Source organism: Bubalus kerabau, chromosome 13, assembly GCF_029407905.1.
Source record: "Bubalus kerabau isolate K-KA32 ecotype Philippines breed swamp buffalo chromosome 13, PCC_UOA_SB_1v2, whole genome shotgun sequence".
In the NCBI taxonomy this organism is placed as follows: Eukaryota; Metazoa; Chordata; class Mammalia; order Artiodactyla; family Bovidae; genus Bubalus; species Bubalus kerabau.
In genome coordinates this window covers 885,008-1,029,186 of record NC_073636.1, presented here as the reverse complement: position 1 = coordinate 1,029,186, position 144,179 = coordinate 885,008, and the positions used below count along the sequence as shown (strand labels likewise).

Sequence of the window (144,179 nt, the reverse complement as noted above, 5' to 3'; positions counted from 1 at the left end):
ATCTATTCCCACCAATTCATATTGAATTCTAAATTATGAGATAGAATAAAGGTAATATTTTTTTATTTGACTGTGCCTTTTATTTTATTTTATTTTATCTTATTATTTATTTTATTTTTATTTATTTTATTTTATCTGCCTTTGACTGTGTGGATCACAATAAACTGTGGAAAATTCTGAAAGAGATGGGAATACCAGACCACCTGATCTGCCTCTTGAGAAATTTGTATGCAGGTCAGGAAGCAACAGTTAGAACTGGACATGGAACAACAGACTGGTTCCAAATACGAAAAGGAGTATGTCAAGGCTGTATATTGTCACCCTGTTTATTTAACTTATATGCAGAGTACATCAGGAGAAATGCTGGACTGGAAGAAACACAAGCTGGAATCAAGATTGCCAGGAGAAATATCAATAACCTCAGATATGCAGATGACACCACCCTTATGGCAGAAAGTGAAGAGGAACTAAAAAGCCTCTTGATGAGAGTGAAAGTGGAGAGTGAAAAAGTTGGCTTAAGGCTCAACATTCAGAAAACGAAGATCATGGCATCCGGTCCCATCACTTCATGGGAAATAGATGGGGAAACAGTGGAAACAGTGTCAGACTTTATTTTTCTGGGCTCCAAAATCACTGCAGATGGTGACTGCAGCCATGAAATTAAAAGATGCTTACTCCTTGGAAGGAAAGTTATGACCAACCTAGATAGCATATTCAAAAGCAGAGGCATTACTTTGCCAACAAAGGTTCGTCTAGTCAAGGCTATGGTTTTTCCTGTGGTCATGTATGGATGTGAGAGTTGGACTGTGAAGAAGGCTGAGCGCCGAAGAATTGATGCTTTTGAACTGTGGTGTTGGAGAAGACTCTTGAGAGTCCCTTGGACTGCAAGGAGATCCAACCAGTCCATTCTGAAGGAGATCAGCCCTGGGATTTCTTTGGAAGGAATGATGCTAAAGCTGAAACTCCAGTACTTTGGCCACCTCATGCAAAGAGTTGACTCATTGGAAAAGACTCTGATGCTGGGAGGGATTGGGGGCAGGAGGAGAAGGGGACGACAGAGGATGAGATGGCTGGATGGCATCACTGACTCGATGGACGTGAATCTGAGTGAACTCCGGGAGTTGGTGATGGACAGGGAGGCCTGGAGTGCTGATTCATGGGTTCACAAAGAGTCGGACACGACTTAGCGACTGATCTAATCTGATAGAAAATTTACTTTTCACAATCTTACAAGAGACTCATAATGACCCCATGAAGTTGTCATTACAAATTACATGTGAGGTGCCTTGTTAAGAAACCACAAGTGAAATGTCCATGATGAAGAATATTTATCTCACTTAAAATGTTTTTTAAAATCACATATCATACCATGAATTAATTCTTTTCTATATTTTGCAGATAAAGCATTAACACTCACCCCTTCTCTGCATTGATAAGATCATGCAGCTGAATAATAATGTGACTGAGTTTACTCTGCTTGGGTTGACACAAGATCCTATTAGGAAGAAAATAGTGTTTACCACTTTCTTGATTTTCTATTTGGGGACCTTGTTGGGGTACTTTCTGATTATTACCACCATCAAGACCAGCAAGGCACTTGGGAGTCCAATGTATTTCTTCCTTTTCCATTTACCTTTATCTGACACCTGCTTCTCTACATGCATAGCCCCTAGGATGATTGCTGATGCCCTTTTGAAGAATGCCACTATCTCTTTCAATGAGTGCATAGTCCAAGTTTTTTCATTCCATTTCTTTGGCTGCCTGGAGATCTTCATCTTTGTCCTCATGGCTGTTGACCACTGTGTGGCCATCTGTAAGCCCCTGCACTACACGACCATCATAAGCCATCAAGTCTGTGGTGTACTGGTGGCTGTGGCCTGGGTGGGGTCCATTGTGCATTCTTTAGATCAGATTTTTCTGGCTCTGAGTTTACCTTTCTGTGGTCCCAATGTGATTGATCGTTATCTATGTGATTTGCAGTCTTTGTTACAATTGGCCTGTACAGACACCTATGAGACAAACTTACTCTTGGTGTCCAACAGCGGAGCCATCTGTACAGTCAGTTTTGTAATACAGTTCTCCTATGCTATCATCTTGCATTCTCTGAGAAACCACAGTGCTGAGGGGAGGAAAAAAGCCCTCTCCACCTGCATCTTCCACATCATTGAGGTTATTTTGTTCTTTGGTCCTTGCATATTTATATACACTTGCCCTGCAACCATCTTCTCCATGGATAAGATGATAACTGTGTTTTACACACTTGGAGCACCTTTGATCAACCGTCTGATCTATACACTGAGGAATGCAGAAGTGAAAAATGCCATGAGGATGTTACGGAGCAAAAAGTTGGTCTCAGATGACAAAAGATGAATGGAAGTTTCAAAGTTTTCTTCATAGTTTGGACTGATCTAAAAGAAGTTCATAGACAATAATATCCTCTTATTGTGGAGTTAACATAATCCTAACTCAGAGCATGAAGATTACTTCCTTTAGTAAAACGGGCAATGTGACCACACATGAGAGTTAGTATTGAGTTAAATATTTGTAGAACTGACAGCATCAGGTACACACAGTCATGTAAGATCATGGTCTTAGTTATTCACTGCTGTCTCTGCCTCTCTTGTCTGTCTAATATCACTGCGGTTTTGATCTACTGTTTTCCTCCTTTGGGTTGACTTCTGGATTTCTCTGTTTAACATTACATTATATGTTTTTATCTGCAGCCTGACATATTTTTGTCTCAAAGAGTTTATTTCTTAGGTACTGTGATCAAATGTCTGACCATGAACCTTCAACTTGGTTGTTCTTATTGACTTCAGCATAAATCACCAGGTTCAAATAATAATAGTGTATACACATTATAAAGACAAAATATTTAATCTAGGAAACCTCTCTTCTTTTTCTTGGGCTATATTTCAAATTCCTTTTGTATATTTGCCTAATTGTTTTAGAAAAGTGACAGAACATTATGAGAAAATTCACCCTTTTGTAGTATTTTTTCCTTAGGGAGGTACTGACTGTTGGGGTTGACCTCATATTAACATTCTTTCTGTAAAAAAAACACAACTTATTGCTATTAAAATTATTCCTTCTATTTTGAGGGATCTATTAAGTTTTCTCTTGAATCATACCAATTACAATAGTATGTTTAAATATTACTTTATTATAATTATAGCATAAAAGCTGTAAATTAAGGAAGATATATCTATGTGAGCTTTAAATAAATGGGTACATGTAGTCAATGGTAGGGAATTTATAAATAAGAGTTAATTGAATAAAAAACATTATAACCCAGAGGAGGGTATTTAGGCTTTGAAACATAGTTATACCACATATGTGAATTGTTTTAGTGAGTTTTAAGACAATATAGCAAGTAGAGGAAAGACTGAGATACTTCGATGAAAATTAAATGTATCCAGTGGAGATGGATACTATCTTTCACCATTCATTATCACCGAAGTCTCTAATTACATGGTCATTAAGAAATTTTCTGATTTGTCTGATTTATTGTTTGTATTTTTATCCATATAGAACATTCAATAAGAGTATTTTTGTTTATTTGGAACTTCTTTTTCTATTTACAAGCTAATAATTTTATTATGAGTACTAAAATTTGTTTTACTTTCATTGTACCCACAAGTTTATATTCTTTCTTTATCTTGAGAAAAAGATCAGTGTGGAAATGGAAACTTGTGACTTCTGCAATGAACTCTAGCGCCTTTATATATATATCTTTCTTTTTTTTTTAGATTCTGAGAATTTCAAGGCTAATCCTTCACAGTTTTTATTAATCACATCTGCTACAGTAAATAAGTCATCTGTGCTATGCCATTCTATTCCCTTTGGATTTATTGATATGTTATTATATGAAACAAAACTAATAAATATATATTTAAAAAACAGAAATTTCTGTTAAACGTGCTCAGCTACCCTTAAAAATATATTCCCCCCCCTTTTTTTTATAAATTCCCATTAAAATAAGGAAAAAAAAAAAATTATGTGTCAAAGCACATGACAGAAAGAACCAGACAGGAAATATGAGTTGGTAAAAGATTTTCACATGTTTTTTGAAACATAGATATGTGTGGTAGGTAACTAAGTAACTTAGCAGAGTAGAAGTTACAACCATCTGAGTAAAGAGATAAGTAAGACCATCAAGTTCCACAAAAAGTAGGCATGAAGCATACATTGAATTACATAAAGATTATTTCCCCAGATTACTTTCTGCTAGTCAGGTGACATTTCCTCTATTCCATCTCACCAAAGATTGGAGGTTTATTATTTTTTTAAAATGAACAAAAGTGTTCCTGATATCACTGTGGAGGGCAGTGATAAAATGCACAACAGCATGTACACAAAGATTAAGTGAAAATCTACATAGTGAAATGTGAGACCCTTTCTTCTCAGGGCTCCCAGGATGTCAGCTGTAAGTATACATCACAAGCTCACCATTTCCGGGACTAGGCACAAAGCCCAAGTAAAAGAGTGGAACTGTGTTTTGTTTGGGGTTTTTTGGTGAGGGAAGAAAATATAAGATCTGTATTATATAGTCTAATTACCTTAAAATAATTATACTTCCAAATATGTACTCATTGCCTATAACATGTGTAGATTCCAAATGATTTTTTTTTGTTGTTGTTGTTGTTAACTTCTTCTGCCTTAAACATAAATAGTTTCTGCTTTCAGGTAAGATGGCAAGACTGGTGAATGGGAAGATAGAGCAATAGAGACCTGCCTTCAGATGAAAGGAAGAGGGTGTGGCCACACATTGGTCCTAGCAATTTTTTTATTTTCCTCAATAATGTAGCTCTGATCCTACATGAGAGCATCCTGCTCATGGTCTGTAGCTGACTAGATCATATTTTTTTTTACAACTTTCTAAGATTCAGTTCAGTTCAGTTGCTCAGTCATATCTGACTCTTTGCAGCCAGGCCTTCCTGTCCATCACCATCTCCTGGAGTTTACTCAAACTCACGTCCATCGAGTCAGTGATGCCATCCAGCCATTTCATCCTCTGTTGTTCCCTTCTCCTCCTGCCCCCAATCCCTCCCAGCATCAGAGTCTTTTCCAATGAGTCAACTCTTCGCATGAGGTGGCCAAAGTACTGGAGTTTCAGCTTTAGCATCATTCCTTCCAAAGAACACCCAGGACTGATCTCCTCTAGAATGGACTGGTTGGATCTCCTTGCAGCCCAAGGGACTCTCAAGAGTCTTCTCCAACACCACAGTTCAAAAGCATCAATTCTGCGGCGCTCAGCCATCTTCACAGTCCAACTCTCGCATCCATACATGACTACTGGGAAAATCCATAGCCTTGACTAGATGGACCTTTGTTGGCAAAGTAATGTCTCTGCTTTTCAATATGCTATCTAGATTGGTCATAACTTTTCTTCCAAGGAGTAAGCGTCTTTTAATTTCATTCTAAGGGTAGTGGTCATCTATTAATATTAATTATTGATATTAGATATTAATATCAATACTAAAACTATATAAAGGCCCTCATCTTATTTTTCCTGCCAAGGAAACAAACACTGTATTTTTGCCTATCATTTATGCTATTCAAAACAGATTTTCTAGTGAATGTTCATTTCCCATGTGCTGTTTAACATGAAAGAATGCTAAGTAGAGTTTAGTTGTTTTATTTCTTGCATATTAAAATTGCAATTATCACTTTAGAGAAAACGAAGCAGGCACTGGGGTTCAATCAGGCTCACTTATTTATAGAAAATAAAGAATGTATCTTTTTGCTGTTTTTATAAAATCAAGTTAATAATAAGGATCTTTGTGCCTTTGGATAGACTAGAAAGTTACTAACAGTTCAGGGTTCTGGGAGTTCAGACTCCTGCCATAACTGCCATTCTCTGAGCTTGTCTGTGATTCTTTTTCTTTTAATCTATTAATTTACAATAAAAAAAATTCTCTATTGCCTTCATGTTGTCTGTTTACTCAAAATATCTGCTTTCACATGGCTCATTAAGGTAGCAATTCTTTCTTCGTGTATCTTACAATATTCTCCCCCTTTTCTCAGGTGTATGGGGCTTCCCTGGTGGCTCAGACAGTAAAGCGTCTGTCTGCAATGCAGGACACCCGGGTTCAATACCTGGGTTGGGAAGATCCCTTGGAGAAGGAAATGGCAGTCCAGTCCAGTGTTCTTGCCTGGAAAATTCCATGGACAGAGGAGCCTGGTAGGCTACCGTCCATGGGGTTGCAAAGTGTCAGATACGACTGAGCGGCTTCACTTCACTCGGGTCTATCCAATTCCCTACTCAGAATTCCAGAAAGGAAATCTGAGGAAACTTGCATTTGAATAGACTAAACTCAAGTCATTGGTCAAACCATGTAGTAACTCCCCAAGAAGGTGTTATCTCTGGTACAATCTGCTATGATATAGAAGAGTTGGTGGGGAGGATAATGGGGTAAAAATGTATATATCTAAGGCAATTCATCAAGTTTATTTAGTATGGACCATTACCCATCATGCTGGGAAAAATGAGGAAAACATTATAGTAGCTAATCAAAATTTTACCTGTACATTTTAAGTAAATGTGACTTGTTTTTTATTTTTTCTAGCTTTTTTGAGAGACTATTGACATATGACATATGTAAGTTTTGTGATGATTTGGTACAAGTATATATTGGAAAATGAGTATCACAATAACTTAATGCATTCACTCCAAATACTATTATGGGTGTGTATATGTGTGTGCTTGTATTTGGTGATAATATATAAGATCTATTCTCTTGATAACATTCCAACATATAATCAGTTCAGTTTAATCACTTAGTCATGTCCAAGTCTTTGTGACCACATATACTGCAGCACACCAGGCTTCTCTGTCCATCACCAACCCCCAGAGATTGCTCAAATTTATGTCCATCGAGTCAGTGATGCCATCCAACATATAATACATTATTGTTAATTACAGTCACCATTCTACACATTAAATCACCCAAACACTTATTTTTAGGTGAGAATTTCTTTTCTTTGATTAACATTGCCCTATTTCTCCTACTTCCTACCCCCTGGAAACCACCATTATAGTATTTCTATAAGTTTAGCTGTCACAGATTCTGCATGTGAGAACACATGGTTTGTCTTTTTCTGTCTGACTTATTTTACTTAGCATAATGCCCTCAGGTTCCAGCCACATTGTTGCAGAAGGTAGGGTTTCCTTCTTTTATATTACTTAAGAGTATTCCATTGGATATGCATGCCACATTTTATTTTTCCATGAATCTTTTGATATACACGTAGGTTGTATCCATATTTGGCTATTGTGGATAACACCACATTAAACATGGGGGTAAAATATATTTTTAAGACTTTTTTTCCCCTTGGATATATATCCAGATGTAGAATTGCTAAATCATATGGTAGTTCTCTTTTTAATTCTTTGAGGAAACCTCATACTTCTTCCATAGTGGCTACATTGATTTACATTCCCACCAAGAGTGCACAAGTGTTCCCTTTTCTCCACACCCTCAAACAAAACCTTGTTTCTTATAACCCTTCCTCTAGGAAGACTTGAACAATTTTAGGAGTTTTAAATTTGAGTAAGTGTGATGGATAAATGGAGACTGACTAGTCTGCACAAAGAGGGATCCCCAGCACTACAGGTTTCTTCTGCACCATTCTTTAATCCTAGGGTCACAGAATCTCCTTACAAGCTCACACATCAAGTGATCTTCTCTATCCCACTGTTGCAATCATATTCCTTGTTCCTCTTCCATAATGCCCTCTGTCTCCCTTTCCTATAGACCCAGTCTCATTTAGGCTGGAGGAAGGGAAATATGACATCCAGTAATCACTAGTGTCAGGGAATAAGGGAATCATACTCTGCTGTGTAGGTTAGTTTCTTTATTAATTTTTTATTTTGCATGAGCTGGAAGAAGGTGTGAAAACATTCAAGTCAACAGTGATAAAAAAGATAGGAAAGGAAACACACATGAAAAAACAAATTTTGCTGTATAATCTTCCCACCTCAGTTTATAAACAGAACCATTCAAGAGTTCTAGTAGTCTCTGATTCACTCTTTCTATACCATCAAATTTATCATTAACTTGTCATTCTGACAATATCTTATCAAATAATGTTTTAACTTATTGACAAATATGACTGATTTTTTCATATTGTTAAATCATTTACTCACTGTTTTGTATTAATATTTTATTACCATCTAACTGTGTCTTTTACAAATATATGTTGCTTATTTAATGTCCATGCTGACCTTATCATATTTTTGTTGTTGTTCAGTCACTAAGTCGTGTCCAGCTCTTTGTGACCCCATGGACCACAGCACGCCAGGCTTCCCTGCCCTTCACTATCTCCTGGAGTTTGCCCATGCTCATGTTCAGTGAGTCAGTGATGCCATGCAACCATCTCATCCTCTGTCACCCCCTTTCTGTCCTGCCCTCAATCTTTCCCAGCATCAGGGTGTTTTCCAATGAGTTGGCTTTTTGCATTAGTTGGACATAGTATTTAAGCCTCAGCATCAGTCCTTCCAATGAATATTCAGGGTTGATTTCCTTTAGGATGGACTGGTTTGGTCTCCTTGCTGTCCAATCAGCACATTACACTGATACACTTGGGGTGTGTGTGTCTGTGTGTGTTTGTAGATTATATAGGAATTTCTTTTAATTTTTTTTTTCTAAAAGACTTCAACTGTTTTAAAGAAAACTACACTAAGAATTCTATCACCTTTAACTTAGTATTCTTTGCTACAGTTCAGGTATATTGATAACAAATCTAGATGCTAAATTTAAACTAATCTAAATTTAGCTAATAAATTAAAGTCAACTTCTTATGAATTAAGGTCAACTTCTAATGAATTAACATCAACTTCTAATGAATCTACTAACAGAGTAATTATTTTGATTATTTTATGTGTCTGTTGCTGTGTAACAGATTACCACAAAGTAATATCCTAAAATAGCACCCATTTACTGTCTCACAGTGTTTCTTGTCAGGAGTTTGAGTAAGTTTCTGTCATCAGTGAGGTCAAAATCAAAGATCTACTGGGCTGGGATTTAATCTGCAGCTTTTTTTTTCAACAGTCTGAATGAACCTAATTGCTTTTAGGTTCATTCAGATGTTGTCAAAATTCAGTTCCTGTAATTATAGGACTGAGGCCCTGATTTCCTTGCTGGCTTTCAGCTAGGGGTCATTCTCACCAGGTTAAAGTCCCTGAATTTAACCCTCTGTCTTCAAACACAGCAATCGTGCATGTAATTCTTCCTGATTGCACTCTGAATTTCTGTAATTCCTCCTGTTATCAGCCAGGGAAAATTCTATGTTTTTAAAGAATTTATGGGATTAAATAGAGCTCAAATGTGACTCAAAGTTAACTCATTAGTAACCATATTACATTTTTGGAATCCCTTATGACATGTAATTTAACATAGATGTGATATATTGCCATACTTAAAGTCCCAAGGGTTGGGGCAGGGAATCTTGAGCAGCATTTTGGCATTATGCTTACCTCAGAGATAAAGGAGTCTTTTAAAAAATCATAGCTTTAGCAAGAGAATCAGAGAATGTATCATTCCATATTTCAAAAGGATAGCTCTATTATTTCTATTAAGTATGTCATCTTTCTATTCTCTATCAAAATTTTATCCATGAGAAAAGATAACATTCCCTTCGACATGGGAAAGAGCCTTGGAAGATACATGTGACATTTTAATATCAATTTATTTATTTATTTTTTTCCTGCTCCACATTTATTAGGGTCAGAGAGGCCAGGTGTTTTCCTTTCAAATACTTGGAAAAATATAAGACAACAGCAATTTCTTAAATACAGAACAAAACTTTCTGGATCATGAATCAACAGAGATGTAATAGCCTATAGATATCCACTGTAACAGTTTTATAAAATGTCATTCATCTAAGGCATTCTGAAACACTTTCAAACCACACATATACACATATTCTATATACATGAAGGTATCCATTCATGAACAGACAGTTTTTTAGAAGCACTGTGTAGGGAAGGCTAAAGTAATACACATTTAGATTCTATATACTTTTTAAGAGACAATTTTGGGTTCTAAGAAACAGTGATTAACATTCAAACCAACATATATTTTCAAACCTGAATAGGTAAGATTTTTGTGATGCCAGCTACAAGAAAATTTATACTGTGAATTGTTTGTTTTTTTCAAAGGCCTCTTTCAAACTAGAGATTTCAAGTCAGGAGCAAACATTCACGGCATGAACACAGGATGCCTAAGGTTCTAAAATTTGCTTCCATATGGTTTTCTTCTTCACCTCCCTACCTCACCTGGATGCTGAGTTATTCCTTCCAGATGACAATGCAGTGAAGGATTTTTTGAATTTCTGTTTCAAATGGACTGCAATACTCAAAACACAGATTTTTGCCACGACATCCAAATATCATTAAATAGACCCATATTTCTTCCTAGAACAGACAGAGATCACTAGCAAAGGACAGAGCTGACAAACAGGGAGACAAGGTTCAACACTTTCTCTGGCCAGTTATACAAAATGAAAGCATCATTTTAATGCCATTTTAATATCAATTTAAGTGAACATTTAGGTGGCACTTCCCTTGGCGGCTTAAATGGTAAAGAATTTTCCTTCAATGCAGGAGACCTGGGTTAAATCCCTGGGTCAGGAAGGTCCCCTGGAGAAGGCAATGGTTACCCACTCTAGGATTCTTGCCTGGAGGATTCTGTGGACAGAGGAGCCTGGTGGGCTACAGCCCATGGGGTTGCAAAGAGTTGGACATGACTGAGAGGCTGATACTTTCACTTCACTTTCACTCTTACACTTCAGTGGTAAAGAAACTGTCTGCCAAATAAGGAGATTTAAAAGATGCAGGTTTGATCCTGGATTAGGAGCATCTCCTCGGGGAGGACATGGCAACCCACCCCAGTATTCTTGCCTGGAGAATCCCATGCACAGAGGAGCCTGGCGGGCTACAGTCCAAAGAGTAGACACAATAGCAATACTACTACTAATAATAATAGAGAATGAATATTATGTATAATGAAATATATATTCTCACTGTATTTGTAATGAAGAATCTGAATCCAAATTGATTAAAAATCTTTCCCAAAGTCACATAGCTGGTTAAAAGTACATTTGGTAGTCATACAAACTTTCTAGCTTCAGCATCTTAGGTGGTATACACCTAAGATAAGTTATCCTGGACATTTGTTTTTTTACATAAAATTGCTACTTCTTCTCTTGCGTACTTAAGATGCATATCTAATTAGTTTTGACACTTGCTCTGTCCCCTCATTTGGCCATCTTCCTGTTATTATCACATTCACAAACATCATGCACATACACAAGTGAAAATAATCATTCCTCCTTGCCATGTTTTTGACATCAAAAGCATGAAAGTGAAAAGTGAAAGTGAAGTCGCTCAGTCGTGTCCGACTCGTAACAACCCCATGGACTGCAGCCTGCCAGGCTCCTCCGTCCATGAGATTTTCCAGGCAAGACTATTGGAGTGGGGTGCCACTGCCTTCTCCGAATATGTTAGTTACTAGTTGCCTATTGTCAAATTACCTCTTTTGTGCCTTTGTGGAAATAGCACTAGGACTCTTACCACAGTTAGCTCTTTGTTATGATGGTTTTCAAATACTGTTATCATGCTTGCCATCATTAAAATTTGAATTATTAAATACAAAAATGAGAAAAAGTTGACCCTAATGTCACTGAGTTCATAATCTATTGCAAAGATAAGAGACTACCAATACTTAACACACTCACACAAAGCCCATATCAAAACAAACAAGCAAAAACCTCAGACTGTCTATTAAAGGTAAATCAAATGATCTGGTAAAATTACATACTGAGATTGGAATGTGTTGGTTTGGGGTATGGATTTATTGCTGAAAAAATAATATAATCAGGATAAACTTTGTGGAAATGTAGATGTTTAAGTTTAGTCTAATTACATTTTAAAAATTTGAATATAGTTCTTTAACATCCTATTGAAAAACCCAAAGTTTTTGACAACATAAAATTATAATGAATGCCTTAGGTTTTATCCCTGTGTAGAAAGTAAAAACTAATTATAAAAATTTTTGGTCACTGATCATAAAACCTACATTTGATATTTAACATCATGTATTTGAATCAATCTAAAAGCTGGAATCAAGATTGCCAGGAGAAATATCAATAACCTCAGATATGCAGATGACACCACCCTTATGGCAGAAAATGAAGAGGAACTAAAAAGCCTCTTGATGAAAGTGAAAGTGGAGAGTGAAAAAGTTGGCTTAAAGCTCAACATTCAGAAAACGATCATGGCATCCAGTCCCATCACCTCATGGGAAATAGATGGGGAAACAGTGGAAACAGTGTCAGACTTTATTTTTCTGGGCTCCAAAATCACTGCAGATGGTGACTGCAGCCATGAAATTAAAAGATGCTTACTCCTTGGAAGGAAAGTTATGTCCAACCTAGATAACATATTCAAAAGCAGAGACATTACTTTGCCAACAAAGGTTCGTCTAGTCAAGGCTATGGTTTTTCCTGTGGTCATGTATGGATGTGAGAGTTGGACTGTGAAGAAGGCTGAGCACGGAAGAATTGATGGTTTTGAACTGTGGTGTTGGAGAAGACTTTTGAGAGTCCCTTGGACTGCAAGGAGATCTATCCAGTCCATTCTGAAGGAGATCAGCCCTGGGATTTCCTTGGAAGGAATGATGCTAAAGCTGAATCTCCAGTATTTTGGCCACCTCATGCGAAGAGTTGACTCATTGGAAAAGACTCTGATACTGGGAGGGATTGGGGGCAGGAGGAGAAGGGGATGACAGAGGATGAAATGGCTGGATGGCATCACTGACTCAATGGACATGAGTCTGGGTGAACTCCGGGAGTTGGTGATGGACAGGGAGGCCTGGCGTGCTGCGATTCTTGGGGTCACAAAGAGTCGGACATGACTAAGTGACTGAACTGAACTGAACTGAAAAGAACATATTTTATAAAGCATACTTGAAAAGCCAGAGCAGAAGCAGATTAAAATCACCAGGGTTTATTTTTATTTACCTTGTTGAAGAATTACTATAGGGACTGCCACTGGGACTGCACCTGGGTTCCTGTAGCTCATTGAAGATTTACCAGGAGCTCCCAAAGCCCGTGCATGTAGGGAGCTGGACTTGCTGATGGAAGGGAAAAAGACAAGACAGAAAGGTCTATATGTGTTTGACATTTTTTCTGCAGTTTTGTGACATAATTCTCATTCCTATTCTAAGTATACATAAAATAGATGTTAAAATATTTATTTTAAATATAATTTGTACAAAACATGAGATTTTTCATTGCTTTTATCCCTTAAGAGATTTATTATTATTCAGATTAAGGAGATATGTGTGTGTGTGTGTGTGTGTGTCTGTGTGTGTGTATTTACAGATTGTCATGAGTTCAAGAAGTCAAAGGTATTACCTCATATTGATTGGAATTGGTGATACGAAATATGTGAGTTCTCTTTTGTTTCCTTTTTATATATTTTCTTTCTTCCTTGTTTCTTTATACTTGCATGCATAACTTTATGTAGTCATCTCTTTAAATTGCTATAGCATCACCTATCCTTATCAACTTTTTAGACCAAGGAAATTATTTTCCCAGAAATGTGTATTTTTAAAAATATATCTGCTTGGTAACTATGTCTTTTATAGCTTTAACAGCCTTTTAAGCTTATAAGTTGTGACATGTGACAATCTGTGATTTTAATAGGTCACATAAGAACTTGAATTCTGTTTTAACAGAAATGGACAAGAGAAATACTTTCTTGAAATTCTGATGTCAAACTTGGGATGGTTAGATGCTAGGACAGGAGGCTAAGAGAATTCTGGAATGTTTTACAATATACTTTTGATAGAAAAGCAATGAGAAAAAAAGTTGAAAGAATGTTAAATCATTAAGACAAGAAATAAGCAAAATAAAGATGATAAAAATGATGAAAATTAATTTATAAATGATTTAGTAATTCACTTGATTTTTGAAAGGAATCATTTTTGAAGCTGGAAAAAACAGCTTGAAAACTACAGTTATTCATTTTCTTAAGAGGAAAGAGATACTCATCAAATGTGAGGATTTTTTTTTTCTTTCTAAATCATGTAATCAGGGAGTGGCAGATCAGGAGTAGAACCTACATTTTCTGTCTTCCTGTGTCATAAGTCTGTAATACTTTGCAATAATGCCTGGTATTTAGAATGAATAGTGATAGTATAAGAAGAAATTTCAGTGACCACAGCCAGATAAATTCATATTATGTTACCAATAGCTATTTCTTTAAAAAAAATGTAGATTAGGCATATATATATATATATATTAATTTTTGTGTATATTTTCAAATTTAAAAAACAACTGCTGAAAACCAGAAAACAAGTAAAATATGTGGATGAAATAGTTATTCTCTTGAAGGGTTCATTTCAATTATTTCTAATTGTAAAAGAGATTATTTTTATAGGGTACTGGAGGTCTCCATAAATAAAGTTTTACCCTTTGTTTCTGTTCTTCCACTTGTAAAGTAGGTAATCTTATTACCTACTTTATATCCTGGTAGTTAATTTAGAATTTTCAATAGTGATTAGTTGTCAAAATACTTTATGACTTTTATAGAAATCTGTACTCAGTAACATGTTAAACTCATTGAAAAAAAATATTCCTGGAGCTCCCCTTGTCTTATAAATGGTGAAGCATTTATAGAATATTAGTCCTTTTTGAATTAATAATGAAAGAGTTACTATTTAGCTAATTATTGCAATTTGTTAGATGCCCATATCTATACCTAAATGCTTTATATTGATCTTTTAACTGGATTCTCACAAGAATCCTATGTAATAGGTACTATTATCATCACTGTTTTCAGATGAAAAAAATGCAAGTCTCAGAGAATACATAATTCGCCTAAGATTATTTAAATTGAGTAGTGGGCCACATACTGGAACCCATTTAGTTTAACTCAAGCACTATCCTTAACCATTGATAAGCTGTCTTTGGGGGGATATTATTGCCAATTTTATTTTAGGAATTGAAGATTACTCAGTTCTCTTTTCTAAGAAACACTTTCTTTGAGAATGAAGAAATCAAAATGATCCTGAATATCAGGGGTTTAGTTTTTTTCCTTTTTACTCCCTTTTTGAAGATTGTGTAAGGCAGAATAAGCCTTGGTTCTTAGCCATCTCTGTCAGGATGTTCTCCATGTAGATTTTTTAAATGAATATGCAACAGAGCTGGTGCTTTCAGTTAATTAGAAACAGTTTATATGATGATCTCTCTAGTGAGTCCCTTGCATATCAAATACCTTTTATGTAGCACACCCTAATTATTTAGCATCCTCTGTTGCAAATTCACTATTTCCTGCTATTAAAGCTGTAATAAGAGTCAGTGTTTGTTCAGCAAAACAAGGAGGAATGAAAAAAGAGCAAATTTAAAATTTGATCCTTCAATAATAACAGCTATTAGATTTAACAAATGATCTTAGAACCTAATTAAATCTTATCAGAACTACAAATGTATAACTAGACTTTTTAATGTTGCTACAAAACCCATGCCATGTAATAGGAGAAGCAGATATTAGTATAAATGTAGATGTATATACAGATGTGTTTCCCCTTTCCATATCTCAGATACCTCTTTGTGGAGAAGAGTTGAGGGGGTGGTGGTGAAATGCATCAGTTTGTTATGATTACATATTTAATTACAGCTGATGGCATCAATGTCTACATTCGTTGCATTCATTAAGAAAATGGTGTAAAAAAAAAAAAGAAAATGATGTAACCGATGAGAAATAGGTTATATGTGTTTATTGAATTCTAGTAAAGGATTGGGTTTATATTTTATTTTAATCTCATTCATTATTCCCCAAAGATGTGTTCTTTGCTCTTTCTTGCCCTCCATTTTGAAAATGTTCATGAGAAAGTTTCTTAAGACACTTTCTGAAATTGTCACCCAGATGTTCCATATTTAAAATTATGACCTCATTGAAATCTAATGATGTTATTAAACTGTCAGAATTTAGCATACATTAGTTACTGAGGAGGACTAAGAATTATAATGATCCTCCTGCCCTTGAAGAACAAATAGCCTCCATGCTATTTCATATGTACCAGAGACTGAAAAATCATTCTTAAGGTAGAATACTGAAATTCCATTTAAAATTTGACCCTCCTCCCAATGTTTCATCTTTTTATTTGTTCTGCCCTTCATAGTAGATGTGAAACTGAGGAATTTACCATAATTGCATAAGTTAATTTTTCTTGAAATATAATTGCTTTACAATGTTGTGTTAGTTTCTGCTGTACAATGAAGTGAAAAAGCTCTATGTATACATATATTTCCTCTCTCTTGAGTCTCCCTTCCACTGACCCATCCCACTTATTTAGGTCATCACAGAGCACCAAGCTGAGTTTCCTGTCTTTTATAGGGCATTCCCACTAGTTAGCTAGCTATTTTACACATCAGATGAGATTAGATCAGTCGCTCAGTCATGTCCGACTCTTTGCGGCCCCATGAATCGCAGCATGCCAGGCCTCCCTGTCCATCACCAACTCCCAGAGTTCACCCAGACTCACATCCATCGAGTCAGTGATGCCATCCAGCCATCTCATCCTCTGTTGTCCCCTTCTCCTCTTGCCCCCAATCCCTCACAGCATCAGAGTCTTTTCCAGTGAGTCAACTCTTCGCATGAGGTGGCCAAAGTACTGGAGTTTCAGCTTTAGCATCATTCCTTCCAAAGAAATCCCAGGGCCAATCTCCTTCAGAATGGACTGGTTGGATCTCCTTGCAGTCCAAGGGACTCTCAAGAGTCTTCTCCAACACCACAGTTCAAAAGCATCAATTCTTCAGTGCTCAGCTTTCTTCACAGTCCAACTCTCACATCCATACATGACCGCAGGAAAAACCATAGCCTGACTAGACGAACCTTTGCTGGCAAAGTAATGTCTCTGCTTTTGAATATGCTATCTAAGTTGGTCATAACTTTCCTTCCAAGGAGTAAGCGTCTTTTAATTTCATGGCTGCAATCACCATCTGCAGTGATTTTGGAGCCCAAAACAATAAAGTCTGACACTGTTTCCACTGTTTCCCCATATATTTCCCATGAAGTGATGGGACCGGATGCCATGATCTTCGTTTTCTGAATGTTGAGCCTTAAGCCAACTTTTTTACTCTCCACTTTCACTTTCATCAAGAGGCTTTTTAATTCCTCTTCACTTTCTGCCATAAGGGTGGTGTCATCTGCATATCTGAGGTTATTGATATTTCTCCTGGCAATCTTGATTCCAGCTTGTGTTTCTTCCAGACCAGCGTTTCTCATGATGTACTCTGCATATAAGTTAAATAAACAGGGTGACAATATATACCCTTGACATACTCCTTTTCCTATTTGGAACCAGTCTATTGTTCTATGTCCAGTTCTAGCTGTTGCTTCCTGACATGCATACAAATTTCTCAAGAGGCAGATCAGGCGGTCTGGTATTCCCATCTCTTTCAGAATTTTCCACAGTTGATTGTGATCCACACAGTCAAAGGCTTTGGCATATTCAATAAAGCAGAAATAGATTTTAAATGTGGTGGTGCATATATGTCAATCCTAATCCCCCAATGTGTTTCACCTTCACCTTCCTCCACTGTGTCCACATGTCCATTCTCTATGTCTATGTCTCAATGTCTGCCTTGGAAATACATCCATCTGTACCATTTTTCTAGATTTCTCATATATAATTATTAATATGCAATATTTCCTTTTCTCTTTTCTGACATTTCATTCTGTTTGACAGACCCTAGGTCTATCCACATCTCTACAAATGACCCTATTCTGTCATTTTTATGGCTGAGTAATATTCCATTGTGTATATGTACCACATCTTCTTTATCCACTCACCCATCATTGGGCATTTAGGCTGTTTCCATGCCCTGGCTATTGTAAATAAAGCTGCAATAAATACTGGGGTACATGTGTCTTTTTGAATTCTGGTTCTCTGAGGGTATATGCCCAGGAGTGGGCTTGTTGGTTCAAATTGTAGTTCTATGGTTAGTTTCTTTAAGGAATATTCATACTGTTCTCTATAGTGGCTGTACCAACTTACATTCCCTCTAACCATGTAAGAAGGTATCCTTTTCTCCATACTCCCTCCAGCATTTTTTGTTTGTAAATTTTTTTGATAATGGCCATTCTGACTGTTGTGAGGTGAAACTGCATTCATTGTAGTTTTGATTTTCATTTCTCTAATAATTAGTGATATTGAACATCTTTTCATGTGTCTCTTGACCATCTGTATGTTTCCTTTAGAGAGATGTCTCTTTAGGTTTTCTCTCCATTTTCTGATGGTTGCTTGCATTTTGACATTGAGCTCCATAAGCTGTTTGTATATTTTGGAGATTAATCCTTTGTCTGTTGCTCCATTTGCAAATGCTTTCTCCCATTCTGAATGTTATCTTCCCATCTTGCTTATGGCTTCCTTTGCTGTACAAATGCTTTTGAGTTTAATTAGGACCTATTTGCTTTTTTTTTTCTTTAAGCTAAGAAGTGGGTCAAAAATCTTGCTTATGTGAAGAAGTATTTCTCCTATCTGTTCTTCTAACAATTGTATAGTGTTCAGTCTTACATATAGGTGTTTAGTCCATTTTGATTTTATTTTTGTGTATGATATAGTTGGCCAGCTTTCCCAACACCATTACTGAAGAGACTGTCTTTTCTCATTGTATATTCATGCCTCATTTGTCATACATTATGTGCTCATAGGTATGTGGGCTTTTATTCTGAGCTTCTATCACATATCATTTGTCTATATTTTTATTTTTGTGCCAGTAAAATTCTGTCTTGATTACTCTAGTTTTGCAGTATAGTTTGAAATCACGGAATCTGATATCTCAGCTCTGTATTTCTTTCACAAGATATTCAGAGTCTTTTTTGTTTCCATCAGTCAGCTCAGTTCAGTTCAGTTCAGTTGCTCAGTCACGTCTGACTCTTTGAAACCCCATAGACTGTATTTCCATACAAATTGTAAAAAGTTTTGTTCTAATTCTATGAAGAATGCTATTGGTAATTTGATAGGGATTGCATTGAATCTATAGATTGATTTGAATAATATATTCATTTTCACAATATTTATTCTTCCAATCCAAGAACATAGTATATTTCTCCATCTGTTTGTATCATATTTGGTTTCTTTCATTTCAGTGTTTTATAGTTTTCTGAGTATAGGTCTTTTGCTTCATTAGGTAGGTTTATTCCTAGGCATTTTATTCTTTATGTTTCAGTGGTAAATGGGGTTGTCTCCTTAATTTTTCTTTCTGCTCTTTAATTGTTAGTGTATAGGAATGCAGGGGATTTCTGTGCATTAGTTTTATATCTTTAAACTTTACCAAATTTGTTGATTAGCTCCAGTAGTTTTCTGGTGACATCTTTAGGATTTTCTATGTGTAATATTATGTCATCTGCAAACAGATAGTTTTACTTCTTCTTCTCCAATTTATATTCTTTTCTTTATCTTCCCAGATTGCCATGGCCAGGACTTCACAAACTATGTTGAATAATAGTGGTGAGAGTGGACATTCTTGTCTTGTTCATGATTTTAGGGGAATGCTTTCACCACTGAGAATGGTATTTGCTCTATATTTGTCATAGATGGTCTTTATTATCTTGAGATAGGTTCCTTCTATGCCCACTTTCTGAAGAGTTTTTATCATAAGTATGTGTTGAATGTTGTCAAAAATTCTTTCTATTTCTATTGAGATGATTCAGTCAGTTCAGTCACTCAGTTGTGTCTGACTCTTTGTGACCCCATGAATTGCAGCACACCAGGTTTCCCTGTCCATCACCAACTCCTGGAGCTTACTCAAATTCATGTCCACTGAGTTGGTGATGCCATCCAACCATCTGATCCTTTGTCATCCCCTTCTCTTCCTGCCTTCAATCTTTCCCAGCATGAGGGTCTTTTCAAATGAGTCAGCTCTTAGCATCAGGTCGCCAAAGTATTGGGGCTTCAACTTCAGCATCAGTCTTTAAAATGAATATTCAGGACTGATTTCCTTTAGGATTGACTGGTTGGATCTCCTTGTAGTCCAAGGGAGTCTCAACAGTCTTCTCCAACACCACAGTTCAAAAGCATCTGTTCTTCAGCGCTCAGCTTTCTTTATGGTCCAACTCTCACATCCATACATGACTACTGGAAAAACCATAACTTTGATTAGATGGACTTTGTAAGCAGGATAATGTCTCTCCTTTCAAATATGCTAAGTTTTTATTCTTTAATTTGTTAATATGGGGTGTCATCTGGCTAGAGAAGTTCCTTTAGCTTTTGTTGTAAAGCTAGTTTGGTGTTGCAGAATTTTCTTAGCTTTTGCTTGTCAGTAAAGCTTTTGATTTCTCTGTCAAATCTAAGATCCTTGCTGGGCAAAGTAATGTTGGTTGTAGAATTTTCTCTTTCATCACTTTAAATAGATCCTATCATTCCCTTCTGGCCTGCAGAGTTTCTGCTGAAAAATCAGCTGATAGCCTTATGGGGTTTTCTTGTACACTGTTTTTTGCTTTTCCCTTTCAGTTTTAATATTTTCTCTTTGCATTTGCTTTTTATTACTTTGATTAATATTGTTTTGGTGTGTTTCTCCTACAGTTTATCCTGTGTGGGAGGAACTGTCAGAGCTTCCTAGACTTGAGTGGCCATTTCCTTTCCCACATTAAAGAAGTTTTCAAGTATAATCTTTTCAAATATCTTCTCAGGCTCTTTCTTTTTTCCTTCTTCTTCTTGAGGCTCCTAAAATTTGAATGTTTGTGTATTTAGTGTTGTCTCAGAGTTCTCTGAGATTTCTTTCAATTTTTTTCATTTTGTGTTTGTCTGCTCCTCAGTAGTCATTTCCACCATTCTATCTTCCAGTTACTCATTTTTTAAGCTTCAGTGATTCTGCTATTGATTCCTTCTAATTTACTTTCCATCTCAGTTTTTGTGCCATTCATCTCCACATGTTTTCCTTAGTCTTTCTATGTTTTTATTGAACATTTCTTGTATTTTCTCAATCTTTGTTTGCATTCTATTTTTTGTGATTTTGGATCATCTTTACTGTCATTACTCTAAATTATTTTCTCATGTAGTTTAAAAAATATAAGAATATATTTTCTCTGGAGGAGCTAAGATGGTGGAGGAATGGGACAGGGAGACCAGTTTCTCCCCCACAAATTCATCAAAAGAACATTTAAAGGCTGAGTGAATTCCACAAAACAACTTCTGAATGCCGGCAGAGGACATCAGGCACCCAGAAAAGCAGCCCATTGTCTTTGAAAGGAGGTAGGAAAAAATATAAAAGACAAACAAGAGACAAAAGAGGGAGGGATGGAGCTCTGTCCCAGGAAGGGAGTCTTAAAAAGAGAGAAGTTTCCAAACACCAGGAAACACTCTCACTGCCGAGTCTGTGGAGAGCCTTGGAAGCACAGAGGGCAACATAACAGGGAGGAAAAATAAATAAATAATTAAAACCCACAGATTACGAGCCCAACAGTAACTCCCCCAGTGGAGAAGCAGCGCCGACACCTGCACCTGCCACTAGCAAGCAGGGGCTGGGCAGGGAGGTGCGGGCTGCATTGCTTAGAGTAAGGATCTGGCCTGAATCCCCCAAGCGCTGTCTAAGCGAACTAACTTGGGCTAGCAAACCAGACAGTGGGATAACTACCACGCGAAAAGCCAGCCCTAACCTAAGACACCACCAGGCCCACACACAGAACAAAGGACTGAACAGAGATAGCCAGCTGCAGACCATCCCCCTCCAGTGACAGGCAGCCAGAACTGGAAGGGGGCAATCGCAGCCCCAGAGAGACATTATCTACAAAACTGTAAGCAGGCTTCTTTGCTAACTAAGACTTCTTGGGGTTCTGGACAGTCAACGTTTGCCTGAGAAGGTATGCCGGTTGTACACCCAGAAAACCGAGTGGCAGGGACGGGGGAGGCGATAAGTCACAGCGACCGTGCTCGCCAAACACCTCATCACCTGAGCTGCTTGGACCTGGGAAGGGCACAAAATGCAGGCCCAACCGAGTCTGCACCTCTGAGGACTACCCAAGTGCCTGAACCTGAGCGGCTTAGACCTGGGAGGTGCATGCAGCTCAGGGCCAGCCTTGGACGGTTCCCAGCAGAGCAACCTAGAGCCTGAGCTGTGTGGGCAGGGAGGACACATGTGCCGTGAGTGAGGGCAGGCCCAGTGTGGCTGAGACACTGTGAGCACATGCAAGTGTTATTTGTTTGCAGCATCCCTCCCTCCCTCCCCACAGCGCGACTGAACAAGTGAGCCTAAGCAGACACTGAAGAGACCAGCAAACAGAAGAAGCTAAAACAGAGGGAACAGCCTTGGAAGCGACAGGTGCAATAGAGTAAAACCCTGTGGTTAGTACTGACTACATAGGAAGGGGCCAATAGATCTTGAGAAATATAAGCCGGACCAAGGAACTAGCCAAAAATGAACTGACCCCATGATACCCACAACACCAGAGAGAGTCCTAGATATATTTTTATTATTTTTACGATCATTCTTTTTTTAAAAATTTTAAGTCCTCTATTACTCCTTTAATTTTCACTTTTATAACCTACTATTACTTTGCAAAAAAAAAAGGCCCTATTTTTTAAAAGCAAACTTCATATATATTTTTTTTTATAATTTTTGTGACTTTGTTTATTTTTTCTCTCTTTCTTTCTTTTTTTTTCTTCTTTTCTTCAACATTGTATTTTTCAAATTCCAAACTCTACTCTAGATTTTTAATTTTTGCTTTTTGGTATTTGTTATCAATTTTGCACCTTTAAGAACCCAATCTTCAGTACCCATTTTTACTTGGGCGTGAGATTACTGGCTCGACTGATCTCTCCCGCTTTGGACTCTCCTTTTTCTCCACCAGGTCGCCTGTGTCTCCTCCCTAACCCCTCTCTGCTGTACCCAATTCTGTGAATTTCTGTGTGTTCCAGATGGTGGAGAACACTTAGGGAACTGATTACTGGCTGGATCTGTCTCTCTCCTTTTCATTCCCCCCTTTTATCCTCTTGGCCACCTCTGTCTCCTTCCTACCTCTTCTCTTCTCTGTATAACTCCATGAACATCTCTGAGCGGTCCAGACTGTGGAACACACATAAGGAAGTGATTACTGGCTAGCATGCTCTCTCCTCTATTGATTCCACCTCATCTCATTCGGGTCACCTCTAACACCCTCCTGCCTCTTCTCCATGTAACTCTGTGAACCTCTCTGGGTGTCCCTCACTGTGGAGAAACATTTCATCTTTAACCTAGATGTTTTATCAATGGTGCTGTATAAAGGAGAAGCTTTGAGACTACTGTAAAAATAAGACTGAAAACCGGAAGCAGGAGGCTTAAGTCCAAACCCTGACTCCAATGAACTCCTGACTCCAGGGAACATTAATTGACAGGAGCTCATCAAACGCATCCATACTTACACTGAAACCAAGCACCACACAAAGGCCAACAAGTTCCAGAGCAAGACATACCGTGCAAATTCTCCAGCAACACAGGAACACAGCCCTGATATACAGGCTGCCCAAAGTTACTACAAAACCATAGACATCTCATAATTCATTACTGGACACTTCATTGCACTCCAGAGAGAAGAAATCCAGCTCTACCCACCAGAACACCGACAGAAGCTTCCCTAACCAAGAAACCTTGACAAGCCACCTGTACAAACCCATCCACAACGAGGAAACTCCACTGCCAGAATACAGAAAGGCCACCCCAAACTCAGCAATATAAACAAGATGAAGAGACAGAGGAATACCCAGCAGGTAAAGGAACAGGATAAATGCCCACCAAACCAAACAAAAAAGAAAGAGATAGGGAATCTACCTGATAAAGAATTCCAAATAATGATAGTGAAAATGATCCAAAATCTTGAAATCAAAATGGAATCACAGATAAATAGCCTGGAGACAAGGATTGAGAAGATGCAAGAAAGGTTTAACAAGGACCTAGAAGAAATAAAAAAGAGTCAATATATAATGAATAATGCAATAAATGAGATCAAAAACACTTTGGAGGCAACAAATAGTAGAATAACAGAGGCAGAAGATAGGATTAGTGAATTAGAAGATAGAATGGTAGAAATAAATGAATCAGAGAGGAAAAAAGAAAAACAAATTAAAAGAAATGAGGACAATGTCAGAGACCTCCAGGACAATATTAAACGCCCCAACATTCGAATCATAGGAGTCCCAGAAGAAGAAGACAAAAAGAAAGACCATGAGAAAATACTCGAGGTGATAATTGAAAATTCCCTAAAATGGGGAAGGAAATAATCACCCAAGTCCAAGAAACCCAGAGAGTCCCAAACAGGATAAACCCAAGGTGAAACACCCCAAGACACATATTAATCAAATTACCAAAGATCAAACACAAAGAACAAATATTAAAAACAGCAAGGGAAAAATAACAAATGTCACACAAGGGAATTCCCATAAGGATAACAGCTGATCTTTCAATAGAAACTCTCCAAGCCAGGAGGGAATGGCAAGATGTACTTAAAGTGATTAAAGAAAATAACCTACAGCCCAGATTACTGTACCCAGCAAGGATCTCTTTCAAATGTGAAGGAGAAACCAAATGTGCCGGGAGCCGGCGAGAGATATTCCACTTGTGACAAAGGTCATGAGGAAGGAGGCTGGGCATACACAAAGGCGGGATCGAGCCTCAGGAGTCCCCCTGGATATTCTCGAGCATCTACTCCCCAAAAAACCAGAGTCTGCCTACTTTATTGCTTTGTGCTCTCACCTCTGACTTTACTGGGGGCTGTCCCCCACCACCATCTTGCTCTCTCTGTCAAAGAGTTAACTTACAGCTCCAATTAATAAAGTTCTTGGGCAACTAGGAGTGTTTAAATCCAAACCCCTCAGATGGCTCTCTAACTCGCCTGACAAGTTTACCCGGACTCCTACAGCTATGCATACGATTGTTTACAGTCTCCCAGCCTCAAGAGGCATGGGAAGCTTAAGATATTCAAATAGCTTAGAGCCTCTCAGAGAGTTAGAAACTGTCAGAATAAAACTAGTAAAGGATTTCATTGATGAGCCAATGCTTGTTGCCAAGTTTTCACATCCCCTGAATTGTATCCTTGAATGTGCACTAATTAATATAGTTGGTATGTAGAAAAAATAAGTAGTGGCCTTGGTGTTAGTAACTTTAGACCCTTAAGGTAATAAATTTTTTCCTTTTTGTAAACCCATTACACATCCGCCCTATAGGAATGCAATTTTATCTTAGGAAGATGGCGCCAAACCTTAAAATAATAACTCTTAGAGAAAATAAGTCTTTGTTGATAAGTCTTTGTCAAGAGTCCTAAAATGTTAATAGGCCTTCTGGCCAGAAGATGATGTAAATCACCTAAACCATTTGTATACAATAAATTTGCAGGATAGAAACCCTGGTTTTTGATAAGGATCAAAGACCGCTGACTTTGCATCCCCTATTATTCTCTATGTGTAACTTAGGGTATAAAAGCCCCTGTTGAAAATAAAGCTATGGGCCTTGCTCACCAAAGCTTGGTCTCTCCATGTCATTCTTCCCTTCAATTTCCAGCTGAGTCTCCATCTGGAGCATGGATATCCTCTGCGACCATTTATTTACCTGGGCTTCTAAGACCCACTCGAGAAGGTGTCTAAGGTGGGGCACCTTCCACTATTAGAGAGGGCGCCTGTGGCCTCTGTGGCCAGAGCTAACCTGGTGCAACGGGTTATATTGATTTTCCACGTAAACCGAGCTACTCAGCTTCTTTTCTCCACTGAATTTTCCTACTGAGCTATCCTCATTCTATTACTCTTTATATCTTTGATAAATAAATAAATAAATAGGTCGCCGAAGCTGTGTCTCCTTCGAATACCCTGGATCTGCTGGGGCTGGACGCCAGCAGTAATGCTTTACAGACAAGCAAAAGCTGAGAGAATTCAGCACCACCAAACCAGCTCTCCAACAAATACTAAAGTATATTCTCTAGACAGGAAACACAAAAAGGGTGTATAAACTCGAACCCAAAACAATAAAGTAAATGGCAATGGGATCATGCTTATCAATAATTACCTTAAAAGTAAATGGGTTGAATGCCCCAACCAAAAGACAAAGACTGGCTGAATGGATACAAAAGCAAGACCCCTATATATGTTGTCTACAAGAGACCCACCTCAAAACAGGGGACATATACAGACTGAAAGTGAAATGCTGGAAAAAGATTTTCCATGCAAATAGAGACCAAAAAAAAGCAGGAGTAGCAATACTCATATCAGATAAAATAGACTTTAAAACAAAGGCTGGCAAAAGAAGTGACAAAGAAGGTACTACATAATGATCAAAGGATCAATCCAAGAAGAAGATATAACAATTATAAATATATATGCACCCAACATAGGAGCACTGCAATATATAAGACAAATGCTAACAAGTATGAAAGGAGAAATTAACAATAACACAATAATAGTGGGGGACTTTAATACCCCACTCACACCTATGGATAGATCAACTAAACAGAAAATTAACAAGGAAACACAAACTTTAAATGATACAATAGACCAGTCAGACCTAATTGATATCTTAGAACATTTCACCCCAAAACAATGAATTTCACATTTTTCTCAAGCGCACATGGAACCTTCTCCAGGATAGATCGCATCCAGGGCCATAAATCTAGCCCTGGTAAATTCAAAAAAAAATTGAAATCATTCCAAGCATCTTTTCTGACCACAATGCAGTAAGATTAGATCTTAATTACAAGAGAAAAGCTATTAAAAATTCCAACATATGGAGGCTGAACAACACGCTGCTTAATAACCAACAAATCACAGAAGAAATAAAAAAAGAAATCAAAATTTGCATAGAAACTAATGAAAATGAAAACACAACAACCCAAAACCTGTGGGACACTGTAAAAGCAGTCCTAAGGGGAAAGGTCATAGCAATACAGGCACACCTCAAGAAACAAGAAAAAAGTCAAATAAATAACCTAACTCTATAGCTAAAGCAACTAGAAAAGGAAGAAATGAAGAACCTCAGGGTTAGTAGAAGGAAAGAAATCTTTAAAATTAGGGCAGAAATAAATGCAAAAGAAACAAAAGAGACCAAAGCAAAAATCAACAAAGCCAAAAGCTGGTTCTTTGAAAGGATAAATAAAATTGACAAACCGTTAGCCAGACTCATCAAGAATCAAAGGGAGAAAAATCAAATCAATAAAATTAGAAATGAAAATGGAGAGATCACAACAGACAACACAGAAATACAAAGGATCATAAGAGACTACTATCAACAATTATATGCCAATAAAATGGACAACATGGAAGAAATGGACAAATTCTTAGAAAAGAACAACTTTCCAAAACTGGACCAGGAAGGAATAGAAAATCTTAACAGACCCATCACAAGCATGGAAATTGAAACTGTAATAAGAAATCTTCCAGCAAACAAAAGCCCAGGTCCAGATGGCTTCACAGCTGAATTCTACCAAAAATTTAGAGAAGAGCTAACACCTATCCTACTCAAACTCTTCCAGAAAATTGTGGAGGAAGGTAAACTTCCAAACTCATTCTATCTAGAGTGAGGCCACCATCACTCTAATACCAAAACCTGACAAAGATGCCACAAAAAAAAAAAAAAAAGAAAGAAAAAAAAGAAAACTACAGGCCAATATCACTGATGGACATAGATGCAAAAATCCTTAACAAAATTCTAGCAATCAGAATCCAACAACACATTAAAAAGATCATACACCATGACCAAGTGGGCTTTATCCCAGGGACGCAAGGATTCCTCAATATCTGTAAATCAACCAATGTAATACACCACATTAACAAATTGGAAAATAAAAACCATATGATTATCTCAATAGATGCAGAGAAAGCCTTTGACAAAATTCAACATCCATTTATGATAAAAACTCTCCAGAAAGCAGGAATAGAAGGAAGATACCTCAACATAATAAAAACTGTATATGACAAACCCACAGCAAACATTATCCTCAATGGTGAAAAATTGAAAGCATTTCCCCTAAAGTCCGGAACAAGACAAGGGTGCCCACTTTTACCATTACTATTCAACATAGTTTTGGAAGTTTTGGCCACAGCAATCAGAACAGAAAAAGAAAGATAAGGAATACAAATTGGAAAAGAAGAAGTAAAACTCTCACTGTTTGCAGATGACATGATCCTCTACATAGAAAACCCTAAACACTCCACCAGAAAATTACTAGAACTAATCAATGATTATAGTAAAGTTGCAGGATATAAAATCAACACACAGAAATCCCTTGAATTCCTATACACTAATAATGAGAAATAGAAAGATAAATTAAGGAAACAATTCCATTCACCATTGCAACGAAAAGAATAAAATACTCAGGAATATATCAACCTAAAGAAACTAAAGACCTATATATAGAAAACTATAAAACACTGGTGAAAGAAATCAAAGAGGACACTAATAGATGGAGAAATATACCATGTTCATGGATTGGAAGAATCAATATAGTGAAAATGAGTATACTACCCAAAGCAATTTATAGATTCAATGCAATCCCTATCAAGCTACCAACGGTATTCTTCACAGAGCTAGAACAAATAATTTCACAATTTGTATGGAAATACTAAAACCTCGAATAGCCAACGCAATCTTGAGAAGGAAGAATGGAACTGGGGGAATCAACCTACCTGACTTCAGGCTCTACTACAAAGCCACAGTCATCAAGACAGTATGGTACTGGCACAAAGACAGAAATATAGATCAATGGAACAAAATAGAAAGCCCAGAGATAAATCCATGCACCTATGGACACCTTATCTTTGACAAAGGAGGCAAGAATATACAATGAATTAAAGACAATCTCTTTAACAAGTGGTGCTGGGAAATCTGGTCAACCACTTATAAAAGAATGAAACTAGAACATTTTCTAATACCATACACACAAGTAAACTAAAAATGGATTAAAGATTTAAACATAAGACCAGAAACTATAAAACTCCTAGAGGAGAACAGGCAAAACACTTTCGGACATACATCACAGCAGGATCCTCTATGACCCACCTCCCAGAATATTGGAAATAAAAGCAAAAATAAACAAATGGGACCTAATTAAACTTAAAAGCTTCTGCACAACAAAGGAAACTATTAGCAAGACAAAAAGACAGCCTTCAGAATGGGAGAAAATAATAGCAAAAGAAGCAACTGACAAACAACTAATCTCAAAAATATACAAGCAACTCCTACTGCTCAATTCCAGAAAAATAAATGACCCAATCAAAACATGGGCCAAAGAACTAAATAGACATTTCTCCAAAGAAGACATACAGATGGCTAACAAACACATGAAAAGATGCTCAACGTCACTCATTATCAGAGAAATGCAAATCAAAATCAGTATGAGGTACCATTTCACGCCAGTCAGAATGGCTGCAATCCAAAAGTCTACAAGCAATAAATGCTGGAAAGGGGGTGGAGAAAAGGGAACCCTCTTACACTGTTGGTTGGAATGCAAACTAGTACAACCACTCTGGAGAACAGTGTGGAGATTCCTTAAGAAACTGGAAATAGAACTGCCTTATGACCCAACAAACCTACTGCTGAGAATACACACCGAGGAAACCAGAATTGAAAGAGACACATGTATCCCAATGTTCATCGCAGCACTGTTTATAATAGCCAGGACATGGAAGCAACCTAGATGTCCATCAGCAGATGAATGGATAAGAAAGCTGTGGTACATATACACTATAGATATTTACTCAGCCATTAAAAAGAATACATTTGAATCAGTTCTAATGAGGTGAATGAAACTGGAGCCTATTATACAGAGTGAAGTAAGCCAGAAAGAAAAACACCAATACAGTATACTAACGCATATATATGGTATTTAGAAAGGCTCTCTTTGTAGTAGAGCCTTATTGGTAACAATAATCCTGTATACGAGGCTGCAAAAGAGACACTGATGTATAGAACAGTTTTTAACTCAGTGGGAGAGGGAGAGAGTGGGATGATTTGGGAGAATGACATTGAAACATGTATAATATCATGTATGAAACGAGTCGCCAGTCCAGGTTCAATGGACGATACTGGATGCTTGGGGCTGGTGCACTGGGACAACCCAGAGGGATGGTACGGGGAGGGAGGAGGGAGAAGGGTTCGGGATAGGGAACACATGTATACCTGTTGCTGATTCATGTTGATATATGGCAAAACCAATACAATATTGCAAAGTTAAAAAATAAAATCAAATTAAAAAAGAAGAATATACATTCTCTTCATGTTTTCGGTTTTGTAGGTTTTTACCTTGCTCCTTTGCCTGCAACATATTTTTTGTTGCCTCTTTTTTTTTTTTTTCTTCTTTTCTGGATGGGACTGTGTTCCTGTCTTACTGATTATTTGGCCCAAGTTTTCCAGCACTGGGGTTGGAAGAGAGTTGGGTAGAGCCAGATCTTGGTGTTGAAATGTGGACCTCTGGGAGACCTCACAGGAGTTAATATTCTCCAATCACTCAGAGGTTCCTCCCATATGCTTGGGCGTTGACATCCCACCACTGTCAGCTAGGTTCCCTAAGGTGGGGAGATGCAGACTCCACATTCTCCTTGGCTCCACCTCAATAAGTCGACTATTTTTTGCTATTATTGTCACTGTATGTCTTCTCTAATAAACTTTATGTGTGGGTGAGATGTGTGTATTTTGTATACTGTGGTACCCTTAGCAGCAGTTATAATGTTTGTATCATTTGGAAGCATCAATATATATTTATTGACTAGATGAGTGACTTTTGAAACACATAAATAATATGAAAAAGTTGCATGTTTCAGGTATACTAACTTGCCCCTCTAAATGATCAAACCCACAGAAGCAATGGGACATGAAAATGTCACAGAATTTATCCTCCTGGAGCTTTTTACTGATGAGAATGTGAAAGTTGCCTGCTTTGTGCTGTTTTACTTTGCTATATTGTGATTCTCTCGGGGAACCTGCTGATTCTTCTCACCATCAGGGGCAGCCGCCTCAGTGAACAGCCCATGTACTTTTTCCTCAGCTATTTGTCTTTGATGGATGTCTGCCTCACCTCCACAGTGGCACCCAAATTGATCACTGACTTGCTTGCCCAGCAGAAGACCATCTCCTACAACAGCTGCATGGCCCAGATTTTTATGCCTACTTCTTTGGAGCCACTGAGATCTTCATCTTGGTGGCCATGGCCTATGACCTCTATGCCACCATCTGCAGACCTCTTCACTGCATGGTCATCATGAACAGACAGGTGTGCTATGTCCTTGTAATGGCTTCTGCTATGGGAGCCTTTAGCCATTCAATCATGCAAGTATTAATTATTATTGGACTTCCTTTCTGTGGCCCCAATCAAATAGACCACTATTTCTGTGATATATTCCCTTTGCCTGCATGGACACTAGACTGTGGGTGATTGCAATCATTACTACTACAGGGTTGTTGTCCATGTTGACCTTTGTTGCCTTGGTGATTTCTTACATCATCATCCTGTCCATCCTGAGGACTCCCTCATCCCAGGGCCGCCACAAAGCCCTCTCCACCTGTGGTTCACACATCACTGTGGTCTTCATGTTCTTCTTGCCCCTCATCTTCACCTATGTCCCCACGGCTAATTCTGTCAGGAACGACCAGGTTTTTGCCCTGTTTTACACCATGATTGCCCCCCTGTTCAACCCTCTCATCTACACCCAGAGAAACACAGACATGTAGAATGCCATGAAGAAAGTGTGGGGCCGAGATAAAGTCTCTGCAGGAAAATGAAGCCTCTGGCTGTCCTGCTCTTTGTCGGATCTAGTTTTATCTACACAATCGGTAATGTTGACAAGTACAACAGTGTGACGAGTACAATCGTGTGCTGTCATTCAAAGCTGCAACCCTGAAGAGTGAAGCTCCCCTCAGCCACTCTCCCTCTGTCACTTGACTGAGACTGCCTACTAGAGGAGTGGATCAGGTGCCCTTCGAGTCCTTTCCAGATCTGACATACTGGAACATTCTGTCCTTTGTATTCCCTGACATGATGAATGCATTTCAGCACTTTTTTTCAGGGAAAGTTGTGAAGACTGCATGGTTGGCTTTTCTGAGCTCTTTCAGGAAACAGATAATCTTGAGTGAGACATCTCTCACAGAGCTTTCTTAAAACACTTCTTTTTTTTTTTTTTTGAAGATTCCACTGCAATAATTTCAAAAAAGCAATGCCAAAAGTTTTACAAGTGTTGTATACTTCAATTTTTAATTTTTTTTACATTAACAAATCCTGCATCTAAAACAATGTATTGGATATAATCATTCTACTTACACTACACTTAAATTGTAATTAAAACAGTGCCTTATTGTAGGTAATTAAAAGTCTTGAAAAGGAGCAATTCTTTTCGTTTTTATAAATGCAATTCTATGACCATATTTATCACTTTATTTAAACAATCTTCATGAGTGTATAAAACTGATGTTCTTTGTAAATGTGCAACATGGAATATCTCCCATTCTGTGAAATGTCATGAGCTTAAGAAGGCATATAGCTGAAGAAATGGATGCTCCTGGGATGCATTTTGTTAATCCTTGCTCTCATCATGCTAATAACAAAACAAAGCCAAAAGTTGGCTCTTTGAAAGGACTGATAAAACTGATAAACCCCTAGAGAGACTGATTAAGGAAAAGAGACAGCACTAATCACCAGTATCAAGGATTTTTAAAAGGGGAGACAACACATCTTGCAGATAGGAAAGATATTATGAACCACAGTTCACTTACTAATTGGAGAGTCTGCTGGCCTCAATAAATTCCTAGCAGGGGGAAAATGCTTTACTTAAACAGACCACAAGAAGACATACAAAATCAGAAAATTTTATTTGCATGAAAAAAATTAAATCTGAAATTAAAAGCCTCCCCACAATGAAACCAACTGGTTTTACCAATCAGTTCTTCCAAAAGTCTAGGGAAGAAAACAATAACCTCACAGGAACTCTCAGGGTAAACAAGGAACACTCTCCAACCTTGTTTTATAAGACTAGCATAACCTTGATACTAAAACCAACAAGGAAGAAGTACAAGAAAGTAAAATTACAGACTCTGAGTATAGATGAAATAATCCTAAATAAAACACTAAGAAATAAAGTCCAACAGAAGGAGAATACATTGAGATCAGGTTGGGGTTGTTTTAGAATCACAAAATTTTTTAAAAGTTAAATCACCACATAAAAGAAAAATCAACTGTTTTAAAATCTGCAGAAAATAAACTTAAGAAAATTTAATGTAATAACTTTAGTTCACGACTAAGAAAAAACTCTTAGTAAACTAACAGAGAATAATTTACATATTTTGATAAAAAATATCTATAAAAAAAAGTTAATATCATATGTGATGTTGAAATACTGAAAGCTTTTCCTCTGATAATGGGAAAGAGACAAGGATACTTATTTCATTACTTCTGTTCACCACTGTACTCTGTACTGGAGATCCTAGTCCGTACAATAAGGCAAGAAAAAGAAAGGGGTTATCACAGTTGCAAAGGGGGAAAAAAAGCACTTATTTGCAGATATAATTGTGTATACATAAAAAAATACAATTAAAATGATTTGAAATAAATGGATTTAGCAAGTGAATATAGAAAAGTCAATTCTATCTCTATTAAGAATTTATAATGGCACTGAAAATATCAAGATATCTAATTAAATGTGTGCAATACTTACAGCAAACTACAGACTTCTAAGATAAATTAAAGAAGATCTAAAAAAATGGAGAGCTATCTATATTGTGTTCATGGATTATAAGAACAACATAAAAGACACACACACACACACACAGAGTTAACCGTGTGAGGCAATGCGTATGTTGGGCAATCATTCCATGAAGTCTATGGGCATCAAGCCATCACAATGTAGACTTTAAATACACACAAACTGTATCTGTCAATGACTCCTTAATGAAGCTGGGGATCTAAAATCAGGGCCTGGCACCTGGTAGCTGGCAGGTGTGGGAACCCAGGTTCACGTGCAGGCTGTACACACTCTTAATCACAGATGAGACCTGAAGCAACCCAGTAACTCTCCATTTATCTGTTTTTCTCTGTTCCCCTTGCCATTTGTGCTTAACAGATTCCCAGTATCAAGAGAGCAGCGTCAATGCAGCAATAATGTTTCCCCATCTAAGGTGGGAACATGTAACACCAGCAGACTTCCCAATCGCCCCGAGATAGCTGGGGTGCCCCATCACAACAGAAAGCAAAGAAACACGACATTCCCCAAGACAGAGTTGCCCAACAGCAGTGGGGACTATGGTCCACCAGACTTCCCAAGGGGACCCCCAGGGGCTTGGAGCCCACGCTGGGGCCCTCAGCTTGAGGCCACACTTGCCTTTCCACCATTCTGGGGGTCCTGGCAGAAGAAAGCCAGGCCACAGAAGGGGGATGGTGTGACCGGCCCGTGGGACTCAGGGCAGGACTGACTTGGGTCTGTGCTGGGCTCCACGTCCAGTCACTACCCTTGGAGTGTACAAAGTTTTGGGGATTATTGTAGGTTTTTGGCAAAAAACAATGGAGCTGAAGTCAGTTCAGTTCAGTTGCTCAGTCGTGTCCAACTCTTTGTGACCCCATGAATTGCAGCATGCCAGACCTCCCTGTCCATCACCAACTCCCGGAGTTCACTCAGACTCACATCCATCGAGTCCAGTGGATTCCCAGCATCAGAGTGTTTTCCAATGGGTCAACTCCGCATGAGGTGGCCAAAGCACTGAAGTCACTTAACATGGTTTTTAAGAAAACAACCTCACTGAGGATTCACTCAGCACCAGCCTCTGCCCCTAGTGAGATGCAGACTCCTGGTCATCCATGGCTCTGCCCGCAGCCTGCGAGGGCAAAGGGAGGCTCCCAGACACTGGGTGCCACATGGGGTTCTTCCCTCACTTTGAGTGAAGAACTGCACTCCCCCTCACCCCTCCACCTCTGATGCTGAGGCGCCCGTGCCTCCTATGACCGGAGGATCCAGCCTCTCCTGGGGCCTCTGTGTCACTGCACAGGCCTTGTCCATGCAGCCCCAGCAGGCAGGGTGAGTCCTGTGTGGAGCCTCCCAGCTCACCAGCCTCGCTGCCCACATCAGGGCCATGCAGGAGCACTGAGTGTCCACTGAACGAGTGGATGAGGGCCCCTAACAATGACGGTGATGATGACGAGGAGGAGGAAGTGAAGGGGGCTGAGCTCCAAGTGTCAGTCTCTGATTCAGGCATCTGTGTGTATTAACTAATTTAACCTCATGACAAGATTGTGTGTCCGGGTGGGGGGCAGGTCCTGCCACTGTTCTCACCTTGGAGCTGGCAAGTTCACTCTCAGTGTCCAGGGGCAGCGGCAGCCACTGACCACAGATCAGACAGCTTTAACACAAATTCATTCTCCCCCAGTTCCGGAGCCAGATACCTGTGATCAAGGTGTGGGCAGGGCTGAGCTCCTTCCAGAAGCTCCAGGGGAGGGTCCCTGTGGCCTGGTCCAGCCCTTGGGGCACCCCAGGCCTCCCTGGGCTTGTGGCCACATCACCCTGACCTCTGTATCCATCTGCACAAACCTTCTCCCCTGGATGGCTCTGTGCCTCAGATCACCTCCTCTTCTCTTCCAAGGACACCCATCATTGGATTTAGGGTCCACATGCATCCCGGGTGATCTGGTGCAGAGGTCAGGAACTTACTTTCTTCTGCTGAGACCTTTCATCAGAATAAGGTCACCTTTGTAGGCTTCAGAAGGATGGATGGCTGTTGGGGCCACCACTCAGCCCACCACACTTGTCATGAGGCCACAGGGCAAAGCCTCACTGGGCTTGGTGCAGGGAGCTTCAAAGAAGCAGGGCTCCAGGACCTCAGTCCTGAGGCTGCCTCAAGAACACACTTAGGATCAGGACACTCGGGCACAGGGACCAGATGGGCAGGGCTCGGAGGTGTGCTGGAGAGTGTGGGGTTCACCTGCAGGGAGCCTGGAGCCAGACATGAAGGCCCAGGGCTGAGGGACACAGCGCATAGTTTGGGAATGGACACATCCCAGCATGGACGAGGGAGGCAGACCCAGGGGCTCAGGCCAGGGGAGCCCAGATCTTCCTACTGACCTCAAGGGGCAGGTCAGATGGGCACAGGAGGGAGCCTTGGTTTAAAGCGACCTGGGTCGGAGTCCCGGTCTGCTGCTGTGTTGTCTCTGGCGAGTGATTCAGCCAACCTTTTGCTCCTCTGTGAATCTTTGCTATACGTGACTTGCTTCACAGTTGGGGGCAGTTCTTGGTGCTCTCAGCACCCCTGCCCAACCCCGTGGCTGGGGGTATGCTGCCTCTCCACGACCTTGAGGCTGCTAAGACCACCCCTGCACAGACTCTCTTTGCAAAGAAGCTGGAAGCCGCTTCCCCTACCCCAGGGGCCCTGGGGCACTGAGACCCAAGAGGCAGCAATGCCTCTAGCCTGGGGACTCCTGGGCATGGGGTTGACCACATGGGGCACTAGGAGTGACCATGGATGGATCCATATGGCCAACCCCGTCTTTCCTGTTACAACCCAGGTTTATTTCTGTGCACTCTACTCAGCCACACACAGAAACCCAAAATATATTCCCAAGTCTGTGGAGATTTGTCTCGACAGTGGTCAAGAAGCAGTGCCCAGGCCAGCATCCCTGGGAAAACACGTTCTGCTGTTTACATGAGTGACAGGGTCCCTCCCTCAAAAACATCTGGCAGGATTGGGAAAGGGCCGTGGGACTCGTTGGACATATGGGATGTCCTCGTTCTTACAAATATGGGATGTTTTAAACCCTGGCGCCCAGCCTGATAGCAGTCTGCTCCCTGCGGGAAGAAACCGAGAGACGCCGGTCACCTCCCCCAGCCAGACGCCCCAGAGTGGTGGCTTCTGTCCGGACTGGCCCCTCGGGTGGGGAGTCTGGAGGCTACAGGACCGCAGGGGCCTCGAGCCTTGGTGTGGGCATGGGGAAGGCCAAGGGGCTCGGGGAGGGGACAGGGTTAGGGCCCTTGCAATGGACTGCCACCAAATGCTGGACAAAGACAAGAAATAAGAAAACAAATGTCACACCTTAAAGCTGCTAAAGAGCCAAGAAGGCCCAGAAGAGTGGCCAGGACTGTGCCATCCAAGGTGGGGGAGGAGAGGGGGAGGCTCGCCCAGTGCAGACTGGATGGGGTTAAACCTCCACTCCCGGCTCAACTCACAGGAACACAGACCCCACCACAGTCGCTCCTGGCACTTTCCTTTTAGAAGGAAGACGCGAATCACAGAACAAGCAAAACCATCCCTGTGGGGGATTCCTGGTGGTCGAGGATGCCAAGGGCCCCTCTTTGTCCCCAGGCTGCCTGAGCCTAGGTGTTGTACATCAAGGTCACCGTCTCTGCTGGGGGGCAGTATCCGAGGTTGCTGGAAGGTTGGCCTCAGTGAGGCCGAGCGTGGGGTCCCTAGCTGCCCCCAGAGGGCTCCCGGGCAGCACACTTCCCCAGCCCACCCTGACCCCATATCTGCCGCCCACCCCAGAGGGCCCTGTCACTGCCATCAGGGAATTAGGGGGTGCCAAGTGCTCAGGCCCGAGGGTGGTGGGGGCACCCCCACGGCATCCTGTGTGTGCACCCTTCCCCGGCTCATGATCCATCAGGAGCTGTGGGGAGCATGCGTGCATGGCAGGGACACACAGGACGGCTGCTGAGCACCGCTGGGCCAAGAAGCCCTGGAGACCCAGTGGGAGGCCTGGGATGGACTTCTGACCACCACAAGGGCCTGGTCAACCTCCCCCTCTCTGTGCTCTTGGCTTCCTCAGCTCCAAGGATACCACCACTCGGAGGGCCTCTGATGCCAGGGCTGCTCTGTGGGAGGGGTCGTGTTCTCCTCGAATGTGTTCAAGGCACATGATGCTGGGTCAGTCCCTAATGACCGGGTGCATTCTTGGCAGCCCTGGGGCCTGCCTGCTCTTCCTATTGGCACCGGAGTCCCGCATGGGTGTGAACTGGAGGGCTGGTTCCAGGTGGGGTCTGTTTGCCTAGGTGACCGACGTGCCCTCTTTCCAGAGCTGGGGGATGCTTGCCAGTGGAACTAACCCCATAGAGGGTTGGAACGTCTGGTCCCTCCCCACCCCCACCATGCCTGGGAAAGTGAGAAGGGCTTCCAGTTGAAGCAATCACCAACAGCCAGTGATTTAATAAATTGTGCTTGTGTCATAAATCCTCCATAAAAACCCCCAAACAGGGTCTGGGCAGCTTCTGGGCTGATGAACACATGCAGATTTGGGGAAAGCGAGGCTCGGAAAGCATGAAGTTCTGTGCCTCCCCCAACACGCCCAGTCCTGTGCATCCCCTTCCATCTGCTGTTCCTGAGTTTATTACCTTTTACAATAAAGCTGCGATCTAGCAAGCAATATGTTTCTCTGAGTTCTGTGAGCCACTCTACAAATTAACAGAACCCAAAGTCGTTAGAACCTCTGAACGGTAGACAGTAGGTCAGAGCACAGGTGACAGTCTGGGCTTGCAAATGATGGCTGGAATTGGGGGAGGGTCTTGTAGGGCTGGGCCTTTAACCTGTGGGGTCTGGCACTACCTTCAGATAGGCAGTGTCCATACTGAGATAAGCTGCAGGACCCCCAGCTGCTGTCAGAAAAGTGCTGAGTGGTGCCGGGGAAACAACGCATGCATGTTGAAACCAGGAGAAGAATCCTCATCACTTCTTGGTACAACTCGGTCTTTTCTGGTGGCCATAACCACTGTCTTTATGTTTGATGTTCATTTCAAAGTCAAGAAGTTTTTTAAAAGACATGTGTGGTGAAGGATTTAATTGAACTTGGAAAGGCTCTTCTTTCTCCTTTGTGAGCATGGCCATTCCATTATCATATGAGCAACAATGATATATGACTGAATATTCACATCACCAATGAGAATTTCCCGAATGCCAGACTCTAAATTGGAGAAGGAAATGGCAACCCACTCCAGTGTTCTTGCCTAAAGAATCCCAGGGATGGGGGAGCCTGGTGGGCTGCTTCTCTGGGGTCACATAGAGTTGGACACAACTGAAGCGACTTGGCAGCAGCAGCAGCAGCAGCAGCAGCAGACTCTAAGTTAAGTACTTTAGGATAACCCAGTGATGTCATGTTTCCCAGCTGGTTCAGCAGAAAAGAACCTGCCAGCCAATGTAGGAGATGCAGGAGACCTGGGTTCAATCCCTGGGTCAGGAAGATCCCCTGAAGGAGGAAATGGCAACCCATTTCAGTATTCTTGCCTGAAAAATTCCATGGATAGAGGATCTTAGGGGCTACAGTTCACAGGGCTGCAAAGAGTTGGACACCAATGAGCCACTGAAAATTCACACAGTCGTGTAAATACTGTTTGACAAATGGTGAAGCTTCGTTGTTGTTCAGTCATCAGATTTTGTCTGATTCTTTACGACTCCATGGACTATACACTCCATGGAATTCTCTAGGCCAGAATACTGGAGTGGGGAATGTTTCCCTTCTCCAGGGGTTTTTCTGACTCCCCACATATTGTAAGACTAAACTTGAGAATTATTGTGTTTTTTTTTTTTTTTTAATATTTCATTTCAAATAGCCTTTGGGTATCTGAAAGGACAGTGTAGGTACTTTCAAAATGTCTTCTGCAAAACAAAGCCCTTTCAGCAAATCTGGTCATAATATCCAGGGAGGCATTGCTATTGTTAAGTGTCACATCTCAGCCAGAAGGCAAATTCTGAGCTCCTCCTCTGGCAGAAACAAATTCAGAAAATAAGCCAAGAAAGGGAGCTGGGAAAACAAACCACACCAACAAGCGGAAAAGCGTTCATTATGAGACAAAGCTAGAGAAAAACCCAACATCCCTGTGGCCCAAAAACCCTCTTTGAAATGAATGTTCAGTGAGGAAGAGACGAAACATGTCAAATTCCAAGGAGAGGCAATGCCCATGGCCAGTGTAGCTTAGAGAAGGCCTGACCGTTTGATGAAGACACACACCAATGTAAACCCTTTGCATACAGCAGTGACGGTCATCACCATAGTAAGTGTTTAGTTTGGTGACAACCTGCCCTGGGCTCCAATAAGGGAGCAGACCTGGTTCTCTTCCTCTGCCCCCACACCATTCACTCATGAAGGCAGCTCAGGTGCTATCATGCCCTGCCTGCCTGTCTGGCTCATCCATGAGCTGTGACCACCTCCAGGGAATAACTCCACCTTCTCTTCTCTGTGCACCATGAACCTGCACACAGTGGGCCTTCAGAACCTCAGGAGACTCACCCCACCCCCACTATAGCCAGGCCCTCCCCAGGCATTAAAACAGCTGTGGAATCACTTTGGCCCAAGCCCTACTTACAGATCCCTGGAGCCCACTACAGCCTCTACAGAGTGATTAATCAGGTCCTTTATACACAGATTCCTGCTTGTCAGACCTGAGCTTTGGATTCATGGTCAGCTCTGTCCCTCCCATGGCAGCCAGGTGGGTCGCAATGCAGACAAAGAAGCTCAAGAACTGAGTGTCAAGGGAAGCATTGAAAGGACAGCAATGGATGCAACCTGTTGCAAACTGAAGGAGGGTCCCTGCATGTCTCAGAAAAGGCCTCTGGTGTGCAGGTGCAGAGGAGGGCCCCCATGGTGCAAAGGAAAGAGAGGTACTCAGGGGCAAAGGCTCTTGGCCTCTCTGGTAGCAGCTCCAGGTGGTAGCTCATGAACAGTGGACAGCCAGTGTGGTCACATGAGTGTGACGCTTATTCCCTCACAAAGCAAGAGAAAGGGGGCAGGGTGTGAGAGTACCTGGAGGGTGTGGTGGAGTGGATGGAGGGACGTGTCCTTCCTCCATTGAAAATTGCTTTTGTGAGTCTCAGAGCTGCCAGAAGGCAGTTACCAAGTCAGGTACCCACAGTATCCAGTGTGGGCTGGGTGTCTTAGCCCCTGTAACATGGACAAGCCACACCATATGGCTTCCCTGAGTTGTAACAGCAGGACCTGGGGGTTTTGTCTAGGTACACACTTTCTTGCTGAGCTGTGTTACCCCTTTCTTTGAGCCCCGGTTTTGTCCTGTAGAAAAAGGACATCGATTGCTACCTTAGCAGGTTGCTACCTTAATCCCATGAAGACTAATTAGGGTAATCCTACAATGAATAGCTGGACTTAAGAGATACTGGGCTTCCCTGATAGCTCAGCTGGTAAAGAATCCTCCTGCCATGCAGGAGACCCCGGTTTGATTCCTGGGTCAGGAATGTTGATCTGCTACAGAAGGGACAGGCTACCCATTGCAGTATTCTTGGGCTTCTCTTGTGGCTCAGCTGGTAAAGAATCTGCCTACAATGCAGGAAACTGGGTTCAATACCTGGACTGGGAAGATCCCCTGGAGAAGGGAAAGGCTACCCACTCTAGTATTCTGGCCTGGAGCATTCCATGGACTGTATAGCCCATGGGGTCGCCAAGAGTTGGACACGACTGAGGGTCTTTCACTTCACTTTCAAGAGATATGACCTGAATCCAGATTAAACTGGAGTCGCCCAGTGTCATCTGGCATTTCTTCCCTGAAGCCAGCCAAAACCCACACAGGTGCATTTCCAGGGTCTCCACTTAGCCAGCTGGACAGAAAACCCAGCGTGGTTCAAACAAGCTGACAGACAAGCAGGAGAGGACTCACGGGCAGACGGCTTCCCTCCCGTCTCAGGTGGAGCTCCCGGACCATAGCAGGAACCGGCACTCTCAACCCCTGGGCTCAGCTGCGCCCTCCTTCTCAGGCCAGCGGCTCTGCCCTGATGAGCACGGGAAGGCCACCAACTGCCCCAGGCTGACCTCATGCCCTTTGCACTGCTGTGGCCTGACCTCACATGGCCCCACCCATTCCAGCAGAACCAGCCCTCCTCTTCTCTTGATTCCAGCGGTGAGGCTCTGCCCTGGGCCCCAATTGGTCACCGCCCCAGTCCTGAGCCACTCACAGTGGCCAGGGAGGATGGAACACACCGATTGGCCAGGTCCAGGTCATGTTACCATACTCTCCAGGACACGTGTGAGCTGCTCACCCTCTGTCAGGGGTGGAGACACTGCAATGCCCCAAGAGCAGGGCTGAGAGTCCGGTCACTGTGTCCATGTGCTCAGTGTCCTGGGACATGCCTGCACATCCTCTCTACACACCGCTTTGTCCCCTCTGCAAACCAAATATTCATGACACACCTTTTCCCTTCCTAAGCACTTTTTCAAGCACCGACATTCAAGGGAGCAAGAAGGTAGGTTTGGAGATCCTCTTAAACTCTGGGCTTGTTTCTTGTATCATGTTAGAATAGTTTATTCAGTCTTAAAACCCTCACTTAACACCACCACATGCTGCTTTGCCTATTCAGGATTCTTAGCTGTTCTGAGTAGAGGGCATGGCCTAAGGGCCTCCCAAAGGGAATGAATTTTGTCCAAGGAAGTACCTGAGAGGCTGAATCACTGAATCACTTTGCTGTACACCTTAAATTATTGTAAATCAACAGTACCTCAATTTAAAGAGAAGATATTCCCTCATCAAAAATGGTTCAAAATTTTGTAAAGTTTTTCCTTCAATTGTTGGTTTTTAGTATGTGTCTCGGGGAAGGCAATGGCACCCCACTCCAGTACTCTTGTCTGGAAAATCCCATGGGTGGAGGAGCCCAGCAGGCTGCAGTCCATGGGGTCGCCTAGAGTTGGACATGACTGAGTGACTTCACTTTCACTTTTTTTTAATTTTATTTTATTTTTAAACTTTACAATATTGTATTAGTTTTGCCAAACATCGAAATGAATCCACCACAGGTATACCCGTGCTCCCCATCCTGAACCCTCCTTCCTCCTCCCTCCCCATACCCTCCCTCTGGGTCGTCCCAGTGCACCAGCACCAAGCAGCCACTATGGAGAACAGTGTGGAGATTCCTTAAAAAACTGGAAATAGAACTGCCTTATGATCCAGCAGTCCCACTTCTGGCCATACACACTGAGGAAACCAGAAGGGAAAGAGACACGAGTACCCCAATGTTCATCGCAGCACTGTTTATAATAGCCAGGACATGGAAGCAACCTAGATGCCCATCAGCAGATGAATGGATAAGAAAGCTGTGGTACATTTACACAATGGAGTATTACTCAGCCATTAAAAAGAATACATTTGAATCAGTTCTAATGAGGTGGATGAAACTGGAACCTATTATACAGAGTGAAGTAAGCCAGAAAGAAAAACACCAATACAGTATACTAACACATATATATGGGATTTAGGAAGATGGTAACAATAACCCTGTGTACGAGACAGCAAAAGAGACACTGATGTATAGATCAGTCTTATGGACTCTGTGGGAGAGGGATTTGGGAGAATGGCATTGAAACATGTATAATATCATGTATGAAACGAGTCGCCAGTCCTGGTCCGATGCACTTTCACTTTTCACATTCATGCATTGGAGAAGGAAATGGCAACCTACTCCATTGTTCTTGCCTGGAGAATCCCAGGGACGGGGGAGCCTGATGGGCTGCCATCTATGGGATCACACAGAGTTGGACACAACTGAAGCGACTTAGCAGCAGCAGCAGCAGTATGTGTCTAATTGGTTTGGTGGTGTTTTGTGAGGTAGGGATCCAACTTACCTTCCCACATGGATACCAAATTGTTCAAATGGGATGATTCCTTTGTCCTTTCTCCTGGAAATGTCCTTTCTGCATTTACACATTAAGAAGCTTTTTTAAAAAATGCCAAGTATCAAGAACTTCAGATATTTGGAAATTTGTACAGCACCCCAGAGGCATGTTTCCATTTCTGCGTCTTCTCTTCGCACTTCACCATTGCCTGTTTCTAGTATACGCAAGTACCCTCAGAGGGTTCTCTGTAGTGAACTGTGTATGTTTCTGTGAGGACAGAGGATGTGAGCACAGAGGAGGGGCTGAGTCCATAGTGACCATGTAACCATGCTCAGCAACCCCAATATTAAGTCTGGCTGAGACTTCCTAAGGCAAGGTCTGTGTTTCTTCCTCTTGATGTCTGGATATGCAAAACGATGTTGGTGGATTCGGACTTGGGTCCCTGGGTCCAGCAGTGTAAAGATATACCCATAGCCTGCTTTTCCATTATATTTTCCTCCTGTGGGCTCTGCTGAGCTGGTGTGGAGATATTTCTGCTAAAGTCTTGAGAAGTAGTCAATCCTTCTGCTTCTCATCCCCTGCCTTATCTGTACTTCTGTCATTTTTTTTAATATAGCTAATTTTCAATGTTGTTAGTCCTTGTGTCATTCTGACTCTCAGGCACCTGTGGTTTAATAGACCTCCAAGTCCCGAGAGCTCTTTGCCTGGTGGAGACATGGAGAACTCAGGGAGCAGCACTACATCACACTGGAGCCTGGGCCAGAGAGAAGGTTCTTGCCAGGAAGACTCCATCCCTGCTGTGGGGGGTTCGGGGTTCACATCTGATTGTGCAACCCCCAGGCCCTCGGTGCAGGCCCCACTCTGAGATCTGGAAAGGAGGTGGCTTCCCTCCCTGACACAGAACTAGTATTTTTTTTGTCCTCGTCCTTGTCCAGTCCCATTTGGCTCCCAGGCTCTACACTTGACCCTCACCCACAGGATCAGGAGAGCCCAGTTGTAGAGGAGTTTCATACAAGGTGAAGCTTCTGGAGATACTCCAACGCCTGGGCCTAAATAAGCATTTCCTTGGAGTTTCACAGCCCTGGGAGGAGGATAACTGGATTTCTGTCCATTTACTATTGAATATATTAAGCCTCAGATCATTGTGTGATTTGCCCTGGGTCACTCTGCAGGTCAATGTAAGGTGGGATTTGAACGCAGACTCTATGTCTTGGAGCCTGTGATTGTACAGGTGTTTCTGCTCCTCAGTTAAATTTATTTCATTTTTTTTTGATGTATTTGTATATGGTACTGTTCTGTTCTCTCTCTGATGGTTCATACATATCCTGCTACACTGCTGAGTTTATTAGTTTTAATACTTGTTACTTGGTGGAGTTTTTAGGGTTTCATATAAATCCTGTCATAATCGAATAGTGGCAGTGTAACTTCATTTGTTCCAGTGGGGATGCCTTTTATTTCCTTTTCTTGCCTAGTCATTCTGGGTAGGAAACTTCCACTACTATGTTGAATAAGATTGGTGAGAGTGGGCATCCTTGTACTATTCCTGATCTTTTAGGAAAATCTGTCACCTCTTTACCTCTGAGTTGGATGTTACCTGTGGGCTTGTCTTATATACCCTTTAGGATGTTCCATGTTCAACCACTGTATTGAGAGATTGTACCAAAATTGATGTTATGCTTTGTTGAAAGCTTTTTCTGCAATTATTGAGAAGATCACATGATTTCATTCTTAATTTTGCTCATATTATGTATCACAGCGATTGATGTGCAGATAATAAATCATGCTTGCAGGCACAGAATAAATTCCATTTGATCATAGTGTATGATTCTTTTTAATGTATCTTCAGTTTGGTTTGCTAATATTCTTTTGAGGATTTTTACATCCGTGTACAGGGATCAGGGTTCTCTGGTGGTTCATATGGTAAAGAATCTGCCTGCAATGCGGGAGACCAGGGTTTGACCCCTGGGTCAGGAAGATCCCCTAGAGAAAGGAATGGCTACACATGCCAATATTCTTGCCTGGAAAATTCTATGGACAGAGGACCTGGTGGGCTACAGTCCATGGGTCATGAATAACTGGACATGACTGAGTGACTCACACTTAAAAGAGTGCTTCTTGACATTCTTAATATCTAAATTTAAGATTTTATCTCAGTCAAAAATTACAGTCATAGGCAAAAATGTCAAAAGTCCAAGGGTCCTTAGATGTAAATGAGAATAAGGCACAACAGATGAAAGCAAGAAGAAGATGGCGGAGGAGTAGGACGGGGAGAACACTTTATCCCCCACAAATTCATCAAAAGAACATTTAAACACCGAGTAAATTCCACAAAACAACTTCTGAATGGCTGCAGAGGACATCAGGCACCCAGAAAAGCAACCCAAGTCTTCGAAAGGAGGTAGGAAAAAATATAAAAGACAAAAAAAGAGACAAAAGAGGGAGGCATGGAGTTCCATCCCGGGAAGGAGTCTTGAAAAGAGAGAAGTTTCCAAACACCAGGAAACCTTCTCACTGCCGAATCTGTGCCGAGCTTTGGAAGCACAGAGGGCAACATAACAGGGAGGAAAAATAAATAAACAATTAAAACCCGCAGATTGCGAGCCCTACGGTAACTCCCCCAGCGGAGAAGCAGTGCAGACGCCTGCACACGCCATTAGCAAGTGGGGGCTGGGCAGGGAGGTGCGGCGCGGGCTGCATCGCTTAGAGTAAGGATCTGGCCTGAAAACCCTGAGCGCTATCTGAGTGAAATAATTGGGGCTAGCAAACCAGACTGTGGGATATCTACCATGCGAAAAGCCAGCCCTAACCTAAGACACCGCCAGGCCTGCACACGGAACAAAGGACTGAACAGAGATAGCCAGCTGCAGACCATCCCCCTCCGGAGACAGGCAGGCAGAGCCAGAAGGGAGCAATCACAGCCCCAGAGAGACATTATCTATAAAACTGTAAGCAGGCTTCTTTGCTAACTAAAACTTCTTGGGGGTCTGGATGGTCAACATCTGCCTAGAAGGTGCACCGGTTGTACACCCAGATAACCGAGCAGCAGGGAGGTGATAAGTCGCAGCAATTGCACTCGCCAAACACCTCATCACCTGAGCTGCTCGGAACTGGGAAGGGCACAAAACACAGGCCCAACCAAGTCTGCGCCTCTGAGGACTACCCGAGTGCCTGAACCTGAGCAGCTTGGACCTGGGAGGTGCAGGCAGCCCAGGGCCGGCCACGGATGGTTCCCAGCAGAACAACCTAGAGCCTGAGGCACTGTGAGCACACGCTAGTGTTATTTGTTTGCAGCATCCCTCCTTCCCTCCCCACAGTGCGACTGAACAAGTGAGCCTAAAAAAAAAAAAAAAAAGTGTCCTCCACCGTCCCCTTTGTGTCAGGGTGGAAACCAGACACTGAAGAGACCAGCAAACAGAAGAAGCTATAACAGAGGGAACCGCCTTGGAAGCTACAGGCAATAGATTAAAACCCTGTGGTTACTACCGACTACATAGGAAGGGGCCTATAGATCTTGAGAAATATAAGTTGGACCAAGGAACTAGCCAAAAATGAACTGAACCCACAATACTCACAACAAAACCAGAGAAAGTCCTAGATATATTTTTACTATTTTTACGATCATTCTTTCTTTTTTTAAAAAAATTTTTAAGTCCTCTATTATTCCTTTAATTTTCAGTTCTATAACCTATTACTTTGCAAAAAAAAAAAAAAAGACCCTATTTTTTTAAAGCAAACTTCATATATATATATATATATATATATATATATATATTATAATTTTTTTGACGTTTTTTTTCTTCTTTTCTTTAACATTGTATTTTTGAAATTCCAAACTCTACTCTAGATTTGTAATTTTAGCTTTTTGGTATTTGTTATCAATTTTGTACAATAGTTTTTTTTATAATTTCTGTGACCTTTTTTCCCCTCTGTTTCTTTCTCTTCTTCTTTTATATAACATTGTATATCTGAAATTCCAAACTCTACTCTAGATTTTTAATTTATGCTTTTTGGTATTTGATATCAATTTTGTACCTGTATTTTCTTTATAATTTTTGTGACTTTGTTTGCTTTAGTTTCTCTCTCTCTCTCTCTCTTTCTTCCTCTTTTTTTTAACATTGTATTTTTGAAATTCCAAACTCTACTCTAGATTTTTAACTTTTGCTTTTTGGTATTAGTTATCAATTTTGTACCTATATTTTCTTTATAATTTTCCTGACCTTGTTTGTTTTTGTTTGTTCGTTTTTTCTCTTTTTCTTTTCCCTTCTTCTTTTCTTTAACATCGTATTTTTGGAATTCCAAACTCTACTCTAGATTTTTAATTTTTGCTTTTATGTATTTGTTACCAATTTTGTACCTTTAAGAACCCAATCTTCAGTACCCACTTTTCACTAGGGAGCGAGATTACTGGCTCGACTGCTCTCTCTCCCTTTGGACTCTCCTTTTTCTCCACCAGGTCGCCTGTGTCTCCTCCCTAACCCCTATCTACTCTACCCAACTCTGTGAATTTCTGTGTGTTCCAGACGGTGGAGAACACTTAGGGAACTGATTACTGGCTGGATCTGTCTCTCTCCTTTTCATTCCCCCCCTTTTATCCTCCTGGCTACCTCTGTCTCCTTCCTCCTTCTTCTTTTCTCTGTATAACTCCGCGAACATCTCTGAGCGGTCCAGTTGTGGAGTGCACATAAGGAAGAGATTACTGGATAGCCCACTCTCAACTCTATTGATCCCACCTCATCTTATTCGGGTCACCTCTAACTCCCTCCTCCCTCTTCTCTTCTCCATGTAACGCTGTGAACCTCTCTGGGTGACCCTCACGGTACAGAAACTTTTCATCTTTAATGTAGATGTTTTATCAATGGTGCTGTATAGAATGAGAAGTTTTGAAACTACTGTAAAAATAAGACCAATAACTGGAAGCAGGAGGCTTAAGTCCAAACCCTGACTCCAAGGAACTCCTGACTCCAAGGAAAATTAATTAACAGGAGCTCATCAAAAGCCTCCATACCTACACTGAAACCAAGCACCACACAAGGGCCAATAAGTTCCAGGGAAAGACATACCAAGCAAATTCTTCAGCTACAAAGGAACACAGACCTGAGCTCCAAGATACAGACTGCTCAAAGTCACCCCAAAACCATAGACATCTCATAACTCATTACTGGACACTTCATTGCACTCCAGAGAAAAGAAATACAGCTCCACCCACCAGAATACTGACACAAGCTTCCCTAACCAAGAAACCTTGTCAAGCCACCTGTACAAACCCACACAGTGAGGAAACGCCACAATAAAGAGAACTCCACAAACTGCCAGAATACAGAAAGGACACCCCAAACTCAGCAATTTAAACAAGATGAAGAGACAGAGGAATACCCAGCAGATAAAGGAATAGGATAAATGCCCACCAAACCAAACAAAAGAGGAAGAGATAGGGAATCTACCTGATAAAGAATTCCAAATAATGATAGTGAAATCGATCCAAAATCTTGAAATCGAAAATGGAATCACAGATAAATAGCCTGGAGACAAGGATTGAGAAGATGCAAGACAGGTTTAACAAGGACCTAGAAGAAATTTTAAAAAGTCAATATATAATGAATAATGCAATAAATGAAATTAAAAACACTCTGAAGGCAACAAATAGTAGAATAACAGAGGCAGAAGATAGGATCAGTTATGTAAAATTTAAAAATAAAATAAAATTAAAAAAAAAGAAAGATAGGATTAGTGAATTAGAAGATAGAATGGAAGAAATAAATGAATCAGAGAGGATAAAAGAAAAACGAATTAAAAGAAATGAAGACACTCTCAGAGACCTCCAGGACAATATTAAACACTACAACATTTGAATCATAGGGGTCCCAGAAGAAGAAGACAAAAAGAAAGACCATGGGAAAATACTTGAAAAGATAATAGTTGAAAACTTCCCTAAAATGCGGAAGGAAATAATCACCCAAGTCCAAGAAACCCAGAGAGTCCCAAACAGGATATACCCAAGGCCAAACACCCCAAGACACATATTAATCAAATTAACAAAGATCAAACACAAAGAACAAATATTAGAACCAGCAAGGGAAAAACAACAAATAACACACAAGGGATTCCCATAAGGATAACAGCTGATCTTTCAGTAGAAACTCTTCAAGCCAGGAGGGAATGGCAAGACATACTTAAAGTGATGAAAGAAAATAACCTACAGCCCAGATTATTGTACCCAGCAAGGATCTCATTCAAATATGAAGGAGAAATCAAAAGCTTTTCAGACAAGCAAAAACTGAGAGAATTCTGCACCACCAAACCAGCTCTCTAACAAATACTAAAGGATATTCTCTAGACAGGAAACACAAAAATGGTGTATAAATTCGAACCCAAAACAATAAAGTAAATGGCATTGGGATCATACTTATCAGTAATTACCTTAAACATAAATGGGTTGAATGCCCCAACCAAAAGACAAAGACTGGCTGAATGGATACAAAAACAAGACCCCTACATATGCTATCTACAAGAGACCCACCTCAAAACAGGGGACACATACAGACTGAAAGTGAAGGGCTGGAAAAAGATTTTCCATGCAAATAGGGACCAAAAGAAAGCAGGAATAGCAATACTCATGTCAGATAAAATAGACTTTAAAACAAAGGCTGTGAAAAGAGACAAAGATGGTCACTACATAATGATCAAAGGATCAATCCAAGAAGAAGATATAACAATTATAAATATATATGCACCCAACTTGGGAGCACTGCAATATGTAAGACATATGCTAACAAGTATGAAAGGAGAAATTAACAATAACACAATAATAGTGGGAGACTTTAATACCCCACTCACACCTATGGATAGATCAACTAAACAGAAAATTAACAAGGAAACACAAACTTTAAATGATACAATAGACCAGTCAGACCTAATTGATATCTATAGAACATTTCACCCCAAAACAATGAATTTCACCTTTTTCTCAAGTGCACATGGAACCTTCTCCAGGATAGATCACATCCTGGGCCATAAATCTAGCCTTGGTAAATTCAAAAAAATAGAAATCATTCCAAGCATCTTTTCTGACCACAATGCAGTAAGATTAGATCTCAATTACAGGAGAAAAACTATGAAAAATTCCAACATATGGAGGCTGAACAACACACTGCTGAATAACCAACAAATCACAGAAGAAATAAAAAAAAAATCAAAATTTGCATAGAAACTAATGAAAATGAAAACACAACAACCCAAAACCTATGGGACACTGTAAAAGCAGTCCTAAGGGGAAAATTCATAGCAATACAGGCATACCTCAAGAAACAAGAAAAAAGTCAAATAAATAACCTAACTCTATAGCTAAAGCAACTAGAAAAGGAAGAAATGAAGAACCCCAGGGTTAGTAGAAGGAAAGAAATCTTTAAAATTAGGGCAGAAATAAATGCAAAAGAAACAAAAGAGACCATAGCAAAAATCAACAAAGCCATAAGCTGGTTCTTTGAAAGGATAAATAAAATTGACAAACCATTAGCCAGACTCATCAAGAAACAAAGGGAGAAAAATCAAATCAATAAAATTAGAAATGAAAATGGAGAGATCACAACAGACAACACAGAAATACAACGGATCTTAAGAGACTACTATCAACAATTATATCCCAATAAAATGGACAACGTGGAAGAAATGGACAAATTCTTAGAAAAGGACAACTTTCCAAAACTCGACCAGGAAGAAATAAAATATCTTAACAGACCCATCACAAGCACGGAAATTGAAACTGTAATCAAAAATCTTCCAGCAAACAAAAGCCCAGGTCCAGACAGCTTCACAGCTGAATTCTACCAAAAATTTAGAGAAGAGCTAACACCTATCCTACTCAAACTCTTCCAGAAAATTGCAGAGGAAGGTAAACTTCCAGACTCATTCTATGAGGCCACCATCAGCCTAATACCAAAACCTGACAAAGATCCCACAAAAAAAGAAAACTACAGGCCAATATCACTGACGAACATAGATGCAAACATCCTTAACAAAATTCTAGCAATCAGAATCCAACAACATATTAAAAAGATCATACACCATGACCAAGTGGGCTTTATCCCAGGGATGCAGGGATTCTTCAATATCCGCAAATCAATCAATGTAATACACCACATTAACAAATTGAAAAATGAAAACCATATGATTATCTCAATAGACGCAGAGAAAGCCTTTGACAAAATTCAACATCCATTTATGATAAAAATTCTCCAGAAAGCAGGAATAGAAGGAACATACCTCAACATAATAAAAGCTATATATGACAAACCCACAGCAAACATTATCCTCAATGGTGAAAAATTGAAAGCATTTCCTCTAAAGTCAGGAACAAGACAAGGGTGCCCACTTTCTCCATTACTATTCAACATAGTTTTGTAAGTTTTGGCCACAGCAATCAGAGCAGAAAAAGAAATAAAAGGAATCAAAATTGGAAAAGAAGAAGTAAAACTCTCACTATTTGCAGATGACATGATCCTCTACAAAGAAAACCCTAAAGACTCCACCAGAAAATTACTAGACCTAATCAGTGATTAGAGTAAAGTTGCAGGATATAAAATCAACACACAGAAATCCCTTGCATTCCTATACACTAATAATGAGAAAACAGAAAGAGAAATTAGGGAAACAATTCCATTCACCATTGCAATGGAAAGAATAAAATACTTAGGAATATATCAACCTAAAGAAACTAAAGACTTATATATAGAAAACTATAAAACACTGGTGAAAGAAATCAAAGAGGACACTAATAGATGGAGAAATATACCATATTCATGGATTGGAAGAATCAATATAGTGAAAATGAGTATACTACCCAAAGCAATTTATAGATTCAATGCAATCCCTATCAAGCTACCAACGGTATTCTTCTCAGAGCTAGAACAAATAATTTCACAATTTGTATGGAAATACAAAAAACCTTGAATAGCCAAGGCTATCTTGAGAAAGAAAAATGGAACTGGAGGAATCAACCTACCTGACTTCAGGCTCTACTACAAAGCCACTGTTGTCAAGACAGTATGGTACTGGCACAAAGACATAAATATTGATCAATGGAACAAAATAGAAAGCCCAGAGATAAATCCACGCACATATGGACACATTATCTTTGACAAAGGAGGTAAGAATATACAATGGATTAAAGACAATCTCTTTAACAAGTGGTGCTGGGAAATCTGGTCAACCACTTGTAAAAGAATGAAACTAGAACACTTTCTAACACCGTACACAAAAATAAACTGAAAATTGATTAAAGATCTCAACGTAAGACCAGAAACTATAAAACTCCTAGAGGAGAACATAGGCAAAACACTTTCGGACATACATCACAGCAGGATTCTCTATGACCCACCTCCCAGAATATTGGAAATAAAAGCAAAAATAAACAAATGGGACCTAATTAAACTTAAAAGCTTCTGCACAACAAAGGAAACTATTAGCAAGGTGAAAAGGCAGCCTTCAGAATGGGAGAAAATAATAGCAAATGAAGCAACTGACAAACAACTAATCTAAAAAATATACAAGCAAGTCCTACAGCTCAACTCCAGAAAAATAAATGACCCAATCCAAAAATGGGCCAAAGAACTAAATAGACATTTCTCCAAAGAAGACATACAGATGGCTAACAAACACAGGAAAAGATGCTCAACATCACTCATTATCGGAGAAATGCAAATCAAAACCACGATGAAGTACCATTTCACGCCAGTCAGAATGGCTGTGATCCAAAAGTCTACAAGCAATAAATTCTGGAACGGGGGTGTGGAGAAAAGGGAACCCTCTTACACTGTTGGTGGGAATGCAAACTAGTACAGCCACTATGGAGAATAGTGTGGAGATTCCTTAAAAAACTGGAACTAGAACTGCCTTATGATCCAGCAATCCCACTGCTGGGCATACATACTGAGGAAACCAGAATTGAAAGAGACACATGTACCCCAATGTTCATCGCAGCACTGTTTATAATAGCCAGGACATGGAAGCAACCTAGATGTCCATCAGCAGATGAATGGATAAGAAAGCTGTGGTACATATACACAATGGAGTATTACTCGGCCATTAAAAAGAATACATTTGAATCAGTTCTAATGAGGTGGATGACACTGGAGCCTATTATACAGAATGAAGTAAGCCAGAAAGAAAAACACCAATATAGTATACTAACGCATATATATGGAATTTAGAAAGATGGTAACAATAACCCTGTGTACAAGATAGCAAAAGAGACACTGATGTATAGAACAGTCTTATGGACTCTGTTGGAGAAGGAGAGGGTGGGAAGATTTTGGAGAATGGTATTGAAACATGTATAATATCATGTATGAAACGAGTTTCCAGTCCAGGTTCAATGCACGATACTGGAGGCTTGGGGCCGGTGCACTGGGACGACCCAGAGGGATGGTATGGGGAAGGAGGAGGGGGGAGGGTTCAGGATGGGGAACACATGTATACCTGTGGTGGATTCATTTCTATATTTGGCAAAACTAATACAATATTGTAAAGTTTAAAAATAAAATTAAAAAATTTTAAAAAATAATTAAAAAAAAAGAAAGAAAGCAAGAAGGACTCCACATAATTTACTTTTCATAAGAATTTTAGCTCTTCAGAGGAATTCTCATTGGACTGAATTAAAATGCAACCTTTAGTTTAAAATGGAAATCTTTTTTGGTATTATGTTTCTATGTTGAGACTGAAATTTTATTCTTTATGTATGAGATATTAAGCAATACTGTATAGCTATTAAAATCATATTTTCAAAACTTTTAATGATATTTATAAGCACTTATAGCGGGAAAATAGCTAGGAATAGTAAATGATCCCATATAGCTTTAGATGACAGTACAGATGTGTTGAATTATAGTTTCAGAATGTATTTATCTATTTTTAATTGAAGGATATCTGCTTTACAATGTTTGGTTGGTTTTCCTCATACAACAACGCGAATAGGCCATAAGTATATTATCCACTGTTTGGTGAGCCTGCCTCCCACTTTCTGCCATCCCACCCTCTAGGTCGTCACAGAGCACCATGCTGGGCTCCCCATGTTATATAGCAACTTCTCACTAGCTAGCTATTTTACATATGGTAGTGGCGATGTTTCAATGCTACTCTCTCAATTCGTCACCCTCTCCTTCTCAAGCTGAGCTCACAAGTCCTTCCTCTACATCTGTGTATCTATTTCTGCCCTTCAACTATTCACCAGTACCACTTTACAAGATTCCATGTGTATGCATTAATATACTATATTTGTTTTCCTCTTTCTGACTTACTTCACTCCATATCACTGTTTCTAAGTTCATCCACCTCAGTTAAACTGACTCGTATCGTTCCTTTTTGTGGCTGAGTAATATTCCATTGTGTATATGTTCCACGACTTCTTTATCCATTGTTCGCTTGATAGATATTAGGTTGCATCCATGCCCTGGCTATTTTAAATAGTGCTGCAGTGGACATTAGGGTATATATGTCTTTTTAGAGGTATGGTTTTCTCAGGGTATTCAGCCAGTAGGGGCTTGTTGCATCATATGGTAGTTTTATTCCTACTTTTTAAAGAAACATACATTCCTTCTCCATAGTGGCTGTATCCATTTACATGTCTACCAACAGGGCAAGAGGGTTCCCTTTCTTCCATGTCCTGTCCAGCATTTATTATTTGTAGAATTGTTGATGATGGCCATTCTGACTGGTGTGAGGTGATACCTCATGTAGTTTTGATTAGCATTTCCTTAATAATGAGCGATGTGAAGCATCTTTGCATGTGTTTGGTGGCCTTCTTAATGTCTTCTTTGGAGAAATTTGTTCATGTCTTCTGCTCATTTTTCAGTTGGTTGCTTTTTATCTGATATTAGGCTCGATGATCTACTTGTGTACTTTGTAGATGATCCTTTGTCAATTGCTTCATTTACAATTATTTTCTCCTATTTTGAGGGTTGTCTTTTCATCTTGTTTATAGTTTTCTTTGGTGCTTAAATACTTTGAAGTTTCTCTAGATGCCATTTTTTTTTTGTTATTATTTCAGTCATTCTCAGAGGTCTTGCTGTGATAAATGTCAAAGAGTGTTCTGCCTATGTTTTCCTCTAAGAATTTTATAGTTTCTGGCCTTACTGTTCGTCTTTAATCCATTGTGAATTATTTTTGTGTATAGTGTGAAGAAGTGTTCTAATTTCATTCTTTTACATGCAGCTGTCCAGTTTCCCAGCACCACTTACTGAAGAGGCTCTCTTTTCTGTCCTTTCTCCATTGTACATTCTTGCCTCCCTTGTCAAAGAAAAGGTGCAGATAGGAGTGTGGGTTTATCTCTCAGCTTTGTGTCTTGTCCCATTCTCTATGTTTCTGTTTTTGTGCCTGTACCATAGTGTCTTGGTAGTATAGTCTGAAGTCAGAAAGGTTGATTCCTCCAGTTCCACATTTCTTTCCAAGATTGCTTTGGCCCTTCTGGGTCTTTTTTCTCCCAATATAAATTGTAAAATTATTAGTCCTAGTTCTTTAAAAAAATGTCATTGGTTGTTTGATAGGGATGAATTGAATCTTCAGATTGCTTTGGGTGGTATAGTCATTTTCACAACATTGATTTCTTTCAATTCAAGAACATGGCATATCTTTTTATCTGTTTGTTTCATCTTTGCTTTTTTTCATCATACAGCCTGTCTTTCTGCATACATGTGTTTTGTCTGTTTAGGTAACTTTATTCCTAGCTATTGGAGAAGAAAATGGCAACCCACTCTAGTACACTTGCCTGGAAAACCCCATGGACGAAGGAGCCTGATAGGCTACAGTCCATGGGGTCCTGAAGAGTCGGACATGACTGAGCGACTTCACTTTCACATTTCACTTTCATGCATTGGAGAAGGAAGTGGCAACCCACTCCAGTGTTCTTGCCTGGAGAATCCCAGGGATGGGGGAGCCTGGTGGGCTCCCATCTATGGGGTCGCACAGAGTCAGACACGACTAATGCGACTTAGCAGCAGCAGCATTCCTAGCTATGGTATTCCTCTTGTTGCAGTGGGGAATGGCACTGTTTCCTTAGTTTCTCTTTCTGATTTTTCTTGTTGTGCTATAAGTATGCAAAGGATTTCTGTGTATTCATTTTGTATCCTGGGCTTTACTAAATTCATTGATTAGCTCTAGTAATTTTCTGGTTCTATCTTTAGGGTCTTCTGTGAATAGAAACATGTCATCTGCAATCAATGAGAGATGGACTTCTTTTCCAGTATGCATTCTTTCTTGTTTTCTTCTCTGATTGCTGCGTCTATGACTTACAAAACTATATTGATTAATTGGAATAAGAGTGGGCACCATGGTCTTGATCCTGATCTTAGAGGAAATGTTTAAATTTTGACACCATTGAGAATAATGTTTGCTGATTTTCCTATATGACCTTTCTTATGTTGAGGTAGGCTTCTTCCATGCCCATTTATGGGGTGCTTTTTAAATCATAAACTGGTGTTTAATTTTGTGAAAACCTTTCTCTGCATTGATCAAGATTATCATATGGTTTTTATCTTTCAATTTGTTAATATAGTGTATCACATTGATTGATTTGCAGATAGTGAAGAATCTTTGCATCCTTGGGATAAACCCCACTTGAACTTGGTGTATGATCCTTTTCATGTATTTTTGTTTGGTTTTTGCTAGAATTTTCCTCAGGATTTTTGCACTGATGTTCATCAGTGATGTTAGCCTGTAATTTTCTTTTCTGTGTAGCATTTCTGCTTCATTTTAGTTCATGGTGATGGTGGCCTCACAGAATGACTTGTGAATGCTCCTCCCTCCACATTTTTCTGGAACAGTTTGACCACCATAAGTATTATCACATCTCTACCATTTGAGAGCATTCACCTGTGAAGTCCTGGGCATTTCTTTGTTGGAGACTTTTGATCACAGTTAGTAGTGCTTGTGATTGATCTGTTCATAGTTAGAGCTTGTGACTGGTGTTGGTGCTTGATTTATTCATATTTTCTATTTCTTCCTGGATCAGTCTTAGAAGATTGTATTTTTCTAAGAATTTGTCCATTTGTTCCAGGTTATCCATTTTATTGTCATGCAGTTGTTTCTAATTGTCTCTTATGATCCTTTCTCTTTCTGTGTTGTCTGTTGAAACGTCTCCTTTTTCATTTCAAATTCATTTGAGTGGGGTGCCTTCTGTGGAGTCACATAGAGTCGGACATGACTGAAGCGACTTAGCAGCAGCAGCATATAAGGCTCAGCGACCCCAAGCTTTCCCAGATGTGGGATTTTTAGTGCTAAAACCAGGACAGCCCCGGGCAAACCAGGATCCTGGTCACCGTAGTTCTGTGTATCATCTTCCTCAATCCTGAATGCTCCCCATTGTCTGTCCCACCCTGTGTTTACTATCCAATACTCCTCATCCTCCGTTTCTGCTTGCACATCACTTCTGCAGCCCCCAGGGAGTGGTTTATTCGTCCTGTCTAGGTGCTCTGGGGCTTCCCAGGAGGCACTGAACAGAAAGTGAAAGTGTTAGTCGCTCAGTCGTGTCCTGACTCTTTTGCGACCCCATGGACTGTAGCCCGCCAGGCTCCTCTGTCCATGGAAATCCCAGGCGAGAATACTGGTACCCATGCCCTCCTCCAGGAGATCTTCCTGACATGGGGATAGAACCCAGGTCTCCCACATTGCAGGTGAAATCTTTACCATCTGAGTCACCAGCGGTGCTAGTGGAAAAGAACTTGCTGCCAGTTCAGGAGACCCAAGAGACGTGGGTTCGATCCCTGGGTCTGGAGAAGGAAATGACAACTCACTCCAGTATTCTTGCCTAGAGAATCCCATGGATAGAGGAGCCTGGCGGGCTACAGTCCAAGGAGTCTCAAAGAGCTGAACATGACCTAGTGACTTAGCACAAATGCTCACGCTCTCCTGGCAGTGACCACTGTGTTCTAACAGCTTCTCTATCTCTCTTCAAGTTATAAACTAATTAAATACTGAGGAAGATTTTTTTTTTCCTTCTACCTATAATCTCAGAGCCTAGCAGAGATTCTGGTGCACAGTAGGTGTGCAATGAAGATTTCTTGATTTAATGACTATCAGTATCAAGATATCAAGTGTCATCTATTTCATATCACTATGTGGGATGTTATGGACTGAATGTTTGGGTCCCCTCCAAAACTCATATATTGAAGTCTTAACCCCCAGAACGGCTGTATTTGGACATGGAGCCTTTAGGGAAATTCATGAGAGTGTGCTAAGTTGCTCAGTCATCTCCAACTGCCTGTGACCCCATGGACTGTAGCCTGCCAGGCTCCTCTGTCCATGGGATTTTCCAGGCAAGGATACTGGAGTGGGTTGCCATTTCCTCCTCCAGGGGATCTTCCTGACTCAGGTATCAAGCCTGTGTCCCAATGCAGGGGGCCTGGGTTTGATCCCTGGTCAGCAAACTACATGTCGTGACTAAGCCCTGGTGTGGTCAAGTAAATTTTTTTAAAAATTCAAATAACACTAAATTCAACACTATACTTTAAAAACAGCATTTGCATATTGAGCTTATTCCTGTTACAGTCACTCTATCTATGTAGCTCTCTATCCACCCTTCTATCTGTTTTTGTTATAACGGTGTTCACCAACAGTGGATATTTGTAGTATTTCTGTGATCATAAAATCAGGATGATTTGAACTTAGGTAAAAAAAAGAAGAGACACCAAGAGATCACTCTTTCTCCCCCTCCCTCCATCCTCCTCGCTTTTTCTCCCTGCAAAGTCACCTAGGAAAGACCATGTGAGCACACAGTGAAAAGGCAGCCCAAAGGGAGCTCTCAGCAGACATCCACCCTGTCAACACTGGGTCTCAGGCTTCCAGCTTCCAGAGTGGTGAGAAAACAAATTTCTGTTGTCAAAGCCACCAGCCTATGGTATTTTGTTATGGCAGCCCCAGCGCAATAACACAGGGGACATACCCAGTTCATATAACTATGTTGTAACCATTGATGGGAGCGGTTACACAGGCACCCTCCTGAGACAGAGAGCTGCTTTCTATTCCAAAACAATTACAGTAATACTTCCCATCCCATTTTAAGACCATAGGTGTTCAACATGACAAGATTGACAAACCTATTTTTCTATCATTCTGCTTTACTTCTGCAAACAAGTATCTTAGAATAGTAACTTCTGGGACTGGAAATGGTTACATGAATATGTGGTTCAGTTTTGAATGTATGACTAATATTTTTTGCAGCTAAGTAGCATTTTCTGTTTTCCAATGACACTTTAAAGCCCATTTATGTTACCTGAGTATGCATAATTAATTCTTCCTTTGGAAATGTCTTTGTTTTCTCCACGGAGCTGGTGATTCTTCATCGTCCCACTCAAATCCTACCACGCCCCTCCCACCCCTGGCCACACTTGTCAGCCTGTTCCCTGCCTCAAAGCCTGACATCTACAAGCTGCAGCCCCCAGGCTTCACTGTTCTCAGCTCCTCTCTCTCGGCTTTTGACCACAGGGAAGCACTATCAGAGTGTGAAGGGAGGAGTGTGAAGGGTGGGGAGAGAGAGGGGTGGGTCTTCTCCCTCCTTTCCTGCCAGAGCCTGGTCTCCATCATGGGTGCCTTCCTCTGTCATATAGCACCCAATCTGGGCGGCCCCTCTCCTATGACCACAGCTCTGGATGGGTTCTAGGAATAGCACACCCTTTCTCCTTTGTTTCTCCAGGCCCAAGGATGATAGAGGCTTCTACTGTTAATGGTTCCCAGTGGCTTCTCCATTTGTCTTGATTCTCTTTACCTTTCCCACAGTGTGAGTTAAGGGTTGAGTTGTAACCCCTGCCCCCCATTCCTATGTTTAAGTTCTAACCCCCAAGACCTCAGAATGTGACTGTCTTAGGAGAGTATCTTCAAAAAGGTAATTAAAGTTAAACAAAGTCATACAGGTGGACCCTAATCCAATCTGACTTGTGTCCATATAAGAGGAGGCCCAGGTGGCACTAGTGGTAAAGAACCCGCCTGCCAATGCAGGAGACATAAGAGATGTGGGTTCAATTCCTGGGTCCGGAAGATCACCTTGGAGGAGGGCATGGCAACCCACTCCAGTATTCTTCCCTGAAGAATCCCATGGACAGAGCAGCCTGGCGGGCTACAGTCCATGGGGTGCCAAAGAGTCAGCCACGACTGAGCAACTTAGCATATACACAGTAATAAACGATTAGGACATGGAAAAGCAGAAAAGGAAGACAATCTGTGGGGAAGGCAGCTGTCTGCAAGCCAAGGAGAGAGGCCTCAAAAGAAACCAGCCCTGCTCACATCTTAATCTTGGACTTCCCAGCCTCCAGAAAATAAATGTCTGTTGTTTATAAGCCACTCATCAATGGTGGTGGTGGCTTAGTCACTCAGTCGTGTCCAACTCTTTGTGACTCTGTGGGCTGTAGCCCACCAGGCTCCTCTCTCCATGAGATTTCCCAGGCAATAATACTGGAGTGGGTTGCCATTTCCTTCTCCAGGGCATCTTCCCAACCCAGGGATCAAACCCAAGTCTCCCACATTGCATGCTGTTTCTTTACCTCTGAGACATCAAGGAAGCCCACTTATCAATTGTACTTTTGTTACAGCAGCCTAAACGGACTAAGACTTTGTTACAGCAGCCCCAGCAAACTATGACACCATGGTCAATCGTCCCATCACTAAACCGCTTGTGGAGCCTTGGGGATGTGCTGGTTATATCCTTCTCGGACCTTGTCTCACACGGCCAACCTCACCAAGGACACTTATCATATGTCCCTTTATCCACTCCACGGTATCTATCATCACATTCCTAAGTTTGTAAATATGTCAACGTTTGTGCTGTGAATACCTGTTCCTGAAATACTGCAGGACTTGCTTTCACAATAAGGTTCCTAAGCTGTTTCTAAGTGAGCAGCCAAGTGACATCCATGTCTCTGTGTAGAGCATCTTGTCGTTTTTGGAAAAATCTTTTCACATTTTTTACATCAGCTGTTGCTGGAAGGCCTGGGGTGATGGCTGAAGTCCAGAGAGCCTCTGGAGATGCTGTGTGAGAGTTTTTGTTGCTGCTTCAGTGACTGGGATGCCCAGTGGCTGGTGAGGAAGCCAAGCAAGGTGAGCTGAAATGTGTAGGGAGGCCCTGGTTTCTGCATTTAAGGAGATCTAGGGAGGAAAAAGGATACCCCTAGAGTGAGAGTTGTTAGAACAGCAGAAAAAGCTATCTAATTCAATTTATTTAAGGAATATAAAGGGCTTTCCTAGTGACTCAGTGGTAAAGGATCCACCTGCCAAGCAGAAGACGTGGGTTTAATTCCAGGGTTGGGAAAATCCCTGGGAGAAAGGAATGGCAACCCACTCCAGTATTCTTGCCCAGAGAATTCCATGGACAGAGGAGCCTGATGGGCTACAGTCCACAGGGTTGCAAAAGAGGTGGACACAACCTAGTTACTAACCAATGACAAAGTAGTATAAAACAATTTTATAAAATCATAGGATGGGATGGGATTTATTGAGACTTCCCAGTTTTACCACCTTTCCCCTCATGCAACCCTGAGGTATTGAATTACTCCTAATAAATACAATTCTTTGTCTCCAAAGCACTTTCACAACCATATTTCATTTGAGCCTCAAGGAAATTGTGTGAGGTAGATAGGGAGGTATTAAGGTCCCCATTTTACAAATAAATGAAACTGAAGAGCAGGTAGTTGAAATGCCAGCGTTCAAAGAGCTAAAAGGTGTTAGAGCTGGGTCTGGAGACTTGTGATTCTGAGAACAGGTGGGTATTGATAGAGTTCCCATTGTTTACCCTCCCTGCTAATCTGGGCATGCGCACAAAAGACTGATGTCACACGTGGACATTCCATCCAAAACTCACAGCGAGGAAGGACTTCTCAACATCTGGCCATGAGCAAAAAAGGCGGAGGAAGGGAGAGAGGGAGAGAAAGACATAATATGAGCTGAGTTTACAGGGAGCAGGAGGGGGCACATGCACCCTTATCTCGGCCCTGACTGGGCAGAACAACACAGAAGAGCAAGCAGATGTACAGAGGCTGAGCCTCTCCGAACACGGTCCCCCTCCTGATTCCATATTCAGCTGGCAGGTCTCAGGAGTCAGGTCATCCATTACATCCCTCTAATGCTCTGATGGATATGTTTGCAACACACAGGGTTTCCATTAATCTGGGGGAAATCCTACTTTAGGCTTTCACTGAATCAGAAATTGCTTCAGCCATGACTGCTGTCTCCAGTGAATTGGGTCCCTCTTCCTCCACAGATATGCCCCACACAGGCTGCTCTCACCTGCACCCTCCACCTACCTGTCTCTCTCTATATATATATATATTTAAATTGGAGGATAATTGCCTTACAATGTTGTGGTGCTCTCTGCCATACATCAATGTTAATCAGTCATAATGAGATATATATATATATATATATATATACACACATATATATATGTGTGTATATATATATATCCCCCTACCCTCTTGAGCCTCCCTCCCCCCACATTCCACCCCTCTAGGTCATCACAGAGCTCCAGGTTGGGCTCCCTGTGCTATGTAGCAGCCTCCCACAAGTTATGAGTATACATGGGGCTTCCTTGGTGGTTCAAATAGTAAAGAATCTGCCTGCAATGCAGGAGACTCAGGTTTTATCCCTGGATTGGGAAGATCTCCTGGAGAAGGGAATGGCAACCCACTCCAGTATTTTTGCCTGGGAAATCCCATGGACAGAGGAGCCTGGCGGGCTGCAGTCCATGGGGTCTCAAAGAGTCAGACACATCTGAGTGACTTTGAGAGTGAGTGAGTGTATATACATCAATGCTACTTTCTCAATTTGTCCTGGTCTCTCCTTCCCCCGCCGTGTCCACAAGTCCATTCCCTACATCTGCATCTCCGTTTCTTCTCTGTAAAAAGGTTCATCAGTACTGTTTTTCTAGATTCTGTATATATGTGTGGTGTGTGCATGCTGAGTTGCTTTGGTCGTGACTTTGGTCATATATACCCCATAGACTGTAGCCTGCCATAATGCATATCATACATGCGTTAATATACAATATTTGTCTTTCTCTTTCTGACTTACTCACTTGCTCTCTTTACTCCTTCTCTACATCTATCCTTGGAGGCCCACCTCCAAGAAGCTTGAGTGTTTCAACCCTCAGGGATCTTTGTCTCAGCTGCATTACTGAAGCAATTATCATGCAGACCCCCAACTTAGCACTGAACATATGCTCTTCAGGATTAGTTCTCTGATGAGATGTCAGCCCCTGGAGAATCAAACTGGAATCCCACACCCTACTGAATCTATGCTCCTACTAGTAGATCCATGCATGTTAGCTGTGACTTTTCTGGGAAAGAGTAGGCAAAACTAGGGTTAAACACAGCCAGTCATTGGAATCCAAGAGGAAAGGGGGAAGGAGTGGGAATTAATTGTCTTCCCGTGTTGGAAATTTTTGGTGTTGTTTCAAGATCCACATACAGTCAGCATTTTCATGTTGCTCTAAGATATGCACAAAGTAAGAGAACAAACAGAAGCCTTCCTTTGTGCTATTAAGGAACAAGGTAAATAAAATAATACTTTCCAAATGGAGGAACAGCCTAGCTTTCTGTGACACAAGAATGGGCTCATAACACCTCGGCTGTAACAGTTTCAAATGGAATCCTATTACAGTGCAGAGTATATTTATCACTGTATTTGAGGAACCCTTTCTCCTAAGTCCCCCCAGGGGGAGATCCACAGGCCCAGGTAGGCTCCTCTCAAACTCTCCTTTTCCACCCTGGCAGGTCCCAGGGATTCCCCTGCCCCACCACCTCTCCTCTTGGTAATTGTCACCACCTCCCCAAGCTGTCAAGTTTCTCACCCCTTCCTGAGGGACTCTGGAAGCTGGTCTCTTTATGCCCACCTGTTGGACTGCACCTCACAGGCCTACAAAGCCTGCATTTGCCCAGCTTCAAGACTGAAGAAGGCTTGGATTGGGCAACAGAGGGCTTCCCTGGTGGCTCAGCAGTGAAGAATCCACTAACAATGCAGGAGACACAGGAGATGGGGGTTCGATCCCTGTGCCAGGAAGATCCTCTGGAGAAGGGAATGGCAAACCCACTCCAGTGTTTTTGACCGGAGAATCCCATGAACAGAGGAGCCTGCCGGGTTACAGCCCATAAGGTTGCAAAGAGTCAGACCTGACTGGAGTGACTTAGCATGCACACATGCATCAGGCAACAGAGACATCAGTGGTTTGACCGATGGGGAGCTTATGTGTCTGAAGCAAAGTTCTAGAGCAACACCCCCACCCTGTGCCGCAGACACGTTCAGGACGTGGCAGCAGTCTTTGCTCCTGGTGGAGGGGGAGATTGCCAGTTACAGGAGAGTTGATGTCAGATGGGCTCATCAATTACCAGGGAAACCAACAGAAGGGCACACCCCTCACCGCCCCTTTGATAAGAACAATCACTAGCTGGGGCCCAAGGCAAGTATGTAGGAGGGCCAGAGTAAGTGTAAATGAAGCAGGCACTGGTCGAGCAAGGGATGGACAGAAAGCAAGGGAACAGCCATCTTGAGTGGGCTAGTCAGCCACCACCCTTCCTGGTTGTCCCTGGAAAAAAAAAAAGCTTGTAGACCCTCTTCATTTTAAGACTTTAATGCCCATCATGACAAGAGGAAAGACAAAATATGGGGAATTACATGCATGTGTGTGTGTGTGTGTCCAGTGGCTAAGTTGTGTCTGAGTCTTTGCAACCCCGTGGATTGTAGCCCACCAGGCTCCTCTGTCCATGGAACTTTCCAGACAAGAATACTGGAGCAGGTTGTCATTTCCTCCTCCAGGGGATCTTCCTGACCCAGGGATCAAACCTGTATCTCCTGCATTGGTAGGTGGATTTTTTACCACTTGAGCCACCTGGGAAGCCTGAAGAAATACACAAAGGGTACAAATCTGACAGTCTTGGGTTTGGTCCAGAGTATCTGATGATCTGGTTGAAATAACTGGAAATTTCTTTTATGTCAACATTGGGTGTTATAAGCAGATAGGGGAGGGGGTCCCTGAAAGAGACCTCAAACATAACCTCCTTTTGGCCCAAGACATTTTGTGATCTAAGCCTGGCCACAATGCTTGCCCTTAAACAGGTCTCAGTAATTATGATCTTAAGGGAAGAAAGGGCTTCAGGAATGAAGGGAAAGCAGTCCAGAAACAATGGGTCTAGGACTCCCCTGGTGGTCCAGTGGCTAAGACTCCGAGCTCCCAATGCAATGGGGCTGGGGTTCCATCCCTGGTCAGGGAACTAGATCCTGCATGCCACAACTAGGAGTTTGCATGCCCCAACTAGAGATCCTGCAAGCTGTATGATGTGCCCATTAAAAAAAAATTGGTTCACATTAGAAAATATATACCTAAAAAAAATTTTAATAGAGAAATAGAGGTGAGCAAGAAATAACACAGCAACAGGCCTGTTTTTGTTCTTCATTTGTCTTTAGCTCTGGGGTAAAACCGTCAGTTGTGGGGGAAAGGCTAAGCAGAAAATTCTAGCCAGGGTTTTGAAATTTAAGTCCAAGATTATATGATGGCACCATTCAGTCTTCCAAATAGGTGACATAAAGTTGGGATGTGCCACCAAATGTGCACAGGACATAGAATTCCTATGGTTCTTTGTTAGTGAGGACTATGAATTTACATTTCAAAGCATCCATGTCTGAAAAAATTGGCCTCAAATGTAGTTTTCTGTAAAAAGCCAAACTATTTAGTACAAAGGGTTATACACATGCACATACATATAGACTACATATGCACACATATATATTTTTTAAGAATTTTTTTGATGTGGACTGTTTTTAGAGTTGTTTATTGACTTTGTTACAGCATTGCTTCTGTTTTTTGTTTTGGTTTTTGAGCAGTGAGGCATGTAGGATCTTGGTCCCCCCATCAGCGATTGAACCTGCAGCCCCTGCATTGGAAGGCACAGTCTTAACCACGGCACCACCAGGGAAGTCCCTTTTGTTTAACTCTTAAGTAAAAACAAGAAGCCATTTGGCCCCAGTCTAAATATTCAGGGAAAGAAGCAAGTAGAATTACTCCTGTTGGAAATGCCACGTTAATTTATTATGCATAGCATGATCAAACAAGAGGCCACAAGACAGAACAAGCAGACTATGCTCTTTCAGAGGTAAAAGAGAAATGCAAAGATGCTAAGTCGTGGTCCTTCCCAAGAATTAAATTTGCACCCAGGATTCTTAGCAATTAGGTCTTTTCATCTTGGCAGTATCAGAGGAAGAGGAGGGCGCACAGCACCAAATCCATGGTTCAGAGTTCAACACACAGTATTCTACCTGGGGGCATGGAATCAAAAACCCAGCACTGATAAGGAGTCATGCACAGACACAAGATTTATGGAGGCCATGCAGGGAAAGAAAATATATGGGTTACATGTCATACCGCTCTGGATGCAACTATTTTTCACACAGCAGAAACTGAGAGAGAAGACAAAGGAGAAAGACAAAGAAAAGTGGGGAGGGGCTTTCCCTGGTGGCCCAGTGGTTAAGAATCTGCATTCCAATGCAGGGGATGAGGGTTTGATCCCTGGTGGGGAACTAAGATCCCACAAGCCACAGGGCAATTAAGTTTGCAAGTCACAACTACTGAGCCCGGGAGCCACATCTAGAGAGAAGCCCAAGCCCCACAGTGAAAGATCCCACATGCTGCAATTAAGACCCACCAAGGCGATGGCAAGCTGGAAAATCAAGATTGCTGGGAGAAAGAGCAATAACCTCAGATATGCAGATGACACCACCCTTATGGCAGAAAGTGAAGAGGAACTAAAAAGCCTCTTGATGAAAGTGAAAGTGGAGAGTGAAAAAGTTGGCTTAAAGCTCAATATTCAGAAAATGAAGATCTGATGGGGCATCTGGTCCCATCACTTCATGGTAAATAGATGGGGAAACAGTGTCAGACTTTATTTTGGGGGGCTCCAAAATCACTGCAGATGGTGACTGCAGCCATGAAATTAAAAGATGCTTACCCCTTGGAAGAATAGTTATGACAAACCTAGATAGCATATTGAAAAGCAGAGACTTTACTTTGCCAACAAAGGTCCGTCTAGTCAAGGCTATGGTTTTTCCAGTGGTCATGTATGGATGTGAGAGTTGGACTGTGAAGAAGGCTGAGCACTGAAGAATTGATGCTTTTGAACTGTGGTGTTGGAGAAGACTCTTGAGAGTCCCTTGGACTGCAAGGAGATCCAACCAGTCCATTCTGAAGGAGATCAGCCCTGGGATTTCTTTGGAAGGAATGATGCTAAAGCTGAAACTCCAGTACTTTGGCCACCTCATGCGAAGAGTTGACTCATTGGAAAAGACTCTGATGTTGGGAGGGATTGGGGGCAGGAGGAGAAGGGGACGACAGAGGATGAGATGGCTGGATGGCATCACTGACTCAATGGACGTGATTCTGAGTGAACTCCAGGAGTTGGTGATGGACAGGGAGGCCTGGCGTGCTGCGATTCATGGGGCTACAAAGAGTCGGACATGACTCAGCGACTGAACTGAACTGATAGCCAAAAATTTAAAATATTAAAAAAAAAGAAAAGTAGGGGAAGTAAAGGTAAAATCAAGAAAGATAAAGCTGGAGCCTCCTCCTGGCCACCTGGCTGACCCCTCATCAGCAACTCAGCAGACACTCAGCATCAGCACTCTCTCAGCATCCCTGCTATCTCCATGGTGATTTAATGTGATTCTGATGGATGTGACTAGTTCATGAACGCTTCCTGGAGCTGGGCACTGTTGTTATTAACTTCATTTTCCAGATGAGAAAACAGCGCTTCCAAGATTGTTAACAACTTGTCCCAAATCACTGAGTTGCTAAAATTGTGGGATCAGGCATTGAACTTAGGCTGTTTCAGGCCCAAGCATGTGCTCCTGGTGAGCAAAGTGAAAAATAAGATGGTGTTTAATGGAGGAGAACGTGAACGTGTATTGAGTACTTAATATATACCTGGCATGTGATCCTCACAACAGTCCTGCAAGGGAGGTATCATTCCCATTTCATAGATGAAGAAATTGAGGCTCAGTGCTCACTTTGGCAGCACATATACTTAAATTGGAATGATACAAAGAAGATTAGCATGGCCCCTGCTCAAAGATGACATGCAAATTGGTGAAGCATTTCATGTTTTTATGGCAGAAACCATCACAACATTGTAAAGCGATTTTTTTCCAATTAAAAAATAAAGTTAAAAAAGTATGAATAAAACAGGGAATTTTTTTAAAATTGAGGCTCAGAGAGGTTAAGTAACTTATCTAAAGTTGCACTGCAAAGCCCCAGTCTGGGGCACTTCACCTCCTCTCAGTGTCTATGCTGAGAGTTTTGTACTTTCTCTCTGAAATAAATTCTGTTTGCTTGCTACCATGAAAAAGTGAAAAAAAAAAAAAAAAGGCCAGGTCTCTCAGACTGCAGAGGCCATATTCCATTTAAAAAAAAATATATATTGTTGTTTTGCTCCTAAATTTTATTTATTTATTTATTTGGCTTCTTCAGGTCTTCACTGTGGCATGTGAAATCTAGTTTCCTGACCAGGGATCAAACCCTGGCCCCCTACATTGGGACTACCGTGTCTTAGCCACTGGACCACCAGGGAAGTCCCCCATATTCTTTCTTCCAAACGGAATTCTCAGGAATTTCATGGATTGAACTAAGTAATTAAAAATCTCTCCTTTAGATATTTTTAGTTCTGCATATCCAAACCAAACATCTAGTGTATTTGTCAGAATTTGAAAGAAGTCTATTAAAGACTGCTTGCAAGAAAACCACTGTATAAACTGTTTTATAAATTCTTCTATTTTAATTAATTAGGTTTTCTAAAATTCAAAGGAAAAAAAAAGGAGACAGAAACCAGTTTTTAATGATTTAGAATTAGGATTCATGAATACACTGGCTTCTTTCTTGGTACTGGGGGAAAGCAGAGAGTAAATGTGGTGGGAAACTATGAGGGTCCAGAGATTCAGACTTTAGCCTGGAAGAGACATTAAAGAGGTATTTCAGGGACTTCCCTGGTGGGCCAGTGGCTAAGACCCTGTGCTCCCAATGCAGTGGGTGTGAGTTCGATCCCTGGTCAGGGAACTAGATCCCACATGCCACAAGGAAGATAGAAGATCTTATGTGCTGCAACTAAGACGTGGTGCAGTGAAATAAATACTTAATAAATAAATATTTAAAAGAAACCTCAGTTATTAAAAAAAAAAAAGATGCAATTCTAATTTATTTTAGAAATAGCTTGAGTGTCTGCTAGTCAGCAGTAGAGCTAAGGCCAGAACCTGGGGTTTCCCAATTCTTAAACCATTGTTTTTTTCTTAGACATGAACCATGAATCACTTTAGAGAATACTCCTTTCTCCTCCTCCCTTAATCCAGATAGGGGGAAAAAAGTGAGAAAGCTTAAAGACTATTAAAAAACCACTAGGACATTAAGAATCAAGTTATCCTGGAAGGAGGTCAAGACGGTAAACACAGAGGCTGGAGTTAAGGGGAGGAGCACCAGTCAAGGTATGGTCTTATCTAAAGCAATTAGAGTCAGCAGGCAATTAGAAGCTTTTGTTACTTGTATTTAGCTGAACACTGTGAACAGAAAGCTTTTTGAAATCCTTGGCTAAATCAAAACCTGGAAAATGAGGACTTCTAACCTTCAAGAAAAAAAGCTGGGCGTGAGACAAAAAGGTATTTGTTTTTATACTTAACTTGGTAAGAAAAAGGAAAGAAAAAACAAGATGTCAGCTCAGCTGGGTCCCAATTCCAGCCCTGGGAAGCCCAAAGCCCACCCCTCTTGGTTTTATTTTTAAGGATAGCATTTTTTCCCTCCCTTGGCCAAGTTCAGTGTGAAGGATCTTAGTTCCCTTACCAAGGATCAAACCTTCACCCCCTGGAAGCGTGAAGTCTTAACCACTGGACTGCCAGGGAAGTCCCACCCTCCCCACCTTGGTTTTTGTAAATAGTCCTGAAGGGCTTTCTTAGTTTCTAGACTACTGAGATCTTGCTTCCATGTATAAATTGAGTACAATTTCCTAAAGAGGTGGAAGGCAGGCTTTACATCCCAGTAATAGGGAAAATTTGATTGGGAATGGCTGGGTGACCATCTAACACTGATATGTCATTTTCCCCTGCCCAGGCTCTGCTTCCCTCCATCCGGCTGGCTTTTCTTTCCTGGTCTTGTTTCTTTCCTTTCTGCCCTCTGCGCCCCCTCTCCTCTCCTTGCAGGAGCAGAAACAAGAAACTCTTCCTCTAATCTCCAGCCTGTAGGTTTTCCCTCCCCTGGAGTCCAGGTGCCTGGACTAGTATTTACTCCTCAGTGGTTTTCCCCCAAGGAGACAGCTCCCTCCTTCCTCTTCCCAAAAAGGAATTGTGGGGCCAGCTGTTAAGATTTTAAAAAGTTATTTTTTTTACGTCTTTACTCAAGATGGGAAAATCTCTGAAGTTTAAGGTGGCACCTGGCTGTCCTGTAGTGCTTGTATTTTTTCAAGGCTTTGTTCTGTCTGGAATTTTAGTATAATAACTAATGATGGGACTTCCTTAATGGTCCAGTGGTTTAGATTCTGATCTTCCAATGCAAGGGGTCACAGGTTCAATCCCTGGTCAGGGAATTAAGATCCCACATGCCACATGGTGTGGCCAAAAAGCAAAACAAACAAAAACCACCACAACAAAAAACTAATGGGAATGAACATACCTTGATTTTTATATAATTTTAATAAATCATCTTCAAAATGATAAAGCATTAATAATCAAATAGAGATTCATTCAGTCGTGTCCAACTCTTTGGGACCCCACAGACTGTAGCCCAAGAGGCTCCTCTGTCCATAGGATTTTCCCAGGCAAGAATATTGGAGTGGGTTGTCACTTCCTCTCCCAGGGGAATCTTCCCGACCCAGGGATCAAACCCATGTCTCCAGTATTGGCAGGTAGATTCTTTACCACTGAGCCACATGGGAAGGCTAGCTTCTATCAATGATTCACACCAAAAGGTGGTTCAGTGAAGCAGCTATGATGAGGCAATGCTAGAATTAAAAGGGGAATCAGGTACCCTTGAAACTCAAACCTAATAATAGTAAAAAACATCACCCACTCACAGCTATATACACAGATTTGAAACTGTTTCTTTGAGAATGTTTCTGTTTGGGGGGATAATTCTATTATTTGAAGGCTCTAAGTAATGACAGGCAAACAGTGAAGATGCCTCAGTGACCTGATAGCCATGCCCTGGAGAGATAGCCGAGAGAGGGGTCCCCAACCTCCGGGATCTAATACCTGATGATCTGAGGTGGAGCTGATGTAATAATAATAGAAATAAAGTATACAATAAATGTAATGCACTTGAATCATCCTGAAACCATCCCCCCTTCTCCAATTCATGAAAAAATTCTCTTTCATAAAACTGGTCCCTGGTGCCAAAAAGTTTGGGGATACTCAAAGGAATGTTCTTTGTCCTTCACACCCACACTGTTTGTCTTCTAACCGCCCCATCTCACAAAGCTTTAACCTCTCCTAGCATCACATGCCTCTTCCCACTTTGAGGGGCAGGGTGCACACCAGTGCTCAGGCCTCAGGTCCTCCCTGGGCGCTGGTGATCTGTCCTTCTCATGCTGGCTTTGTAAGGCTTTCCCCTAAGTTTTTCCTGCTCCTATGTTTCTCTAGTTTCTCCTGAATCTTCCTAGATAAACCTGTCTAAATGATGCAAGAACTTTCTATCTAATGAATCTGTGATTTTCTCCACTTTAATCACACCCGGGCTGTCTACCACACTCTCTCCACAGCTGCACTTGTTGTTTCTGTTTCGTTTTCAGCTTTCTATTTTACACTGGAATACAGCTGATTCACAATGTTGTGATGGCTTCAGGTGGACAGCAAAGGGCCTCAGACATACGTATTCATGTATCCATTCTCCCCCAAACCCCTCTCCCATCCAGGCTGCCACATAACATTAAGCAGAGTTCCCTGTGCTGTACAGTAGGTCCTTCATTATCCATTTTATTGTCAGATTTTATTTACTCCTTACTTTCTTTATGTCCCCTAAATGAATTTCCTCAAAACCCAGTTCCTCTCGTCTCAGGCCCCATAGCTAGTATTTCATTTTCACAATCACCTTGCCTCATGTAGGAGGTTGCTCCTTTCCTCCAAGGGAGGGTTGTGGTGGGCGGTGGGGGAAACTGGCACAGTGGAGGGAGGGGACCTTAGCCACCTGCAGCCTGTGGCCTGAACAGCCACAAGGCTCCCCCAGTGGCAGAGTGGTACAGACTCTGCCTGCCAAGGCAGGAGATGCAGTAGACTCGGGTTCGATCCCTGGGTCTGAAAGATCTCCTGGAGTAGGAAATGGCAACCCACTGCAGTATTCTTGTCTGGAAAATTCCAAGGAAAGGAGGAGCCTGGCAGGCTATGGTCCATGGGATTACAAAGAGTCAGACAAGACTGAGCATGCACGCACATCACAGACACCAATGTGGAGTCAAACATCCCAGCTCATTTTTGGAGGGTTTAATTATGCCTTAATGCTCCTTATCATAATTAAGCAGAAATAGTGATTCTAATTAGCATATTTACAGAAACCACCCAAGTATGCTTCCCTGGTGGCTCAGATGGTAAAGAACCCACCTGCAATGCAGGAGACCCAGGTTCGATCCCTGGGTTGGAAGATCCCCTGGAGGAGGAAATGGCAACCCACTCCAGTATTCTTGCCTGGAGAATTCCATGGACAGAGAAGCCTGTCAGGCTACAGTCCACAGTGTCACAAAGAGTCAGACATGACTGAGCAAATAACATACACAAGTAGATCCATATAATCGCACACTTCACCTACTTGTAGCTTAATGGTGTTCCATCCTTGTTTACTTTGTCCTGGTTTCCCTTTCAGCTTGAATGAGCACAACTTTTGAAGTCTTTAATTTATGACTGTTTTAACTTAAGCAAGCCCTGCTAGAGGGTGACAGATGAATGTCAAAAACCCAGAGAGAGGGTTTCTGTTTAGCCTTTGATTTTTGTTTTGTTTTTTAAGCCAGAGAAATGTCCGATTGTGCTCATAGTTTGTCAGAGAAGGCAATGACAACCCACTCCAGTGTTCTTGCCTGGAGAATCCCAGGGATGGGGGAGCCTGGTGGGCTACAGTCCATGGGGTCGCTAAGAGTCAGACACGACTGAGTGACTTCCCTTTCACTTTTCACTTTCATGCACTGGAGAAGGAAATGGCAACCCACTCCAGTGTTCTTGCCTGGAGAATCCCAGGGACAGGGGAGCCTGGTGGGCTGCCATCTATGGGGTCCCACAGAGTCAGACACAACTGACGCCACTTAGCAGCAGGAGCAGCAGCTCATAGTTTGTAAGCATACACCACCAACTTTTATCTTCCTGCAAATTTCCTGTTCTCCCCAAGATTTCTCTTCTACAGTAGGCTGAGGAGGGGCTGGGCAACTAGGCAGCCGCATGCCTGAGTGGCTCGGGTGATAAACCTCATGGTTATTTTTCTCAATTAAGGTTTTCACTGACAATTTTACTGCTCTATTTTAAGCTTCCTCATTCCCTTGGGCCTGGGTACATATGTCTGTGATAAGTTTAATCCCGTCCAACCAGATTGTCTCCTCAGAACATAGACTAACCTTTTTCAAAAAGCTCATCTCTCTCTCTATCTCTTTTGGAACATAACACTTGAAAATGCATTGAAACAAAGTAATTAAGCTTTAAAGGAGAGCTATAAAAGTGATTTATTCATGAGTGCACACTTATCCTTCTCCCAAATGACACCTATTTTATATCAATTTTCCTTTAGTGTGTATCTACAGCCTTTTTCTAAATCTTTACTACTAATGGAAGCTTTTTATTCCACCCTTATTCCCTTCTGCTTGGCTCCAAAGACTCTCATATGTGCTGAAAGGGATCCACTGGGGGTACAGAACCACAATTTGGGAAATTCTGCTCTGAAATAATAATGCTCCCTAGTCACAACCACTGACTTTTATTAGGTTGTCAATTAGCTATTTTTTAATTAGGGAAAGAAAAGTTCTTAATTCTTTTTTTTCCTGAAGTCATCTGGTGACAGAATAGCTATGGAACGCATATTGGGCTGGTCAAAACATTTGGGTTTTTCCATAACATGTAAAGGAAAAACCAGAATCAAGTTTTTGGCCAACTCAATATCTTTTTCTTGGGCTCGCCAGGAGGTGCCAGTGGTAAAGAATTCTCCTGCCAGTGCAGGAGATGCAAGAGAAGATGGGCTTGATCTCTGGGTCAGGAATATCCCCTGGAATAGAAAAAGGCAATCCATTCCAGTATTCTTGCCTGGAAAATTCTGTGGACAGAGTAGCCTGGTGGGCTACAGTCCATGGGACCATAGAGAGTTGGATACAACTGGGCGACTAAGCACAGCACAATACCTTTTTCTTAGGTCAGTGGAACTTGCATTCTACAGATAAGTAATTTCTACAGGAAGTTTCTATAGGCTCCCCTCTGTGATCCTAAAGGACTCACAGAAGAAGAAAGAAACAATGATAAAATACCTCCTTTATATTGTATAGTTTTCAAAGCAGATTCACACACATCAATCCATCCAAGCTTTTAAAAAAAACTGAGGCTCAGAGAGATTAAATAAAGGGCATCTTCAAAGTCACACAGCTAGCCAGTCAGTGTCAGAGACCAGAATTTAAACCATTACTTGATGGTTCCCATAAAAAAAAAAAAATCAATCTCAAGAATAGGATTATAGAGATTCAGCGTTTTTCATTAACATCATGGGGGGGATGTTTTGTAAGCAATACTTACCAGCGACTGTGCTTTTCTTAGTTTAGATCTGTCCTGTGATTTATTTTTCTTATCATGTGACTGTCAGTTGAAAGCTGGGGTCATTTCATGTCTTTTCCTTCTTCTGTTAATTGGAGAGCATTGGGAAAATTATAAATATCATTTTTAAAGCTTTGGTGGTTGGCATAGCTGTTTGTCTATTTGATTTTGTTGTTCCTGAGGGTTCAAAGATTATCTTCACTCAGCTGGAAACAAGCCAAGTGTCTATCAATAGAGAAGGGGTTGAATAAACTCTGACACATCAACACAATGGAGAACTGTGGGCTGTAAAAAGGAGGCCAGAGTATTTCTTTATATACCTGTGGAGTGAGCTCCTGGATATATTGTTACATGAAGAAAGAAAGTGGGATAAAGTGGTATGTATTGTGTGACACCATTTCTTTCAGAAAGGGGTGCATGTGTCTGTATTTGTTTCTACTTTTTTCATCCACCCCACTTCCCCACCTTTATGATTTTTTAAATGTAAGGACATTTTAAAAAATAGTTTACCTATCTGTAGGATTCCCCTGTGATCCAATTAGGAACAGGGAACAGTATTGGAGACTTCTCCAGATACACTTTGTTTTGTATATTTGACTTTGGAACCATCTCAAAATTATGAAATAAAAGAAAAAAATTCCCCAAATCTAAAAACAGCTGGTGGTGTTACCCCACACAAAGGAATAACTTCATGGGACTTTAACACAGTCATTTGTCTGTACAGCCTTAGTAGAACATATCCTAAGGACAAAAACACAGGCAAAGACATCCTAAACTGTTTTCAGTAACCTTATTGTTTGTATTAACATTAAAGTATGGATTCACATTATTATTATTATGAGTATATACCCTTAGGCTAAAGGCAAAATGAACCAGAAACAAACATTGAATTCTAATTAGCAGATTTGTTTTGACAATGATATGAGTTAGCAATTCAGAAATTACTTCCAGAATTTGTTAAGTAAATGTATACTCTGTGTGTATACTTTATATAATACATTTTTATACAAAATTATGCTGCACTGTGTTTAGTTACTCAGTTGTGTCCAACTCTTTGCGACTCCATGGATTGTAGCCTGCCAGCCTCCTCTGTCCATGGGGTTCTCCAGGCAAGAATACTGGAGTGGGTTACCATGCCCTCCTCCAGGGGATCTTCTCAACCCAGGGATGGAACCCAGGTCTCCCCCATTGCAGGTGGGTTCTGAGCCACCAGGGAAGTCCATACAAAATTATGTATGTACATACATAATCAAATATATATATATATATATATATGTATCTCAATGTCACAGAAGGGAGGCACAAATATGGAAAAGACTGTTATGAACCCTATGGTGCTGGATTGGAATCTGAGGTATTAAAATATTAAAAGAAGCTGTAAGGAAAGCATTGCAGCTACAAAATGCAAACAAATCCTAAAGAAAAGGTCATATTTACCAATAAAGTTTCATTTATTTTCAATCACTTTTTGCTTCTTGGGGCTTCCCTGGTGGCTCAGCAGTAAAGAATCCACCTGCAATGCAGCAGATGCAGTTTTGATCCCTGGGTTGGGAAGATCCCCTGGAAAAAAGAATGGCAACCCACTCCAGTAGTCTTGCCTGGAGAGTCCCCATGGACAGAGGAGCCTGGTGGGCTACAGTCCATGGGGTTGCACAGAGTCTGACATGACTCAGTGACTAAACCACCACCACCAGTGAAAAGCATTTGTATTTCACAGTAGCTTCTGTTTTCATCTTTTCATAGACCAAAGCGCCAGTAAATTGTTTCTAAAAGGAAAGAAGTGGAGAAGGGCACAGTTTTTACCCTTGCCAGCTGTGTTCAATGGGGTCACAACTGTCCAGGTAATTGAAGTAAATGATATCAGTTGGATGCTTCTCAGAAGACCTCCAGGGTGGGAGTTCTTTCTCCACTGGGTGGTTCTTCTTTCTTAAAGAGGAAGAGGATCGGAAAGCGGATGAGGAGATAGCTTTCCCCCTGGATAGCTGCTTCTAATGGGTTGAACATCCACGATCACAAACCCATTTTTTGGATGTGTCTAGAAGGAGAAAATTATTTCTGTTCTCAAAACACTATAATAATAACAAAAGTAAAACAAAGAACATGGACCTCCCTGGTGGTCTAGTGGTTAAGAATCTGCCTGACAATGTAGGGGACACTGGTTCAATCCCTGGTCCAGGAAGATTCCACATGCCTGTGTGCCACAACCACTGAGCCACAGCTCAAGAATCTGTGCTCTGCAACAAGAGAAGCCATCGCAATAAGAATCCTGAGCACGGAAGGTAAAGAATAGCCCCTGCTCACTGCAACTAGAGAATGCCCAAGGGCACTAATGAAGACTCTTTGCAACTAAAAATGAATAAATAAATAAATCCTTTTAAAAAATCATTATCATCATCACCATGATGGCACTGATAATGGTGGCAGTGATTATAGCAGCCACCAACCCAGAGGTACTTGTATGTGCCAGGCACTCTCAGGAAGTATTCCTGTGTTATTATTATTTTTTGAGGGGGGTTATACAGTGAGGCATGCCAGATCTTCGTTCCCCCTACAGGGGTCAAACCTGCACCCCTTACATTGGAAGCAGAGGGTCTTAACCATTGGACCATCAGGAAAGTCCCGTTCCTACATTACTTTATTTAACCTTCATAATAATTTTAAAAGGTAATCATAACTACTTCCATTTTACAGAAGAGAAAACTGAAGGTAGGATAAACTGATTAATTTTTCCACTACTACTATTAAGACATAAGCAGTAAGACACAGGGTCAGAATTTGAATCCAGGACTCTCCAGCTTCAAGCCCACACAATGAACTTCTCTATCCTGTATTGCCACCTCTCCTACCATATCATTATAGTTATTCCACAACTGCAGTTAATTTGTTAATAAAAATATACATTCTTAAAAACAGTACCCTGTTCTACCTATCTAAAACACAGAGACAATTTCCATTATGTAGGGGTAGACTATAGATTTTATCAATTATCAAAACTTCAGCCATTTCCAAAGAATTGGGAAATGAAAGTCTTTTTTTTTTTTTTTTGAAAGTCTATTTTTTAATTGCCCAAAATGAAAGTCTGTTGTTTTTTTTATATAAAATTCATAAGGGTTTTTATGCAGTTGTAGCCTAAGGGACAGAGAAGGCGATGGCACCCCACACCAGTACTCTTGCCTGGAAAATCCCATGGATGGAGGAGCCTGGTAGGCTGCAGTCCATGGGGTAGCTAAGAGTCGGACACGACTGAGTGGCTTCATTTTCACTTTTCACTTTCACTTTCATGCATTGGAGAAGGAAATGGCAACCCACTCCAGTGTTATTGCCTGAAGAATCCCAGGGACGGGGGAGCCTGGTGGGCTGCCATCTCTGGGGTCACACAGAGTCAGACACGACTGAAGTGACTTAGCAGCAGCAGTAGCAGCAGCCTAAGGGAAGAGGTACTGCTATGTTGAGAAGCCATTAAAGGCTTAGTTTCTGTTCTTTAAGAGATTAGGGAAGCTTTGCTCAGTAAATTGGTTTGCTTAAATTTTTTGTGAAAATTTAAAAATTCTCCAAGTTCCTCCAAGCAGAATCAGTTAGTTTCTTATCCTTATTTTAACTGCTCTTTCTTTGTACATATTTCTCTTACAGGATAGTACTTTGTATTCAATGTGTTAACTATCTGTTTGTCTGTGTCCTGGGCCATAGACTAGGATCCCAGAAAGTGGGGTTAAAACCATTATACCCTTAGCAGCTAGCACATAACAGTATTTAATACACATTTACTGATTTAGTGAGTGATTGTAAATAGTAGAGTAAGAAGACATTTTACTTTTATATAATTGATGGCTCATTACTAGATTAGTGTTCAGTGTTTTGTATGAATCCTGGCAACCCATTACAGTACTCTTGCCTGGAGAATCCCCATGTACAGAGGAGCCTGGTGAGCTACAGGCCATGGGGTTGAAAAGAGTTGGACACGACTGAGCAACTAAGCACAGCACAGTGCGGATCTCACTTAAAACAGACATTCAAGGAATCCCCTGGTGGTCCAGTGGTTAGGACTCTACACTTGCACTGCCTAGAGCAGGAGTTCAATCCCTGGTCAGGGAACTAAGAGCCCAAGTTACATGGGGTGGCCAAAAAAATAAAATAAGATGGACATTCATTTCATTTTTCTGAGTTTATATTGAATGAAATCTATTTTTGCTGGAAGAGGTCTTGTTTAACACCACTGATAATAAAGAATACATGATAATAAAAAAGCAGTTTCAGGGGAGAAAATTTAGGCATGAATGCTAGAAACTATATACATAAATAAACATCATTAATTCTGAAAAGTACAAAATATTTGACCTATTAACAGAATAGATAATAATGAAAACTGATGACTTTTCTGTTAAGTAAACAAAAACTTTGTTCCCTTTACCCAAAGCCATTTGAGACTTTTGTAAATCGCAAATGTTGAAAAAATTTTAAATGCTTTTGTTTGTGTATTTTGAAATGACCAGACATCTTTTCTCTTTTATTCTGTGAATTACACGGACTGATTTTTGAATATTATGCCAACTTTACTCTCCTTGGATACATCCCACTTGTTCATCATGTATTATTCTTTTTTTATATCTTACTGGGTTTAATTTGCCAATTTTTTCTTTAATTGAAAAACTGAAATTTACTAGAACAAAGTACTCCCTAAAGAAATTAAATACTAAGCAACAATGCGGCAATTTTCTTGTATCAGAACTATTCATCATCTTAAAATATGTGTGTGTTAGTTGCTCATTCATGTCCAACTCTTTATGATCCTATGGACTGTAGCCCACCAGGCTCCTCCAACCATGGGGATTCTCCAGGCAAGAATACTGGAGTGGGTAGCCATTCTCTTCTCCAGGGGATCCTCCCGACCCAGGGATCAAACCTGAATCTCCTGCATTGCAGGTGGATTCCTTACTATCTGAGCCACCAGGGAAGTGCATAAATAGTTTCTGGAAAAAAAGTTATTGTTGAAGACCAAGTATTAAAATCAGTATTACATACAATACTCAAAACCTTTTTTCATTCTACAACCTGGTTAATCACTTTTCTCTCCTCTGCCCCAGAACAGCCCACGCGTCAGCTATTGAAGCCTTTCCCTGCCTATGAGTGACTTTGAATGAGAATTAAGGAAAGCCTTGTGACAAAAGTAGTTATAGCTATTGTAATTTTTAAAATAACTCTTCCACCACTGCACTTTACATTTTTCTTTTTAAAAGAAATTCTCATGAAGAACAGCCATTGTTGAAATCAGAAAGACTGCTTTTATCATTGTAATTATAACAATATTAATTATGCAGTTTATTACTATATTAAATGTATAGGGTTTCTACTTCAAGTAAACACAATAAAATGAAATGTAAATGAGCATGTTAAAAACCAACTATTCATATTTCAAAAGGATTCTTCAAAAAGGACTCACTGTAGCTTTTCTATTAAAAAAAATCCCCATGGTTTTAAAAATAATTTTAAAATTTTAATTTACACATAATTTTCAGGAACTCTTCTATTATACAAAATGATGCACAACTCTGCATGTATATAGATCATGCCATAAAGAAAAAGCTCATAAAAATTTCCCATGTTATCTAATTAACTGTGACTATAAGAATGAACATAAACATTGGTTACAATGCATAGAAAACCACTAGAAAAATTTCTGCTCATACTATTTACTGTTTACGAGTCTATGTAAGGACTTTACATTGCTAGTTTCTAAAGTACAAAGAACTTTAATATGCTCATTGTGCCCTTTCCTAATTACTAATTTTTTGCAAACTTTTCTTTATAAATGATAAAAACATAAACTTCAGTTTGCCTGGTAGAATCACAGAAAATTTGAATTAGTTAAGTAAAACTTGATGACCCATAGGTAATGAATGCTGCACATTACCCACAGAATCCTCGTGTCCGAATTGTGTACTGTAGGTGTCAGAGACACAGAAATCCAGGAATCTGGAGAGAATGAGGATCTCCAAGTCCTAACCTGGGTGGAATTGTGGTTTGTGAGTGTCAGATGACTTTCAACTAACATGGCTATCTTGAAAAGAGCTGTTAAGTTCTTAGAACAAGGGAATTTTGAAGTCATGGTATATTTCTTTTGAACCAATGGCCTTCTCCAACATAGTTCTAGAATTCCTAAGTAGCTGATGTTAGTAATTCTGTTGCTTCTTTTCCCAAATTTACCTTGGGCTTGGTAACATGGAGTTCTTTCACCATTTGAATATAATGCTTCTTCCATACACCCTGCCCATAGGGAGTTGGGGAGACATTGATGTACCAGTTAAACCATAAACATTTTAGCATCCAGAGCTGATCCAATTCAGTTAACTTCTTCCAATGCCAGCTCACCGGAAAAAACAATTTTAAAAAACTATTCAGTTTACATGTCCACTTTCTCTAGATTTTGAGCTGTCACCCTGGTACTGAGAGAACTTCTTTATTTTTTTTCTGGAGTGGGTTGCCATGCCCTCCTCCAGGGGATCTTCCTGACCCAGGGATCGAACCCACTTCTCTGTGTTTCCTGCACTTCAGGCGGGTTCTTTACCACTGAGCCACTGGGGAAGTGGATTCATGTATTCATTCATGAATGAATGAGAGCAAACCTAATTTTAACTAGATAAACCAGGCCTGGAATTCGCAACTAGTTTCTTTTTGGTCCTTTTCCTCCAAATCACAACCAAGTTACCTCCTACCTGAAGTGCTTCCTAACCAGCCAGGCAGGAAGATTTTTGTTTTAAATTTTAATTGGAGGATAATTACTTTACAACATTATGATGGTTTTGCCATACATTGGCCATAGGTATACATGTGTCCCCTCCAACCTGAACACCACTTCCACCTCCCTCCCCATCCCAACCCTCCAGGTTCTCAAAGAGCACTGGCTTTGGATACCCCTTTTTCTTTTTCTTTTTTTTTTTTTTTAATGTTAATTCAGACAGAATCCAAATCAACTAAGCAAGCACCTATTAACCATCCTCATCACAACGTGAAGGGTAGTATAATTAATATTCTCCACTTGAAAATGGGGAAACTAAGCTTCAGATAAGACTTTGGAACTTCCTAAAGATTTCTGGCTATGCCAAAGCCTTTCACTGTATGGGTCACAATAAACTCTGGAAAATTCTGAAACAGATGGGAATACCAGACCACCTGACCTGCCTCTTGAGAAACCTGTATGCAGGTCAGGAAGCAACAGTTAGAACTGGACATGGAACAACAGACTGGTCCCAAATAGGAAAAGCAGTACAGCAAGGCTGTATATTGTCACCCTGATTATTTAACTTCTATGCAGAGTACATCAGGAGAAATGCTGGGCTGGAGGAAGCACAAACTGGAATCAAGATTGCTGGGAGAAATATCCATAACCTCAGATATGCAGATGACACCAGCCTTATGGCAGAAAGTGAAGAAGAACTAAAGAGCCTCTTGATGAAAGAGGAGAGTGAAAAAGTTGGCTTAAAACTCAGCATTCAGAAAACTAAGATCATGTCATCTGGTCCCATCACTTCATGGCAAAATAGATGGAGAAACAGTGGAAACAGTGGCTGACTTTATTTTTCTGGGCTCCAAAATCACTGCAGATGATGATTGCAGCCATGAAATTAAAAGATGCTTACTCCTTGGAAGGAAAGTTATGATCAACCTAGAGAGCATATTAAAAAGCAGAGACATTACTTTGCCAACATAGTTTCGTCTAGTCAAGGCTATGGTTTTTCCAGTAGTCATGTATGGATGTGAGAGTTGGACTATAAAGAAAGCTGAGCGCTGAAGGATTGATGCTTTTGAACTGTGGTGTTGGAGAAGACTCTTAAAAGTCCCTTGGACAGCAAGGAGATCCAAACAGTCCATCCTAAAGGAGATCAGTCCTGGGTATTTATTGGAGGGACTGATGTTGAAGCTGAAACTCCATTACTTTGGCCACCTGATGCAAAGAGCTGACTCATTTGAAAAGACCCTGATGTTGGGAAAGATTGAAGGCAGGAGGAGAAGGGGACGACAGAGGATGAGATGGTTGGATGGCATCACTGACTCAATGGACCTGAGTTTGGTAAACTCCGGGAGTTGGTGATGGACAGGGAAGCCTGGCGTGCTGTGATTCGTGGGGTCACAAAGAGTTGGACACGGTTGAGTGACTGAACTGAACTGAAGGATCTCTGGGAGTCTGTGTATGAAAGTTATATGAAGGCTACAGAAACTCCAGTTGGCACATTGCTTATTTTTTTCATGATATGCTTCTCTTTTCCCTCCATTCTTATAATTTAACTAAATATATAAAGGGAACACAATGACTAATACTATATTCAGTTCAGTTCAGTTCAGTTCAGTCGCTCAGTCAAGTCCGACTCCATGAATTGCAGCACGCCAGGCCTCCCTGTCCATCACCAACTCCCAGAGTTCACTTAGACTCATGTCCATCTAATCAGTGATGCCATCCAGAGATCTCATCCTCTATCGTCCTCTTCTCCTTCTGCCCCCAATCCCTCCCAGCATCAGAATCTTTTCCAATGAGTCAACTCTTCGCATGAGTTTGGTGTGTTTTAAATAGCCTTTAAAATTCAATAGAGCATTAAGTATTTGTCCTGGGGACTTCCCTGGTGGTCTAGTGGCTAAGATTCGATGCTTTCAGTGCAGGGGGCCAGGGTTTGATCCCCGGTTAGGGAACTGGATTCCACGTGCTGCAACTGACACCTGGTGAAGCCAAATTAATACATTTTTTAAAAAGTATTCTGTACATTCCATTTTCATAGCATTATGGTCAATCCTACACATCCAGAAAATGGTGGAGGTGGCCTATTATGTGTAGTAGTTTTTAAAATAATTTATTCCAGGTTTTAAATAAGTCTTAGTAGAAACTAGAGTCAAGTCCATATATAAAGTTGAGACTAGGCATTCCATGTCTCTTATCCAGAATTGCAGAGATGAAGCTAATCTTTTTTTTTTTAATTTTATTTTATTTTTAAACTTTACATAATTGTATTAGTTTTGCCAAATATCAAAATGAATCCGCCACAGGTATACATGTGTTCCCGATCCTGAACCCTTCTCCCTCCTCCCTCCCCATTCCCTCCCTCTGGGTCGTCCCAGTGCACCAGCCCCAAGCAGCCTCACATTCATTTCATCTTTGGAAAACTGGCCTCTTTTTCAAGGTTAACTCAATAATAAATAATGTTTGCTGCTAAATCTGTTGCTAAGTTGCTTCAGTCGTGTCAGACTCTGTGTGACCCCATAGACGGCAGCCCACCAGGCGCCCCCGTCTCTGGGATTCTCCAGGCAAGAATTCTGGAGTGGGTTGCCATTTCCTTCTCCAATGCATAAAGTGAAAAGTCAAAGGGAAGTCGCTCAGTCGTGTCCGACTCTTAGCGACCTCATGGACTGCAGCCTACCAGGCTCCTCCATCAATGGGATTTTCCAGGCAAGAGTACTGGAGTGGGGTGCCATTGCCTTCTCCAAAATAATGTTTGAGTGTCCCCAAAAGGAACAGAACACTCTGTAGTGGAACTCGCTACCCATCCATCTGTTTATCTATCTGTCTCTCTTCGTCCCTCCTTCCATCCATTGTGTATGGAGTTTCTATTAGGTCCAGGATTATTTTATGGGCTGAAGATAAGACATGTAGGGGAGAGGGAAGCAGAAGGGGGCACAAGTAGGAGAAACTGTAGGTTCAGGATCTAGATGGAGGAAAAGGCTTAGAGGATCTGATACAACACTGCAGGCAGAAACAGAGATCATAACCACTTTGTGCAACCCAGAATGAAATTACACTGCCCTTAATCCTCATATGGTTAGTTAATTCAATCAAGATGTGGAGTTTGGGAGGGAGGGGATGGGGAGAAAGTTTTTCTCAATTCTCACCCTTTTCCTCTTTTGACTTAGATCGGGTTTAGACCTGGGTAGTTAAGTTGGCGTTCCCCCCCTGCACTGGGGATAGATAAAATTTTGCTTTATTTTTGATTTTTGCTGCTTTTTGTTTGTTTAAAACTAAACAGGAATGAGGAAAGTTGAGGGTAGGCAAGCTCTTTCATAACTGTAAGACAACCCCCACCACATTTTTAAACAGCTCAAAGCTCATCTTGGTGAAATGATTTTATTGTTTACTTTAAATCTAGCTAAAGAACAATTGCCTCACAGTTCTGGGAATAAAATATGATGCTGAAATCTACCAAGATTGACATATGGTACACATAGATGATAAGATTATCTATTTCATATCACATCTCCCTGGATTGATAACATTCTCACTGTGAAAAACAGAAAATTCTGAGAAACCAAAAAACAATACCCAGAACCCTGTCAATCAGAGATGACCAAACATTATCAACAAGCTGGTAGAGTTATTTTCCTTTCTGTTTTTCAGGTATATATGAAAGCAAAATTGGGAAACTGCATGCAATTTAAAATCATGCTTTCTTCATTTTACACATAATAAACATCTCTGTTCTTCCAAAACATGTTTTCTAATGACTGCCTAATAATTCATTATATGGTGGAATGATAACTCTATTCAGTTCAGTTCAGTTCAGTCGCTCAGTCATGTCCGACTCTTTGCGACCCCATGAATCGCAGCACGCCAGGCCTCCCTGTCCATCACCAACTCCCGGAGTTCACTCAAACTCACGTCCATCGAGTCAGTGATGCCATCCAGCCATCTCATCCTCTGTCGTCCCCTTCTCCTCCTGGCCCCAATCCCTCCCAGCATCAGAGTCTTTTCCAATGAGTCAACTCTTCACATGAGGTGGCCAAAGTACTGGAGTTTCAGCTTTAGCATCAGCATTTAAAACACTGTGTTTTTTTAAAAAAACAAATTGTTTCAATTTTAGAATAATATGTGTACATCAATACTAAATTCAAAGATACCAAAGGGCACACTGTAAAAAAAGTAAAAAAAAAAAAGCCTCTCTCATCCTTGTCATCTAGCCACTCATTTCTCTCCCTGAATATAACCATTGTTACTGGCTTCTTGTGTGACATTCCAGAAGAGCAACAAGTATGGATACATTCTTTTATTCTTTCCAAAGTGGTAGGATAATTCTGCACCTTTGTTGTATTATTGATGATATATTGAGGAGATAGTTTCAACCAGTCTGCTATTAACAGACATTTCCATTGTTTCCAACATTTTGCTACTACAAACAATGATGCAATGTTCTTATATAGACATAAATTTTGCATGTGTTGAAGTATACCAATCAGACAAATTCCAAGAAGTGGAACTACTGGCCAAAGGTAATCTTATTTTTTTTAATTAAAAAAATTTTTTAAGTTTTTAGCCATGTCTCATGGCATGCAGGATCTCAGTTCCCCGACCAGAGATCAAACTCCCACCCTTAGTAGTGAAAGCCACTGGATCACCAGCAAATGTCCAGGAATCTTTATTTAAAAATTGAGTACTACCAAATTGCTCTCCTTGGTGTTTGCATCAATTTATCTATGAAGGTGCAACATATGAAGGTGCTTGTTTCACCACACCGGCAACAATATAAAGTGTTATCATTAAAAAAGAAACTAAAAAAAGAAAAAAAGAAACTCAATCCATCTGAGTCACAAAGGATGGCATGAAAATGAGGCTAAGCATTTTATCTATTTTAGAAACATCTGCTTTTCTTTCTGTGAACTATTTGTTCACTGCCTTTGCTCATTTTTCCGCTAGGCTTTGCTTTTTTTTCTTTTTAGTGTAGATTTATAGTCGTTCTTTAAAAAATAAGAAAATTACCCCTTTGCTAGCAATATGTTTTTTCCCCCATTTATTTTAATTTTTTTGGCCACACTGCAGCAGCTTGTGGGTTCTTAGTTTCCTGGCCAGGGGTTGAATCTGAGCCCTCATCAGTGAAAGCACTGAGTCCTAACCACTACCAGGGAGTTCCCTCCTGTTTACTGTCTGTATTTATTTACAGTTTTCTTCTCTATGGAGAAAATTTTAATGTTTATAATGACAACTTAAAATCTTGCTTTCTTTATTTATAAAGCACATATAATATATATACAAATTATATAAAATAAATAAAGCAAGATTTTAAGTTATACATTTTCTTTCGAGGCTCTGAATATTATAGATTTCTCACAAAGTCTTCCTTCCCTAGATTTCCTTTAATTACATTTTTTTCCCCTTTAGTCATGCCTGGTGGCTTACAGGATCTTAGTTCCCCAAACAGGGAATGAACTTCTGCCCTCAGCACTGAAAGAGCAGAGACTTAACCACTGGACCAGGGAATTCCCTTCTTTGAGTAGGGAATGGTTTCCCATAATTTCATATCAATCTTTTATCCTTCTAGAATTTTTTTCCAGATACTGCCCGATTGTCCCAACACCAATTATTAAATACGTCATCTATCTTACTGCATTCATTTTCTTAATTTTAAGCACTAAAGTTACCATGTGAATGCACAGTAACAGGTAATTTCTGGTCTTTATAGACTATGAAAAGAAATCAAAAAAATGACTATCAATTTTATATCTTAAAAAATATACTTGAATACACAATGGAATTACTTGTAAGAAAATAATGGTCAGATGCTTTTCCAACCTGTGAGCACATTTGCCCACTCTGAACTCCTTTAGTCTCACATGCTTCTGTATTTATCACATTAGCACCTTATTTCATGCTTTTCTATTTATGAATGGCCTGCACTCTACAATTTAAGTTTTATTATGGTCCTCTGCTGTGCAATAATGGAGAAGGCAATGGCACTCCACTCCAATACTCTTGCCTGGAAAATCCCATGGATGGAGGAGCCTGGTGGGCTGCAGTCTATGGGGTCGCTAAGAGTCGGACACTACTGAGCGACTTCAGTTTCACTTTTCACTTTCATGCACTGGAGAAGGAAATGGCAACCCACTCCAGTGTTCTTGCCTAGAGAATCCCAGGGATGGGGGAGCCTGGTGGGCTGCCGTCTATGGGGTCGCACAGAGTTGGACACGACTGAAGTGACTTAGCAGCAGCAGCTGTACAATATAAGACTATTCTGCTGATGAACCATTATATACATGTGTATATATTTCCCCAACTGGCTAATACTATTTTACAGACACTTAGCGATGGCTTACTTTTTCTGCCCTTTGAGCACTAAGTGCACAGCCAGATACAAAGAGATGGGGGCCAATCCAAACTGTACAAACGAAACGTAGTGAGCGTCTTGGCAGTGCTTGGTTTTGTATACATGCTTTCTTGTTTTTCCTCAAGTTTCAATGTTTTCTAGGCTGTCTTTACAAAACACCAAACACTGCTTCTTTATCTGTACCTGTGCACAATGACAAAGGCTTCGGGAGTCCAGGAAATAAAAGATACATAAAGATAACACCTTTGGGAGCTTGGTAGTAAAATCTAGAGCTTCTGCTGGAATTTTCTCCTGAAGCTTTCGACAGCAGAACTTTTGCTGTGACAGGGAGCAGTGTTCTAACAGGACTGTCAGGATTCTTCTCCTCTGAGTGTCCGTTCATTTGTCAAACTGGAAAATAAAAGCAAAGCAAAAAAAAAAAAAAAGCTCCAGGTTTTAGTCTGACACCAGAGACTCATTATGAAAGAGACAAAGAACTGCATAGAAAGTGGATTTAGTAACTTATTCTTAACGAGTTGCATGCATTTCTTTCCCTAACAAGTACACCCCATGTTTTGTCACCTACCTGTTCTTTCTCACATGTGTGTGTGTGAGCCCAAGCAAGGCTGGTGTGGACATAGATGTGCACTTGACCTCAAAACTTGGAGTTACAGAAAAATTTGGGAGCTGGTCATAGTCATAAACTGAGAATATATACAGACTTGTAAATATAGATCTTTAACTTCTGATGGGGCTATATCCCAATTAATCCATCATAAGTTGAAAATATCATAAATTAAAAATGCACATAATACCACTTAACCTCCCAAACATCCTAGCTTAGCCCAGTCTACCTTAACATGCTCAGAACGCTTACATGAACCTCGATGCCTATTGCTGTTGTTTAGTCGCTCAGTCATGTCCAGCTGTTTTGCGACCCCATAGACTGTTGCTCACCAGGCTCCTGTGTCCATGGGATTCTCCAGGCAAGAATACTGGAGTGGGTTGACGTGCCCTCCTCCATGGGATCTTCCTGACCCAGGAATCAAACCTGAGTCTCCTGCATTGACAGGGGTATTTATTCTTTATCACTGAGCCACCAGGGAAGCCCTCACATGAACCTACAGTTGGGCAAAATCATCTACCACAAAGCCTATTTTATAATAAAGTGTTGGCTAGTTCATGTAATTTATTGACTACTATACTTGGAGAAGGGAATGACAATCCACTCCAGTATTCTTGCCTGGAGAGTTCCATGAACAGAGGAGCCTGGTGGGCTACAGTCCATGAGGTTGCACAGAGTTGGGCACGACTGATGCAACTTAGCATGTACACAAGCACTCTGAATGTGAAAACAGAATGGCTGTCTGGGTACTGATGGTTTTAAGTGTATTTGGCCTGTACTCTTGTGACCGAGTGGCTGACTGGGAGCTGTGGCTCACTGCCTGCCCAGCACCATAAATGAGTATCCTACTGCACATGGCTAGCCACCCCTCCCCCAAAAACCCAAATACAAAATTTTCAATGTCCACTGAACATCTATCACTTTTGCATCACTGTAAAGCCAAAAAGTTGCTAAGCCAAAGCATGTTAAGCCACGGACTGTCTGTACAACCTTAAGAGAAGACACCTGGGCAGTCAGTCTCCCGCCACAGTTTCTATATCAGCTCATTAGTGTTTAAAACTCCAGGACCAGAAACAAACCTTTGCGTTCACAATTAGAGATAAGGCGATACAAGTAAACATCTCTGAGAAGGGGGAGTATATAGAGTTAAAGTCCTGTGCGTGTGTGTTCTCAGTCACTCATTTGTCTGACTCTTTGCTGAGCCCGCTAGGCTCCTCTGTCCATGGAATTTTCCAGGCAAGAATACTGGGATGAGGTGCCATTTCCTATTCCAAGGGATCTTCCCAACCAGGGATCGAACTTGTGTCTTTTGGGTCTCCTGCATTGGCAGGTGGATTCTTTACCACTAGCACCACCTGGAAAGCCCCAGTTAAAGTCCTGCTGCTGCTGCTGCTAAGTCACTTCAGTCATGTCTGACTCTGTGTGACCACATAGGAGGCAGCACACCAAGCTCCCCCATCCCTGGGATTCTCCAGGCAAGAACACTGGAGTGGGTTGCCATTTCCTTCTCCAATGCATGAAGGTGAAAAGGGAAAGTGAAGTCACTCAGTCATGTCTGACTCTTAGCGACCCCATGGACTTCAGCCTACCAGGCTCCTCTGCCCATGGGATTTTTCAGGCAAGAGTACTGGAGTGGGGTGCCACTGCCTTCTCCGAGTTAAAGTCCTACTGCTGCTGCTGCTGCTAAGTCGCGTCAATTGTGTCTGACTCTGTGCAACCCCATAGACGGCAGACCAACAGGCTCCTCTGTCCCTGGGATTCTCCAGGAAAGAATACCGGAGTGGGGTGCCATTGCCTTCTCTGAATTAAAGTCCTGTAAATGATTAATATGATTGGAAAGGAAAAGTTGATAGGGGGACCTGGAGAAAAAAAAAAAAAAGAGTGCCAGAGACAGGAAGTACATGCCAAAGCAATCTGGGGCATACCAAATAAACACTTGGGCTACTTCACAATTTTCCCCAGTGATGACCCCAAACCAGTCCCAAGATTAGTGACTGATCAAAGATAAGAGTGTGAGAGCTGGCCAAAATCAAAAGAAAAGCTCTTATGGGAACAGCTAGCAGCTGAAGGAGCTGTTATCAGGGTCTAAATCTCTGTTTTTCTTCTTTAGTCCATTAGAGAAGAGAAAACAGGAAAGTTTGGGGCTACTTTATTTTATACGCTATTGCATTTCACCAATAGATATTTGCTAGTTATTATAAAGTAATCAGAATTTTATAATACTTTAGTTTTAATCATAAAGTACATTGACCACCTAAAAAGGCATATAAAGTAAAAAAGTATTTTTGACAAGCCTTATGACAAGTCAATTTCTTTGTAATCATAGGATCTATTTTTTTTAATTAGTTGGAGTACTTCTTGATTAAAACCATTCACTGTGGGACTTCCTTGGAAGCCCAGTGGTTAAGAATCTGCCAGTGCAGGGGACATGGGTTCCGTCCCTGGTCTGGGATGATTCCACATGCTGCAAGGCAAGTAAGCCTGAAAGCCACAACTACTGAGCCCACACACCACAGCGACTGAAGCCCAAGCACCCTAGAGCTCTGCAACAAGAGAAGCCACTGCAGTAGGAAGACTGCGTACTGCAAGTAGGGAGGAGTGGTCCCATGCTCACAACAACTAGAGAAAGCCTGCACACAGCAACAAAGACCCACCTCAGCCATAAACAAATAAATAAAAAGAATCTGCCTTCCAATGCAAGGGACTAGGGTTGATACCTGCTTGGGGAACTAAGATCCTACATGCCACAAATAGAGAAAGCGTGTGTGCTGCAACAAAGACCCAATGCAGCCAAACCAAAGAATTTTAAATAAAAACTATTCACTGTTACCAGATCTTTTCAGTGCTCATCAATCTCACTTTGGACACTATCATTCATGGGAGAGGGGGGACTCTCAAATGAAAACAACAACAACAAAAAACCATCAGAAACCTTAACTTACAAATAAGTGAATAAAATGTATTCATGTATGAATGTTCCCAGATTTCCTCTCAGCCTGTTTCTGCACAGTCCATATTTCCAACTAACATAAAATGAGACTTCTTTCCTTTGGGGATGGGTTATTAGAATGATAGAGAAGCCAGACCACAGTGGTGAGGGCCAGGGGAAGGACCAGCCCACGATGCTGTGGCGATCTATAAAACAAGGAGCCAGTGAGGGGCATATGGAGACAGGAGAGCTGCAGGGTTTTGGCTTGTAGGCAGTTTGTGGTGGTTCAGACTGTAACTGCTTTTCCAGCAGTTATACAGTGTGAGAGAACTGGGGAATGAAGAAAGGGGATTTGGTAAGTAGTGTTAGGAGTTCTGAATTGGATCCCCTGTGATTTTTCTTTGAGAGACAACATGAAAATTGGTATTCATCTTTAAAATTACTTTGGGCAGTGCTACCTGCTACTCAGTAGAAACTGAGCTACGTGGGGACCCAGGATGATTAGGGAAGAAATTTTTATGGGGTATAATTATCACTACAGTAAATCAGAAAAAACCCCAATGCCTCACAATAGTGAATCAGCTCAGCAACATGATAAGAGAAAATATGGCATTAAGGATGCATGGGGGCTTTGGGAGTGAGGCCATTCAGAGTCTCACTAAGAATTTCTTAATTTCTTCCTTTATACATTGATTGAATAATTATATCTAAATTTAGAGTTATTGGGAAGATTAAATAAATGAAAATATGTATAAAATTTCTAAAAGAGTGTATGACTCATTGTACTCATGGTAGCTAATATTATAAACAGTGGTCCCCAAACTTTTTGGCACCAGGGACCAGTTTCATAGACGAGAATTTTTCCACGGACTGAAGGAACAGGCAGGGAGGGCAGGCTTTAGGATGATTCAAGCGCATTACATTTTGTTGTAGTTCAGTCGCTCAGTCATGTCCGACTCTTTGCAACTCCATGGGCTGCAGCCTGCCAGACTTCCCTGTCCTTTGCCATCTCCTGGAGCTTGCTCAAACTCATCTCCATTGAGTCAGTGATGTTTTCCTACCATCTGGTCCTCTGTGATCTCCTTCTCCTCCTGCCTTTAATCTTTCCCAGCATCAGTCTTTTCTAATGAGTAGGCTCTTCGCATCCGGTGGCCAAAGTATGGAGTTTCAGCTTCAGTATCAGTCCTTCCAATGAATATTCTGGACTGACTTCCTTTAGGATTGACTGGTTTGATCTCCTTGCAGTTCAAGGGACTCTCCAACACCACAGTTCAAAAGCATCAATTCTTCATCACTCAGCCTTCTTTATGGTTCAACTCTTGCATCCATACATGACTATGGGAAAAACTACAGCATTACATTTATTGTGCACTTTATTTCTAATGTTATGCCACTGCTGATCTGATGTGAGGTACCAATGGGTCTGTGGCCCAGAGGTTGGGGACCCCTGTTATAAAATATCACAGTGATGTTAAAAATAATAAGCATGAGGGGTAAATCATTAGATATACAATAATTAAATTACAAACCATAAAGTTACCATGTTTGTACATTAACAAGGACAGGAAGCACATTTGCAAGGATTGAAGTCAGCTCAATTATTTTCATGGATGCCCAGAAGAAGAGAACAGGCTCAGATTGAAGAATGGTGATTTAGAATGAATATAAAAGAACATTAGGATTATAAAGCACTGAAGAAATCTATAAAAGAAAACATTCAAACCTTTTCCTCTAGAGATTAAAAAGATAATTACATTGGTTTCTCATTTATTTCCTGGATTATAACAGTCAAAGATAATTTATATTTGGCTTTGATAGGTGTTCTCTGCCTCAGGGGTTTCTCCTTTCTAATTGTGTTTATTTGGTATAGTAGAAAATGAATTTGCCTTCCTTGAACTTCTACTAGTTGAAGGTGGGTAGATGACTGAGAAGAATCCTTAACAGCTGGGGAAAATCCCCTTGGAATTTAAAAGGTGCTGGGAATAATCCAAAAAGTAGATAATCCATGGAAGAATTCAGTTCAGTTCAGTTCAGTTGCTCAGTCGTGTCCAACTTTTTGCGACCCCATGAATTGCAGCACGCCAGGCCTCCCTGTCCATCACCAACTCACGGAGTTCACTCAGACTAACGTCCATTGAGTCAGTGATGCCATCCAGCCATCTCATCCTCTGTCGTCCCCTTCTCCTCCTGCCCTCAATCCCTCCCAGCATCAGAGTCTTTTCCAATGAGTCAACTCTTCGCATGAAGTGGACTGTACATGAATTTGGTAATTGCCCAGTATCTTTCTCTTTTTCTAAAGAATTTCTACATTGAAGCATTGTTATTTTACAATGTTTTAGGTATCTAGCACAGTGATTTATATATATATATACACACACATATATATATATGTGTGTATATATATATACACACACATATATATGTGTATATATACATATATATGTGTGTATATACATATATATATATATATACACACACACACACACACACACACACATATATTCTGTTTTAGATTCTTTTCCACTGTAGGTTATTATAAGATATTGGATATAGTTCCTTGTGCTATACAGTAGGTTCCTGGGTTTTTTTTTTTTTTTTCAAATATATTATATACATATATATATATATATATATATATATATATGGTAGTATATATATCTGTCCCACATCTCTCACTTCAGCTCTTCAAAAAAAAGAGCCATACCATCATAGCCAGGGATCTAATGTGTGAGACAGGGGAGCAGCTAGGACCATTTTCTTATCCTAGTACCATGTATGATACCTCATTTTACAGTTAGTTCCTTTTTAATATTAATAGCATATATAATTAGTATACGACATTCTGCTATATTATTTTATGCTATACTATCTTATATGGTCATCACTGGTGACTCAGTGGACAAGAATACTCCCGCCAAGCAGGAGACAGGGGGTCAATCCCTGGGTCAGGAAGATCCCTTGAAGAAGGAAATGGCAACTGGCTCCAGTATTCCTGCTTGGGAAATCATATGGACAGAGGAGCCTGGTGGGTTTACAGTCCATGGGGTTGCAAAAGACTCAGACACGACTTAGTGACTAAACGGCAACAATACTATCATATCATATCATAATTATATTTTATAGTTACTTTGGGATTTCTTGACAATAGGATTGTGAAAATCCCATTTTCAGAGTAGTTGTTACAAGGATTCTTGCTGCACTTTGAAGATGTGAGGACCATTGCTAGGGCATCAGTGCCACTCATCTCACACCAAATGGCAAGGAAAGGAAAGTTCTCAGGCAGTGAAGTCAAGATGAAGGAAGAGGCTGTTATTTTTTTGCTTTTTGGTTATATTATCTTGGGCTTCACTGGTGGCTCAGCTGGTAAAGAATCTGTCTGCAATGCAGGAAACCTGGGTTTTATCCCTGTGGTTGGGAAGATCCCCTGGAGAAGGAAATGGCAACCCACTTCAATATTCTTGCCTGGAGAATCCCATGGACAGAGGAATTTGATGGGCTACAGTTCATGGGGTCGCAAAAGAGTCAGACACGACTGAGCATGCACACATGGCTAAATATAAAATACTTTTTGGATTGTCTATCATTGAATAGGTTTCACATTACATCTTGCCCCTTACTATCCAGATTGTTTTTAGAAGTGACTTTACTTCTAATATGAGATTGAGTTTTAAAGCCAATACTTGACTCCTACAATGAAAATCCCAAGTAATGCTAAGTTTAAAAATCAGTATCCTTGGGCTTCCCTGGTGGCTCAGTGGTAAAGAATCTACCTGACAATGCAGGTAACATGGGTTTGATCCCTGATCTGGGAAGATCCTACATGCAGCAGAGCAACTAAGCCCATGAGCCACAACTACTGAGCCTGTGTTGATCCCACATGCCACAACTTAAAGGAGAAGGCTCTAGAGCCCATGCTATGCAACAAGAGAAGCCATGGCTGAGAAGCTTGCACACCACAACTAGAGAAAAGCCTGTGCAGTGAGGAAGACTCAGCACAGCCATAAATAAAGGAAAATTTTAAAAAACCTGTATGCTTACTTCTCTCCTTTCTTTTTTTATTGAAAATGCATTCCTTATGTTATCCATCTGTTATGTTGTTCATAAAACACACAGACAAATAAAGCCTAAAACGGAGAGCGAACACTGAATAAAAATAAACTGGAAATATCCCCTTCAAACTTAATTCCTGTGGCTTTCATGGAGGTATAAAGATTACCATATGATCTAGTGAATTTATGGAATAAGTTTGTTATTGGGCAAAAGAGAAAAACCAGTGAGTATCATTTATGCATTTAGAAAATATTTATTAAATTCCTGATAGCATCAAGCAATGCACAACAAGGAGCATGGTAAAACCATGCCTGACCCCATAGTTTGGCTGATTGGAGTAGAGAGAGAATTAGTGATCTTTGCAAATATCAGTGACCTTTGAAATATATGCTTCTACTAGTTATGGTAAAAGAAAAGAATTAACAAGATCTTTTTAAAAGTTTGAAGACCTTGAATTTTATCCAGGGTGATATTAAAAATGTTTAACAACTGGCAATGCTACCAACCAATCAAAATAGACAGAGGCTGGTCAGCCATACCAATGTATTCTGCCTGAACATTAGCCCTGGTTATATTAATTTAGGGATTTCCATTCATAGTAAGTAGAATGAAAATGCAAATATAGTCATTTTAAATATGTCCCTTTTTATTTTATCTATTTGCTTTTTATATAAGTCTCTTTTTTAAGTTGTTGGTAACAAAGTTAGTTTAAAAACACAAATACAATATGAGAAAAACTTAGCTAGATTTTAAATTTCGGGTATTTCTCATTTTGCCATTTTTAGTGAATTTATTTTATAAAATTTTATTATTATTTTGAATAGATATTACCTCCACATGATTAAAAACATTCACATGATTAAAAATTCAAAAGATACAAAAGGCTCTCCAGGTAAGAGTCTCTTCCACCCTTTAGACAGTTTTCCTGTCTGAAGGAAATCAATATTGCCCCTTTTCTTGTAAAAGTAAAGTGAAGTTGATCAGTCATGTCCAACTCTTTGTGACCCCACAGACTGTAACCTGCCAGGCTCCTCTGTCCATGGGGTTTTCCAGGCAAGCATACTGGAATGGGCCATTTCTTTCTCCAGGGGATATGTAAAGTCTTCCAGAAACACTGTGTACATGACTTTTTTTTCCTTCTTTAGGTTAGTAAATATCATTAGACTGGAGCTTGTAGACCAGCACAGAAAAGAAGTGGTGACTAAATCAGACAAACAAGAACAGTAAGATACAGAGCTTTATGATGGATTGAATGTTTATGTCACCCCTAATTCCTAAACTGAAACCCTAACCCTGTGGTAATGACCGAGGGAGGTGGGTGGGGCCTTTGAGAGGATTAGGTCATGAGGGAGGGCATTCATATATGGGAACTCGAGCATCCATGCTCAGTCGCTCAGTTGTGTCCGACTCTTTGCGACACCATGGATTGTAGCCCACCAGGCTCCTCTGTTGATTGGATTTCCCAGGCAAGAATACTGGAGTGAGTTGCCACTTCCTACTCCAGGGGATCTTTCTGACCCAGAGAGTGAATCAGAGTTTCCTGATTGGCAGGCGGATTCTTTACCACTGAGCCACCAGGGAAGCCCTCATGAATGGGTTTCAGTTCAATTCAGTTCAGTTCAGTCACTCAGTTGTGTCCAACTCTTTGCGACCCCATGAATCGCAGCACGCCAGGCCTCCCTGTCCATCACCAACTCCCAGAGTTCACTCAGACTCATGTCCATCGAGTCAGTGGTGCCATCCAGCCATCTCATCCTCTGTCGTCCCCTTCTCCTCCTGCCCCCAATCCCCCCCCAGCATCAGAGTCTTTTCCAATGAGTCAAGTCTTCTCATGAGGTGGCCAAAGTGCTGGAGTTTCAGCTTTAGCATCATTCCTTCCAAAGAAATCCCAGGGCTGATCTCCTTCAGAATGGACTGGTTGGATCTCCTTGCAGTCCAAGGGACTCTCAAGAGTCTTCTCCAACACCACAGTTCAAAAGCATCAATTCTTCAGCGCTCAGCTTTCTTGACAGTCCAACTCTCACATCCATACATGACCACAGGAAAAACCATAGCCTTGACTAGATGGACCTTTGTTGGCAAAGTAATGTCTCTGCTTTTCAATATGCTATCTAGGTTGGTCATAACTTTTCTTCCAAGGAGTAAGTGTCTTTTAATTTCATGGCTGCATTCACCATCTGCAGTGATTTTGGAGCCCCCCAAAATAAAGTCTGACACTGTTTCCACTGTTTCCCCATCTATTTCCCATGAAGTGATGGGCCCAGATGCCATGATCTTCATTTTCTGAATGCTGAGTTTTAAGCCAACTTTTTCACTCTCCTCTTTCACCTTCATCAAGAGGCTTTTTAGTTCCTCTTCACTTTCTGCCATAAGGCTGGTGTCATCTGCATATCTGAGGTTATTGATATTTCTCCCAGCAATCTTGATTCCAGCTTGTGCTTCCTCCAGCCCAGTATTTCTCATGATGTACTCTGCATATAAGTTAAATAAGCAGGCTGACAATATTACAGCCTTGAAATACTCCTTTTCCTATTTGGAACCAGTCTGTTGTTCCATGTCCAATGAATGGGTTTAGTGCCCAAAGAGACTACAGAGTGACCTAGCCCTTTTGTCATGTGAAGACACATGGAGAGTCTCTGAGCCAAAAAGCAGGTTCCCACCAGACACTGAGTCTGCTAGCACCTTGATCTTGGACTTTCCAGCCTCTAGAACTGTGAGAAATACATTTTCTGCTGTTTATAAGCCCCTGCCCCCACCAGTGTTTTGTTAAAGCACCTGACTAAGACATACGGGAAAATGAATCTCAGCAACTCACAGGGTAGGATATTCTGTCTACTGCTATATTCTGGGGCAAAGATGCTCCCTTAAAAGGAAAGAAGGCTTTGACTGTATGCTTTAAAGATGGAGTATTTTGAGTTAATTATATACATCTAGAGTTAAAGAAATCCAAGTATAATTTTTTAAAAGGGATCCTGATTTTTTTTTTTAAATTAAGGTACAATTCATACACCACCTCACCCAGCATTTTAGTATATTCACTAGGCTGTAAAGCCAGCACTATTGTCTAATTTCAGAACGTTTCCATTACCCCCCAAATAAAGTCCATACCCATTACAGTCAGTCACTCCTCCCCTGCTCCCTGGCCCCTAGAAACCACTCATCTATTTTCTGTCTGTATGTATTTGTCTATTTTGAATATTTCATATAAATGGAATCATACTCTAGATGGCTTCGGTGTCTGGTTTCTTTCACTCAGCATACTATGTTCAAAGTTTATGTTGTAGCATATATCAGTACTTCATTCTTTTTTATTGCCCGTGCTTTTTAAAATTTAACCATTTTTAAGTGTACAGTTCAGTGACATGATGCACACTCACACTGTTGTGCAACATCCGCACCATCCGTCTGCAGAACTGTTTTTTAAAACTCAAGCTGAAGCTCTACCCGTTAAATAACATCCCTATTTCTTCGTAACCTCTATTTTACTTTCTTTCTCTGTGTATTTGCCTATTCTAAGAACTTCATAAAAGTGGAATCAAACAATATTGGTCCTTTTGTGTCTGGTTTATTTCACGTAGCACAGTGTCTTCAAAGTTCATTCATGAGTAGCTTGAAACAGAACTGCCTTTCATTTTAAGGCTGAACACTGTTCCATTGTTTGGCTAGACCCCATTTTGTTTATCCATTTCTCACCAAATGGACGTTTGGGTGTTTACATTTTTGACAATTATGAATAATGCCACTGTGAACATTAGTGTACACATTTTTGTATGATGACGGTTCCAGTTCTCTTGGGTGGAAGAGACTCTCAATGAGACTGTAGAGGAATTTGATGAGTAATACACATTAGCCAGAGATAGATAGAGTAAGTCCCCTCATACAAACATTTGAGTTTTGAACTTTCAAAATGCAAATATGTGTTCGCATGTCCAATTACATTAGTTTATGTGTCTGGCGTGCATGGTCATGTGTGTCCATCCACTACAGGTGGCTGTGCTTTTTGTACTTTACAGTACAGTAGAGCAGTTTTTTAATTTCAAGCCCATGATGTGTGGAAGCAAGCTTACAAACAGCGGGGTGTAGCCAGTTGTGTTAGTTGGGTACCGAGGCTGACTTTGTTGGATTTACGATCAAATTGGACCTATGAATTCGCTTTTGGAAAAGAACTCATTCATACAGAGTGGACTTACTGTACTTTGGTCATGGATAATGGTCATTGAGACTGTGTTTCCTTTGAGGAAGAGTGAAAGAAACTTAAGATATGGATATATAGATTTATATACATTACTTTGTTAATGTTCTTTTTCATTACGGTTTATTCCAGGATACTAGATATAGTTCCCTGTGCTATACAGTAGGACCTTGTTGCTTAGCCATTCTAAATGTAATAGCTTGCATCTACCAACCCCAAAATTCCGGTCTGTCCTGCTCCCTCCTCTCCTCCCGCTTGGCAACCACAAGTCTGATCTTTACATCTGTGAGTCTGTTTCTGTTTTGAGGGTAGGTTCATTGGTGCCACAGTTTAGATTCCACATATAAGTGATATTCATAGGGTGTTTGTCCTTCTCTTTCTGACTTAGAATCAAGTATACTTTAAATAGTTACCCATTTTTCAAGCAGAGCTCTTCTTTCTTCAAATACCTACAATTAAAAAAAAAAAGTTGGAATGATTTCATATTTTGTGGTTCAAAATACCCATTAAAAAGACATCATTAGGACTTCCCTGATGGCCCAGTGGTTAAGTATCTGCCTGCCAATGCAGGGGACATGGGCTCAATCCTTGATTCCAAAAGATTCCACATGCCTAGGTGCAACTGAGCACAAGTGCTACAAGTACTGAAGCCTGCATGCCCTAGAGCCCCTGCTCCCCAACAAGAGAAGCCACCATAATGAGAAGCCTGCTCACTGCAGCCAGAGAGTGGCCCCTGCTTGCCAAAACGAAAGAAAGCCCATGCACAGCAATGAAAACGCAGCACAGTCAAAAATAAAATAAATAAATTTTTAAAAAGACATCATTAAAGGATACCTGAAAGGGTAAATTTATTTATAACTTGGACAAACTTTCCTTTTTCTCAGTTTCTCCATGTGAGACAATTCATCTTAAAGAATAAATAATTTTTTTAAGGCAAGAAATAATAAAAGAATGAAACTATAAAGTGAAATCATTTTTGGAATTTGAAAGGCGATGACAAAACTGACAAAGGAAAAATAGGAAAATGGACAACCTCCCTCCAAATATTTCAGCATTACTAGTATTAGAACTTGTGAAATTTATGAGTGAGCAGCTCTGTTTTTTTTATTTCATGAGTTCACATACCAGTGGGTGTACATTACATATATGTTTGCATATGTGCGCCTCTGGGCTTATAGCTCAGTGTTTATCTGTATAGGTTTGTTGTTATATACCATTGAGGACAGAAATTATGTCTTATTCACCTTGAGTTCTCCACTGCAGAGTGCTGTACGTGGCATATTACAGGTGCTCAAGCTTGCTGGAAGGAATGAATATGCTTGAGACAAATGAATATCCTTTGGATATGTATTGCTACCATGCGAGTGTATTTACATATTAATGGAGAGGTGTTTTCCTGAGCTTCAGTCATTTGTGTATCTATCTGAATGGGTGAGGAAGGGACAGCTAGAGTGAGAAGGTTTGGCAGAGGAGGGCGAGCTGGAGCCAGGAAGTCAGAGACAGCAGGAGACAGGTGTGACTGTCTCCCGCGCCCACCCTGAGCTCTGCTTGTTTTCAAAATTGGGCTCCATGTTTCCCCTTCCTCCTGGCACTTTCTAAATTCTCTCACACTGTCAGAATGTTTCTATTTAGAAACTAGCTCAGGGCTATTTCTTCCCTTTTGTGGAGGAGGATGAGGAGCTGGTTTCATGCTTGGATCTGTTTTCCTTCCTTTTTTTAGACTCTCAAATTCTGCTTTCAAAGGGCAGGCAAAATGGAGACTGAAATAATTGATTCAACAACAACCTCAAGGCCTGTAAAATGCCATCTTTGCTACTTACCAGGTAATATCATATATCACAGGTAGACACTTTTTATACTTTAGAGAAGAAGAAAAAGAATACCATTTTCTCCTCCCTCCTAATTAACTGCCCCCTGGGCTACTAGGACCCTTAAATAACAGTGACAGATAATCTCAGAATTTCTACATGACAATAGAAGAGGGGATTTCCCTGGTGGTCCAGTGGTTAAGATTGTGTTTCCACTGCAGAAAGCCAGGGTTCAATCCCTGGTTGGGCAGTTAAGGTCCCACAGGCCAATGGAGTGGTCAAAAAAAGCAAACAAAGAAAAAGAAAATAGAAGAGAGTCTATAAAATAATAATAATAAAAAAAAACCTACAGAATTTTTCAGAAGACTGAAAAATCAGGATTCAGGGCTTTCATGGTGATCCAGGGGTTAAGAATCTGCCTGCCAATGCAGGACATACAGGTTCCATTCCTGGTCCGGGAAGATTCCACATGCCTTGGGGCAACTAAGCCAGTGATCCACAACTATTGATCCCGCACGTCCTAGAGTCCACGTACTGTAGCTAGAGAGTAGCCCCCACTTGCTGCAACTGGAGAAAGCCCTCGTGCACCAACAAAGACTCAGTGCAGCCAAGAAAAAATAAAGAATAACAACAAAAAAAAGAGAAAAATCAGGATTCACACATTTCCTGAACCCACAAGAGTGTCTAACAAAGTCCTATCAAGCATCTAATTCCCCTCCTAAGTCTCGGGCACCAGCAATTTTCTGGCACCCACTGGTCTCACTCTTCCCAACTCCTCCTCCACTTGCAGCCCATGCTCCACCTGGCCTTTCTAGGATTCGCTACTGCCCACCAGGTGATTCTGTTCGTTTTCTCTTCCCAAGTAGATTACAGCTACTTTCCCTTATATGATCCACAGGTTCCAGGGGAAGCTCTCAACAAAACACCTGCTGACTGAACAACAACAAGATTCAGATGTCATAGAATTTTAGGGCTAAAAGGAATCTTAGGATCTTTTTGTTCAATTTTTCTGTTTTAGAGAGGATAAGCAGAGGCCCAAAGGGTTACCTTTATAGATTTTAAAGAAAAATCATTGGTTCCAGACTGTATGTCCGGCTGAATAGTATACTTGGTTCCTCACTAGAAAGCCATGCAGTGCAAGCGTGCTCAGTTACGTCCAAGTCTTGGAGACCCCATGGACTGTAGCCCGCCAGGCTCCTCTGTCCATGGGATTTCCCAGGCAAGAATACTGGACTGGGTTACCATTTCCTACTCTAGGGGAATCTTCCTGACCCATGGATCAAACCCACGTCTCTTGCATGTCCTGCATTGACAGGCAGATTCTTTATCACTAACAGCTAGGCACCCTGCTAGAACCATGGTCTTTCTATTCTGACCCCCAAACTTGATCTTCCCTATTCTGACCTCAAGCCCTACATTCTCAATGAATTGCTGCCCATGGTTTGACCTCTGATAGTGGGAAAAAAAAAACAATTAAGTCCCAGGATGACACCTCCTTTCAAAAGGAGATTGGGAGGACCATCGTGGTGTCCAATGACAATAGAAAGCATCAGAAAGAAAGGGGCAACGACTTGAAGGGGTGTGGACAGTCAGCAAGAAAGTGGCAGGGGGACTTCCCTGGTGGTCTAGTGGCTAAGACTCCAAACTCCCTATGTAGGGGGCCCGAGTTCCATCTCTGGTCAGGGAACTAGATTCCACTTGCTGCAACTAAAAAGATTCCACATGCCGCATCTAGAGATCCTGCATGCTGTAATGAAGACCCAGTGTGGTCAAATAAATAAAATAAATAAATATTTAAATAAATAAATAATAAATAAAGTCAGTCATTGATAATAAAATAAAGAGGGTAGGAGATAGGGTCTTTAGAGGGCCAATGACCAAGTCTAAGCAGAGTCCAAGTAAATCCAGTTCTTCACCAAAAGGCAATTAGAGTCAGGTAGGAACAGATAGGCATGAGGGGCAGAAAGAGAAACACTAGACAAACTCAGATCTGGTTCTGACTCTACTCTTGACAAGAAGTATAGTTTGGAACAAATTATTTAACTGTCAGGCCCTCAGGCAGACTCAAAATCTTATAGTCTCTGGTTGGGAGCAAGTCTTCATTCCAAGGATTTGAAATCAGATTTTTGATCTTAAAAAGCTGGAAGAGGGTTGGAAGGATAAATTGGGAGTTTGGGATTAACATATACAAACTGCTATATATAAAATAAATAACCAACAAGGACCTACTTATAGTACATACACTACTCAATATTGTGTAATCACCCATAAGGGAAAGAATCTGAAAAAGAATAGATATGTATAACTGAATCATTTTGCTGTACACTTGAAACTAACACAACATTGTAAATCAGCCATACTTCAATTAAAATAAAAAAAGAGCCCGGAAACAGTATCACTTCAAGTGGAAAACATTAGAGAGAGTCGTCTTTCCTTGCAGAATGTTGCAGTTGGTTTACATCCCAGTTTACTCAGAGCCTGCTGTTAAGTCAAAATCCCATGGTTGTTATTTTAGTCTATTGACACTGTGGCTGCATACACCATGTGACATCATTACCATGGAGCATAAGACATTGTGGGGCTCCTAAATGATGACCAATGGATGGTGGTTAGGTGCTTTTTCTCAGAACACCCTTTTAACTACATGTGTACTGTACTACATGTATGAACCATATTAAAAAAAAAAGAAATGTTGATCACTTTCCATTAAAACACTAGATGGAAAAAAAAAACCCTACACTAGACAGCAAATAAATTCATATTTATAAAACGTTCCTCCTCTCTAAGTTTTCACAAGGCCTGAATTATCTTGTAATCTGATGATGCTATAATTTTGGCATCTACATTTGAACTCAATCTCTCTGCTTAAAGCCTCTTGTGAAGTTAAACTCCTATGAGGTTTATTTTAGACTGAAACAGTTTCATATTTTTCATTTTACTACAGAATAGAAAAAAGGCAAAATTAAAACAAAAACCAGGGACTTCCCTAGTGGTACAGTGTTTAAGACTCTACGCTTGCAATGCAGGGTGCCTGGATTCTATCCCTGGCCAGCAAACTAAAATTCCATAGGCTGTGAAGTGTGGCCAAAACAAAAGAAGTGGACCTCAAAATTACGCTGATCATTGGCAAATGCCCTGTTGTAGAAGTGCAGAAAAGCCCTTGAAGTTATCTTATGGACACAGTCTACCCAACTGTAAACTTAGGTATCTATTGTTAACCCCTTTCACAGTGCCAGAATGTTAGACCTGGAAGGGACCTTTGAGGTCATCTGATCCAAGCCACTCAATTTCCAAAGGCAGGTAGTAAAGATCAGAGGCATAAGAGACTCGCTGAAGTCAAGCAGGAGATTATTTAGTATAGCTGATCTGGAATCTGTGTTTTTCAATTCTCAGCATTACTGTTCTTTGCTCGCTTTTACTCATATTTGTTTTTTAAGTTGTTAAATATCATTGCACTGTATATGGTAAAAAACAAAAACTCTCTCTTCTAACAGACTTTCCTACCACTCTTCCATGTCGTCCAACTTTTTAGGGGAAACCACTATTGATAGTTAGGCTTCTCTGGTGGCTCAACTGGTAAAGAACCCACCTGCCAATGCAGGAGACATAAAGAGACATGGGTTTAATCCCTGGGATGGGAAGATTCCCTGGAGGAGGGCATGGCAACCCACTCTAATATTCTTGCCTGGAAAATTCCATGGACAGAGGAGCCTGGAGGGCTAGAGTCTGTGGAGTTGCAAAGAGGTGGACAAGACTGAGCACATATGCACACACTATTAACAGTTTGCTGTATGCATATGCAAATTCCATGTGTGTGTCTAAGTACTGATACATTCATTCACATACATATGGGTATATACACGGGCCAAGATTTTTTTAATTTGTATTATATTTAATTTTTATTGAATTATAATTGACATATAATATAATGTTAGTTTCAGGTGTACAACATAGTGATTTGACAGTTTTTTTAATTTTAATTATATTTTTATTGAAGGATTTTGCTTTATAGAATTTTGTTGTTTTCTGTCAAACCTCAACATGAATCAGCCATAAGTATGCATATATCCCTTCCCTTTTGAACCTCCCTCCCCTCTCCCTCCCCATCCCACCCCTCCAGGTTGATACAGTGCCCCTGTGTGAGTTTCCTCAGCCATGCAGAAAATTCCCATTGCCTATCTATTTTACATACGGCAGGCTAAGATTTTTGAAAATACTTTTACTCCAAACTAGAACCTAACTAAACCAAAATAACGGAGAAGGCAATGGCGCCCCACTCCAATTCTTTTGCCTAGAAATCCCATGGACGGAGGAGCCTGGTAGGCTGCAGTCCATGGGGTCGCTAGAGTCGGACATGACTGAGCGACTTCCCTTTCACTTTTCACTTTCACGCATTGGAGAAGGAAATGGCAACCCACTCCAGTGTTCTTGGCCTGGAGAATCCCAGGGACGGGGGAGCCTGGTGGGCTTCCATCTACGGGGTCGCACAGAGTCAGACACGACTGAAGTGACTTAGCAGCAAACCAAAATAAAAATGGAGGGGGGGCATATAAAATGGCAGTTCTGAACAACAAAATAAATATCATTTCTAATAGAAATTGTTATTTCTCTTATCATTGCTCATCTAGAAATTATCATGAAATTTTTAAACATTTTTATTTATTTGACCACACTGGGTCTTAGTTGTGCCATGTGGGTTCTTTAGCTGCAGCATGCAAACTCTTGCAGCATGTGGGATCTAGTTTCCTGAACACAGATGCAACCCAGCCCCCTGCATTGGGAGCACAGACTCTGAGCCACTGGGCCACCAGGGAATTCCCTAGAAATTCTCATAAAATTTGACAAAAGCTATTCAGGCTTCCCAGGTGGAACCACTGTTAAAGAACTCACCTGCTGGGACTTCCCTGGTGGTCCAGGGGCTAAGACTCCATGCTCGCAATGCAGGGGGCCTGGGGTTGATTTCTGGTCAGGGAACTAGATCCCACATGCTGCAACTAAGGGTTCACATGCTTCAAAAAAATTGCAACTAAATAAATTAAAAAAAAACTCACCTGCTAATGCAGGTGATATAAAGGACACTGGGTTCGATCCGTGGGTCATGAAGATCCCTTGGAGGGGGTCATGGCAACCTACTGCAGTATTCTTGCCCGGAGAATCCCACAGACAGAGGAGCCTGGCCGGCTATAGTCCATGGGGTCTCCAAGAGTTGGATACGACTCAGTGACTAACACACATGAAGGGTCCTCAGTGCTATGCATGGGAGGTAGGGTGGAATTTATCCTTTGGAGCAGTCTGTTATTGCTTTTGCTTCATAGGATTAATTTGGTATTTTAGAAAGATCTTTCTGGGACCAGAATAGAGGATGGATTAGAGACAGTGAAACCAGCTGAGGGGTTACTGCAATGTGCCAGGCGAAGGGGGGTGAGTGTGTGAACTGAGAACGTGGAGCTGGATGTGCACAAGTCAAAGGAGAAGAGGGGTTTGGATGAAGAGACCTAGGAGGAAGACTCACAGAACCTGAAAACCAGTCGGATATGGAGGTGAAGGGGAGCTGGTAGACACTCTGTCTTCTCATCTCCTAAATCTTTTAAAAAATATTTATTAATTTATTTGTCTGTGTTGGGTCTTAGTTGCAGCACACAAGGTCATTAGTTACAGTATGTGGGACTGAATTCCCTGGCCAGTGATAGAACCTGGGCCCCAGCCCTGGGAGCAGAGAGTCTTAGCCTGGACCACCAGGGAAGTCCCTTAGATCTTTCTTTCTAAGCAGGAACTCTGTATCTCTTGCCAACTCTGGCCATGTAACTGGGGCTCAATTAAGGTTTTCTTTCTTTCAGTTCTAAATTTATTTCAGTTTTTTTCAATTAAAATATTTGAAGAAATCCTTCATTTTTTTTTAATCCACTACACAATCCTAAGCAATTCCTGTTCATGTTTTGATTACCAAAATTTTAATGCTTTTTTTTCCTTTAAAGGAAAAAAACTAATTTCAACTAATAAAATAATTTCAACTAATAAAATAGTTGTTATTACTCACCCGGTCATTTAAAAACTGATGGTTTAGGGGTGTCCAGGTACTCATCTTTGTCTGCATTTTGGGACCATTTGTGTTTTTTGGAGGTGCAAACGCCATGAAATAACTCGATATTCTTCTGTAAGAAAAACTACAACTGCAGAAGAAATGAATCATACAATCTTCAGAATACTAAAAATACTAATACCATATAATCTTTTTTAGTACACTGGGACAGGGACTAGGGGGAGAGTAACATTTATTGGGAGCATTTTATATGTCAGGCACTTAACACGTTTGCTCAATTAAAACCCATAACAATATGGTAAGGTGGTGGGTTTTAGCTCATTTTACAGATGAAGAAAACGAGGCTCACTGAAGTTACATGCTTTGCCCAGAGTTATACAGACAGTAGGTGGTGAAACAGGGAATCAGACCCAGGTCTGTTTAACTCTGTTTGATTTTCATTGGACCAAGGGGAAAAAATCAGAATCACTCTTAGCTAAGAACATACTATATTGGTCAGAAAGAAGTATTTATGAAATCACCATGCAATCTGAATTACTCCATCTTTGTCCCTTGTGACCTCCTTCTTCCTCTGTTACCTTTCTGACATCTAGCTAACAAGGGCTCTAGCTTGCTACCATATTTAAGAAATAGAATAGTACAATAGACAAGGCCAAGAATTTACATATGGACAGATTTGGGTTTATTGGGGAAAATACACTGGTTTTAGACACCCAGTTCTGTATATGTCTGTCTTCATTTTTGTGGCCTCACGGCACGTGGGATCTCAGTTCTCCCACTGGAGATGGAACTCACATCCCTTGTGTCGGAAATGTTGAGTCTTAACCATGACTGCTGTTGTCCAGTCACTAAGTTGTGTCCAATTCTTTGCAACTCCATGGAGTGAAGTACACCAGGCTTCCCTGTCCTTCACTATCTCCCAGAGTTCGCTCAGACTCATGTCCATTGAGTTGGTGATGCCATCCAACCATCTCATCCTCTCTTGCCTCCCTTCTCCTCCTGCCTTCAATCTTTCCCAGCATCAGGGTCTTTTCCAAGGAGTCGGCTCTTCGCATCATGTGGCCAAAGTTGTGGAGCTTCAGCTGGTAGCATCAGTCCTTCCAATGAATATTCAGGGTTGATTTCCTTTAGGATTGACTCATTTGATATCCTTGCTATCCAAGGGAGTCTCAAAGGTCTTCTCCAGTACCACAATTAAAAAGCATCAATTCTTCAATGCTCAACCTTCTTTTATGATCCAATTCTAACCACTGGACAGCCAAGGAAGTCCCTATGTCTGCCTTCATTGGATTAAATCACTCTAATTTCCATGAGGGATTACTTTTCCTTCAGTGTTTAGGGTCTGCTGGGTTGGTTAATCAAGGTGGCCTCCCCTTGCCCAGTCATGAGACTAAGCTAGGCCAGGTAACTGATGCTGGCTTATCCTTGCTTTACAGCCAAGGTGATCATTCAAAGTACCATAGATGCTCTGAGTAGACTGTTAAGCTGTTCTTAGACTCTTCTTGTAGGGGCTTCCTACGTGGTGCTAGTGGCAAAGAACACACCTGCCAATGCTGGAGACATAAGAGATGCAGGTTTGATCCTGGGGGGTCAGGGAGATCCCCTGGAGGAGGCCATGGCAGCCCACTCCAGTATTCTTGCCTGAAGAATCCCATGGACAGAGGAACCTGGTGGGCTACAGTCCATGGGGTTGCAAATAAAAGTTGCAAATATATAAAGCACAGTCACTGAGTCTAGATTTGCTCAGTTAAAAATCACATTTCTTTTTTTATTGCTATTTATTCATGTTTGATGTTTCTTCTATTTAAACTGATTGAAGTTTTGTGTGTGTGTGTGTGTGTGTGTGTGTGTGTGAGTGCATGTTTAATTTTTTTAAATCTGTTTAGGCCAAGCCACTCGGTTTGCAGAATCTTAGTCCCCAACCAGGGATTGACCCTGGCCCTCGGCAATGAAAAGTAGAGTCCTAACCTCTGGAGCACCAGGGAATTCCTTAAACCAATTGTTTTTAATCTTTTATTTTATTTTTTTCAGGGCCATAAAACTCTTTGAGAATATGATGAAAACTATGAATCTTCTCCCTAGAAAAATGCATATTAACATTACATTTTGCTTATACCAGGTTAAAAACTTCTGTTGTAAGGTCAGAAACTCTCTTTTCTCAGTTTGAGTAGAAAACAATCTGACTGATTCTAAGCATGATATCTGATTAGGACAAAGTAGTTTTTCCAGGGCTTCCCTAAGGTTTTGCATTTTTTTTTCTTCCTGGTTCTTCAGAGCTAGAAATTATTTTAATTAGGCTTTTTTTCAAATCAACTTGAATAAAGTTTGGTTTTCAGGAGATGGGCCTGGCTGAGAAAAAGAGCCCTCTTGGTAATAGTCTTACTGAAGCAGGCAAATGGAGGTATCCTGCCCTGGTTTTTGTCATTATCATTTTACAGTTTTTTCCTCTATCCACTCCAGAAGTGGGCAGTGTGCATATCTGTATGCCCACACTGGTTCACAGTATAGACCACTAAGACACTTTCATACAACTTATAAAAAAATTACAAGACAAAGCAAGTTGCCTTCCCTCCTTCTACATACATACCTTACTGTTGTTTTTTCATGACCTCTTTTCCCCTTAATGGCTGGCCTTGCATGTTCCCCTTTAATTTTTCTTTGGATAAAGGGGAAGAAAAAGGGCTTATGGCCCTTACCCCCAATGTGTGCTTCTAGTGTCATGCTTAAAGGCAAGGATAGGTCCTCTGGTAAAGTTTCAGTGGTTACACACCTCCAATCCCATCTTCAAAGCCATCCTTCACACTGTCACCATTGCACAACTTCACTAAAGTCTTATTAGGTCTGTATTACAGGTATAAAGACAAGTCTTGACTATAATGGAGATTACAGTCTACTACAAGAGGGCTTTTTTTTAAACAAATAAAAATGTATATATTTAAGGTGATGTTTTAATATATGTACACATTGTGGAATGCTTACCACAATCAAACTATGTAACACATCCATCACCTCCCATAATTACTGTGTGTGTGGGTGTGTGTGCATGTGTGGGTGTATGTGCATGTGTGCACGTCTATGTGTGTGATTACCCTTGAGATCTACTCTTCTAGCAAATTTCAAGTATATAATATATTATTATAACTATAGTCCCCATGATCCCTGGGCAGGAAGATCCCCTGAAGAAGTAAATGGCAACCCTCTCCAGTATTCTTGCCTGGAGAATCCCATGGACAGAGGAACCTGGTGGGCCACAGTCCATGGGGTTGCAAGAGTGTGACACAACTTAGCGACTAAACTACCACCACCATCACCACATAGTCACCATGCTGTACATAAGGTCTCTAGAACTTATTCATTTTATAACTGAAGGTTTGTACCCTTTGATCAATATCTCCACATTTCCTTACTCCCCAACTTTGGCTAACCACTACTCTATTCAGGGAAGTATTTTTTAAAAGGTCTGTTAGTCACTTTTCAGCTCAAAAACCTTCTGAGACTCGATAATGGCTACAGAATCCTTAACATGCTAATCTAGGTACACCATGAATTTACCTTTTTGGTTTATCCTCCTTCCTCTCCCTTCATGCAATATCTGTATAGACACACTGAACTTCAGATCAGAGAATGTGGTACAAAACTGGTGCTTCTTTGCTAATGTGGTTTTCTGAATGTGCTCACCTGAATCCTAAACTCAGTAGTACACAGTAGGTGCTCAATAAAAACTTGTTTAAATTAGCGGAATGAATGAACACAATAGTGGAAGTGAGGTGGTTTAAGGTTAAAGCTAGTGGCAAAGAAGGTACAACTCAACATTAGGAACCGAGCATTGGGGTTAGACTCAGGATAATCGGGTTTTTATTTGGCGTTTACAGAGCAGAACACGGTTGAGTTTCTCCACTAACACACAGCTCACCCATTGTACGCTGCAGTATCATCAGAGAAGGAAATAGAGATTACCAGGAAATGATCAGGAAATAGGGTACGGTTAGATTTAAATATGAATTCATCTTATATTCAACTAGGTGGAAACAAAGAGAAACTATAAGACAATGCAAAGACCTAGTGCTTTGATAAGCATAGAAGTAATTATTTGTTGGTTGTTAATTTCATATATATGAGGCACCTGGTAATTTAACTGCTAACACAAAGCAAAATGTAATTCCCAGGGTCACTGCCAAGGCTCGTGAGAAGCCCAGGAAGACCTGAGAGAAGAGCTATCAAAACAGTCTCCATCTTTTTCATGCAGTGATCACTACTCTCACCTCTTTAAGTCTTTCTCTTCAAGTCTTTCTCCTCAAGCCTTTAGCGCTGGTGTTGCCACAGCTCCTGTTTCTGTGACTGTGTCTAGCCCCCACCCCCTCCAGAAGTCCAATCACTACCTATAAATCTTTTCATTGGCATCTGGGGTCTCTTAGGCAACAATGTGTGGTCTCTTGATTGGCCAGGAGATCCTAGAGGGCTGGCTCCAAAATTGGGCGCACGGACAAAATGGAAAAGTGTGAGTGCCCAGAGGGTGGGAAAAGATGCCATCTCTCAATAGAATGCTAGGACGAAGATGCAGCCAGTCTTGAAACAAACAGCATTAAATGCCCCCATTCAAGCCGTAAGTATGTTTCAAATCAGGCTAACCTACTGAGCATGCCCAGTTACGTTCTGGTCACTCCAGGATTCTGAAACGTAAACTCTGTTTCTCCGGGTTTTTAGAGTGGCCAACAGGTAAAAGAAGGTTGCAGGAAAAACAGTTCTGGAGAGGTTCAGTGAAAGAATAGCACCTGCACACAGGAAGTGGAAGAACGTGGGAAAATTGCCCAACACACAAACTCAGCAATGCTTCAACATGAATTTTAATTTATTGGATTAAGGAATTCAGGCCAACTAACAGAAACACCAGGGAACCAGCAGATGGCATGCCTGAATAAGGATAACTCCAAATTTGGGAAATTTTACGATCTGGTCTAATTTAATTAAATTTATGAAGCATCTACCATGTAATGAGAGGCAGAGTGAGAATGCAAGAATAAAAAAAGAAATCTAATGAGGAGGATTTGAAAATGCAATGTAGAAATAACTACTGTGATAGAACTATAAACTAATGCTGGAGAAAAACATTTCAGAAGGGACATCTGGGAAGTGTAAAACAGTTCTTCTGGGCAGCAGCTAACCAAATTAAAAAAAGAAGACTGTTTTCATTATCTCATGTTTCCTAAAATAAATAAAAATGTACTCTCTTCCAAGTTAAATAAATGTAAACCCTATGCTTATATTGTTTCATTGTTTTGAAATAGGCAGTATTCATATATCTCCCATTTAAAAAGAAACTGAAAAGTAAAGCTCATAGAGGTTGCTGCTTTCTTTAGAGTTGACAAATGATCAGTAAGTGGCCAAATTGAAATTAGAACTTACGTTGTCTGAATTCCAGCCCAGTGGTTTTAAGTATGGTTGTACGTTTTATGATCAGGTTGTAAGTAAAATGAATAAACAAAGACTTTTGCAGGGGTGGAGGCCTGGGGGAGGTAAGTAGATGCAATACTAAATTACCATGTATTACCAGTTAACCTGGATGGTTTCAAAATGGGTTCATCCAGAAAGAGACCAGTTTTAACAACTCCCTGGGAGAGTGCTGGGTCTCGGTGAAGTTCCTGCTCATTAGAGACTTTCTATTGGTGGTTATAACATTGAATGAAAGAAAGATGGGATTAAAGAGAGCCCGACACTTTATCCCTGTTGCTGCTAAGCTGCTAAGTCACTTCAGTCGTGTCCAACTCTATGCGACCCCATAGACTGCAGCCCACCAGGCTCCCCTTGTCCCTGGGATCCTCCAGGCAAGAACACTGGAGTGGGTTGCCATTTCCTTCTCCAATGCATGAAAGTGAAAAGTGAAAGTGAAGTTGCTTAGTCGTGCCCGACTCTTAGTGACCCCATGGACTGCAGCCTACCAGGCTCCTCTGTCCATGGGATTCTCCAAGCAAGAATACTGGAGTGGGGTGCCATGATCTGAATATATTTATCCCTGAAAATAAGGTCCCTTTCATTGATCCTCTCAACTAGCATCCTCTGGACCTCTCCTTGTTCAGCCCTTCATCAGTGTGACTGCTGATCCCCCAGTGAACAACACCATTCACATTGTGTTCACAGTGAGCACATTGGCTCAATGTCCTTGACAATTTAACATTACTTTCATTTAAAATTTTTTAAAATTCCTTTTAAAAAATATTTATTTGGCGGCACTGGATCTTAGTTACAGCACACAAGATCTTTGATCTTTAGTTGCAGTTTGTGGGATCTAGTTCCCAGTTGTTCTTCAGTCGCTAAGTCGTGTTTGACTCTGAAACCCCATGAACTGCAGCATGCCAGGCTTCCCTGTTTTTCATTAGTTCCCAGACCAGGGATTAAACCTAGGTGCTCTGCATTGGGAGGGTGGAATCTTAGTTACTGGACCACCAGGGAAGCCACTCAACATTATTTTTAAAGGAAACATTTCAACCATAAATAAAAGTTTACAGACTTGCCTAAGAAACACCCTTTTCTCCCTGCAGAGATTTTTAAAAATGTTAACATTTTGCTTCGTGTGTGTGATTAACAGTTCAAGCCTCTTTTACATGCTGGCCAGATCTCATTTTCCACCCTGCCTGCCTATAGGCATCCTCTGTCATGAAATTAGTGTTCTACCTACTTGTCCACTTTTTATGCTTATTATTATACATGTTTGGCCTCAGAAACAGTGTGATTGTTTTAAAGAGCTATCATAATTTACATACTTGTAGTTTGCTTCTTTCACTCAGTGGTCTATTTCTGAGATGTGATCATGTTGATACATTCAATGATAATTTCTACATCATTCCCACCTCCCCCTAGGAGCCAAGATATGTTCTATGCCTGACAGTTTTCATAAGACCATGTGTAAATTGCATAAAAATGTGAGAGCAGCACATCTCTAGAGGATCTGAAGGTACAAGGGATCTAGAAGTACCTGAAGCAGGTTCACACTGATTTTCATAAATGCTCTTAGCTGCTTCACTCACCCTTAGTAGAGGCAGTGTTGGCTCCACAAGACACAATGACTTGATAAGAATCAGCCTAAGGATCAACCTTACTTAAAAAAAAAAAAAAAAAAAAAAAGTATTACTGCATTAGTATTTATTAATGAAATTGAAAACATCATTTCAGATCCCTTTTATGATGCAATTCCCATAGCTTATCTTCTGACGTTAAACTATATTTATGACTGTCTAAGCTCAGTATTTATTATCATTTAGGGAGCACCTGTAAAAAAGATTGTTTCACTGGTGGCTCAAACAGTAAAGAATCTGGCTGCAATGCAGAAGGCCTGGGTTCCATCCCTGGGTCGAGAAGATCCCCTGGAGAAGGGAATGGCAATCCACTCCAGTATTCTTGCCTGGAGAAGTCCATGGACAGAGGAGCATGGTGGGCTACAGTCCATTGGATCGCAAAGAGTTGGACACGACTGAGGGACTAACACTTCCACTTTTCTTTGTATAAAATAGTTGCCTCTAATTAAAGATGCCGCAGAGATGTGTCCCAAGGATTTGGACAAACCACAGATTATATAGCTGTTTTTGGTCAGTCTCCTAACATGGGGTGGCAAAGATTCAGACAGAAGATTATATTAAAATACACCATCTTAACCAAGTGTACAGTTGAATAACATTAAGTACAGTCATACTATGCTATAAGATCAAAGTATTTCTTTAAGTCCTGTGTGTTATCATAGAACAATATGATGCCTGTGAAGTCTAGGTTGAAAAGGGAGGAAAAGGAAGAGAAAGGAAGGTAGGTAAAATGATGGAGGCAAAGGTAACAGCTTTGGCTTGGAATGAGTGAATCCAGACTCAGCCCTTAAAACGCTGCCTGGCTTTGGCTACGTCTTTTTAACCTTTCTGGGCCGTTCTTTTCCGCGTCTGAATAATGAGAGGTTAGGTTTAGATGATTTCTAAGGAATCTTTAAGTTCTGAAATAACTTATGTAGAAAAAAATAAAATCACTCATGAAGAAAAAAAAGAGAAGAAACATTTCCCAAAGAACAGAAGATGGGGAATGCCACCAATAACCTCAAGCCCCACATGCTCACTCAAGTGGGTGTTGGTAAAGTGAGTATCTGCTCTGCTGCTTCAGCCTGGAGCTCTGCAATATGAAAGCTGACTACCTCCATTTGCACCCAGTACCACTCTCAGCACCCGCCTCTTAACCAATTCCAATCCCTGGGTCTCCAGGGGCCACGCTGGTTCTCGAAACAGGTTTTGGTGGTCTCGCAATAATAGCGTTCCATGCTTGAATGATGCGAGTCGTTGCACTGTCTCAGCAGGGAAGGGAGGGAGAGCTTTGCAAAGGGGACTGACGGCATTTAAGAAAAGCTTCCAGAGCTTGGAAAGACTCCGTCGGAGCAGGACAGGGCCAGGCATCAGCCTCAGCGAGAGGTAAAGAACAAAGAAACCTGCAGACGGGGGTATCCCCAAGTTGGGCTCAAAATAGGAGTGCTCGGCCGAGCGTGCGCAGCGCGTCTGCGCCGTAAGTGCGTGCGCATGCTCCCCGCCGCCGCCGCCACCGCCACTGCCGGGCCGCGCCCCAGCGAACGGAAAAGCTCGCTGTGCCTCAGAGGCGCACGCCGGCGGTCCTCGCTGGCTCCGTTTACGTGAGGGACCTGCGGTCGCCCCCGGTCGGCGCCGCAGCCCCCCGGGAGCCCGGCCCCGAGGTGTGAGGTGAGCCCCGGGTCGTGCAGGCCCCTTCCCGTACAGCTTAGCGGGTAAAGGACTCGGGAGTGGGGACTGAGGAGGTGCCGCTGCGGCTCCCCAATCCTCGGTCTAACCCTGTGCCGAAGAGCCATCAGCAGCCGCGGCACCTCATCCTCAGGGATCGTTATTCTCGTCGCCGCCAAAACAAAAGCCTTGGGCGCCGCGCTGTGGAGGGGTGTCTCCGGGCTTTCTTGGGGTGGGCGGCCGGCCGGCGGGGGAGCCCGAGTGTGGGGCTGGGCGCTGAGGCGGACCGATGCGCGCGGACTGGATTAACCCTCTCGGTCTCGAGCCCGCGCCGAGCAACCTGTTCGAGTGTGGCCCGCGCTCCCTGCGCGCCGCCCTCGGCCCAGCCCTGGGGCTCGGTCGGCGCCGCGGGGGCGTGTGGCGCTCCCGGGCCGCTAGGGGCTGTGGGTGGAGCACGCGGCTGCTGGCGGGGAGTACAATGCACCGAGGCTGGGCGCGGGGGCGCGAGGGGCGTCGGGGCTTCCCGGGCCCGGACGGCGTCGCAGCTTCTGGACTGCTTCCTGTTTCTAGTCCTGAAACTTGCCCCATCTCCTCCCTCCCGTCAGTTTTGCAAAGTCTGCATATTCCTTTTCGAGGCTTCCCCCTCTGCCCCCTTGGATGCTCCGTGTGTTTGCCCTGGGGTGCCGCAGGGAGGTTCATCCATAGCCTCTGAAATAAGGTGCTGTTAAACATTTCAAGATATTTTAACGTCTTCCTAGAGGCCTTTTTCAGAATTAGGTGCCTTCCTCAGTAAGAGAAAAAGGGGTGTTTTTTCTTTCTTTCTTAAAAGAACAAAAGCATATGCCACTAATTAAGGCAGAGGAGTCAACTCGAAGTTGCAAAATATCTAGGAAGGACAAAAGGTCTGATTTTTGGCCCAGAATAAATGAAATTTTGAATTTTGGTTCCCTTCCGAATGTAGGCAGACAGAGCAGCAGAGCAGACCAACAGCTATAGAAATAAATAACTGCTCTATAAGGTTGGTCAAACAAGATCTTATTTTATAGAAGTAGTTTGGAGAGACTTGTAATATTTATGTACGGGAATTGGGTTACTTGGTAGAGCCAATACCACAGGAGCAAGGAAACAAAGACTTGACAAGGAGGGGTGTTACCTCCCTCTTGAGCCTTCTTTTAGTCTTTAGTGGTGTGCTGACAGTCAAAGGGATAGATAAATCCGTAGTTGTGTTATTAAGAACCATTTACTCCTCAATATAATGCTTTCCATCAATCCTTTTTTTTTTCCATCCGTACTTTTAAGCAAATCAATACCATCTTTTTCCTCCATAAGAAGAAGGAAAAAAAAAGTGTTTGTTTGAAGTACCAAACCACAACATAGAGGTAATAAAATAGGAAAGTGATGTAAAAGCTTAAGTGGGCAGGCTTGCAAGGATAGAACTGAAAATAAAAGATAACTGAGATGCAATTCTTCTTACAGTGTTGCCTTTTATTTAGTGAAATAACAGGTTCTTCCTCTACCCCCCTCCCCCCAAATGCTTTGAAACTGTCAGGAAAATAAGGTAATTAGTTGTCAGGAAGCATTTAACAGGAGGCTTCCTGTGTGCTGTTTTGGATCTGTCAGGAATTCTCTGTTCCTTATTAATTCCTCAGGAATTCAGAGGAGAGGCAAGCCTCTCCCCGGGGGCTGAGGAATCCAGGCATTTCCTTCATTAGTTTTTCTATATGATGATAAGTACCCTCTTCCTACGCTCTTCCTTCTTGTTAACCATACGGTAAAAGTGATTGTTTACAACTCTCTAATATGGATCGCCTATGTTTTGTAAGTCTGGAATTTTAATCTTTATCTTTACTGAGGATAACTACCTTGTAAGATAATATATATGCCCACACCATGTTAATTAAAACACCTTTGCTCCATCAGAGCTCTGGTCCCCGTGTCTTTCTTTCTCTCTCTCTCTTAGGCTATTTCTTTGGAGCGCAGAGGCCCTCTGAGTTCACTTTCCTGCCCGGGCTTCTAAGACCCTCTCGAGACGGTGCTTTGCGCCTTCACCCCATCGAGAGGGCGCCTGAGGCCTCCGTGAACAGAGCGAGCCCCGTGCCAGGGGCTTTATTGGCTTTCTGGGTAAACCAAGGAATATCAGCCTCTTTCTCTCCTTTACTGTCTTATCGTCCACTCTGGACCACCAGGTTCTGGTCCATTAAAGGACCTCAACAATTAGTAAAGCCTATTGTCTTACCTTCTCTTTGGCCCTCCTCTGTTTTTGTTTTTTTTTTCTCATCCACTAATATTCCCTGCCTCTACATCTCTCCTAAATCTACCAGTGCCCTATTAATAGAGGAAGAAAAGACTATAGGTTCTTTCATCCCTTTTTTCATCTTAGGTACTGTATTCCTCTGAGCTTTATTTTGTGCTTTGAACATTTAGGTGGATTTTTCTAGAGAGATCCCCAGCCATGACTGAGATATTGAACTAGGGAGGCTTGAAGGGAAGATAAATAGTAAAGTGCCCGTTCTTTTTTTGTATAGCACAGTGTTGTGAGCGCGTCATCACTGGTCAAAGAGAGGGGGTTTTAAACTCACTGTAAGTCCTTTGTTGCCCACTTGACAGGCAAAAAATCTCTCTCCCCAACTTAAATTTCATATGTGTTAGTAAAACTATGAGATTTCATACTGAAAATTTATTCTGAGCATGTTAGTTTGCTGATGTTAGACTGCTGTTGACTTTATTTTCTTCAGGAGACATGTGATAGGAAACAGTTCTTACTGCATCTTTACCTTCTTTCACAGGGAAGAGCAATGTTGGCCTCAAGTGTTTTTTTAACCCCTAAATCTCTAGAATTAGAGACATTTAAAGCTGCAGCTGCCCACAAAAAAAGCACTAGTGCAAATGAAAAGCAAGACTTTGAAATATGTATAAGAGGAATTGTTCAGTATAGATTTGGGAGAAGGGTCACAAGTGTCTTGAGGAAAGAAGTGAAGGTTTTTAATAGTGGCATTTCCAGAAGGTTAGGGATGAATGTTTGAAGAGTAACAACTCCTCTTTGACTAGAAATTAGTTTTAACTGACTGTTGCATCAGAAATAATGAATCTATCTTTGAGTTACAATCTGTTATGCTGAGAACTAGCAACAGTTTTGGGGGATCCAAGGAATGCGCTGTGAATGAAGTTTAAGAAAACACAATTAGGCTGTTGCTGCTGCTAAGTAACTTCAGTCGTGTCCGACTCTTAGCGACCCCATGGACTGCAGCCTACCAGGCTCCTCCGCCCATGGGATTTTCCAGGCAAGAGTATTGGAGTGGGTTGCCATTGCCTTCTCTGATGAATTAAATATGGAGCCATATACACTTTAGCAGCCAGAAAACAGTATCCTGGGAATGAATTTATTTTTTAAATAAGATATGGAAAACAAAAGGCCAAAACCCACATGAATTTTAGGAAAAGGAATCTAGCACTTTGAGCAGTGATATGCTCTCAATGTGTACTTTGCTGTCTAACAAGATGATAATTTCCTTGAGAGAAGAAGCTTCAGAGGTAGTGATTGCTAATCCTTATAATGTAGTCTTGGAAAACTCTGAAAGAAGACAAAAGAATATCCTCCTGTTCCCATTGTAGCCAGTGTGTTTGAGGCAACCTTTAATTTCTGAATTGGAAACTCAAAATGTTACGTACATGTATAGTGTGTCCAGATAAGTAAATCTAAGCTGAGAAAGATGAAAGGAATCACTTTCTTTATGGAAAGTGTGAATTGGAATAGAATTGCTAACATCTTTTGTTGCAGGGCCTTGCTGACAAGCTCCCAGGGCCCACTTTTGTTATTGTCTCTTCTGGGATTTTGCATGCTTTCTTTCCTCTTCACAGTTGCCATCTCCTGCCTTTCCCACCTGAGTTCTTTGGGTCTGGCTTTGTAGCCAGCCTCTGAAGACAGTCTTCCAAGATTGCATCCCCTTTATTGCTGTTCTTCAGGACAAATACTCAACTTATTTTAGGGGCTTTTACTTTTTATCATCAAAAGAGAACTGGTAAATTGGGGGATATCAGATTCCTGATGTTACACATTGATAAAAATTAAACAGAACTGGACATGGAACAACAGACTGGTTCCAAATAGGAAAAGGAGTACATCAAGGCTGTATATTGTCATCCTGCTTATTTAACTTATATGCAGAGTACATCATGAGAAACACTGGGCTGGAAGAAGCACAAGCTGAAATCAAGAATGCTGGGATAATTATCAATAACCTCAGATATGCAGACTACACCACCCTTATGGCAGAAAGTGAAGAGGAACTAAAAAGCTTCTTGATGAAAGTGAAGGAGGAGAGTGAAAAAGTTGGCTTAAAGCTCAACATGCAGAAAACTAAGATCATGGCATCTGGTCCCATCACTTCATGGCAAAATACATGGAGAAACAGTGCAAACAGTGTCAGACTTTATTTTTTTGGGCTCCAAAATCACTGCAGATGGTGACTGCAGCCATGAAATTAAAAGACGCTTACTCCTTGGAAGAAAAGTTATGACCAACCTAGATAGCATATTGAAAAGCAGAGACATTACTTTGCCAACAAAGGTCCATCTATTCAAGGTTATGGTGTTTCCAGTGGTCATGTATGGATGTGAGAGTTGGACTGTGAAGAAAGCTGAGCACCGAAGAATTGATGCTTTTGAACTGTGGTGTTGGAGAAGACTCTTGAGAGTCCCTTGGACTGCAAGGAGATCCAACCAGTCCATCCTAAAGGAGATCAGTCCTGGGTGTTCATTGGAAGGACTGATGCTGAAGCTGTAACTCCAATACTTCGGCTATCTCATGTGAATTATTGACTCATTGGAAAAGACCCTGATTCTGGGAGGGATTGGGGGCAGGAGGAGAAGGGGACGACAGAGAATGAGATGGCTGGATGGCATCACCAACTCAATGGATATGAGTTTGGGAAAACTCTGGGAGTTGGTGATGGACAGGGAGGCCTGGCGTGCTGCGATTTATGGGGTCACAAAGAGTCAGACACGACTGAGCAACTGAACTGAACTTTTTATCATCAAAAGAGAACTGGTAAATTGGGGAATATCAGATTCCTGATGTTACACACTGATAAAAATTAAAGTGTAGGGTTAAAATGTATCCAGTCCTTTTTGTTTTCTGATGAAATAGTCATCAGGTCACTTAATTGGAAATTAGTTTTCCACATATCTTATATTGATCTGTAAAGAAGTGAATGTCTTTTCTCAGGGTTAGGGCATGAAAAACTGTTGCCAGACCCCTCATTTTTTACTGATCCTTGGCACCTGAGACTGTTCCCTCCAGTTACTCCAGCAATTCCCTGAGATTCTGCAGATACCTATAGTAAAAGATATAATATCAAAAAGAATGAAAAAATCTTTTAACCTTCATGTGATCAGTTGCTGTATTTTGTCAGTATTTCCTGGTTTCCTCAATCTTCTGTGTCCTGCTGTCTGAAATTTGCAGCTTCTTCAAGGATGGTTCTTGTAGGAAAAAGGACTGTTGCTATCCATACTCACGTGATCCTGATTAGAAGCATTCATTTCATTATGTTATTGAAAAGCAATTTAGAATATATATCAAAAGTTATTTTTTTAACTGTGCATAATATTTGGTTCAGCTGAGAGGTGATCTGATTTTTTTCAGTATTGAAAATCAATTTTTGACCCATTCTAAGTTTATTATTATTATTATTATTATTTGCTTTTTTGCTACCTGTAGTAGGGTATTTTTGTGTCCCTTGGCTTGTTATTTAATCAATAGCCAGGAAATCATTGATTCAAGTAGTAGTATTGTCAGCACACGTTTATAGATTTAGCAGACTTAATTTTCCTACACACAAATAACATGCAACAGATTTTAAAATAATATTTCAGCATTTATAATACTTTACTACTCTTTTGTTTTGTTTTTGTTTTTTGACCATGCTGTGAGCTTGTGGGACCTTAATTCCCTGACCAGCAATCAAACTCGAGCTCCCTGATGTAGAAGTATGGAGTCCTAATCACTGGATTGCCAGGGAAGTCCCTATAATTTTGTATTTTTAAACAATTCAGGTAGTTTTATTCTGTTCCATGTATGTATATTTTTGACAAAAGTGGGAGACTATATGCTGTTTTGTAAACCATTTAAAATTTTATTTTTCATTTATTGTATTGTTACTGTCTTTTGAAGTCAGTATATACAGATCCTGCTTATCATTTTTAGTGAGTGTGTTATGTGTTGGTTGTACCTTAGTTTAACCAATTCCTTATTGGCAGACTTTCAGATTGTCTTTGTTTTTTTTTACTAACATTTCAGTTATACATCATGTGTACTTGTGTTTACTTTCTTAGAATAAATTGTAGAATAGGTTTGCTGAATCAAATTGTATACATTTTTAGGGCTTTTGATGTCCATAGCTATTTTTTTGAAATACCAACTAGTTTGCTTTTCCTCCAGTAGTATTTGAAAATGGAGAATTTCCTGGCGGTCTAGTGGTTAGACACTTCACTGCCCTGGCCTGGGTTCAGTCCTTGTTTAGGGAACTAAGATTCTGCAAGCCGTGTGGGACAGCCAAAAAAAAAAAAAAAAAAAGTATTTCCAAGTGTTGGAATGTTGAATATATTCTTTTTTCTGCACCCTCTCCTGTACGGTGTTCTGTTACTCTTACTTTGCTCATCTGATTGGCAAAAATGTTATATATCATGTTTGTATGTTTTTATTAGTAAAGTTGAATATCTTTTCATATGTTGGCCGTTTGTATTTCTTTTGTAAATTTATGTCCTTTTCCCATTTTTTCTATTAAGGTAGTATTCTTTATCTGCTTTTTTTAAAAAAAATCATTTTATATATTACTTTTGCTAAGCACATAATTATGTGCAAATATCCTGTACTGTTTTAAGTTATTCTATTTTAGGATAGCATTTCTCAAAATATGGCTTATAGATCAAAATCACTGCAAATGGTGACTGCAGCCATGAAATTAAAAGACGCTTACTCCTTGGAAGGAAAGTTATGACCAACCTAGAGAGCATATTGAAAAGCAGAGACATTACTTTGCCAACAAAGATCTGTCTAGTCAAGGGTATGGTTTTTCCTGTGGTCATGTATGGATGTGAGAGTTGGACTGTGAAGAAGGCTGAGCACCGAAGAATTGATGCTTTTGAACTGTGGTGTTGGAGAAGACTCTTGAGAGTCCCTTGGACTGCAAGGAGATCCAACCAGTCCATTCTGAAGGAGATCGGCCCTGGGATTTCTTTGGGAGGAATGATGCTAAAGCTGAAACTCCAGTACTTTGGCCACCTCATGTGAAGAGTTGACTCATTGGAAAAGACTCTGATGCTGGGAGGGATTGGGGGCATGAGGAGAAGGGGACGACAGAGGATGAGATGGCTGGATGGCATCACTGACTCGATGGACGTGAGTTTGAGTGAAGTCCGGGAGTTGGTGATGGACAGGGAGGCCTGGTGTGCTGTGATTCATGGGGTTGCAAAGAGTTGGACACGGCTGAGTGACTGAACTGAATTGAACTAAACAGTACCGAGATAATTGTTAGAATGCATGTATGTCATTCATTTTCCAGAGGTTCGGATTCTTAGACCTATGGGGTTTCTATGAATCTGCTGCACATTAAAATTTAGGGAACCTCTGATTTGGAAGAAATATGAATTCCTTAATAGTTTTACTGTTCCCATTTGTCTTGTCTCATGGCATTCTACTGTTTTTTTCTTATTTATCTTAATAATCATAAGCTACAGTCTTAATGTTATTAAAGTTTTATGCTACCCCAGCCGAACAATAATTGTACAAAAATGTTTTGATATATGGAAATTTGAATGTTAAAGTACATAAAGGAAAGCACTTTTGTAAGTCTGTGAGAAGCATTTTTTTTGTAAATGAGGCAAAAGGAATAACTGAGAGAAAAACAAATAAAATAGAGTAGACAGAAGTATAAGGGGGTTTCTCATCTAGTTTAAAAAACTCAATATTACTTTGTTTCTTCCTCAAGTTTTGTATGGTATTCTTCTTTGAACCATAAATTTGGAACCCATACTGCATGAAAAATAGTCTAAATGAAAATTTTGAAATTCTCATTTTTATATACATATTCAGTAGGGAGCAATGTTCCCTTTAATTTTTTTTTAAGTTGCAAGAAGATGAACATGCTGCATAAGCAGCAAACTACAAAAATGGAACTTATATGGATGTTTGATACTGTAGCCAAATAAAGCTTTCAGGGCTTATTTGATACATTTAATGATATGCATAATTGTTACTGTGCTGCATGATAATTAAGCTTAAATATACATGACTGTGTTTAATATCACTTTTCCATAGCCAGATATTACATTTCTGGGCCCAGCTTGAAGGAGGAAAAAATATGGCAGGCCAAGAAGCTTTAACAAATATTTCTAAATATTTAAACAAATATTTAGAGATTTTAGTATTAGAGAGATGAGACATTTGGGGCAGAGGTTGCTTGTAACTTTGGTGTTTCTAATTCCTAAGGTTGTAGACTTTCCTTTTCCTTCTTCTACTCAAGACCATATGCTTGGGGGAGAAATTGGGAAGATTCAGCCATACTTTACTTTCTCCAAATAGTTTTTTCTGCCCAGTAATTAAAGCTCGGGATGCAGAGGTCCCTGTCATTGATAGTGCACAAAGGACAGTTTCTTTCTCTGCTTTAGCCAAGCCGGTTCAAGTTCTCAAGGTCTAAGCTGTCACAGGCCCTAGTACCTATTTGAGTTGTCCTGTTAACCTGGGTGTCTGAGAATTTCTGACCTGACTTTCTCATGTTTTCCCAGCCGAGGTTGTGTACTTCAAACGGAAATATTTGACATCTGTGAAACAAAAATAAAGTAAAAGCAGACTTAACATCATTACAAAACCAAATGGAAGTATGATAGTTTTAGAATATGCTTTTTTTCCTAGCAATCCTGCCTTCCACTCTGCCTACCCTTCCAGCCCCAAAAGACATGCATATTTTTGTCCCTAGAAAAAAAGTGAATGTGAAAGTTGCATCCAACTCTCTGCGACCCCATGGACTGTAGCCTGCCAGGCTCTTCTGTCCATGGAATTCTCCAGGCAAGAATACTGGAGTGGGTTGCCATTTCCTCCCCCAGGGAATCTTCCCAACCCAGGGATCAAACCTATGTCTCTAGCATTGCAGGTGGATTCTTTACCATCTGAGCCACCAGGGAAGCCCCCAGGAAAGGCAGTGTCAAATCAGACTCTGAAACTTGGTAGAAACTCTTAACTGGAAATCATTCATATCCCATGCTGTAACTTTCTCGGGTTGACTCTTCTCTGCAGCCTGACTGTGTGTAATGAAGCATTTGTTGGTCAAACGTTTTCTCTATCTAGGTGCTAAATTTTTGTACTATATAAAAGGATGAAGCATTGTTGGGAAAATATCCTGATACTACTTTTAGAATCTTCTGTTTGCCAGTTCAGTGTTGGTTGATAGAAGTAAGTCTTTGTATCTGCTGTCATTCAGTAATAAAACTACCTAAAGTTTGATGTTGCTTTACCTTTTATAGAGTACATTATTTTATAATTCACTCATATACCATCTTTGATAGGGAGGTGGAATTTTTAGAAAGGAAAATTCTGAGCTCAGAGAAGTTAAGTGATTCATATAGTTGGGAAGAGGCTTGAATCCTTATCTTTTGATTTCTTTATATTTTACACCTTTCACAGATACCATCTGCTGAATCATGTTATGATTAAAACATATACAATAGAATTTAAATAATTTGTTATTAAGTGTGGCAGATATTTAAATAAAATTTAGGACAACAGCATGCAAGTTTTTCAAAATGGATCAATTATGTCTTGTGACAAATGAAAAACTACCATTATATATGGGATATTAAACTATGTTATATAAACAACTGAGGGAGGAAATAGTACCTTTAAATGCTATTTATGGATTCTCTGGTGTATCTATAGCAAGAATGATAAGGTAGAAAAACTATAGTATTTTTTTAATGAAATACCCATGTATTTTATCTGTAAGGTAGTATTATATCTCTCTTCAAAGTTTGTGATTGTTGTTGTTGGTACCCACAGGCCCGGCATTTGGAATTTTAGTTCTCCACCAGGGAGTGCACTGGAGCTCCAGCAGTGGATGTGTGCAGTTTTAATCACTGGACCACCAGAAAGTCCCAAAGGCAGTATTTTAAAATTTCTCTTTCTAGTAGCTGATTGTTAGTGTGTAGAAACGCAACTGATTTTTGTATACTGATTTTGTATCCTGCAACTTTATTGAGCTAATCAAAGTTTTAATATCAAGCCTGTAATATTTTAAGAGGAAATTGCTAATTTCTCCCATTGTTTAAAAAAATTATTTTTCAGATATTTCAGTCAAAGGAAGAAATAGCTCTTCTCCTAAGATGGAATCTGTTGTTTGGGAATGTGGTTGATCAACTTGACACGTTGGCCAAATGGTGCATGATGTAATAAAGTGAAAAGAAGAGGCAAGATGATGTCATTGCCCATATTGTGAAACCAAAAACAAATGCCTTTTGTGAGACCAAGCTAACAAACCTCTGACGGTGCAAAGAGTAATTCTGTTTGAAGAACTTAACAGTAAGATAGAAGAAGTACTTTCAAGCTGAGACCTGCAGGTGTACAAAGATCTAAAATACGTATTGCGTAGGCCTGATCATCTGAATCCCATTCAGTCGAGAAAGCATGGCTATGAGTTGGATCGTCTTCTCTCTGTGGCCCTTGACTATGTTTGTGGGCCATATAGTTGGGCACAGTTTGTTTTCTTTGAGACTATTACCTTGAGGATGTGCCAGGATTTGCCTTATAACACTGCCTTCATGCCCAATCTTCTGAATCATTATGACCAACAGACGGCAGTTTTAGCAGTGGAGGTAAGACTTCATCTATTATTTGGCATGTTGTAGAAAATTATTCTTGTATTGCCCTTTTAATCAGTCTAATGAATGTGTTTGATAAACAGCAGGAAAAACTAATATGTAATTTTTAACTGCATTTTGTACATTAAAAAGTTACATATTTAGATTCAGACTCTGATAGATTGAAGATTTCATGTTTGGGGAATGTTACTCATCTTAATTTTCAGATATTATTCTTTTATGAAGAACTTTGAAACATTGGAACTGGGGAAGTAATAGCCTTTCAGAAGTTTAAATTGTCCAAGTTATGGTTACATCTTTTCTGTTACTTGATAATAAGACTTTAAAGAGCAGACTATAATAATAATATGCATAATTCACTTAGTAAATATTGAAGGTAACATGATTTTGAAAATGGGTTCTTTGGTTCAGCCTTTAGGCTGGTGGGTTTACAGTATTTACATTGTCTTAAATACTTAAGATGGTATCCTGGTCTTATTATCTTTACATCAATTTAAGAACAGTAACTACCAAGCAGTGATAAAGGTTTTGTTGTGTGAATTATCTGTTCTTAACCTCTCAGGACTTCATGAAAATCTGTTGCCTTACTTGAATTTTTGTAATGATAATTGTTTAGGCACTTTTTAATTATTTAACTTTAGAAGTTATGACAAATTAATGGATATAGTTAATAATAGGTTTAAATAATTTTGTATGTGTTTCAGTAATGGTTTTAGAATTGTGGAAAAAGATATGTTTACCAGATCGGAATTAGGGGGCAATAAACTGTGATAATAAGAGGTAAAAGCTTTGGAACTGTATAAACTGCAGCAGCAGCTACCGCTTTCTGTCTGTATTACTTTGGGCAAGTTACTTGAGCTTTCTTACCATTGTCACTTTGCTTGTAAAATAGAGTTAACACTTTGGAAGATACAAAATGAAGCATTTATAAAGTACTTGGCACAGTACTTTTGGAGCAAGTTCTCTTAAAGTGATAGCTTTTACCATTTTCTCATATTCTAATATTAATGTAGCTACATAGTACATAGAATTTAAAGTTTTTTTTTTTTTTTAATTTTAGTCTTTAATCCTTTGTTACAGTGCTTTCAGCAAATTGAATACTACTTGTTTTGGAATCTTCATTTTATAGTAAAATTCAAAGGTTTAGTACTTCCAAGTAAACTAACATAAATCTGGGAAATTTTGTAGAAAGATGATTATTCATAGATTTTGAAACATAGAGGGCAACTTGTATAGTCCAGATACTTGAAAATATTGTAGAGGCTGAATAAAATATTTCTGTTCTTCCACTGACTACACAAAGTCTAACTGGTAAGGAGAGATTTGGTATAGACTGTTAGATTGGGTATATGAAAATGGGTATTGATTTAATATAGGAATTTGGTTCCTGGCATGGTAGTCCCTGTTGGGTATTAAAACTACCCAGTTCTCTCACCAAAAAAATGAAGGAGGAATATCTTTGGTTCTGGTATCATTTTAAGTCAGTATAACTCCTTTGGAAAGTAAATAGAGTTGTAAGAAATAAGTCATAAAGATTTATATACTGATTTGGGTTTAACTTTTGCCTCTTTCATGTAGTAGCTTTCAGATTTTGAAATTAAGTCACCTAACATCTTTGTGATCTGGAGAAGGAAATGGCAACTCACTCCAGTACTCTTGCCTGGAAAACCCCATGGACAGAGGAGCCCACTAGGCTACAGTCCATGGGGTCGCAAAGAGTCGGACACTACTGAGTCATTTCAGTTCACTTCGGCATCTTTGTGAAAATCATTTGTGAAAAGTCACTAATAAAAATACTTTGAATGGCTTTTAGGATTAAATGACAGATTTAAGTAGCTAGCACAATGCATGATGCAGATTAGGTGATCCACAAGTGTTAACTGTATTCCAAATTTCATTTCTAAGTGACCCTAGAGAGAAAGTACTAGAAAGATGATGTATTTGTTTCATATGAATTTGCATCTCTCATTGTGGGCTCCTGGGGTTTTCATAATGGTGGCATGGTGAGCTGTCTCTGTCCTCTCTTCAAACATGCCCATATAGGCTAGGCATTTTGTTGGCAGTGAGACTGCATCTTTTTGAATTTCACTCATTCTAGGGAGAGCACCTAGACGAGTAAGAGAAAGCTCTGGTGATATGAAGTCATGTCGGGGACAGTTGGCTTGGTCATCATATCAGGACACTGATGCCACTGACAGAGTCTCCTGACAGTCTGAGAGTGTAAAGTTTCTGTAATAGCAAAGGATATGGAAATTCATCAATCAACACAGCACACTTGCAAATAGAAGTAAGGATTCTTAGATCCTTACAAGGACTTGTCTGCTGATGACACCCTCCTGTCTCTGATTCAGGAACTTTGGATCAGCTTGCCAGCTTTTAGTGGGAGCAAATAATTGGAGCAGGTAACCCCAGCACATTCTTGAGTGTTCTTTGTGGGACTGGATGAGTTGAAAGACATCTCATAGGTAAAGCATCTTTCAGCAGACCCAGGTTCAAGTCTGCCTCGGGTTCATTCCTGTACTGATGTTTGGTGAAGTCAAAATGAGTGCTTCGAATGAAATAATATGTGGTATTGAGCTAAGGATGCCAGGAGAGAAATTGCAGAATTTGGGTTATTACAGATTTGCTTATTATTTTTCACAATCAACAAGTTGGGTGTTGTTTCATTGTGTATAGAGAATTCCTCCTCAATACTTCGATTGAAATTGGAACATGTTCAAATAAATGGGGTGAATGTCCATTTATTAAATTGGAGAAAAGATCCTTGTTAGTATGTTTATTTCTTTTACTTTACAAAACGTGGTTTTATAAAAAAACACACACATTAAATTTTTATTAAGTTCTTAACTTGATGTCTGTCTTTTCCCTGAATATTGTGGCCTTTGATAGAAACAAGATTGCTCATTCCTGAGTTTCCCACACCATTTTGAACTGTCTAAATTGCCACGTACATGATACAGTACAATTGTCTCCAATGTACAATTGGCATTGCACAGGAGACAGGAATCAAGACCATCCCTAAGAAAAGGAAATGCAAAAAAGCAAAATGGCTGTCTGAGGAATCCTTACAAATAGCTGTGAAAAGACCGGAAGTGAAAAGCAAAGGAGAAAAGGAAAGATATACCCATTTGAACGCAGAGTTCCAAACAATAGCAAGGAGAGATACGAAAGCCTTCCTCAGCAATCAGTGCAAAGAAATAGAGGAAAACAATAGAATGGGAAAGACTAGAGATCTCTTCAAGAAAATTAGAGATACCAAGGGAACATTTCATGCAAAGATGGGCTCAATAAAGGACAGAAATGGTAGGGACCTAACAGAAGCAGAGGATATGAAGAAGAGGTGGCAAGAATACACAGAAGAACTGTACAAAAAAGATCTTCATGACCCAGATAAGCATGATGGTGTGATCATTCACCTAGAGCCAGGCGTCCTGAAGTCAAGTGGGCCTTAGGAAGAATCACTAGGAACAAAGCTAGCAGAGGTGATGGAATTCCAGTTGAGCTATTTCCAATCCTGAAAGATGATGCTGTGAAAGTGTGGCACTCAATATGCCAGCAAATATGGAAAACTCAGCAGTGGCCACAGGACCGGAAAAGGTCAGTTTTCATTCCAATCCCAAAGAAAGGCAATGCCAAAGAATGCTCAAACTACTGCACAGTTGCACTCATCTCACACTTCAGTTCAGTTCAGTTCAGTCGTGTCCGACTCTTTGTGACCCCATGAATCACAGCATGCCAGGCCTCCCTGTCCATCACCAGCTCCCAGAGTTCACTCAAACTCATGTCCATTGAGTCGGTGATGCCATCCAGCCATCTCATCCTCTGTCGTCCCCTTCTCCTCCTGCCCCAATCCCTCCCAGCATCAGAGTCTTTTCCAATGAGTCAACTCTTCACATTAGGTGGCCAAAATATTGGAGTTTCAGCTTCGGCATCAGTCCCTCCATTGAACACTCAGGACTGATCTTTAGTATGGACTGGTTGGATCTACTTGCAGTGCAAGGGACTCTCAAGAGTCTTCTCCAACACCACAGTTCAAAAGCATCAATTCTTCGGTGTTCAGCTTTCTTCACAGTCCAATTCTCACATCCATACATGACCATAGGAAAAACCATAGCCTTGACTAGATGGACCTTTGTTGGCAAAGTAATATCTCTGCTTTTCAATACACTCTATAGGTTAGTCATAACTTTCATGTATTTGAATTTTTAAGAAACTACTCAACTATTTTCTATAGAGGTTCTACCATTTTACATTCTACCAGCAGTGTATGAGAGATGTACGTTCTCAGCATTCTTACCACCATTTGGTATTTTCACTAGTTTTTATTCAGCTTTTCTCAAATTATGTGATATCTTACATGATTTCAATTTGCATTTCCCTTATGACATAATATTGAACATCTTTTCATATGCCATTCATATATCTTCTTTGATAAAATGCCTGTTCATATCTATTGTTCATTTTCAGTTGAAATGTTTTTTACTTTTGAGCTTTGAGAGTTCTTTATATATTCTAGATACAAGTCCTTTTTTGGAAATATAGTTTGTAAATAGTTTATTCTAGTCTATAGCTTGCTTTTTCATCCTTTTAACAAAGTCTAGGTAACAAAGTCCAGTTTACCAAGTATTTTTTCCTTTTAGGGACTGTGTTTTTGATGTCATTTATAAGAACTCTTCAGTGGGTCTGCAAATTCTCTGAAGTTTTAAAGCTTTATGTCTCACATTTAAATCTATGATCAATTTTGAGTTAATTTGTATAAAGTAAGTTTCATTTTTTTGCCTGTGAATATGCACTACCTTAAGCGCTATTTGTTGGAAAGGCTATCTATCCTTCCACCATTGACCTGCCTTAGCTTCTTCCTCAAAAATCAGTTACCTGTCCTTGTATAGTTTTATATTTGGGTTCTCTATTCTGTCTTGTTGATCTTTGTGCCTATTTCACCACCAATACCACAGTGTCTTGATTTTTGGAGCACCAAAGAATTGATGCTTTTGAACTGTGCTGTTGGAGAAGACTCTCGAGAGTCCCTTGGACTTCAGGAGATCCAACCAGTCCATTATGAAGGAGATCAGTCCTAGGTGTTCTTTGGAAGGACTGATGCTAAAGCTGAAACTCCAATACTTTGGCCACTTCATGCAAAGAGTTGACTCATTGGAAAAGACTCTGATGCTGGGAGGGATTGGGGGTAGGAGGAGAAGGGGACGACAGAGGATGAGATGGCTGGATGGCATCACTGACTCAATGGAGGTGAGTTTGAGTGAACTCCAGGAGTTGGTGATGGACAGGGAGGCCTGGCATGCTGCAGTTCATGGGGTTGCAAAGAGTCCGACATGACTGAGCGACTGAAGTGAACTGAACTGAACTGATACTGTAAATCTTAAAATTGGATAGTAAGATTTTTCCCACTTTTTTTTTTTTCAAAATTGTTTCATTTATTCTACTTTTTTCATATAAAATCTAGAATAAGCTTGTCTTTAACTACTAAAAGTGTTATTGGATTTTGACAGAAATGTTGTTATATCTTGAGGTCAGATGTTGAATCTCCAATCCATAAACAGTGTTGTTATGGATTGACTTGAGTCCCCCTGAAAAGTGAAAGTGTTAGCCGCTTGGTCGTGTCTGGCTCTCTGTGACCCCATGGACTGTAGCCCGTCAGGCTCCTCTGTCCATGGAATTCTCTCCAGGGAAGAATAATGGAGTGGGTAACCATTCCCTTGTCCAGGGGATCTTCACGATCCAGGGATTGCACCTGGGTCTCCCACATTGCAGGCAGATCCTTTACTGTCTGAGCCATCAGGAGAGTCCATTGAGCCCCCCTAATAAGCCCTAACCTCCAGTACCTCAGAATGTGACCTTATTTGAAAATAGGGTCATTCTAAATGTTATTAGTTAAGACAGATTTATACTGAAGTAATGAGGGACTCCTGTTCCAATATGACAGGTGTCCTTGTAAAAGGTAATTTTGGACACAGTTACACGTAGAGGTAAGATACGTGTAGAAGCATGGAGAGAATGCTGTGTGAAGGTTAGGTTTGTGCTGCCACAAGGCAAGGAGCTACTAGAAGCTAAGAAGGATGCCTGGAACATATTTCCCTGTCACCTTTAGAGGGAGTATCCTCTGCTAGCACCTTGATCTCAGACTTTTAGCTTCCAGAAATGTGACTCAATCAAATTCTGTTGGTTAAGCCACTCAGTTTGAGGGATTTTGTAAGAACAGCCCTAGCAAACTAATAAAACATATATCGGTTCATTTATTTATATCTTCTTTGATTACATCAGCATTTTATAGTTTTCGGCACACAAGACATGTATGTTTTGTTAAGTATATACCCATGTGTTTCATTGTTAAAAAATAAATGTGATTATAAATGTATTGTTTTAATTTTGTTTCTACATGTTCATTATACATAAAAACACAATTGTATACAGAAATTAAATTTTTAGGTATGTTTTTCTTGTATTCTGCAACCTTGTTGAACTTACTCATTCTAGGACTAATAAATTTTATTAGTTTTTTGTTGTTGTTACTAATTTAAAAATGTTTTTTTGAGATTCCTTGGAATGTTCTATGTAGACAGTAATGTCACGTGCAAATAGGGACAGTTTTCTTTTTCCAGTCTTTACACTTTTTATTTCCTTTTCTTGTTTTCTGCCGATGGGACTTCTAGTACTCTGCTGAATATGAGTGGTGGGACTAGGCATTCTTCCCTTGTTTCCAACATTGAAGATAGAAATCCAGTATTTCACCACAAAGTATGATGTTTACTATAGGGTTTTTGTATATATACTTTATCAAGTTGAAGAAGTTACTTTCTATAGTTCGCTGAAAACTTTTAAAATCATGAATGCTATTTTGGCATCATTTGGTATGATCATGTGATTTTTCTCTTTGTTATGTTAACCTGTTGATTTGGTGGATTGCATTTATGTTAGAATATTGAACCAGCTTTGGATTTCTGGAACAAATCCTACTAAGTTGTGGTGTTGTATAATACTTTTAATATATTTTTGGACTTGATTTCCTACTATTTTATGAAGGATTTTTGCATTTATTAAGGGGGTGGTATTAGTCTATAGTTTTCATCTTTTGTATTATCTTTGTTGAGCTTCCTTGGTGACTCAGACAGTAAAGAATCTGCCTGCAATGCAGGAGACACAGGTTCAATCCCTGGGTCAGGAAGATCCCCTGGAGAAGGGAATGGCAGCCCACTCCAGTATTCTTGCCTGGAGCTTTCCATGGACAGAAGAGACTGTCGAGCTACAGTCCGTGAGATCACAAAGAATCAGATATGACTGAGCGACTAACACACTTTTGTTTTGCTTTAATATTAAAGAGTTCTTCTGTGTATTCTTGCCACCTCTTCTTAATATCTTCTGCTTCTGTGAGGTCCATACCATTTCTGTCCTTTATTGATCCCATCTTTGCATGAAATGTTCCCTTGCTATCTCTAATTTTCCTGAAGAGGTCTCTAGTCTTTCCCATTCTATTGTTTTCCTCTATTTCTTTGCACTGATCACTGAGGAAGACTTTCTTATCTCTCCTTGCTATTGTTTGGAATAGCAAGATTGTTTGGCTCCATAAAGGACAGAAATGGTATGGACCTAACAGCAGCAGAAGATATTAAGAAGAGGTGGCAAGAATACACAGAAGAACTATACAAAAAAGAGCTTCACAACCCAGATAATCACGATGGTATGGTCACTCACATAGAGCCAGACATTCTGGAATGAAAACTCAAGTGGGCCTTAGGAAGCATCACTACGATCAAAGCTAGTGGAGGTGATGGAATCCTATTTGAGCTATTTCAAATCCTAAAAGATGATGCTGTGAAAGTGCTGCACTCAATATGTCAGCAAATTTGGAAAACTCAGCAGTGGCCACAGAACTGGAAAAGGTCAGTTTTCATTCCAATCCCAAAGAAAGGCAGTGCCAAAGAATGCTCGAACTACTGCACAGTTATACTCATCTCACAGGCTAGTAAAGTAATGCTCAAAATTCTCCAAGCCAGGCTTCAACAGTATGTGAACCACGAACTGCCAGATGTTCAAGCTGGTTTTAGAAAAGGTAGAAGAACCAGAAATCAAATTGCCAGCACCTGCTGGATCATCGAAAAAGCAAGAGAGTTCCAGAAAAAACATCTATTGACTGCTTTATTGACTATGCCAAAGCCTTTGACTGTGTGAGTCACAATAAACTCTGGAAAATTCTTAAAGAGATGGGCATACCAGATCACCTGACCTGCCTCTTGAGAAATCTGTATGCAGGTCAGGAAGCAACAGTTAGAACTGGACATGGAACAACAGACTGGTTCCAAATAGGAAAAGGAGTACGTCAAGGCTGTATATTGTCACCTTGCTTATTTAACTTATATGCAGAGTACATCATGAGAAACGCTGGGCTGGAGGAAGCACAAGCTGGAATCAAGATTGATGGGAGAAATATTAATAACCTCAGATATGCAGATGATACCATCCTTATGGCAGAAAGTGAAGAAGAACTAAAGAGCCTCTTGATGAAAGTGAAACAGTGAAAAAGTTGGCTTGAGGCTCAACATTCAGAAAATAACATCATTTTCTAATTCAGATCATTTCAACATTCAGAAAAGAAACTAAGATCATGGCATCTGGTTCCATCACTTCATGGAAAATCACTTCATGGAAAAGTGGAAACATTGACACACTTTATTTTGGGGGGCTCCAAAATCACTGCAGATGGTGACCACAGCCATGAAATTAAAAGAAGCTTACTCCTTGGGAGAAAAGTTATGACCAACCTAGACAGCATATTAAAAAGCGGAGACATTATTTGCCAACAAAGGCCCATCTAGTCAAAGCTATGGTTTTTCCAGTAGTCATGTATGGATGCAAGAGTTGAACTATAAAGAAAGCTGAGTCCTGAAGAATTGATGCTTTTGAACTGTTGTGTTGGAGAAGACTGTTGAGAATCCCTTGGACAGCAAGGAGATCCAACCAGTCCATCCTAAAGGAGATCAGTCCTGAATATTCACTGGAAGGACTGATGTTGAAGCTGAAACTCCAGTACTTTGTCCAGCTGATGTGAAGAACTGACTAATTTGAAAAGACTCTGATACTGGGAAAGATTAAAGGCAGGAGGAGAAGGGGACGACAGAGGATGAGATGGTTGGATGGCATCACCAACTCAATGGACATGAGTTTGAGTAAACTCTGGGAGGTGGTGATGGACAGGGATATCTGGCTTGCTGCAATCCATGGGGTCTCAAAAGAGTTGGACACGACTGAGCAACTAAACTGAACTGAATATTAAGTAGTCTGGACTTCATAGAATTTGTTCGGATTAGTTGTCTGCTGTTTTCTGGAAGAGATTGTGTAGAATTGGTATTCTTTTAAAATTGGTAGATTTTACCAATGAAATCATCAGGCCTGAATATCTTTTTTCAGGAGATTTTAAATTACAAATTCAATTTGTTAAATAGTTATAAGACTGTTCAAATTATCAGTTTCATCTTGGGTGAGTTTTGGTAGTCTGACTTCTGAGGAATTGGTCTACTTCATCTAAATTGTCTGGTTTATATGCATAGAGTTGTTTGTAATATTACTTATATATTTTTAACATTTTTACTGAAAAGTGAAAGTTAGTTTTGGCTGTGCTGGGTTTTCATTGCTGCGTGCAGTCTTTCCCTAGTTGCAGAGTGTGGGGGCTACTCGTTGTTTTAGGCTTTTCATTGTGGTGGCTTCTTTTGTTGCAAAGCCTGGGCTTTAGAGTGTGTGGGCTTCAGTAGTTGTGGCACACGGGCATGTCACTCTGAAGCATGAGGGAATTTCCTGGACCAGGGATCGAACCTATGTCCCCTGCATTGACAGGCTGATTCTTAACCACTGGGCCACTAGGGAAGTCCTTCCTTATTATATTTTTAATGTTAGTACAGTCTCTAGTGATACCATCTTTTTCATTCTTGATATTGGTTAAGTTGTGTTTCTCTGTCGTTTTAAATCATTCATACTAGAACCTTATCAATTGTACTGAAGTTTTCAAAGAACCAGCTCTTGGGTTGAGTGATTTTTAAAAAAAATTGATTTTCTGATTTCAGTGTCATTGACTTCTCTTCTTTATTATTTCCTTTCCTCATTCATATGCACATTTTTGCTTCAGTTCAGGTCAGTCGCTCAGCTGTGTCTGACTCTTTGCAACCCCATGGACTGTAGCATGCCAGGCCTCCCTGTCCATCACCAACTCCCAGAGCTTGCTCAAACTCCTGTCCATTGAGTCGGTGATGCCATCCAACCATCTCATCCTCTGTCGTCCCCTTCTCTTCCCGCCTTCAATCTTTCCCAGCATCAAGGTCTTTCCCAGTGAGTCAGTTCTTCCCATTGGGTGGCGAAAGTATTGGAGTTTCAGCTTCAGCATCATTGCTTCCAATGAATATTCAGGACTGATTTCCTTTATGACAGAATGGTTGGATCTCCTTTCTGTCCAAGGGACTCTCAAGAGTCTTCTTCAACACTACAGTTCAAAAGCATCAATTCTTCGGCACTCAGCTTTCTTTATAGTTCAACTCTCACATTGATACATGACTACCGGAAAAACCACAGCTTTGATTAGACGGACTTTGTTGGCAAAGTAATGTCTCTGTTTTTTAATATGCCATCTAGGATGGTCATAACTTTTCTTCCAAGGAGCAAGTGTCTTTTAATTTCATGGCTGTGGTCACCATCTGCAGTGATTTTGGAGCCTCCCAAAATAATCTGTCACCGTTTCCATTGTTTCCCTGTCTATTTGCCTTGAAGTGATGGCACTGGATGCTGTGATCTTCGTTTTCTGAATGTTGAGTTTTAAGCCAACTTTTTCACTTTGCTCTTTCACTTTCATCCAGAGGCTCTTTGGTTCTTCTTTGCTCTCTGCCATAAGAGTCGTGCCATCTGCACATCTGAGGTTATTGATATTTCTCTGGGCAATCTTGATTCCAGCTTGTGTTTTGTCCAGTCTGGCATTTCGCTCGATGTACTCTGCATATAAGTTAAATAAGCAGGATTATTTTTGCTTAGACATGATTTAAAATTATTTGGGGTATAATCCTAGGAGTGGAATTGTTGGATCATGTGGCAGTTTTATGTTTAACTGCTTGAATAGTCACCAAACTGTTTTCCATAGTGGTTGCCTCATTTTACATTTCTGTCAGCAAATTTTTTTTGTACCTAGTCCAGCAGTCTTACTCTCTTATGTAGTCGGTAGTTCATTTACATATAATGCAATTGGTGATGTACTTGGGTTAATGTCTTCCATCTTATTATTCGATTTCAGCTTTTCCAAACTGTTTTTCTTTTTCTCTCTCTTGTCTTGACTTCTTTTGTATTATTGTATTTCTCTCTCTGATTACCTAGTTAGTTGTGCATTCTTTTAGTGCTTACCCCAGAAATTATGATATGTACTCTTGACTTACAATATTCTAATAAAAATAACAACTTTGACCACTCTCCCATTAGTGTTCCTCTGACCCCTGTCTTACCATTTTATTATTACTCATAATTATTTTGTATTTTATATGTCTTTTAAGGCATTATTTTTTGTTTTTACAGAGAATATTCATTTCTGTTTTCCCACATATTCACCTCTTCTGTGGCTTTTAATTCCTTTTGAATTTTCATCTTAGATTACTTTTATCTTTTAGTATAGATTTGGGCCAGTAATTTTTCTGTTTTTGCCTATCTGAAAATGTGTTTACTTTGCCTTCACTTATTAAAGGGTATTTCTGCTGACCATAGTATTATGGTGCGCTGTTTTCTCTTAGCTCTTTAAATAAGTCATTCTTTTGTTTTCTAGCATTCCAAAGTCCAGCAGTAGTTGTTCTGTTGAAGGTAAGATATCTTTTTCCCCCACCACCGGTTGCATTTATGATATTTTTCTTTGGTTTTCCACAGTTTAAAGGCAATACACTTAGGTGTATTTTTTGTATGTATTCTTCTGGGGATTTGCATAACTTTTTCAATCTTTAATCAGTTTTGACAAATTCTTGACCATCATCTTCTTATATATTGCCTCTGTTCATTCTTTCTTCCCTCTTTTGAGGTTCCAGTTATGTATATCCTAAACATTTTCGTGTGTTTTACACATCTATTATGCTTTCTTCTGTATTTTTCAGTAGGTTTTGGACTGTGTGCTTCTGGTTTGGATATTTCCTATTGCCTTGTTTTCCATTTTGCCTTGTTTTCCATCTTTCTTCTGGTATATCTAATGAGCTCTTAATGTCATCATTTATGTCTTTCACTTATAGAATTTCCATTTGGCCCTTCTTATGAGAGATTCCAATTTTCTGGAATCCTTCATCTTTTATTTTCTCAAACATATTTCTCATGTACAGTCTTGGGACTGAGCTGAATTGAGGCTGGGTTTCAGTTTTGATCCGTCTCTGCCCCCCTGTCATTTGCCCCCAGTGCTGAAGTGTGGTCACTCAGGGGAGGGGCTTCCAGCTGCGAGTGAGTTATACTCATTTCCCCTAGCTGGACTTGAGCCTCTAATTTATATTTCCTCATACTGATAACACTGCTAAAATCTCCACTCTGCTTTTCAGAGGCTTTGTGCTTAGCTTTTTTTTTTTTTTTTTAAACTTTACAATACTGTATTTGTTTTGCCATATATCAACATGCATCCGCCACAGGTATACACATGTTCCTCAACCTGAACCCTCCTCCCTCCCTGTACCATCCCTCTGGGTCATCCTAGCGCACCAGCCCCAAGCTTCCAGTATCGTGCATCGAACCTGGACTGATGACCCATTTCATATATGATATTATACATGTTTCAGTGCCATTCTCCCAACTCATCCCACCCTCTCCCTCTCCCACAGAGTCCAAAAGACTGTTCTATACATCAGTGTCTCTTTTGCTGTCTCGTATACAGGGTTATTGTTACCATCTTTCTAAATTCCATATATATGCGTTAGTATACTATATTGGTGTTTTTCTTTCTGGCTTACTTCACTCTGTATAATAGGCTCCAGTGTGATCCACCTCATTAGAACTGATTCATATGTATTCTTTTTAATGGCTAAGTAATACTCCATTGTGTATATGTACCACAGCTTTCTTATTCATTCATCTGCTGATGGACATCTAGGTTGCTTCCATGTCCTGGCTATTATAAACAGTGCTGTGATGAACAATGTGCTTAGCTTTTTAACCTCCTGCCCTGTGCATCTCCAGAATTTTCAAATATCTTGCAGGGAAAATTAGCTGTGTGTCAGGCTTAAATCTAGGGACTTCCCTGTTTACCCATCTGTCACTTTTGTTTTGAATTTTGTCTGTAGTCTTTTTTCTTCTAATTTTTATTTTATATTGGAGCATCGTCTATTAACAGTGTTGTATTAGTTTCAGGGGGTACAGCAAGGTGATTCAGTTATATATGGTCTTGCTCGACTACCAGAGCCCTTTCTTGGTTCTCTAGCATTAGCCTGGGCAAAACTTGCTTCTCAGTCTCTTGCCTTACCCCAGGTTCAACAGATACCTCTGTTGGAGGTATCTTGGAGAAGTGGCTGCACTTATCAGGCCACCTCTGCATGCTTCCCTGCTCTCTGATTCCTGGTCTGTCTAATTCTTTTCTTTCAGTAGTTCTCTAGTAGCCTTCAATAGATACTTTAAAACTTTTCCTATATTTTGAAGTTGTTCTTGATGGGAACATTGATTTAATTTAAAGTTATTAATTTAAAATTATTTCTTCATGCTTGGAAGTGCTGGTTGCATATAGTTTGTTATATGTTATTATATATAAACATGTTATATTTATTATATTGTGTATATATAAAATATTCTGTGTAGTGTTATATATTAACATATATATAGTGATAGTGATAATTGGTAAAGTGATTGTCACATATAGTTATGTATCAGTTATCACATCTCTTATACAGTTAACTTCTTTTTAACACCAGTTTCTCTAAATGACTCTTGGTTTTGTGACTGCATTGTATATAGAAGTCTTCTGGAAAATATTTTATATCAATGTAGAAATAAATTGATTGGGTCTTAGTGGAAAGGCCTTGTGGTGAAAATATGTTATTAGTTAAAAATCAGCAATGGCTCTGCAACTGGTTATATAAACATGTGAAAAAAATATTTGGTAGTCAAAAGCCCAGATGTACATTTCTTGGGATAATTGATCTATTCCTGTGGTTATGATGATAATTTTAGTATGGTTTTATGTTTGGGGCCACTATTTTTTCTGTTTCCTTAATATCAGCTTACAGTGTTAGCTCTGTTTACATCATGTGATTTCAGAGTTCAAAGAACTCTAGTGTATGTTTTTGAATTTTTCTTTTAATGTAAAAAGAGCAGGAAAATATGAGACCAAAGTGATATGTCTTCCTTTACCTCCCACCTCAAAATATGTACTACTGTGTATAATGACTGCTCTTCCTCTCCTACCCTTTCCTTTCATTTTTTGTCCTCCTCTCCTGTTGATACATGTTAGTTGACAAAAATACAGAAATTGAAGTACATAAGAAAAACCAAATTGAAATCTCTTGTAATCCCATTACCAAGCAGTAATCAGGTTTCTGAGCATTTGACACGTATCTTTTGTGGATTTTTCTATGTATAATGGACTGTATTGTTATTTGTTGTTCTCAGCCAGGCCTTTTCATTAATATCACTTGTAATAATGAAAATATCCATATAGATTCAGCAATACACCTCATACTTAACCAAATCAGAATCTCTAGGGGTAGGGTGAAGAGGCTTTTGTTGAAAAAAAAACAAAAAACAAAAATTTACCTTCAGAAAATTTTAATTGCCTTCAGAAATCTTCTAAAACAGAAAAAACAAGAATATTGCCATATTATATATGAAGAAAACTTTGACTTGTATACAACTCTCCACCTAATGATCTGATTTGAACTTTTTCCTGGCCGTTCCGCCCTGTGGTGAATTTGGACTGCTCTCAGAGTTTCCGGCCATCTCTCTGTGCACTCTGTGCTCCTCTCTGTGTGGAATACGGTCGTGTCACACTTCCCTGCCGTAGGCTCTGTCAGGGGCTCACAGTGAGCGTTCAAAGCTCATGGAGCTGTTTGGTGTTCCTTGGCCTGAAGATATAGAATGCAGTAGGTGCGAAAATCATAGATTTTTCATAGACCATTGCTGCTTTTGCAGCATATTTAAAATTATTTGTCTTCTAGCTCGTCAGTTTTTAAGAACTTTTCGAAGTGTGTATATTACTTATAATTTTGAACAGAAGTTTCACGCCTCAGAGCTGTTCATTTCCTTAGGAATTTGGAATGAAATGAAAAAGGTGGAAAAAGAAAAATATTTCTATGAAGAAATTTTTAAAATAAGAAAAACATAATCAAGATATTGATATCTTTCCCTTACACTTTTTTTTCCTGGTTATAAAAAATGCCATTTATAAAAGATTAGAAGATACAGAGAACATAATCATTTGTTGCCTCATTATTAAATATCTTTAATGATTTAATGGGACTTGAATATCTTTATGATTTCAGTGTTAATGACTATAGTAGTTTTGTCCTTTCTATTTTTCGTTCTTTTTTTTTTTTTTTTTAATCAATTTTGTTTTCTCGACCATGGAACATGTGGGATCTTAGTTCCCTGATCAGAGATAGAACCCATGGCCTCTGCACTGGAAGCACAGAATCAACCACTGGACTGCCAGGAAAGTCCCTTGGTTCTGTTTTACTGTCGTGTATTAACACACCCAGACCCAGAAAATGTCAGATACTTTTCAGATATACTTCCCATATATAGATTGTAAGCATTTCCTAAAGGTTTGAGGATATTTACCTGACAGTCTTATAAATTTGTATAAGAGAATATAATTGTTAGTAATAACATGTATGGTAGTAATACGCATTTTTTATACTATAATGTTGTGCCTTTTTGCGTTCTTAAATGTTTCAAGGATAAAGCATAGATGAATACCTATAAAACTCTTACTATCTAGCTTTGTCCAATAATATTTTGCAGTGTTTGCTTCAGATTTTTTTTTCTTGGCCACACCCAAGATCCCACATGGCTTGCAGGATCTTAGTTCCCCCAACTAAGGATGGAACCTGAGGCCCTGACAGTGAGAATACCAAGTCCTAACCATTGGACCACCAGGGAATGCCCCAAATTTCTTTTTTGAAGAAATAAAACAGTACAGGTAGAGTTGAAGATTCCTTTGTTAGTATCCATCTTGATTTCATTTCCTTCTTTTCTCCCCAGAGATGAGATAATCATTATGTTGAATTTGTTAATTCTTCTTATGTTTGTTTTTATACTCTTACTATACATTACAAACATATCCATAAGCAACATTATATATTTTTTTACGTTTCATAAATATATAAATATTTAATGTTGTTTATGTATCTGTGTTTATATCTGTATCTGTTGTTTATATTTGTTAGTCTGGTTCTTTCCTCTTTCCTCTGGCCAGTTGTGTTAATATTATTATCTGTAGTTATTTAGCCATCATCTACTGATGATCATTTAAGTTATTTCCATTTGTCATCTGTCAGTAGCCCTTCAGTTCAGTCGCTCAGTGGTGTCTGATTCTTTGCGACCTCATGAATCGCAGCATGCCAGGCCTCCCTGTCCATCACCAACTCCCAGAGTTCACTCAAATTCACGTCCATCAAGTCAGTGATG

The 144,179-nt window shown here is 40.4% G+C and overlaps 1 protein-coding gene, 1 long non-coding RNA gene, 1 other non-coding gene and 2 pseudogenes across 3 annotated transcripts; 4 read left to right on the top strand and 1 right to left on the bottom strand.

The window, feature by feature from the left end:
* Nucleotides 1-1,440: 1,440 nt before the first annotated feature.
* LOC129626179 (olfactory receptor 4C16-like) lies at nt 1,441-2,370 on the top strand. Its single transcript, XM_055545377.1, has one exon. The coding sequence runs from the start codon at nt 1,441-1,443 to the stop codon at nt 2,368-2,370; it is 930 nt and encodes a 309-aa protein (XP_055401352.1).
* A 28,458-nt stretch (nt 2,371-30,828) lies between these two features.
* LOC129626174 (olfactory receptor 4P4-like) lies at nt 30,829-31,743 on the top strand (annotated as a pseudogene).
* Nucleotides 31,744-68,546: 36,803 nt separating this feature from the next.
* On the top strand, nt 68,547-68,653 carry LOC129626313 (U6 spliceosomal RNA). Its single transcript, XR_008701919.1, has one exon. It is a non-coding gene; the product is annotated as a U6 spliceosomal RNA (small nuclear RNA).
* A 6,585-nt stretch (nt 68,654-75,238) lies between these two features.
* On the bottom strand, nt 75,239-108,075 carry LOC129626177 (F-box only protein 16-like; annotated as a pseudogene).
* A 7,650-nt stretch (nt 108,076-115,725) lies between these two features.
* LOC129625257 (uncharacterized) lies at nt 115,726-129,837 on the top strand. Its single transcript, XR_008701293.1, has 3 exons — nt 115,726-116,699; nt 127,030-127,556; nt 129,661-129,837. It is a non-coding gene; the product is annotated as an uncharacterized LOC129625257 (long non-coding RNA).
* The last annotated feature ends 14,342 nt before the right edge of the window (nt 129,838-144,179 follow it).

What these genes read in the sequence shown, in the direction of transcription:
- LOC129626179 (XM_055545377.1), top strand. Translation starts at nt 1,441, where the DNA reads ATGCAGCTGAATAATAATGTGACTGAGTTTACTCTGCTTGGGTTGACA.